Here is a 144,179-nt window from a genome sequence, read left to right as displayed (position 1 = left end):
TTAAGGTTCCGAAAAAAGCTGTCTTTACGGGATAAATTGACAATTTCAATGGATATTAAATGTGATTCATTTTCCCCAAAATCAATGATAAAAAATGTAAATGTTTATGTCAATGAGCACATAATTTAAACTAAATTATCCGGTGTACCAATAAGCTTGTCGTTTCATAAGCAATTTGTAATAATGTTAAATTGATATACCTGAGAACCACAAATAAGTTGGTACCATTGAAAGAGTATTGCTAGTTGAATACTAGAATGATAAGTACATCACCAAAAAATAGCTGAAGTTAACTTAAATTGGAAGTGAAATGACCTTTTGCAATATTTTCAGCCCAAAAGTGTTCACTATATTAGTTTCAGTAAATGTTTTACATATACGTTTCTACCGTTAAACCCGTTCAAATGATCAAGACATCAAAAATCACATAATTGTGCATTGGAAACCATAAAACAAACTGCTTTATCTTCTCAGAAGCATTCCTTGGAAATATAAAGCCATCCTCAATGAACAGGAATAGTATCCATGTCGTCTATTTGGTCAAGTTCACGATGCATTTGCATGGATCCCACTGCATTTGGTCTTTTTGTCACTTTGTTTTATTCAAACATTTTCGGATATTATCATATCAATAAAGTTTCAAACCAATTATGAATCAAAGTGAAACGCTCAATGATATGACATTAAAATTTAAAACACTTTAAGATACAAGTCCTTAAGTGTAGCCTTCTAAGTCTTGTGTTCTCTCCAACATTGAATATGACACTTGTTACACAAGAAATGCCACTTAAGCTCACATGGACATAAAATATTTCTATTATATGACAGAATTGCAGATTTGAGATAGGAATAACAGTGTTACATTCAATCCCGAGAAACGCTCATTACCGAAAATCGTATTTCTTGTCAAATTTAAAATCACTTTATAAAGGTACATCACAAGATTACAAGAATAAGCCATAATTATATTTGATTATGATGTGCAAATGATAACATGTTTCGTACAATATTATAGGTCAAAACCATATTTAAATTAAAACATAAGTATATGTTATTCTTAAATGACTGTTGAATGTGCGGATTGTTCTTTTACAATATGATGACATGATTATGGATTGAAAAAACATGTTAAGCTATACGCTTAATAAGTGTTTATGTTAATATCCGTGCCTGAAATAAAAATACTAAATTCCATTGACCTAGCATACATGTTTTTTATATTAAATTATTGCATGAAGATAAAATATATATCTTTCAAAAACAAATTTAGCATGCGATTTATTTGATCTTTATTTATAATCATATCAGGTTAAAAGTGAATACAACACGGTTATTCATAGTACACACATATTTTTTTATTTTATTTATAAATTACCATCATATTCCACAGCAATTATTTTGTCATTTTCTCCAAAAGAGAAAGCACAAGACCTTATTCATACAATAGCGGTTGTTGCGTGAGTAACAGTGAGCGTTCAAATACAAGTAAACATTCGCAGACCTTAAGTTTTTCCTTGCGGTTGTTAAGTTCGTAAAACTGCGCGTACATGTACAACGAAACATTCACAGACGACCTTACTTGTGATCTAGCGTTTGTTGCGTGAGTAAGAGTGTGCGTACACGTACAACGAAACATTCGCAAACCTTACTTGCATGGTGAGCTTCACCTACTGGTACAGAATCAAGTAGCCTTACAAAATGCATCATATATCTTAAACAAGACGCATACTCATATTGACATATAGCAGATCACGCAAGTTGAACAAGGACGTACTGCTGATTTGTGAGAACATTTTCCTGTCATTAGGGAATTTCTAAAGATTTGACTGACTATGTGAATATATATAGATGTCACGCGATATAAAAAAAATCCGTCTAAGAATGTAAAGAATTTGTCTTTAAAAAGGTTTCAACATTTAGTTGTACTTTTAAAATTGAGTTTCAAAACAATGTGAAAATGTTTTGTTTTTATTTAAAACACTAATTAGAAATACACATATTAGTTAAATTGGTAAAGCTAAAACATATTGGTATTTTAGATTTTAATTAGATATATGTACAATTGTACATTCGTTTTTGGACTTAGAACTGAACGGAGAGTAACCAATATACTCTGTCATTAGAATAACACCCTTTGAAAGTAACGAGCATTTCACATTTATTTCTCCACTCCAGGAGGCGTTTTTGGTTAATACTTAGAGCCTTTTATAGTCCGTTTGTATCATTTGTAAGTGTCGGATATTGAACTCATTTACTCGAATCGTTCGTTTGTGCCTTCAGAAGAATAACATTAAAACGTATGTTGTTTGCGAGATCAAAAGCCTATAATGGCAATAAAGTTCCTAACAACGTTTAACGATTTCCTTAACGTGTTCATTACAAGTTAGGGATTGTTTAATAACAAGAATCAATAATTATTTAAACAACAGGAACAGTTTTAGGAATTTTAGTTTGCATATAAAGAGGGAACGCTAGTAAACGGCAGGGATGCAAACAAAATGCACAGAAATGGTAAATGCAAAACTGTCAATGCCCCTAGCACAGGTGTCTGTTGATCTCCTTAAGATTTCAACTGTCAACTTTTACGGTTTAAAACAAACTATTAATCAGACAATATGTACGCTGTAAATCGAAACCGGCCATTATTTACATTGGTAATCAAAATAGCAAATCGATCATTTGCGTTGAAATAAAATATTCAACAGATCAAGTTTACGTTGGAAATCAAATCATTTAAACGATAACCTTTACGTCCGAAATATAATTATTTAACTGATCACTTTATCTTAAGAAACAAAAACATCCAATCTGACTAATTCTACGTTAAAAAAATGAAAAAATGAATTTGTTAAAAATGGCATTATTCAACCAATCACTTCTACGTAGAAGATAAGGTGCTTCAGCCGATGACAGTAAAGAGGACAATAATGTACAGTTCCGATAGATAAGTGCAAGTGGCAAAGTAAGAAAAGAATGAGATATTAATATAGCGAGAACAAAACACGATATGGCCTGTCACGCCTCACCGAATCATTTTGCCGGAACTAAACCAGATCACAGATTTGGCGACTCTCCGGGATCGGTACTTGGACGGCAGCGCAAAGGTATTACATCGTCAAGAACGGTAACACATCGTCATGACTTCGTCAGAACATCGGCGAAAATATCAGCATCGGCCGGCGACGGTATTCATTTTTCAACATTCTGAAGAAAATCCGATGCGCTACCGGAACGTGCAACGGGATAACAACGGCAGTATTATGATATCGCTACGCTTTAGCAAGATAAACATCGTTTAGAATGCCCTACCCTTAATTGCATTTTATTGGTATTGTATATCACTTTGACTTGCAGACGTTTCGTTTCTTTTCTTCGCATAGTTATGTATCGAATGTAATTTGCAAAAAATGGCGTAATATTTTACCGCGTAAGTGCATTTTTCAAAAGATTCTCCATTGAGTCTTTCTCGACAAGCTAAACGACTTGAAATATAAATACAGTGATGGACTAATGACAACAATTCCAAACCCACCGTTCCCCTCTTTTTAAGATAAACCAATTAAAGTCATCAAAGAGACATTTTATTGCTAGCCTCTACTATTAGTCACTCATCAGACTCATAAAGCGGAAATCATTACGTTTAACTTGACATTGCTCTTGAACTAGAACTGCTGCTGCTGATCATTCAAAGCCTACACACATCGTTAGTGTGTCAAACTTGATGTCTCTACAGACTAGAAGGTATATCTGCATGGTTTGTTATATTCACGATGTGATGTTTAAAAAGACTGTTACAAGAAAATTAAAGAGTATTTTTGTAAAGCCATAAAACACAAAGTTCTTGTGATATTATTTGTTTTCCTTTAATCAGATCTAAAACAATTCATATTAGTTGTAGAACGATAATATTACATTATTGTCTTTTTGTCTTAAACGACGAGTGTTTGAACTTCATATGATAACAATATTATCTGTGCTCAAACATAATAATTTATTCTTTAATGGTTATGACAAACATATTCTACTTCTTTTTTGAAAATGATGACAAATGATGTATTTTATTTTTCCTCCAGATATGCTACAGGTGCGTTTTTTTATCAAATACAGGGCACTTCATCGGAGACGAGGTGTTCAATTGCCAATGGCTGCGTTTGAACAATGGGTCCCTCTTGCCTCGCTATCAACTCCGTTGAAAATTATTTGCAAGGAAATAAATGAGTGTGCATGTACACTAGCTTCAATGAATCTAGATTTAAATAACAGATTATTCCTATCAAAGCCATAAAAAAGGTTCTATTATGTTATAATTATCGGAGGGAAAATGTGGAACCAAAGCTCTGTTTGAATATCTGAAACTTCACCCACTGATAAAGGTCCCCGGTCTGGAGCCTAAATTCTTTCACAGAAATTGCCATCGCGATTTTGACTGGTACAGGTACTCTCCTTTAATTGCTTGTCTTCAGTTGATGAATCAATGGAGTAGTCTTACTTTGCGTAGCTCTGAATTCTCTATCACAATTTGGTTTTTAATCGCAATACGGTACAAACTGCAGGGACAAGCCTTATGGCCGAACGTTAAACGAGCACATCTTGTTTTAATTTTTAACTGAAATCAGTATATGGTTTAAAAAAGTGTGCAAATATTTTCAATTATGACACGCCTGTGTAAATATAATTATTGCCATACTATTAAATGGAACACAACATCCGTTATTTACATGGGGACAAATATAGATCAAACATGTTTTCGACCGAAATCTCCTTATTGACTATCGTGACATTGGAAGTCTAACCACCGACGAACAGAAATGACTCCAATTCAAATGCATGTTGTGAAATATTTGTAAGACATTCGCCGATTAACTGCGGCTTGAAATAGGATACATTTGCATAATTCAATATAAATAATATCACCCTTGACTAGATATCACAAATAATAGCCCTGCAATATAAACGAGCATCTATTTCATTTGTATTTACTTCTGTTTTATTAGTTTACTCTTACAAAACATGATGACATGCATGGCAATATAAACTTCAAACTTTATAAGGGTACCATTAACATGCTATAATAATTTTTATAGGTCAAATGCCATTACGTCGCATGATCCTGTTTGGTAGACAGTATTTATTCTACTATGGAGACTCTTAATGTGATTCATATGGTCTCAGTTGTTTTGCAACCATAAAAGGAAAGTTGTGTAGGCTTTAAGACGCCACAGCGTAGTTTTCATTAGTTAGTAATTACATATGTCATATTAACATCAATATATTTTTTTAAATATTACTTTAGAAAGTTATACGGAAACACGCCGTTAAAATTTATCGTTTCGAAAATGATAAATTGCCATTATTTACTTAATCATTGGCTATAATAAACGATGTGTGTGATTGTGTAATAAATAAAATAGATCGTAGTATCGAAATACGTAATATATATACGTAGATATACTAAGGTTTACCTGACGTTTGCTAAGTTAAGTTATCAACAGGGTGTTATATCAATAGTTACAGAGAAAAGTTTTTTCTGTATATCCAAATGAAGATGCCAGAAATAGATAACCGTTGTGTATTCTCCACGGTATCTTGTGTCTCCAGATGTACTGGCAATACAGTACGAGCTGTCACCAAATACAAAACGTGTACTAGTTATACATGAGGGACACAAACAAAATCACTACAGTAACTGTTATTAAAGAGTGCGTACCAAGCTTACTTTTCGTTTGAGAATTTACGAAGAGATGACGACATTTATTTAATCCGTCAATCGTTAAAACGGAAACTTGCGTCCGGAACCTCTCTAAGCTGTTTCAGCAATTTGATAGGAGCAACATCCAAATTTCGAATGGAGAGGAACTAATTCTCTTGGTGTTAAATACAGGTATGGTGTTCAAAATGACATAGACTGGGTATAACCAAAACCGCGGATTTCCTTGCGTAAGGATTTTAAAACGGAAAAGAACAGCAAAGTGCTTTGGAGCATGAAAGGGAAATGACAACGAACAGACTGATTCAAACACACTTAACTGTTCGTCTTTTACTTGTTTAAAGAAATAAACCTGACGCTTGAATTGAAACTGCTCTATAAAGAGCAGTAATCATTAGTGAAGCGCTTACTGTATGTTTTCCTGTCATTAACATGTATTTGTAGCTGGTCTTATAATTTTCCCTGCAAGACATATGTACTGATTTGTTTTTGTATTAAACGCACAAAGAAGTGTATATGGGTGCCGGACCTTTTTAATTCGACGTACTTGTCGGCGTTAAATTTTAGTAGAACATGTTTCGTGTTAAAGAAATGTTAAAGGAAATATTGACTTTATCACTGCATTTTACCGAAAACGAATATCTCTATAATTATTTAACATAAAATATATTAGATTACCACTTCATACGGAAACACTAGTACAAAACACTGACATAATTGAAATCCTTTCATGATAAAAAGCCTTCTTACAAAATTGAAAATGTCTCTGCGAGGTTAATTGCGACGTGTGGTGAGTATCTGATAGGAACATGCTGACATCTGTGGACGATACATGGCCAATGATACAGATGTCATTGAGATTGAGCAGGAATCGAATCCATCTGACTATCTTCAGTGTTTACACCGTCTTAAACGAAGGCGATCAGTTTCGATCAGTAACGTAAAAAGCAAATTATATAGTTGAGGTTGGGGTTAAGACTATGTAGTTTATAAATATTATACTGACGATATGCAATTTACATATAGGTTTGTTATAAATATAACTCGCGATTGCAACTTAGTTCAATAATGCAATAACATAGTGGTCAAAGCATAGCTCAGCCTTGGTTGACCTGTTTTTACAGAAATCTCTTTGAAGCACTATACAATGTCAATCCTTAACCAATTCTGTAACTTTAATGTATCTTGAATTTCAAAGAATGTTTTATATTGCAACGGGGTTATTAAGTCAGGCCTAGCCTGACTATTGTGAAAGATATATACATATACTTGAACAAAAGACAAATGGGGTGTGTCATTATGTGCCAAAGTTAACGGTTTGTGCAAATGTAATTGCCAAGAAACCAAATATAGAACCGTTAAAGCAAAGAATGTTCCATAGGTCGCGCAGCGTCTAATTGTGTTGCTCAAAACAATTGGAATGCCCCATTGACGTTAGACTAATGTAAGACTGCTTACAAACACACATTTGCTTGCTTAAAATTTATTAATCAAGAGTTTGTTTTTAATGCAATGTACATATTAGAAATGTGCACAATATGTTTTTTCACCATTTTGTTTTTTAAAATATGAATGGTTTCGGAGCCACAAGAGTTGACACAATGGGAAATGGTCTTTTCTCGATAATGGGGTCAGATAAAAATCGTAGTTTTAAATACTACAGTACTACACAAAATCGTTGAGGTTGACATCATAATTTAGCCCCTCTACCTACAGAACATCACGTTATAATCACAGCCATTTATTAAAGGTTGTGTAAAATCTTATTGAGATAAGAAACAGTCGCTCAGTGCGTACTTCGTATTGATTTAATAGTTTGCAATAGTTATATAGTAAAGTACATTTACAAGTACAGAACGAAAACGAAAGTGTACGTTTGTATTCATTTATAGCTATTTTTTCATCTTGATCATAGTTATTTAATTGTCAATATAGATTTCACACTTAATACTTTATATAAATACATGATCATGTTTCACTTTCGTCGTTTCAGATTTCATCGTGTTCGCGACCTCAGCATTCAAACTTACTTTGTTCTTTATATGCTTACGTTTTAATGCCATGGTACAACAAAACACACATTTTTATCAAAATAGCTTATGAACCAGATAGAACGACGCGATATAATACTATTTAAATATCTCTTTGGCAAATACACCAATAGGATTCCATACATGGTCTGTCGTGCCAGTTATTGGATGGGTATATTATGAGGCACTCCTGTCGACCAGTGTCTGAATTCGGCTGAGATGACGACCAGAATTCACTCTGTGAGTCTATAGGATAAAGATTTATCCATTGGAAGTGATGACTGCCGCTACTACTGTAGTTCTAGCTCCAAGCTAAAATTTATGGTCATAACCTGGATTGTGGAATTAAGAAGGTAAACAGCGTTTTAAAACTCGTTGCAAAGTATTTATAAAACGAATAGAAGGGAAAGAAGGCGGTTCAATACATGTCTATTGTCTTTATGCAGTACGCTTATAATTATGTTGAAAAGAGTGCTTATAAAGGATGGACTGAACATTGTCAATTGAAAATTAATATTTAAGGATATTTTGACTATATCAGTAAAAAACATGACACTAAAAAAATGTCAATGAAAGTTATCTTGCATTAATGGTATTGTGTCATTTAAACCTACCAGATATCCATTGTCTGAATAGAAAGCCTTTTTCATATGAGTCCAGAACAACCAAATCAGCATTTACAGAATGACATATATCTCGAGCGACGTCCCAGGTAGCGGAAAAGTTGTATATTTTCATACACAAACTGGTAGATGCATTGGACAAAAGAGTAAAACCGATCGACGTATCGCAGATAAGCTGTGACGTTGTAGCTGAAATGTGTGGTTAAAAACAGTACAGTGTACAATTTCATCGAAAGTATATTAAATATATTGGATGAACTAAGTGTTTATAAATGTATTCATTTGGCAATGCTAACGCTGATTTTGGATCGTTGTCTTTTATTTAAATGATGGTTTATGCTAACGACCGTAGATGTGAAATAATCATACTAAAGACGGTTGTTAACGACGCAGTCAATGACGAATGTATTGACGGAGAGACAGTTGAAGGTGTGGATGGCGTCGTTAATGGTTTAGAGGACGCTGTTGGGTGTTGCATGCCTGTAATGAATCTGCCATTTCTTAAAATATCGTGCTCGCAAATAAAATGGAAAGGACTGTCACATCGAGTGTCAAACCATTCGTAATTTTCCAAGACATTGAGCACGACACAGAGCTGACTCGGGTCGACATCTGGTTCGTCTGGTCCCCATGCTGTAAAACCCAATGTCCGCAAACTTTCCCATCCAAACACCTTCCCGGATAAAGTCTGATTCGCATTTGCACCGATCCAGTAGTTTCTTTGCTGCTGTTCTTCTGCAATAAGGGATAAGATCTTATTAATAATTACTTGGACATTTATCATTCGCAGTTTACTCAACGGTTATACACAACAAGCCTGAGTATGCAAATTATATTATACAAACAGGACATAAGTACCCTTTGAATGATGTATGATTGCGTATTGCACGGAGTTGAATTTAGCGTACGTGTCCAATGTAACAAGCTCGTCCCCAGTTTGACGACAGAACGCCTGAGCTTCGCTAAAGCTGACTTTAGTAGCTTCCTCCAACTTTATACAAAGCAACAAAAATGAATCGAAACTGTGGTCTGGCGGAGAGTCTACAAATAACAATGCTGCACGAACATTGGTACAAACAAAGATACTCTGGTGGTAAAGTTGTAACGCTTAAAGCGTACATTAAGTATAGATTTATTCCTATCTTTCGAGTACATGGAACATATTAAGAATGATTTATTGGTACTTAAGATAATTAGATCCCTGTATTATGTCAAAACGAATGAGAATAGGACAACAACTTACATGGTTTTTGTGTTGTAATTGACGCAAAACTGTGAGTTGACGGCAAAAACATTGTTGCAGATATATCACCACACTTCGTATTGCAGAAATCGCCCTTACAGCAGGTTGCTGGACACTTGCTGTTCGAATGTGCGTGTTCAAGAGCGGAACAAACCTATCGGTATAATCATAATGTATCATACAGTGTACTGTATATTGCCTTTATAAGTTTACGTATAGAAATAGAAACAGCATGCATAATCAGTACATGCTCGGTTTTCTCGACGTAGAATGCATTACAAAGTTAAATATCTTATACCATTTATCCAAATTAAAATCTTGAACTTTATTTAGAATATGGAATCTTGAAAAGGCTCAACACTAAAATGAGATTATATAACACAAACTATACCCAAACCAAATCAGTGTGTTGAGCAAAACAACGCGAAAAGGAATTAAAGAGTGTAAGAAAAATTGGGCCATGTCATATTTTGTTTTAAATATCTGCCTACAGTATCTGTCTCACATAGACCAGTGTGTGAATCGTTTCCAGATTGCAAAAGGTTGCTGGCGTCGATATACATCATACAGTTCTGAAAAATGGGAATGTAAATTTCAACAAATTTCACAAAAGAACTTCATTGTTACTGAACGAAACCACAATATTGAAGCAATAATATTGCATACATATTTTTTTGATATAAATTACTGTTATGTAAACATCTTTATGGATTTACAATTCTTCTATTTAAACAAGCAACTTCAGGCCCAAAGGAGCTATTTCACATAGGGCCTAAAAAAAGGTGTCTGTTTCGGGTAACCCGACCCTACCTATTAAAATGCGCCGACCCTAACTATTTTTTCCCGTTTCTGAGCAAAAAAATATATTCGTTAGCGAATAGAGATTACGACCGGCGAATAAATGCAGATTTTAATCAGAATTATTGTTTATATGATAAAACAAAGTCAGGCAATGACAGTAATGTAGGAAAGACTGCCATCTGCAAGAAAACACTCTGAACTTAAGACGGATTTTGAAAAAAAAAATCCCTACCTACCCTACCTAGAAATTTTGGGAAGGTTACCCTAAACAATTTTTTTTTGGCCTAGTCAAAACGTACAATGAAAGTAAACGAATTTTTTTTTCATTATTTCTTATAACCTAATCAAACAAATTTGGTGCCTTTAACGTACATCTCCTTTTTCACAGACGGTGACGTTATCACACCCATCTAGGGAAGACGCCTTTTCACACGTAAAACAGTAGGGTCCTCGTTCACTAGTTGGAAGAGCTGGACAAAAAGAAGAAAAAAAGTAGGGAAAAATGTCTTGTAGAATATACCATGCATTAATGAGAAATATATTACCGCAACGAAATGCAAAAAAGCCAACACAACCGACGACCACAACAACAAAACGTAGTATTAGTGGTTCGGTTGTTAAGGCAGCTGTGATGGTACAAGAAGTTTATGTCGCTGTTGTAGATATTATAGTAGATGTTGTTATATCTGCTTTGGTTCTGGCTATTGTTGATTTTGTTGGTGCTGTGTGGTTATTGATGTTGATCTTTATCTTAGCGATATAATATAGTAGTAAAATCCTTTACCAGGTTGTCCGCAGCCCTCTATATTACAGAACGGGGAGGAGCAACACTCTGCACATATGGTGATGTCACCAACGTCCTCCTCACCCGTCTTTTTAGTAGCGCTCCTTCTTCCCATGCCTAAGTTTTGGCATGTCTAAATGTATTTAAAACAATTTTGGGGTTATTTTCAATTCGTTGGCTACAAAGGTGAAGTGACAAGTAATTGATGTATCCATATGTATGGCTTAAGTTTTTGTTAACTGTCTAGTTAATGAGAATATTTACCGTTTGAACGACAAAGTGTTAAGTTTTTTTGTAGTTATGGATTTTTGTTACAACACTGTTAGATTATTCGGAAATTAATATTATTACCCCTTTAGACTGACATCCAAGTCTGTAGTAAATTTTGCCATTTGCAGAAATGAACTCCTCGACAGAACAAATCTGCAAATTCAATGCTGAGTTCATACGGTATATTTAAGATAAGTAAGTCTAAATATTTTGTTCCACTTATTTTATCAAAAATTGCTGGGTTGGAGCAGGAAAAGGTAAAAAATTGAAATGAAAATGTTAAGGACGTTTATTATCAGTCTTAAAGGAACAACCATGTTCATAACATCACAATCTGTGTAAACAAATATGCTCCAAAAATGCAGGCATGAACTCGATACGTTCAACATTCTCACAATAAATGTACGTATCATAATTTTCCATAATACTGATAAAAATTGGTTTGAAAACAATGTATAATTGTAATTTGTATTTAGTAGGGTCGTCATATCTACCTCATGTTCTTTACATGCTGTTGTTTCCCGACACTGCTGTATAGTGGGTGTACTGTGGCAGGACATACACCTCAACGCGTCTCCGAAACCTAAACACATATAAGCATAACTTACGAATACACTGTTCAAATTTTATAAATGCACATACATCTCGCACCGCTAAACATAATATTTTATGTATATTTAAGGTTCGTCATTTCCCGAAAATAATGCAAATACTAAACTGGCGATATCCATTCCACAGGGTTATTTCTGTTTTTGAGTGCATCATGCATCTATACATCAAACGGAATTTGCTCACATGAGTACCTACGTTCAACATAGGGTCAACGTCCATACATATATTTCAATATGTTCAATGTTCTAAAGCCATGTCCTAAGCTTTCAATGTTCAAAAGTTTAAGTCATATTTCAACGCATCTTCAGCCTACTCACGTAGTTCAACGCCCCCTTAAGTGTATCATTGGTAGTCTGTTTATTTCTCTGTCCATGTTCATTGACAATATACAATTTGTGAGAGAAATAAAGTGACTGATTGACATTGTCCTTGGTCAATCCAGCCACCAAACCTATCAGTATATAGACACATTGCGCCCTGCAATGGAATCAACCCTACAACAATTAGGAAATAAATTAATTAGCATTGATATTGTCCTCCCGCGACTCTTCAAATTAATTTAAATGCTTTTGCTTTAGACAAGCTTTCAGACAACCATTTAAGTAAGACCGCATTGAAGCAACGCCACCTCGGGCACTGCCAATCCAGGCCCAAAGGTTTTACAATGAAAACGATGGCGGCAAAAATCTCTTTAGCTTCTGCTATGTACTAATCACTAAGATGTGTGTATGTTTTTTTTTGTATATCACGAAGAACATTCGATAGATCTTAATTGTTAATCGAGCATTTTGCACTCCTGTGATCTAAACGATCGTGTTAACAACTTTTTATTTTAAAAGGTTTAATAAACAAATACCTGTTATCGAAAGCCAGAGACACTGAAAATAAATCGCACAACATGTTGAGATATTGCCTTGGCGGCATTAAGAACAGAACAATGTCAGATTTATAGCTAGGTCATTTAGATAACGTGGGCTATTTAGTACCTTCATGAAATTGAGCTAGTACATCTTTTTAAGAATAAGTCTGCTGTCCTGCATGTGTCTGGTTTGTCCGTTAATTTTATGATAAGGTAATATGTGTGTGTCATTAAAAAGACTCTATCATATATTTCTATGAGCACCTTTTTCAAATGTTATTTAACGTATAAACCCCAACTAGCAACTGGAAGACACTCATTCGAACAGATGATACATACATTCAAGCCTCATTAAAACCAATAAGCAGTTGCGTATTTAACGGTCGACGGCAAATGTAATCAGTTTCTGTTAGTTCTTTATTAGTTGATGCAGATGACGATTTACTCTTGTTACAATTAGTTTCTACATGCTACATAAAACATATTTATTCATTTTGTAAACTATTTGAACTTATAAAACGTTCAAAGAGATTTTTTTAAATGGATCATTTTTTCAGCGATTAATGAAATTTGGAGATTAAGGAAATGGTAATATATATATTATACTATGAAATGTTTGTAAAACAAATCCGTTTAGAATTTAAGCTACCTAGCAGATGTAGTTATTGGACAGGCGATATGATTTTGAAATTGTTTGCTTTGGCTCTAACCTGACACAAACGTACGTCAAACTGATAAGGATGTTCTATCTGTTAAGTGCAAGCCGTCTTTCAAATCATACAGATTACGATTCGTCAGCTTAAGAATGAAACAGAATTAATCCTGACCATTTATTTACTAATTCAATTACATTTGCATCGCTGTATGTCCCTCTCTTAGAAGGTGGCATGATTCAGACATTACTGTTTTAGAGAAAAGGAATCAAACCTGAATGAATAAGTCCAACAATTTATTTTCATTCAATTTAATTATCTTTAATAACATCACAATTAATAAGGTACTATTACTTGTTTTGAGGGAATTGATAAGATCAGTAACTTTTTATACATCATAAAACATATGCTTGTTATAAAATTTACAATAAAAATATATTTTATAATGCAAATAGCCATTATAAAACAAGATAACCACTATATACATTTAACATGTCATAATTAAGACCAAATGAAGTTTTTAACTCAATTGTATCTAGAAGTTCTGACATAACAGAGAATCTACTAAGGAGAGTGTTTATGCACTTAATATTTTAAATTGTTAAAAGTGTCGATCGTCAAATACATTGTCTCGTGAAAATACCACCCAATACAGTGAAACAGAAATAAATTATTCTCTGTCATATGGACATGAAAAATTACAAGGGATTGCAAGTAATAACCTTAAACGAAGTTTTCTTCTTTTTAAAATTGCTGTTTAATTGTTCTTCAGTTGTTAACCTTAAATTGCATTTTAATTACACTACATAAGACATTGGAAAATTAAACGTGTTTTATTAATTCACGGGAAACAATTTCTAAAACAAAGGATCTAAACATCACTTAATGAAAAACAAAGCATGTTGATGTACTTTTTTATCTGTAATGACTACAGATTCTTCCCAATTTCGGTGTTTATAGCCTTTGATTCTGGGCTGGTTTCCGTTTATATACATACATCATCACTGATATTGAATTCTCTACTGGTTTGGGAACCCCATTCGCCAGGAAATAGGAGTTTTTTCTTCAATTACTCGAGGAATAGTGAATAGTTTTGAATATTTGACAGAATATAATGTATAATTATTTCTAAGATCAAATTAACGTGCAAATTATACTAAGAAACATTATGGAAATGTCAGTGTAATACCAACTATTCGAATTGATTGTTTTTTATTTATATATATCTAAAAACGAATCCTGAATGAAATTTTATCTATTTATTGTAAAGAAAAAACATGTTGCTCGGTGCAAATTGCTGTTACATTGCTGATTTTTAGAGATAAATTATAGCTTTCCTTTTTTAAAACTTCGATTGAACAAAAACCATCGTTTATATTGAAATATCCATATTTGAATTGCATAACATGGCAGTTTAAAGGGGGATTTATAATTGGTAGGGGCGAAAAATTGTTCCATTACCATAACGGGTACTGGCCTCATATCTTTAGACATTTCTACATTTGTTTTACACCTTTCTTGGCATTGTCGTTATATTAAAGGGCACAACAGAGGAATGCAATAGGAATGAATGAAAAAAACGTTAAGCGATACATTTCGTAATCGGTCTCTAAACAAATATGACTTAAATACACATACTTCTGTTATGTTAGGCGGGCACAATGCATTTCCAGTTCGAGTCGTATATGAATGCTAATGTTTTTGCTGATGTGCAAATATACACCTAAATACTGTAGTGAACTGTACTTTCAATGCATAAGAGTGATGGATTTTGGCGTTTTGATCAGAATTCTAATGTCGATGATACCGTGTATTATTGAAGTTCATTTGTACATTTGGGATAAAATTTCATTATGTACCGTCAGTTTCCGGTAGTCTGGTGAATTCCTCCGGCAATTTAATGTTCAAAGTGTCACTATGAATTAAACGTTCAGATAGTATGCGACCAACTGATATGATGATGTTATCTGCAGCAAGTAATTCAATTTTCCCTCGAATGGCAACCAGTTGACATAGTTAATAATGTTATCATTTACAAAAAAGTGCCAGCTGTTTGCGACCAAGGGACAAGCTACCTGCCCTATTTCGGGGTAGTGAAATCGGGAACAAACATTTGTTTTGGGCTATTTTATTTCGTCTTCCAAACGCAATTCAACGAAGCATAACACTGTCTGTTATTTTTAGCTCGTGTACTCATTATATGTTCATATCAATTCAAGCCGTTTGTTTTCTATTTCCAATGGAACTAAGTAATTTTAATTGCTAAGTTTATAGTATAAAATGTATTTTTATTGTCAAGAGTTTTCATGGTATTTGAATAAGCTATAGTAAACCAAATACATTTACATGACGGCATTGTTTTCACATCCATTCTCAGCTTTAACAATACAAAACCCTTCTCAGAATATTATTAAAACACAAAGATCGTAGTCTCTTTATCTGATTTTAAGCAGTTAAGATGATATACACTTTGTCGTCCTTTGTCATTTCGAGTGACATTTATTTAAGTTTTCCTATTTTTCTAATTCTAAAGCGGAACTCTAGAGTCTTCAGTGACAGGAAAATGTTCTCAAAAATCAACAATTCGACAATTTCAGCTTTGCATGGTCTACCGTATGTCAATATGAATATACATCATGTTCAATACGAATTGAATGATCCTGACTTAATATCGGCCCAAATCCATGAAGAAAATTCAAATAACAGTGCAACATTCACAACCACAAGCTACAATTTTCTGTATATTTTTAAGTATCAGTTGGAACTAATTGCTGAAGCTAAACGATCATACTCCTCGTTGACTTCAACGACACACTTATCATTGACCATTCAATATACAATACAGCGCTTGCGAAACACCACGTGTACATGTCATACATCACTTTCCACGATCTAACTTCAATGTCGTTCTACAATGTACGCATGCGTGGGATCACGTGGTGCACTTAAAGAAGTCAACATGTACACTTACCTGTACAAGTAGAGTTTCGCAACATTAATAAATTAATTTTAACTCGGAAACGCACGTTTGTATTCCGATTATGATAAAACATAAATCATACAGTAACAAAACATACATATATTGCATAAGAATAATATGCGTGTAAGGATCGATGAGTTTGTCTGAAGCTTTTGATGTTGCGTTCGAAATGTACGGGCGTAACATTGTCACCGTCTCTTAGCTGCAAAATTACATTGCGATGTAACTATAGAAAAAAATATACAAGGGATCGGGGCGTCTTCTGGTAACCCTTACAGATATACATAACAAATATAGTAAATCAATATTTAAATTATAGAAGTGTATCAAAGAAATATTTAACAACATTGACGCTCTTTTAATAGTCTTCCGTCGGCCATTAGATGACCTTTTTTCACAAACCTTTTTCCAGCAGTTTTTCAAATAAAATCAATATGAAGAAAATTAAACGTTGACCTGAATATAACATCATAAATTTTTAGAACAAGCAAAGGGAATTACATGAATTGAAGCACAATGTTGTGAACTGCATAAATATATTACAGCTGTTTAGATGTGGTATAAGATTCTTAATGAATAGAACAAACACATAATTACACTATATCAAGATGAAATCAATCACTGAATTTATAAACAAAACACATTTTATTGTCATTATTTATGCAAAAACTACAGAAACAAGCTCAGTAGCAAAATGTTTAAACATAAACCCGGTTTAGTGGCACAGGGCAAACGCTAAAGACATAGAACACAAAATCACAAACAAGAAACATAGAAGATATATATATATATAATAGGTATGTTTTTCAAGAATTGTTAGGTACCACCTTGGAACGTTCAGTAAAATGTAAATTTACTCATGTTTTAATACAACGTTATAATTTAAGTCAATGACTTTAACGCGAAATGTATTATATTCCCAATACTTGATTAAGTATTTTATCACAAAAACTTTATTATGATTTAAAGAGTCTGATTATTTCCAGACCGTCATTTAGTTTGTTCACAAGTGTTCACCAATCGGAAGTCATTACCTTCATGTGTTGGAAATAAATACTGGTATTGTGCTAAATCAAAACTTTACAGACAAACGATAGCGTCTTTCTTAGTTATTATTGGTGGTTTATTCTTGCATCCGTTGTTTTTTTATCAAATGTTAACTTTGTTATCGTGACGATTTATTTGCTTAAGGGGTTTTAGATATGACACTGATTTCGTCTTTCTGTTATGATCGTTAACCGGGACTGAACACAACGCACCATAATTCCTATCTCAAATATACGGATCTAAAATCCTGTAATGATAGAAGACCGATAGAAAATACTGATGGGTCTTGGGAGCTTCACGTTGTGATCCAGATGTATTGAATGGCATCGTTTTGTCTGACACATGCATGACTCATTGTTGAAAAAGTTAGTCATTTAAAAGGCAACTAATTCTGAGTTAAAGTATTATGCTTTCCCTTTTTGTTTCCCTTTGTTAAAACCGAGATATACATATATATATATATATATATATATATATATATATATATATATATATATATATATATATATAAATATTTTAATAGCTCAGCATCAAATCACAATAAATAACAAATGGGTTGGATAAGTTAAAACAACATTCGTTTCAGGCCTTCCAAGCAATTTCTTGGGGCTATGATAAACCCTATGCTGTGGAAGCTATACATATTTTATCGTGTTATTTAGCTAGCATATCCCAGGGGATACTATTCTTGTTTCTTGACGTATATTATATATGCATATAATGTGTTCAAGAGATATTTTTGCAGTGTATGTGCGTTGAAAAATACTTATTATAACATTGGTTTATATAATAAACATGTGAGGAAAACGAACCGTTTTAAAATAGTTCATTAGTTTTAGTTCATTCACCCGTCAATATAACTTCAATCAAAACATTGATCATTCCGTGTAAATGTGCTCATATGCAATCACCTCTGGACTTTACCAATGCAAAATTTGTCTTATACGGCATTTTCTGGATATCTGAACAGGCTTTAATCAAACATGCAAAAATATTCACAGGGTATTTTCGATTTTATGGTGATAGCAGATAGAACCAAATCGGTTCTTTTACAGAAATGTCAACTAAAGCTTTGCCTTCTTAAAGTCCAAAGCTGCAAGACTTTTTAATTGATAATTTTCTAGTTTGCATAACATTTACATAAACTGTCTAAGTGGCAATTTCTTTCAAAGTTGCAAGGACAAACATAATCAAGGACGTTTTTTTTTTCAACGTAGTATAATATTGCTTTCTTTCTGCATTGATGTAATATGGTATTATATCTAGGTCGGAAATATTGCGACAAATAGGCAAAGTGATATTCCTATGTTTTGTTAGTCATCTGTTTGTAACTAGAATATGCTAAAGACAAAAAAAGTGACCTAAACGTACCTATATACTGGCTTTTATATATGTATGTGTAAATGTGTTCGATGGAAAATATTTTCATGAAAACAATACAGCCAATTGCGGATAATATAACGGCTTTAAACGTGTTATTTGTTGAGATACCGAAGACTTCCAGACGGATTCGATTTCTACCACATTGCAATAACATCCCGAATAAAAACCATGAATCGCCTGCAGATGTAAGATATTTTTTCTATCGAATACTCCACGCACGTTTTCTGTCTGAAAAGACAATGTCACCTTAATACCACTTGAGCCACAAAGAGAATTTCGCAGAAATATTATCAATCTGCTCAGAAGATTTCTTTTGTAACAGGATTTTAGAAATGTAGCTGATTTGCACTGGTGTTTTCATATCTTGTGAGCTGAAAGCTTTGATGCATATATCCACTTTTATGCGAATGAACGACTCCCTATTTACTAAAAACTGCCTTCAGAAAGTGACCATTCTATAAATGATTCACTGATGATCCTTTTTTTTGTAGCAGTTCTTTTTATAGGTCTGGTTTATTTATTTAAACAAATACTAATTATAGGGACTATGAAGGAGTGCGAGAACATTTTATCCATAGACCCGTTGGTGTTGAACAATCGTATGAATAAATGAGAGGATGTTGACCTTGGTGAAAAATGAAGTTCAGTGTTGCTCTAGTAATTGCCATGGGAAAATTCTTACATTGAACATTACAGGACAACGGTCTATGTCACTGAGACCAATTCTTCTCCAGATTTTTGTCAAGGGACCATCGAAACTTTAATTGGCAATGAACCAGATGCGCCACAAGTATCTAATACTAGTATACGTCGTCGATTGTACCAACAATTAACTCAAATATAATCTAATTAACTCAATAAAATAATAAACTGACTAAGATTAAAAACATGATTAAAGCATATTAGATGCAGGTTTGGGATTCGATAGTGCTTCAATATGAATTACTGTGAAATCATTAATGTTCGTGGGCATTAAATTTCGTGGTTTGCCGAAAAAAACAACAATTTCGTGGGTACTTGAATTCGTGGATTTTCATTTTTGAAAAAAAAAAATCGAAGATGCGATCGTCTGCATAATATCCACGCGCTGGCCCGTGATTTCCGTCTTTACGTCACTCGGTTTATGACACTCACTAATGTGGTACGACATGCCAATTAGTGCATATACCCATGTCACTTATCGATTTAATTGGGAATAAAGGTAATAAAAGAAGATGTACCCTGATCATAAATACAGATAGAGGAAGCCATTGAATGCCAATTAAGAATTTTGCAAACTGTGAAAACACCGTAAAGGTGCGTATATTGTCACGCTCGGTGCTTAGTAACCTTCAATATACTAGTAATCGATTAATTATTTTATTAAATAAAAAAAATCGAGTATGGACACTCATCACGCACATCTTGTAAACCTGGAGATTTTCATTAACAGCACACGTTTAAACACGTGCTTATAACTGTCATTTGCTGCATAAAACACATTTAATTGATTTGGTTAATTATTTGTTAAAGGCAGTTATAATATATTAACAGAATAATGATCGTAAGTTATACAGTGAGACAGGTTTTAACACTGTATACTGCGACCTCTGTAAAGAATATACTAGAGTATGTACGTAACAAGGCAATTGAAAAAGTGAATAAAGGGTTTATATTTCGTGGGATCTTGAATTCGTGGATAACCCAACCCACGAAAACCACGAACATTAATGCCCCACGAACATTAATGATTTCACAGTAAGTTATAGAATTGATTTTATTCTAAATGTTTTCCCATAGTCAATTAAAAAAAACTATAAATATTTGTGTATGCCATATAGAATCCGGTTTAGATATCCGAATGCTACAGTTCAAGGCAAAGAATGCATTTGCCCAGTCCATCAGAGCTTTGCATAGGAGCAGCTTATCCAGATTGATCAATGCTCCTACGGAAGTTTTAATCGCAAGACATATTGACAAACCGACAACAAACCGATAAGAAAATTGCAAATGGCATTAAGCGTTTCACATAACAGAATATAATATATGTAATATATCATTTTCATTAATCGACAATGAAGGAATGAATATGAAACTATGTTTGAAACAGATGCCATATGTTGTATTATTTCTTTCATCGATATTGGAAAACAAATCTTCTAATTCAAACACTTAAATGAATACTTCAGTTTGATATATCGATATAAATGTCACCATCCCTACGTAGAACTCTCTGTTAGATTCCACCTCACATTAACTAACTGCATGAGTAAAGGTATTGCTATTATGACGAGGTCACAGATAAATTGTACAACTTTGACATTTGAAGACATACTGTACATTTTAACCGGTACATCTGGAGACACGAACACAGATGAGTCTTCTGCATGGCGATTTCCTGATCGTGTGTTGCTTGCATCATTGAACTGAATGACATGATTTTGATAAACAATACCAATTTCTTTTTACCTATTGACAGTACACACTGTGTGCAATCTCACACCCGTCACGTATGCTAATATATATTTATATATCGATCGTATCGTGCTTTACATTTATATTTTCAACAAATGGAAAATGTGCTTTGAATTCCTAAACACCTACACAAATTTTCTTCCTTTCAAGTTTGCAATACCACTACGACCATTTGTTCGTTCATATGAGTGTCACTAAATGTATGCAGAGCAAAACAAATATTGTTTTACTACTGAAGATTTTGCAGCATATTGACATTTCAGGCAAACAATAAGGTGTGACCTTTAGTATTTGAAGTTTATTTTGTCGTGCATTCGATCATACTTAGTAAGAGTTCACTGATTCTCAGAAAAAAGAAATATAGATTAACGAAAACTTTTACTCGTATTGACAAAGTGCTTATGCAGGCGCCTACAAATGGTGATGTGGAGTCCTGGTAAATATGACCTTAACTTGTATTAAAACAAATGTGCAAATCAATTATATTTTTGAGCGATAACGCGTTGCATAATCTCTTTAAGCAATATGTCATGACATGAATTTGAATGATGGTAGCGTCAATTCTAGTCATAAGAGAGTAAGAAAATTTCAAGAGAATTGTGTTAAAGCTATATTTACCAATTAAATACCGATTCATATGACCCTTTTAAAATTGTGGCAATATATTTACTACGCACATGCTGGTAATTAATCAATTATTTACACATTGTATAAGCAATTGATTGTACAGGCGCAACGATGAAAATACAAATCAAACAACGTTTCTTCTTATTCTTCGTTTATTGTCTGACTACACGGTCTGTCTCTGTAGTTTCCATCGTATTACTATTGGAATAAGAAATTCACAGTGTGGATTCATCGTTTTGCCATATAAGCGTTTGCAGCGATTAAATGACCAAAGGCAAGTAATTAACAGATATAATATGTACCAGTCGATTCCGCAATTGTTATTTATGAAGTGAGGCTCTGACCAGAGGTCTTTTATAAATTGGTGACGTTTTGACTGTTTCAATAGAACTCCGATTCATGGATACTCTTCACTCCGATAATTATTACCTTAGGAATCTTCATAATGGTTTCGTTGTTCGGCTTAATGTTCAGGCTGTAAGCAAATAATGATCTGTTATTTAGATTGAATTTGTTTGCAGTGTGATTCATTGAAGCTTTCGTTTGTTCCGAAAAAGAGAACTCGGTTCTCTTCGAAAACAGAAGTCATTCGTGATTTTCGCATCGTTTTGGATGTTGCATATCAAGCGCTTGGTTACTATAAATTAGGTATGATAAGATGATTGTTTTTTTTAACAAATTGGACTTTAAATGCCCTTTTTCTACTAGGCCTGTTTGAACAAAAGAAAATAAACACAATCATGTTGTTGTTGTTTTCGGAAAACCCCGTATCTTTCCGGAAAAGATGCGAAATGCTCAGTACAGTTTCCGGTTAATTCTCAAAGATTACGACAACAACACAAAATCAATTATACCTGTAAAGAAAAATATACATCCTTTGTTTTTTGTTTTGTATTAACAAAATATGTTTCTTCGCAAACAGTTTCTAAAGATGTCTTGGACAACTCATTTGAAGAAAAATATATACATATTACTACGCTTTTCGAATTCACAAAACCAGACAAATTGTAAGTCTTTCCAATTTTTGTGATATTTTCTTTGTTGTGCAAATATATATAATCTTACGCTGTCCATATTTTGCCTATCAGCCACAAAACACACCGTCTTTTGAATGATAAGACATATCCATACCATTTTAATGCTTCTTCAGCTGAAAGAGATTCACTTGATCATAGCCAATTCATCTTTCTTGCATACCAGGCCGAAAAATAGTTCCAGTCATGTGACCTTTGCTCGGAAAAATGATATTTTGTTATCGGCTTTCGCACCTGCCCTCAGATCGGAATTATCCGTTTATTGTTATATGTTTTCGATGAAAACAGGATTTCATATGTTCACTACATTTTGTTCATTATTTGAATGTTTTTGTTTGTGTGTGTGTTCTTTTAAGTTAAAAAGAACAATTCGAAGTAAGTTTTTGCCGACAGTTTATTTTATCAGATAGCTTGATAATGTTTACTGTTCAAGATGCCCTACACAACTTTTATGAATCGTTCACATGCATGTTTAGATATTGTAATACTCTAAATAGACGTGGAAGTTGAATAAGCATTCGAAACAGTCCGAATGATTAACGACCAATAGTTTAAAAGAACGAAAAGCGAACAGATATATTGAAAACCCCTGTTTAGAGGCACAAGGTTAATGCTGAAACGACGCTGAACGTACAAACACAACAAGCTTACCGCACACAAATCAAAATAGTTTCATCTTGGAACGGTCGGCAAAAGACGAGTACACTGGAATACGAGCTGACTTTGGATACTTTGGAACTAGTTCTCACACTCGTTCAAACGTTTGTCAATAGTTACAATAATTATAAGAAATAAGCCAGCACCAACTTGAAAACGAATAAGAAGAAAGTAAAACTAAAATTTAAACTGATAAATTTATCACCTGCAAATATACAAAAAAAGGATGTAAAAGAAAATGAAAATATAATTTAACAAACCAAAAACACATATTCTGTGCTTCGACAGACTATCAACTTAAAACAGTCTTAAGGATATCGCTATAACACCCAAAAACTATACCCTTATGCACAATTCTGTCAAAACATGGCACGAGTGTCATAAATGTCAGTTCTTGTGGCAGATAGTTGATAACAACATGAGTTAGTTTTCTTTTCAAATACTCGCAAAAATGTGATATATAACCGTTGTTTTAATAGGTATTTAAAAGGCTATTGAGCCGATTATGAATTATATTGTGCTGGAGCTTTCTAAGTTTACGTAGCCTTTTGATAATATCGCCGTACCAATCAGGATGGGTAATACACTATTGTGTATGAATTGAAAATGTGTTGAAGACATACTTTCTATGATAATATCGTGATATATAACTTCATCCTATGAAAGATTTAATGTGCTAGTGGTACTTCTTGCAATATAAAATGCATTTTTCTGTATTATGAATGATAAAGCATCATAATCCATAATTCTCCAGTGGCATATTCATTAAATTTCTTGGAAAAAAACCCAGAAAGATTATGAACTGATGCTAGACATTCCACAAATATGGACAGATATCTGAATTCTGAGACTATTTTCACGTCTTTTTAAAATCTGGAATTGCAATCGGTTTCCCTGAGATATTTATTTACCAAGAAAGATGTATTAAAATGACACGCAAAGGCAGGAAACAGAGTACTACACAGTGTTATATATATTATGCTTAATGTTGGTGAAAGCATCATTTATCGGTAAAGCTATATTAATGCGTGGGTGGTCTGATTTGTGGTGAATGTATTTGCGTAAGTAAAGATAATAATAATAATAATAATAATAATAATAATAATAATAATAATAATATCTTTATTTAGAGAAGGTATATACACATTATGTTATAATTTCAGGTTCACCCATAAAAACATCCTATTTACAATGTGGCCTTTTATGAAGAAAAACAAACAAACAAAAACAAAATGCAACTGGTAAATCATAAAACATCTGCATCGCACTTATACATTCGTATATAAGAAATATTTATGTTTTGAATATAATTATTCTATACAAATCATGTTTAATTAACATAACAATTTATAAGATAACAGTTATTTCAATCTTTAAGATAATGAAAATATGACATACCTTTTTGTAACTAATTATATGCACATTTCAAGAGGTGCACTTTGTATTTATGCTTAAATGTGTTTAACTTTTTTGCATTTCGTATTTCATCGGGAATAGTATTCCAAACCTTCATACTGTAGTACGAAAAAGAATCCATGAAATAGTTAGTTCGCGGTGTTTGTATAAAAACTAAATCTTGTTTTGAAGTTGAACTTAGAGAATAGCGTTCAATACTTGCAAAGATTAGCAATTCAGACATATTCCTCGGATAAACTGTCCTTTGCTCATTGGCCCTTGCCTTGTGCAGAACAGGGTTTTTATATTTTTTATGTTTTGACTTTACGGCTTGTCCCTGTATTTATATTGTATTATTGGAATTGCTAGTTAAATTGGTGAAAAAATTGGCAACATTTTCATAGTAGTTGACACAATCAAATAACTAGTACCGATAAATGCACATTAACTTAAAAACTGATGTTGAGTGAACGTTTAATGCGCAAAATAAAAGGTTTAGAACATTGCTTCTCAACTGTGATCTTTATTACGAGGCGTCATATATTTATGTTTCCCTCAAGCACCTCTCAGAGTTTAAGTATAGTATTACTAAAGCAATCATTAGTGCCGTTTATCAGAAATCTGCACTTACATCGCACCTTCATTACAGAGATGATTACTCTCATTGTTTTTTTTTCAAATCTTTATTCAGAGAAGAGGCGATCAAATGCAACCACAATAAATAACTTGCTAACAAGCTTTTGCGATTTTCTAAACAGGTTTAGTAATCATTAGCTATTCCGGTTTTTTAAACACATGCATTGTTAACAAGGGGTTAGGTACTTGTTTGCATATTTGGGTTTTGTTGTCTGTGGACTAGGGATGGGTCATCAGCCAGGGGCGGAAATGGGTAGAACAGGGAAGGGAGTAAAGGTCGGAGGTGGATCATGGGTTGAGCGGAAGTGAAGTATCAATCATCCAGGGGTGGAGCAGGAGTGGAGTTTCCGTCCGAGGTTGAGCAAAACTTGTTTTTGAAAATATTTATATACATAAAAACTGTAAACATTATTACTTTATCATATTCCTTATTCATCATCATTTAGCGATAGTTAACCATTGTTAGTGTTATGTAAAAATACTTTCGTTGGAAACCAGTGTCAAATATAAATCGATCAAATAATTGTGTAACGTCAATGTTGTATTCAATGTAACGTTATGGTTGTATTATTTTAATATAAAATAGTTGTGTCTGTATTATGAATAATGAAACATAACAATCTATAATTCACCTGTTACAGTGGCCTTTTACATTATATGAAAAGAAACATAAATGTTATGAATTGAGGCCAGACATTGCTAGATAAATATTTAAATTTCAAAAGATTAAGGTTTAAACGTGGTTTCAACGTGTGAACAAGGTACAATTAAACGTGAGTATCTCGTGTTAGTAATTTTCTTTTGCACTCCTCTTGACAGTATCACACATGTTTTCAGTACATGTTTAAGGAAATACTATAAACCTTCTATATACAAGTACATAATTATCGGCTAAGGCTATCTATTGTTTCGTCTAATATTAATGGTATATACAATGATTTGCACTTTGTTACGTTTATTATCTATAATAAGTTTAGTAAAATAAGCATTTCTGCTATCATGGGAATATTTATCATAATGAAACCTATTACATATTTAGTATTCAGAACGCTGTAAATTTACTAAATACATTTTTTTTCTAAATACAAATATTAAGAAAGATTAGTGACTGACCATTACAGTTGCAGGATACATTTTCGATAAGGTCTCCGTGCTAGTATTGATTTTGATAAATGCAAATTAAAAATAAACTACATCAATTATAATTAATTGTTTAGGTTTGCCTTATAGAACAATGTTTAGATATCCGGAACGTATCGGAACAAGAGAAATAATGCATTGAAACAGTCCATAAGAGATTTGTTTAAGAACAGATTTATCTAGAAATCTGGACCAGGTCTCCGATGGAAGTCTACAATGATATATATGTATATCCTCTGGACTCAGGCCGGACTCTGAAGTGATAAAGTAAACGGATTTAATGCATTTTATGTAAGCAAACAGATGCAAAAAATAAACTGTACATTAGAAATACAATAGTATTGCACAATTGGTACAGAGTTGGTATTCGATAAATCTTTGATGGGAATGAAGTAATAACATAGAATGTTTAATGACTGTTATCTTATAGTCAATTCAAAATAAACTGTGAATATTTATTTATGCCTTATTGCACCCGGTTTAGATATCCGGAACATACCGTTCAAGACAAAGAATGCATTCACACAGTCTATGAGAGATTTGCATACGAGCAGATTTATTCGGAATGATCAATGATTCCACGGAAGTTGTAATCGCGAGACATATTGACAACAGATTGAATTGCATTATGAAGCGGGTTACATAACTCCAGAATAATGTATAATTTTCTTTTCTCCAAAAGGTCAAAACCCCATCAGATATGGACCCCGGATGTATCTTTGCGTCCATTTAATTGATATCGATATCGAAAACAATTAGTAAAGCAATATTGGAATACATCAAGTAGATTATTCAATAAGCCACTTAAGTTTCCTATCCTCCATGACATCATATATCTTGCCGTATTTAACGTCTGGACGCACTTATATTTATTGCACACACTGTTTAACCAATGTTCTGAAAACGAAAATCTTAAAATATGCAAACTCTACAAATAAACTGTTTTTGCTTGCATTACTGACGTTACGCATTTATAAGATTCATTTGCTTCCGACTAACGTTTTCTTAACTTACAAAACACAAACATAGACGGAGGTATCGGCCAGGGATGGTGAAAGACATATATTGATATAACTATTATATGAACATTGATTTTATATACAATTAAAATTCTTGTTTCTCCAGCCCTAAGTGCCAGCTGTAAACAAAATACTAGGTATTCTACCCGTTTTCATTTTATCTAAAATTTGACTTTGGAAGTCATTGTCATTATTTTCAGCAGTACATAAAGAAAGTTAGTTCAAACTAAAATTCACGAGACCTGATGGGCCGAGCTTCTTCAGAGTTATGGCGCTTTACTTGTATATATGACCATATTGTCTTTGTCTGCGTTCTAACCTCTTCTTTCATTTTTTAGTTTTCATCCAATCTTTACCGTATTGAATGACCAGGTTAAATGCTATTTTATAACGCTTACTTTGATTAATGCGACAATTCAATTTTATTTAACATCGTTTATTGGCACATATGTACACATATATATATATATATATATATATATATATATATATATATATATATATATATATATATATATATATATATATATATATATATATATATATATATATATATATATTATTTCATTGATACGTGTGATGCTCAATCAATATAATGGAGACTCATATAAGGCCTATAAACAAGAAATATTGCTGCCTGATTCGTATTGTTCAGTCTTTAACTCTTTTTGCAGTTCATGGCTCTTTGAGCAATTTCAAAAGCCAATTTCTAATGAACCTTTCAAAAACGTAAAATCTTGTTAGCGACTTGATTGCCATTAAAGGCTTTGATCTCGCTTAACATAACAAAATTTTGATATTCCCTTCTTTTTAAATGAAGAAGCAATGTATTAGGATGATTGTCGATAAAAGGTTTTGATTAAAGACTGGTTAGAATAAAAAAAATACTCTTTGCAAATTAGCAAATTTTACTTTAAGTTCCAGACCATGCAAACATAGTTGGTTGTATTTGTGTTGCAAACGGATTGCATGCGCCAAAACGATAGGAATATAAGCTTACATATATGTCACGATAACTCGAACAAGATAACATACCGAATGAGTTTTAATTGGACCACGACCCTGTCCCAGATCTTCATGATAACAAAGGTGGAGCTGAATTTGAGATGTTTGTCTTCTATAATCTCTCTTTTATAATAAACAAGACGCATACTCATATCGACATACATGGAAGACCATCGACATATCGACGGATGGTGACCACGAAAGCTTGAAAATGAATAAAATGCTGATTTGTGATAACCTTTACCCGTCATTTGTTTTATAAATATTTGAACACTAAAATTCTTACGCGATTGAGAGTAGAACACTAAAAATAATATACCGTTTTACTTAATATCATGAAAAGTTCTGTGAAATAAAACTGCTGCTCTGTACTAAATCATGAATATAATTATTTTGTTTAAAACTAGGATGTGCATCTGAATATGTTTGTTGAAGTGTTGTTGTTTTAACTACACAAAAACTATTCGAAAATAGATGATGAAAACAAATATAACATTGATAATAATTCGAAACCCTTTTTAATTTTTTCTACGAGTATCATTTTTGCTAACATTATATACCATGGAACCCGTCTTATATTAATCTGAATGTTCATCTAAAAATTTATATATTTATGGACGACATTGGCTTATGAATCACTCATATAATGTATATATTTAGTAATTTGTATTATTATATAATCGCATATAATGCTTATACAAAGTGAACATATATGTAATCCTTGACAAAATATACTTAGAATGCATAAGCATTATATGCGATTATATAATAATACAAATTACTAAATATATTCATTATATGAGTGATTCATGTCAAGGATTACATATATGTTCACTTTGTATTCTTTCTGATTGAATCTTGCTCTGTATTGTCAAATAATTTAGTCTACTATTCAGAAATGGCATATTTGTCTTTTGCCTTGGAACTTTTATGAGTGAGTGTCAACAAGCAGTAACCAAAGGACATGAATTGATCGGTACGCGTTGTTTGTTATTCACAGGAGCATTTGAGAGTCCGTTTGTATCACATGTTAGAGTCGTTTATCGAACGGAATTACTTAGAAGAATACCACAAGTGAATGCTGTTTTGCGAAATCAAAAGCCTCTAACGGCAATCAAGGTTGTAACAAGGTTTCACGATTTCCTTAACAGGTTCATTAAAAGTTGGCTAGTGCCAATGTTAAAGAAATGAGCTCCATTGAGGTGTTACTTAACAAAAAGAATGAAACATTATTGTCACAACACGCTTGTTTCTTTGTGATAATCTTTAGCAACTGGCACGAAATCGAAAACACAACAGCGCAGCTTGCATCTTTTCTTGGGAGAAATCGCAGACGAATGAATTAAATGCAAATGTGTGCATGTTTTAAAAAAATATATTGCCCAGAAGACCGTGGTTTTATAAACAGCTACAACAATAAACAAGTTCGTTTCTTCAGCGCGTTGTCTGAATTAAGCACAGTTATCAAACTCTCTATATATTTTCGGATGAAGCGAAACCGTTACACCAAAAGCGTGTTTTCTACGACAACAAGTAATGTTTGTTCAGCAAGAATTATTCTGCTTCTTCTAATATGGCTTTTCTTAGTCAAAATGTTAACGATATGTTGGTTAACATTGCTGACATTTCAGTTCTTAATGTTGCATACCAACAGAAACAATCTCATATAATATATGTAATCATTTTGCAGAAAAAATTATGTCGGTTGTAAATGGCAAAATGAACTGTTCTTTATTTTGCGTTATCAGTAAAAACATAGTGCCATTTTTCAAGTTACACTCAGGCTGATTGTTTAGAACTGTGTTTAAGAAGACAGCTTAATTACCGACATCATTGTTAACTTTAAAAAGTTCAATGTTTGATGACGTGCTAAATATTGAAAAAAACAAGAACAGCTAAAACCGTTGTTTCAAATCTTGTAAGGAACACTACAGATCACAAGTGTATCCATTAAACACCCAAAGCAGTAAAGAATTGAAAGTTAATAACAATGATGTTAACAACATTGCTAACTTTATCAAAGGTTTGGCCCTCAATGTATGGTTTCAATACATGCACAGCAACTTGGAAGATTAAATGTTTGAATAATTGATTGATGACAACGACACCACCGTCGCCGTCTCCTAGAAATAGACGAGCTAAAATATATTATAAGACAAGTGGAATGATGGATTATCTAACTATCTACATTTAAATGTATTTCTAAGAGCCTCTGTATTGCTATCCTATCATTCTAGTCACTCATCAGTGTCACATATCGGAAATCATTACCACAAAATGGACATTGCTCTTTAACAGCGCTGTTTCTGCTGCTCAATCAAAGGCTATAAACACCGATATTGTGTTAAATCAGAAGTCCCAGCAGACTTGAAGGTACCTCTGCATTCTTTGTTGCATTCATTAGGTGATGTTTAGATTCTTTGTAACAGATATTTTATTGACAAGAACATTTACCATACCAAACCAACATTATTCCGATGTAAATGTTTCATCGATATTCAGGTCAGACTATTTTACGTTAATATCACACAAATATCAATTATATTCAAAATTAATAATTCATTCTTTAATAATTACGGCAAACAGAGTCGACGCTTTAAAAAGAAAGGCCGATCTATGAGTTGTATTACTACCCACCCAATATGTTGCAGGTGTTTTTGCCAATACATAGCGACATTGGAGACGAGATGTTGAACTGCCGATGTCCAATACTGATGCCTACGTATGAGCAGTGGCTCTCACTTGCCGCACAAACAGCTTCATTAACAATTGTTTCGAAGAAAATAACTGCATTTACATATCAGAAGCGGTGGAGTAGTGGGATCTTAAATCCTTACTTCTGATAAAATGTTTTACTAATTATGAACTTAATTCAAATTGAAAACACGAATATAGTTATCTAGTTCTTAAATTCATAGATATGGTAACTCGTCGAGAAGTGAATATACTTTATGTTTGTATTTTTATGATATTAACGTGGATATTTCTATTAAAAAACACAACAAAATCAGTGCAAGATACATCGATATTCAACGAAATGACGAGTTCGAGACAGAGCCAATATGTTCTGTCTCGGAGAAAACTCTCTTTGTCAGAACAAACAGAGACTTCAATAAATCAAACTATAAACACATTAAAATTCAATAACAGATCATTATTAGTTAAAAGCCTGAGTAGTAAGCCGCTAATCGAAGCCATAAGGAAGATTCCTAAGGTTATAATTATCGGTGTGAAAAAGTGTGGAACCAGGGCTCTCTTGGAATACCTAAAACTTCACCCTTTGATAAAAGCCCCCGGGCCAGAGCCGCATTTTTTTGACAGAAACTACCACCGTGGACTTGACTGGTACAGGTACTGTCTTTTTTATTTTTTGTCTTTATTAAATGAATCCTTGGAACATTTTTCATCTAAAACATTCTCGCATGTATGACGAGACATCAATAGAAATATTTTCTAAACTAAATTATGCTGTTATTAATTAATTGTAATGTTTTGACATGAATTTTGTATTGCTTACTGGTTCAAACTGATTCCCAGTTAAGTGTTTTATTGCATAAATAATTAAGATTCCTAAGAGTAAGGCCCTGAGGTTTAATTGCTAAATTGAAATTACTACGCGATATACTTGCGCAGCGTTGTTGAATGTAAAACAAATTGACAATGTTAACCGTCCATACATATACCTATTGAAATCTCTTAAGTTTGTTATCGTGACATTACAAGTCTCTCACTATTGCTATCATTGAAATGTATGTTGTTATATATGTCTTACATAGATTAGCCATCGAATTGTGGTGCGAAATAAAAGACATTTGCACAGTCTGATATTCAAGCATAGGCCATATTACTTTGAATTAAAAATCACAAAATATAGATCTAAGTAAATAAGAAGATCACCCGTCGTTAATCAAATCTGTTTAAACCTCTCTCAAATCATGATAAAATGCATCACCATAGCAACTTCAAATGGTAAGTATATGGGTTTTCAGCACACCATACAATCTGCGTGAAACGTCAAGATAATGCATCATCTTGCAACGGTAAAATTTGACTCTTAATGGAATTCAATTGAATAAAGCAATGGTCGTAGTCGTCTTGCAACCGCAACAGAAAATTCGTGTAGGTGTTAAAAATGAGACCATAATTTCTGTTATCTAAAATAGTATTGTCTAGGGAGAATAGTCGATGAATTTAATTCCGTATTAGCATCATAACTATTTCAAACAGATCTCTAAATACAAGACGTTAAAATGGTTTGTCTTGAAAATGTTTTACTACACACATGTACTAAACTTACCGACGTCAGTTTTAAACTTTGTATATATATATCAAATACTCTGTTTGATGGTGTGAGAATTCAACAGTATGTAGTAACGAACAAAGTACGTGGATCATTTAAAAGGTACGTAGATTTCTTCCATAGGTTTTTGACGTTTTCTCATTCTTATGATAGTCTTGTTCTTCCGTTTAATTGAATGCAATTTGCATAAGGTGAATACTATTGAACAGAACCATAGGTTTTCGACGTTGCCTCATACTATTTGGTTATTATATGAATTAAGCCTTAAGGTATTTTTTTAAAGGTAATCCAAAAAAAAAACACTTCCATTTAGAATGTTGACTTCTTAGCATTTTAATGTTTTAATAATAAAATGCTAAAACGTAGCACATCGTATAAATTTGGGTTGTATGTAAATGTTTCAGTACTTTAACATGTGCGTGTAAAGTTACGAAACATTGTGACTGTATCATGCACTTTGTAATGTTGGTCTGTACTAAATTTCTAAGACTCAAGTCTTTATTCTTGGAGTGTGGAACAGAAATTGATGACATTAAAATGGGGGGGTGGCACAATATCAGCAAGCAGTGCTAATACACAACCATACTCCTTTAAAAAAAAAAGTAACTGCATGCTGGCTATAACTTTGCAATGGTTAAGTTGTAAAGACATTTTTAACTTTGTATTCTAAATCTGATTTATAACTAAAGACCATTACAATATTGATTTCGAAGATATACACTGGTCTTTTGCACAAATTCAAACAACCTCAGCTTTAAAATATAACTAGATATATTTCGTCGGCTTATGTATATGTACGCTCTTATAAACATGTTCTGGACCTGTACTTTTTATGTAAATTGTGAAAATATTTTTGCAATGGACCTCGTATATTTACTAGAACATACGGGATGTTTGTTGGAGTTTATACGTTGTTAACTAACAAAAGGTAGAATGAGAGTTTCTGTACATCAAAATCCTGTCTTTCAGATCAATGATGCCAGCAACGAACGACCACGAGATCACCATTGAGAAGACTCCACGGTACTTCGTGTCTCAAGATGTGCCAGAAAAAATATACAATATGTCACCAAATGTCAAACTTGTAGTAGTTATACGTGACCCCGTCATCAGAGCAATGTCTGACTTCACTCAGGCAGTAAGTAAAAATGAGGTGAAATCCAACCTGACCTTTCGTAGGAGAGTTCTACGTAGAGATGGTGACATCAATATGCATTCATCAGTGGTTAAAACGGGTATTTACGTTCGCTACCTCACAAATTGGTTCCAGTATTTTGGTAGAAGCAACATCCACATTGTGAGTGGTGAGGATCTTATAGCCAATCCTCTTGGTGTTTTAGAAGCCGTACAAGACTTTATAGGTGTTCAAAGAGAGATAGATGGAAACTTGATATATTTCAACAAAACGCGTGGATTTCCTTGCATAAGGATGTTGAAACGGAACAATACAACAAAGTGTTTTGGTGCAACTAAAGGAAGAAACCACGTACAAACTGATTCAACAACACTTAAACGTCTGTACGACTTTTATCGTCCCTATAATCAGTATTTGTTTAAACTAATAAACAAGACTTTCGAATGGAATGAGCTTAAAAAAGAGCATTAACCTAACACACCATGTGTATTGCAATGCTTTTTTGCCTCTAAATTAAAGTATAACTTATTTTAACAGGTTTTTTTTTTCACTGCAATATATATAAGGGATTAAATATAGCATTATGTATGTTATTTCTATATATTACCGTTAAGTGCAAAACCTTGTGTAATATAGTTGCAGCATATTTTTTAATGTATTAGGCATTTTTTTAATTCCGAATTCAATGGAACATGTTTCGAATAAAGTGATATTGACAGATACTCTAGGGATATCAATTCTTTATATAATAATTTTACACTGTGCTACTTTAATTTTTTTCCTATAATAGTTTCTGCGTGTGTAATAGTGAGCTTAATTACACTTATTGTTGCTTTTCTTTCATATTTGGTATCAATCAAAAGATAAAAAAAAATGATACCGAAAAGAATGTAAGCCTCTCAGACACCAATCAAATGTTGTGCGGAAATAACCATAAGAAATTTGCAACATTTCTTGTTTCCTGTTATGATAGTAGCCTTCTTATAAGTCAATATTGGCTCCAGAGCTATTACAGTGGAATTGAATTGTCTAGCATTGTATGACGTGTATGTAATCACTGATAGGAAAATACCGACGTATAAAGACAAGTCATTGTCTAGATGAACGAGATAGCATGCAGATTGGGCGAGAATCAAAACTCTCACCGTTTTCACTGTTTAATTTAACAGTGTGTAAATTATTGCTGCAATGGCCTTTGACCGAGTTTTACGGATAATTTATGATGGGCCTGTATTCACTAACACCCTGAGTTTTGGATGAGACCCAGACACGCAAATTCTTCATTTCTTATGAAGTGCTACTTCAGCAGCAAAGCTAAATACTGTATCCGACTCAAATATTTTTTTCTGCAATCGGGCACAAATCTGGTGTGTAAATTAGTCAAATTATAGATATTTAAAACATTAAAGAATTCAGTTTCGACAGCCTGGCTCTTAATCTCTGACTACAGATGTTTATGAACAAGGACCCGGTGGTATTTAAATACGTTTAATTTAATTCTAATTCTATTCTATTATGCATTATGATACATTCTGTCCACAAGGGTCAAAATGGTGGCTAATGATAGTGCTTATACGCAAAACGTTTTTATTTTATACACTGCAGAACCCGTGAAGCACACACCACTTATAAACATTTGTTTCTCCAGGCAATTTGAATGACACATTGACATTACACAATTCATTGACATTAACACTGGTTTGAAATAAAATAAAAGTTTGATTACTAAAATTAAACATTTGTAAATATAAATATATATCCAAAAACTTTGTTGGCAGTACAGGTCACGGAGAGAGATTAACGTAGTGTTATTATCATATGTCTACACTTAATATGAAAACAATTAAAATCCCGTATTTCTCTATCTCTGACAAACTATGAAATGGTGCTAGATAGTTAATTCTTTATCAGTTTAAATAAGACTGACAATTATTTCAGCAATGCTAAAATCCAGTTCAAGGCAACATAATCAAAAACAAATTAGTACAGGTACGCCGGAGTTATGAGCCATTACTTACTTTAAATGACCGCATTGACTTGGTCCGCTTTTAAACCTCATGTTTTTATTCCTTTCAAACCTTGTTGCAACATGAACCAGTTTCAAGATATTGTTCGAATTGACTTTGTCCGTTTTCCAGTATCACAATTGTTATTCCAACTGTACGAAACACCGTTTACTAGCATATCATCCCGGACCCATTGAACTTTAACATATATATCAATCAATAACAATTTGCTTGCAGAATGTGTATATAAATATATATGTTTTTTTATAAATGTGCACATTTAATTTTTGATGATAGGTTTGATAGTCATTTCCTCAATCGGGATTCGTGACGTGTGCGTTTCAATAAAGGTAGATTCATTGTGTTTAGTTCCTCAGCACATTCTCAGCGTATTTTTTTGAAATTCGAAGTAGCGAATGTTTGTTGAACCTGATAAGGAAATCGTTAGCAACATGATTGTCAATACCTTGGTCTCGGTTAAGATGATGACCTATTGAACATCGCTTGATCTGTAATGACGTCGCCATGTAAGTGATTTCCGATAAACGACACTAGTTTATGAACACAAAAAGAGCTGCTTGTTGACAATCAAAAACACAGTTCATTCACCTTTAGTACATAAAAACATGGTTGGTTGTATTTTAGAAACAAACGGGCGCAAACACCAAAAAGATAAAGGGATATTGTTTCGTTTGTTTGTCAAAGTAATCAATAAAATAATACATGTTGAACTTTTGTAAGTGCACAAATATGTCAGCCGTGACCAAGATATAATACATAATGAGCCTTGATTGGTGCACAGCCCTGTTAGCCTTGACCAAGATTTAATACATAATGAGCCTTGATTGGTGCACAGCCGTGTTAGGACTGACCAAGATATAATACATAATGAGCCTTGATTGGTGCACAACCCTGTTAGCTCTGACCAAGATATAATACATAATGAGCTTTGATTGGTGCTAAGCCCTGTTAGCTCTGACCAAGATATACTACATAATGAGCCTTGATTGGTGCACAGCCCTGTTAGCCCTGACAAAGATATCAAACAAAATGAACTTTGATTGGTGCATAGCCCTGTTAGCCCTGACCAAGACATACTACATAATGAGCCTTGATTGGTACACAGCCCTATTAGCTCTGACCAAGATATAATACATAATGAGCATTGATTGCTGCACAGCCCTGTTAGCCCTGACAAAGATATAAAACAAAATGGACTTTGATTGGCGAATAGCCCTGTTAGCCCTGACCAAGACATACTACATAATTAGCCTTGATTGGTGCACAGCCGTGTTAGGACTGACCAAAATATACTACATAATGAGCCTTGATTGGTGCACAACCCTGATAGCTCTGACCAAGATATAATACATAATGAGCATTGATTGGTGCAAAACCCTGTTAGCCCTTACCAATATATAATACATAATGAGCTTTGACTGGTGCTAAGCCTTGTTAGCCCTGACCAGTATATAAAACATAATGAGCTTTTTATTTCTGCACAGCCCTGTTGCCCCTGACAAAGATACACTACATAATGAGCCTTTTTTGGTGTTCAGCCCTGTTAGTTCTGACCAAGATATTATACATAATGAGCCTTGATCGGTGCACAACACTATTAGCCCTGACCAAGATATAAAGCATAATGAGCTTTACTTGGTGCACAACACTGTTCCAAATATTCCAAAATCAACGATTAAGATGTGTAGCTGAGTTGAACAGATATTTGTTGTGAACTAACTTATACTAATTAAATAATTACTTATTCATTTTAAATGGAACTTCAAGAGGACAGTTGCATGTAAATACCATAAGAATACACTAGCAAGACAAAAAGTGAAACTGTTTCGAATCCGTCTAAAACTGCTCGTCTTTGGCACCTTTAAAAACATATTGCCACACAGACATCTGATGTAAAGGTGATGCAAACTAAATAGTCATCAGCTGAAAACTTCTCCATGATTTGCTATTTTGGTGCAATTTTTTAATTAGAAATTTCTGTAAAAGCATTGCTTGTGATCTGTTGTCTTCATTTCGCTCGATAAATAAACTGTGAATATTTGTGTATGCCTAGTAGAAGTCGGTTTAGATAAACGGGACATGTCGATCAAGACAAAAAATTACTTTGACATGTTCCAGATGAGTTTTGCTCTTCAACAAATATACCTGGAATGATCAATGTTTCGATGGAAGTTGTATTTACGGGTAAAATGACTACATATTGTCGATTTTTTACTAATGGTTTGCATTACCCACTTTTGCAGAACAATCAATATTATAACAAGCGTATTTCGAGGTGCAAATAAATGAAGCATATCTTCTGATAACTACGCGTTCTAGCTCAGATATTATACGTCAACACCTGGTACAAACCACGATCGCATTTGCATAGATCCCACTTAATTGGAAAATCTGTCATTTTGTTTAATACAAACGCATGCGGATGTTTTAACCAAAAAGTTAAAAACCAATTGTGAAATGTTGTTGTCCAAGGGCATACGTACAATACTGAAATTGTTAATAATGAAGCCATTACACATTTCTTTGAAATGGTTGCATTCTTAATCTCTGCGACAACAATTAATCAGATACTCGTTAGATCAGACGATGCTAAATCAATAAATCTTGACCACAACGTGAAGTCCTCAAGGACACGTCAATCCTGTTACATGTCTCCTATCATAGGTTAATTTAAGAGGTGTAGCCGATTGGAATTATATGATTATGAATTCAGTCCTGGTAACGCTCGTTCTTACCAAACGTGTTTTATGTCATAAAACCCTTTATTAGGCGCATCAAAACTTTTGTTAATAAACAAGGGACATTAAAATAAACTTTGTGACTTAATGTTCTAATGTTTTATTGGTAAGGTAAACAAATAGTGATGTAGTCTGATCCCAAATATATGAGAATCAAGGTTTTATTGCTGAAATGAGCGATAAAAATTGGTTTACCTCGGAGGCACATTTATTTTAACGTTTTTCCGTAAAATTTCATTTCGGTTGGGTTAAGGTAAGTTTTTTTGTTTAAAAGTGAGTTAAAAGTACATTGAGTTGCATTGATAGCAGTTTAAAAAAGCATATATTGCAGTTTGATGATGTCATAGAAATGTCCTGCTTTTTTACATCAATTATCCGACAACCATCATTTGAAATACAAGAAATAACGACGTTATCTTGGCGTACTATGCTTAATATGCAAACGTACTATTTTTCATAAGAAAACACTGCATGATGTATGTAACTTTGTCATGGGTATATTGTTAAGTCAGTCATTGGGCTGCTCTGTCTTGCCTTACCTTACCTATTTGAAAATATAACTATATCAAGCATAATCAACGTACCTGAATGAAACTCGGCACATTATAACATATATTTCCCATCACAACGACTACAAGAATGAACATTGATTAACGAACATCGCAACGGTTTCAATAATAAACGCATAATAAATAACATTACAAGAATAACCACCGATGGAAGTTAATTTGATTTGCTGTTATTTAAATTGTGTCAATTGGCATTCGTCTTTCAGTAAGCTGGTGTAAACGAAACAGTTGGAATAGATAAATTTTGCTCTTGGAGGTTAAAAAGTGTTTGTTTTAACAAATCTCACTGTTATATATTATTGAATTCGGTATAGATATAAGGAATATATCGTTCAAGACAACGACTGCACTTGTTAAGGGCTTGAGGTATGAGAAAAATACTCAGAATGATCAATGATCCGACGGAAGTTATGTTTGAGATAAATAATTGACACCATGCTGGTTGAAGCCATGATTAACGAACACAACCCTTAACAAAAGTTTCAGACTTTGAAAACATCAATTTTGTATTTCAATATGATGCACATTGATAGAAGAATGCTCTGGTAAAAGATAACACGCGCACAGAAATACTATAGTCGGTAATTTTGTTTGATCAAAATAAATGAAAGTAAGACTATTTTGTTATTAATTTTGAAGTAATGTTTCGATAAAATATGAAATTACAAGTCTCTTCAGACAAGAAAGATTCTTTTTTTGTTTTCATTAAGTGATGTTTAGATCGCCTGTTACAGGAAGTGTATTGACAACAACATTTGTCACCATCCTTTTATACATAAGTTAAGAACCAGAAGAACACAAAAGGACTGATGATAATGTTTTGCATTTATTCAGATCTGTATATTTTAAATTTGACGTAGAACAATTATATTCATTTATTGGAAAAGAAAGAAAGTTTATGTTAATATCACAGAGATATCAACTGTGCTCTAAACTAATATTTCCTACTTCAAAAATAAAAACAAAAGGAAAATTACGATAAATGAATTGCATTACAACCCGATTTGCTGCAGTTCTCCATTGCGACATATCACTGAAGAAAAGGTGTCATATTACCGATATCTGAAACTGATGCCTTACCAACAGCTTCATTGTCAATTGTTTCCAGAAATATAAACGCGCTTACGTTCAATGGCGGTGGAGTAACGAGCTCTTATATGCTCCCTGATGCTTAGATGTATTTCTAATTATGGACTTAATTTTGATTGAAGAAGCCGAATATTTATCTAGTTTTGGTAATCCTACACATGTTTTTTTCTGGAAAAGAAAAAACAAACACTTTATATTTGTATATTTGTGACATAAGCGTGGATATTTCAGTTAAATAACACAACATATAAAGTTCAAATATGTCGATATTCAAAGAAATGACGAGTTTTTGTCGCAGCCAATGTTTTCGTTCTCGAAAAGAACTCTCAGTGTCGGTAGGAATAAAAACCTCAACAACTCAATTAAATTTAAATAACAGATCATGATTGGCAAACAAATACCAAGTAGTAATTGCTAAAAAAGCTATTAGGAGACTTCGGAAGGTGTTTAATTGGCGTGAAAAGTGTGTAACCAGACCTCCATTGGAATACCTTAAACTTCGCATTTAAGTTTCTGACTTTTTTAACGTACATTGTATTTCTCTTGTATCTCTTTTTTGAACAGAAATAGTGCTGTAATCATTCATGCCTACGGGGATATTTGTCTTTATGAGTTTCGCCAATGAACTGTAACTCAAAATAGAACATATTTGCACGTTAAAATATTCAAGTATAGATCATAACACCCTAGACTCAAAACACATATAATGGGCATGCAGTTGCCCATATGAATATACCGCGTTTCGTTCATTTTGTCGTTGACGTATCAGCACGCCTATGAACGTTGCCACAACAACCTCAAATATTATGAGGGCCTCATCCCAGATAATTTAATAAGGGTCTGCAAAATACCATATCATACCCGTGAACTGACAAAAGCTCGCATCATCTTGCAGCGGAGTGGTCCCTTGGGGTTGTAAATGTATTTCCCATGCATTAGCAAAATAAGCGCAGCCGTGTCTTATTCACAACGAAATAAACTATTTTAGTATCTTTAATTGTGTTGGCTTTAAGACCTCACAACATATATCTTTTTTAAGTTTAGAAAGTTTAGCAAGAGAAGATCGTTGTATTCATTATAGATAGGAACTTGATATATTTGGTGCAACTAAAATAAGAAACCAAGTGCAAACTGATTCAGCAACACTTAAACGTCTGTACTGCTTTTATCGTCCCTATAATCAGTATTTGTTTAAACTAATACACAAGACTTTTGAATGTAATGTGCTATATAAAGAACATTAACTAAACCATGCGTATTGCAATGCTTCCTTGCCTCAAAATAAAAGTTTAACTAATTTTAAAAGCGTTTTTACTGTAATATATAGCATATGGTGTTATTGTTGTTATCTTTCTACATTAATGTAAAGTGTATAATCTGTTGTAAAATAGGTGCTGGGTACTCTATATGTCGAGCATTGTTTTGTCATTCTAAATTCAATAGAACAGGTTTTGAATAACATTAGATTGGCAGAAACAATAGAGATATTGTTTCTTTTTATAACAATTATAACACCTTGCTGCTCTAAATGAATTCCTATAATATTTTCTTTAACGAAATGTGCGCGGAATCAAATTTACTGTTGCTTCTCTTTCTTTTTTTGTATCAATTAAAATAAATGCCCTTAACCCTGATCAAAACGTTGTACGGATATAACCGGTACAAATCTGCAACATCTGTACATGAGTTTCTCATGAATTAGAAAAATAAGCGCAGTCGTGTTTTATTCACAAAGAAATAAGTTGTTTTAGTATCTTAAATTATGTATTTTTAGACGTCACAACATATTCTTTTTTCAAGTATAAAAAGTCGAACAAGAGAAGATCGATGTATTCGTTATGCTGTATTACGATTGATTTTCGTTTTCCAAAATTAAGTTTTCTAATTGAACAATGTTTAAATTGAACAGACTTCTGCTTCACTTCTTTGCACTGATGATATCTTTAAATGTGGAAATAAAATGATTTATAATGGTGTTAAAAAAGTGAAGTATCAAATTGTATTTTATGTATAGAGAGAGGTAGTATTAGTGTAGTTTTATACCTATCACTAGGGATAGGAAAAGTTTCTGTGTATCCTTTATCCTGCCTTTAAGATCAAAGTTGCCAGCCACATATGACAACGAGATCACTATTAAGAAGACTCCAAGATACTTTATGTCTCCAGACAGACGAATTAGCAAGGGTGTTCAGTTATCGCCATATATCAAACTTGTAATAGTCGTACGTGACCCATTTATTAGAGCGATATCTTATTTCACTCAGGCTTTAAATTAAAATGAGATGAAATAAAACCTGGCATTTTGCAGAAGAGTTCTACGAAGAGAATGTGATATAAATTTACACTCGTCCATATTGCAAACGGGTATTTACGTCCGCTGCCTATCACACTGGTTGCATTATTTTGATAGGAACAACCCCCATATTGGGAGGGGCGAAGAACTAATCCCTCTTGGTGTTTTGGAAATTGTGCAAGACGTTATACGTTTGTTAAAGAAATATATGGGGACTTAATAACTTGATATATTTTAACAAAACGCGTGGATGTCATTGTAACTATGAGAGTGCTAAAACGGAACAGTGCAGCACAGTTCTTTCGAGCAACAAACAAGTGATTCAACAACACTTGAACCTCTGTTCGACCTAGTATATTGACCCTATAATCAGTACTGATTTAAATTAATAAAAATGGCTTTTGAATGAAATCTGCTAAATAAAGAACAGTAATTATAACTGAAGCATTAATTGTATGCTTGCTTGCGATTTATCATTTATAGTAACTGGTACTCCATTTTTTACTGCAATATAGTAGGCATTTCAATCTTTATAATTATGATGCATCTGTAGTTGAATGAAGGATTGACGTTTCACTATTATAAGAATGATATTCTTTTTTTTTTGGTTCGCATACTTTACATAAAACTAATATCGGTTTTATATTTTAGTTGCAATAGGGTAGTGTCTTTTCATTCAAACAGCTTGTTTCTTTAGTTTTTCACATAAATATGGTTTATAATTCACAATTATATACAAATAGAAGTTTGTAGTGTATTTAAGCGAGAGGTTCCTTATTTGCCATTGTCTTCCACAATAGTTCCACATTTATATATTTGTTTTATGTGTGCAAATGTGTATCGGTCATGAATAAGGAAAATCATTTTGAAATTGTATTTAAAATTACCCAAATGATTTTGTCCGCTTTACAGCTTCCTTGTACGTACAATCTTTACCAAATGTGTTAATAGGCGTACCCTTTTTATCGACATAAAGCCTATAACAAGAGCAATAGCCGGTAAGTCAGAGAGCTTTAGATATTTTCCGAATGTACCTTACCCGTTCTTTTTTGCGACTATTGTAAGTTCAATATTTACAATTTGTATGGCCAGATTATCTCGGACCCATTGAACAAATCTTGAGCAATTTGATCTATATAAATACAACAGTTTGACTGTGCAATTTTTTAAACTCCTTCAAATAATATCAACAAGAAAAATTTACTTTCTTTCAAAAATGGTAGATTCGTGTTGTATTGTGTTGTAACAATTTTTGAAGTGGATGTCTTTAAAAGAATCAATGTTTAATGAAACTGTTAAAAAAGAATGAAACGTAGAGAGCATCGTCATTGTATCTAAATGATTTATCTCGCTTAAAATGATAACCTTTTGACATTTGTGAACATTTCCATTACACGACATTATTGAATGAGAGGTTAAGATATAAATAAAATACTCTTAGAATAGCTTGTTTACTATCAACAACATTTACTTCAGGACACTCATCATAACATCGTTAGGTACAAACGAATACGCAATGGGCGGGAAAGTGACCCCACCCCATAAATAAATAAACAAAGACATTAGTTTATACCTGATTGCTTTATTAACATATTCATCCTTAGAAAGGTACTAGGTGGTGAGCATATTGGATAACACTAGTGATACTATATTAGGCATATGGCATTATTTACATACATTACACGCTTATAAACTGTTTTACAGAAAACCTGCGTTGTTCATGTAAAGTATATTAGTATATTAGTATATAACATGGCTTGTTCTGCTTTGAATATGCTAATGTTCCGGAAAAGGCTAGTTTCAATCGAAAGCAAATAGTTAAGGTAACTTGAAAGATATGGATAATTATTTTATAATTGTCGCAATCACCCTGTTCAAGATAATATCCGAATAAAGCTGTGCTTGGAATAAATCCTTGGTCCAGATCTTCATCATTACAAATATTTTGATGTGTAGCAAATTTAAGATTTTGTCTTGCGTTCTGTTTAATTCATTTCGGGAGGACGTCAAGAGCTTTTAGAAATGATATTAAAATATATCGATGAAATTAAAAATCCTGCCTTCAAAGCACGTACGATTCTAAGTATGTCATTCTCTGATGGCATTAGTTATAAAGTTATTAAGATTATCATAACAACTGTTTTAAAACGTGTTTCCATTTATCCGTTTAAAATAGTTAGCTCCTTATAAAATTGACTGAAAGCTAATGCAATCTTAACCATCATGAGCTGAAACCACCTCTGTGCAACCACCTCTTTTATGTTTATTCGATGCAATATTGAGATTTGTGAAAACATCAGTGAAATTATCTTAAATAACATCGATTTTGTTATATCTGTTATCTCAATTTAATAGAAAATAAACTGTCAATATTTGTGCATGCTTGATTGAAGCCGGCTTAGATATCCTGGAAATGTCATTAAAGACCAATTAGGCAGTGACACCGTGATGAAGAGTTCTGCATATGAGCCGATTTACCTGGAATGATTAAGGTTCTGACTGAAGTTGTAAATACGGGCCACTTTCAATGGATTTTAAAAGGTCAACCACATTGAAACATTAACAAACGACCTTACTTGTATTATAGCGTTTGATACTGGATCACCAGTGTGAGTACAAGTACAACAAAATATTCGCAGACCTTACTTGTAACCTAGCGTTTGTTGTGTTAGTAACAACGAAAGTACAACGATAAATTCGCAGACGACTTCACTTGTAATCTAGCGTTGTTGTTTGAGTAACAGTGTGCGTACCACGTCAACGAAACATTCGCAGATTATTTTGTTTGTTATATAGCGTTTGTTGTGCGAGGAACAGTGTGCGTACAAGTTCAAAGAAACATTCGCAGACGACTTTATTTGTAATCTAGCGTTTGTTGCGCGAGTAACAGTGTGAGTACTAGTAAATTGAAACATTTGCAGACCTAACTTGTAACTTAGCGTTTGTTGTGTGAGTAACAGTGTGCGTACCACGTCAACGAAACATTCGCAGACTACTTTGTTTGTAATTTAGCGCTTGTTGTGCGAGGAACAGTGTACGTAAAAGGTCAACGAAACATTCGCAGACGACCTTACTTGCAATCTAGCGTATGTTGCGGGATTAACAGTGTGAGTACAACTACAACGAAATATTCGCAGACCTTACTTGTAACCTAGCGTTTGTTGTGTGAGTAACAGTATGAGTACAAGGTCAACGAACCATTCGCAGACCTCTAGCGTTTGTTGTGAGAGTTCCAGTGTGCGTACAAGGTCAACGGGATATTCGCAGACGTCTTCACTTGTTATATAGCGTTGTTGTGTGAGTAACTGTGTGCGTAAAAGGACAATGAAATATTCGCAGACTACTTTGTTTGTAATCTAGCGTTTGTTGTGCGATTAACAGTGTAAGTACAAGGTCAACGAAACATTCGCAGACGACTTTACTTGTAACCTAGCGTTTGTTGCGCGAGTACAAGTGTGAGTACAAGTAAATTGAAACATTCGCAGACCTTACTTGTAATCTAGCGTTTGTTTTGTGAGTAACAGTGTGAGTACAAGGTCAAAGAAACATTCGCAGACCACTAACGTATGTTGTGAGAGTAACAGTGTGAGTACAAGGTCAATAAAACATTCGCAGACCACTAACGTATAAAGTGTGAGTAACAGTGTGAGTACAAGGTCAACAAAACATTCGCAGACTACTAACGTATGTTGTGAGAGTAACAGTGTGCGTACAAGGTCAACAAAACATTTGCAGACGATTTTACTTGTATTCTAGCGTTGTTGTGTGAGTAACAGTGTGAGTACAAGGTCAACGAAACATTCGCAGACGACTTTACTTGTATTCTAGCGTTGTTGTGTGAGTAACAGTGTGGGTACAAGGTCAACGAAACATTCGCAGACCACTAACGTATGTTGTGTGAGTAACAGTGTGAGTAAAAGGTCAACAAAATATTCGCAGACTACTAACGTATGTTGTGAGAGTAACAGTATGCGTACAAGGTCAACAAAACATTCGCAGACTACTAACGTATGTTTTGAGAGTAACAGTGTGCGTACAAGGTCAACAAAACATTTGCAGACGAGTTTACTTGTATTCTCGCGTTGTTGTCTGAGTAACAGTGTGAGTACAAGGTCAACGAAACATTCGCAGACGACTTTACTTGTATTCTAGCGTTGTTGTGTGAGTAACAGTGTGCGTACAAGGTCAACAAAACATTCGCAGACTACTAACGTATGTTTTGAGAGTAACAGTGTGCGTACAAGGTCAACAAAACATTTGCAGACTACTAAGGTATGTTGTGAGAGTAACAGTGTGCGTACAATGTCAACAAAACATTTGCAGACCACTAACGTATGTTGTGTGAGTAACAGTGTGCGTTCAAGGTCAACAAAACATTTGCAGACTACTAACGTATGTTGTGAGAGTAACAGTGTGCGTACAAGGTCAACAAAACATTTGCAGACTACTAACGTATGTTTTGAGAGTAACAGTGTGCGTACAAGGTCAACAAAACATTTGCAGACGATTTTACTTGTATTCTAGCGTTGTTGTGTGAGTAACAGTGTGGGTACAAGGTCAACGAAACATTCGCAGACGACTTTACTTGTATTCTAGCGTTTGTTGTGTGAGTAACAGTGTGAGTACAAGGTCAACGAAACATTCGCAGACCACTAACGTATGTTGTGTGAGTAACAGTGTGAGTAAAAGGTCAACAAAAAATTCGCAGACTACTAACGTATGTTGTGAGAGTAACAGTATGCGTACAAGGTCAACAAAACATTCGCAGACTACTAACGTATGTTTTGAGAGTAACAGTGTGCGTACAAGGTCAACAAAACATTTGCAGACGAGTTTACTTGTATTCTCGCGTTGTTGTGTGAGTAACAGTGTGAGTACAAGGTCAACGAAACATTCACAGACGACTTTACTTGTATTCTAGCGTTGTTGTGTGAGTAACAGTGTGCGTACAAGGTCAACAAAACATTCGCAGACTACTAACGTATGTTTTGAGAGTAACAGTGTGCGTACAAGGTCAACAAAACATTTGCAGACTACTAAGGTATGTTGTGAGAGTAACAGTGTGCGTACAAGGTCAACAAAACATTTGCAGACCACTAACGTATGTTGTGTGAGTAACAGTGTGCGTTCAAGGTCAACAAAACATTTGCAGACTACTAACGTATGTTGTGAGAGTAACAGTGTGCGTACAAGGTCAACAAAACATTTGCAGACTACTAACGTATGTTGTGAGAGTAACAGTGTGAGTACAAGGTCAACAAAACATTCGCAGACTACTAACGTATGTTGTGAAAGTAACAGTGTGCGTACAAGGCCAACAAAAAATTCGCAAACTACTAACGTATGTTGTGAGAGTAACAGTGTGCGTACAAGGTCAACAAAACATTTGCAGACAACTAACGTGTGTTGTGAGAGTAACAGTGTGCGTACAAGGTCAACAAAACATTTGCAGACTACTAACGTATGTTGTGAGAGTAACAGTGTGCGTACAAGGTCAACAAAACATTTGCAGACTACTAACGTATGTTGTGAGAGTAACATTGTGCGTACAAGGTCACCAAAACATTCGCAGACTACATACGTATGTTGTGAGAGTAACAGTGTGCGTACAAGGTCAACGAAACATTCGCAGACCACTAACGTATGTTGTGAGAATAACAGTGTGCGTACAAGGTCAACAAAACATTCGCAGACCACTTACGTATGTTGTGAGAGTAACAGTGTGCGTACAGGGTCAACAAAACATTCGCAGATTACTAACGTATGTTGTGAGAGTAACAGTGTGCGTACAAGGTCAACAAAACATTCGCAGACTACTAACGTATGTTGTGAGAGTAACAGTGTGCGTACAAGGTCAACAAAACATTCGCAGACTACTAACGTATGTTGTGAGAGTAACAGTGTGCGTACAAGGTCAACAAAACATTCGCAGACTACTAACGTATGTTGTGAGAATAACAGTGTGTGTACAAGGTCAACAAAACATTTGCAAACTACTTACGTATGTTGTGAGAGTAACAGTGTGCGTACAAGGTCAACAAAACTTTTGCAGACGATTTTACTTGTATTCTAGTGTTGTTGTGTGAGTAACATTGTATGTACAAGCTCAACGAAACATTCGAGGATGACTTTATTTGTAATCTAGCGGTGTTGTGAGAGGAACAGTGTGCGTATCAGGTCATCGAAACATTCGCAGACGACTTTACTTGTAATCTAGCATTCTTGTGTAAGTACCATTGTGCGTACAATTACAAAGAAACATTCGCAGACTTTACTTGTATGGTTAGCTACACCTACTGGTACAGGTTTAATGAGCCTTACAAAATGTATCATATATAAACAAGACGCATACTCATATTGACAGATGGCAGACCAGGCAAGTTCACTAAGGACGTAATGATGATTTGTGAGAACAGTTTCCTGTCATTAGGGATTTTCTAAAGACTTGACTGACTATATGAACATATACAGATGTGACGCGAGGGAAATATTTTTTTCTATCTAAGAATGTGTATTATTTTTCTTTCAAAAGTATGAACATTTATCTGCACTTTTAAAACTAAATTTTCAAAAAAAGAGTTCTTGTGGATTTGTTTTGTTTTTACATTTTCATAATACTAAATAGAAAATTCATATTTTTGGTATTTTTGGTTAAGAGTGAAAGTTAAAACATATCGGAATATTTTGTTTGAATTAGAAATATATACAATTATACATTTGTATTTGGCCTTAAAACTCAACGGGTGAAAACAATGCACGGAGAACGTGTACTCTGTCATTAGAATGAGACCCTTTGAAAGAATCGAGCATTTCGCTTTAATTTCTCCGGTTAAGGAAGCGCTATTGGTCAATCCATAGCGCCTTTCAGTGTACGTTTGTATAACTCAAGTGTCGGATATTGAAGACATTTTATTCGAATCGTTCGTTTTTGGCTTAGAAGAATAACATAAACAACGTAGTTTACTTGGAGATCAAAAGCCTATAATAAAGTTTATAACAAGGTTCTACGGTTTCCTTAACGTGTTCATTACATGTTAGCTATTGGTTAATAAAAAGACAACCAATAGTTATTTAAACCACATGCTTGTTTTTTTCCAATAACCGTTGACAATAAGCATAGGGATATTAGTTTTGATATAAAGAAAACAGCAGAGGACATGCTAATAGATGTACAACCAACCTTTCGAAGAATTAACAGATGATCACATTTCAGAAAAAACTAAATGTGCGTTCCAAGAATGAACACGATTGCGACTGTTTATTGGCAGTGATGCAACAATTGCATATACATAGTCAATGCAGCACTGTTCATGCCTCGTAGCACAAGTGTATGCTAGAAATAAACTGATCTCTTTAAGGATGCAACTGTCAACTTTTACGATGTAAAACATATTCACAAGACAATTTGTACTCTGTAAATCGTAAAGTTAAACCAACCATTATTTACATAGGAAGTACAAATATTAAATCAATCACTTTGCGTTGAAAAACAAATATTCAACAGATCATGTTTGCGTTTGAAATCGAATTATTTATACAATTACTTGTACGCCTAAAGTATAAATATTTAACTTATCATTTAAACGTTGGAAACAAAAATATCCAACAATATCCGGACAATTATACGTTAATAAAACCCCAATTTCAATGATTACGTTTAAAAATGGCAATATTCAACCAATCACTTCTAGGTAGAAGTTTAGGTGCTTAAGCCAGTGACGGTAAAGAGAAGTATGATTTACAAATATTGTAGATAAGTGCAAGTGACAATGTAATAAATGAATGAGAAATTACAGTGGAAACTCACTAAACCGGACAAAGTCCGGACTGGGCAAAATTTCCGGTTTAGTGAGGATTCCGGTTTAGTGAGGAGTTGATGTACGGAGTAAGTTTACTCAAAATATTAACTGGGTAAACCTTCAAAGGCTTTTGTCCTCTAGGGCAGTTCAATCATCCGACGTTTAGACGGAGGTTGAGACATGATTAAAGCACTTGCAAACGTCATAAGCATAGTTAAACATTTCTGTGTTTTTATAATTATCATTTTTTCCAAGTCTTGAAATAAAACAACTCGCGTAATTTAATGCTTGTTTAGTATATTTGATAGTTTAATTAACGCACCGCTCTAATTTGATTCAATCATAGAAGTCTTTAGATAAAACAACCCTCCAAAATGATCACTAAATAACCGTTTCTAGTTCTTTATTTTCTGCAACAAACAAATAAATGTTTCAATCAATTTTCTTTTCACAAGTTTGATTATCAGTTGATTATCGCGCGACAGTCAATCCACAGCGCAATCATCATTATCGATTATCGAATTAACACAACAATCCAGGTGTAATATTTAACGACACACCGGCTGTCAAAACAAGGTGACACGCGATTCGCGAATTCCTAATACACAACATTATTTTGACATGTTTGATCAAATAAACGTCCGGTTTTTGTGAGGTAAAATTAAGTTGACAACTAATAAATTTTCTCGATTTTTTGTCCGGTATCCGGAATTCCTGGGTTCCGGTTTTGTAGGACTTTTTTTACATTGAAAATTGACGGGGAAAACCGGGACTCTGAAAAAAGTCCGGTATCCCGAGGATTCCGGTTTTGTGGAGATCCGGTTTAGTGAGTTTCAACTGTAACATAGCGATATGGCCTGTCACACCGAACCGAATCGGCTCGAAAGAAATCCGATGAGCTTCCGGAGCGTCCATCAAATGTCGACCATTGGTAAAACAATGGGGCACCCCGGTAAAACACTTAAGTGGCAGAAAATAGGTAATCGGTAACACATCGGCTCTTACATCCGTAGGACAACGCTAAAACAACGGTATCACAACTACGATGATATTGCTACGGACAATTGCTATATAAAAGTGCTTTCTCGAAGGAGCTCTGCCGTTTTCTCCCCGTTTTAAGTATGCGCTCTGTTTTGGCCCGGCGAAATACATCTGTAGTGTATCACAGACCTTTAAGGATATCTTGATTCGAGCTTCATGGACTGAATCAATCATTTGTTTTATGAGATTAACTTTTCCTTTCCTGTACGTTTTCCTAAAAGAAAAAAACTGAAGCAGCAAAACTGAAGCAGCGTAGTCAGAAACATTCTATAACCGAATAATTTATAGCTTTTCATCAGCATTAGGCTGTTTATTGGCAATTTAATGAAGTAAGAACACAGTATTGCTTGCATGTTTTCAATGAAAATATCGCCGACTAGGATATGGGAAGACACAAATTTTGAACTCGGGTACCCGATCGACAATTACCCGCGGGAACACGGGTAGCGGTTTATACATTTCAGGCCGCAGAATAATTGAATATAGAGTAGTAAATACATGTTTTGCAATTTTTTAAGACCACTGCCATGTAATCTTGTCGTCTGGAAAAAGGAAGAAGTACATGGTCATTTATAAATATAACAGACGAACGCGTGAGCGTAACCACAATGGTGGGGACACCTTTTTCACAATTTTTAAAAAATCACCTTGAAAAGAAACAACCCTTTCATTCTCATCAACATGCAGCAGTCGACAAGGATGACTTAAACACATAAATAAGTCAAATTTATGACAGTATTGCTGTATTGGTCGGGTAGCAGGTACTAAAATTGCACCCGATTACCTGCCAGAACATACCTGGCCGGTAGGAATCAGTGGACCCGTCAAACCCCTACCGCAGGCGGGCGAAATGAATAAAGATGAATAATTGTGTTTTTTACCACTCATTTAAAAATCTAAATAAACATATTTCACAGAAAAACGTGGTTTTATTAATAGCCCCATTATTAAAACAGTTAAGTGATTAGTGCTTAACAATTGTTATAATTAGTTGTTAATACTGTATGTACGTTATAAAGACAACATGAAATTATGTAAAGTAAAAAAAAAATCTTTATAAAACCTTGCTTTTAATTGCATTTTCTTGGTATTTTATGTCACGTTGACGCTTTAAACGTTTTGTTTCATAATTTTGCATAGTTATGTGTCGTTTGTAACATGCAAAAAATGGAGTTATATTTTACATTTGGAGTTTATATAGTTACATTTTTCAAAATATTCTCCATTGAGTCTTTCTTGACAAGCTAAACGACTTGAAATAAAAATGCAGTGATGGATTGATGACAACAGCTCTAAAACAACCGTCGCCGTCTTATTAAAATAAATAAGCTTAAAGTCCTCAAAGAGCCCTTTTATTGCTAGACTGTACTACAAGTCACTCATCAGAGTCATATAGCGGAGATCATTACCCTTATTCTGACATTGCTCTTTAACTAGTCTAAGAACTGTTGCTGCTGGTCAGCAAAGGCTACGCACATCGGTATTGTGTCAAATTAGATCTCTCTACAGACAAGAAGGTATCTCTGCATATTTGTTTGTATTAAAGAAGTGATGTTTAAAAAGTCTGTTATATGGAAATTAACATGTATTTTTGTCAAGCCATAATAACACAAACTTCTTGTGATGTTATTTTTTCCTTTCATCTGATCTAAAAGAAATCATATTATTTGTAGAACAATAACATTACAATATTGCCCATTCAGTCCTAAAACCGAATGTGGGAACTTCATATTACAAAACAAAATATCTGTGCTAAAACATATTAGTAATTAATTATAAAATGGTAATGACAAACTGATTATATTTTTCTTGAAAAGGAAGACAATTGATGTATTTTAATTTTCCTCCAGATATGCTACAGGTGCCTTTTTTAAATTCAAAGCGACACATCATTGGAGAAGAGGTATCACATTGCTAATGTCTACGTTTGAACAATGTTCCCACTTGCCGCCTTGCTATCAACTCCGTTCAAAATTATTTGCAAGGAAATAAATGAGTTTACATGTAAACTAGGCTCAATGAACTAACAACAAAACATTAATATAAATAACAGATCTGAATATCTGAAACTTCACCCACTGATAAAAGCCCCCGTGCCAGAGCCTAACTCCTTTCTCAGAAATTGCCATCGCGATTTCGACTGGTACAGGTAGTCTCCTTTAATCGCTTGTCTTCAGTTGATGAATCAATGCAATAGTCTTACCTGGCGTAAGAAAATTGAATGTGTATCGGCGAGATTGACTTTGTAACCAAAGAGGTATTAAGGTGACATTTTTTTGTTTGTCAGAATACGTGTGGTGAGTATCTCATGGGAACATACTAACATTTGTGGACGATAAATGGCCAATGATACAGATGTCATTGAGATTTACAACTTTTGTCAAGGCATAGATCATTCCTGATTAATCTGTTATCGCAGAATTCTCTTTGAAGCACTATACAATTTCAATCCTGCACCAATTCGGCAATATTAATGTATCTTATTTTTAAAAGACTTTTGTTTGCATCAAGGTTATTTAGTCAGGCCTGGCCTGAGTATTGTGAACGATAAATACATATACTTAAACTAAAGACTGTGCCAAAGTGTACAGTTTGCGGCAAAAGTAATTGCTAAGAAACAAATAACCGAACCGTTGAAGCAATGAATGTTCAATAGGTCGCACAGCATCTAATATTGTTGCTCAGAACAATTTGAAGTGACGTAAGATTAATGTAGGACTGCTTTCAAGCACACATTTGATTGCTTCAAATTTATTAATCAAAATTTTGTTATCAATGCAATGAAAATATTAGAAATGGGCATAATATGTTTTTCACCAAAAACATAAAAGTATAAAGAGTAATGGCGTTTCAGTTCAAATTCATTGCAAACGTTCAACAAGATGGGGAATGGTTTCGGAGTCACAAGAGTTGACACAGTGGGAAATGATCTTTTCTTGATAATGAGATCAGATAAGTATCGTAGTTTTTATAACTACAGAACTACACATAATCGTTGAGGATGACATCGTAATTAATTTTGGTCTCCTTCCTGCAGAACAACACGTTATAACCACAGCCAGGTGGTGTAAAATCTTAATGAGATAAGAAACACTTTTTAAGTCCGTCCGTCGTAATAACTTTATATTGTAAAATAGTTATATAGTTAAGTATATTTACAAATACATAAACAAGACAAAAGTGTGTGTTTGTATATGTTATTGAAAGTTAATTCATCTAGTTCATAGCTATTTAATTGCCAAAAACATTTTACAACGTCATATGAATATTAATACTTTATATAATAACATGATCGTTTTTGTCGTTTCAGATTTCATCGTGTTGGCGACCAAAGCATTAAGTTTGTTTTTCACTTGTGTATTTTTCAAAACCTGAATACATTAAAAGCATTGTCATCAGCATAGCTAATAAATCAGTCAAAACGACATGATAAAGTACTATTTAAAGGTTTCTTTGACAAATAAACAAATGGTGTTCCCTACATGGTCTGTCGTGCCAATTGTTGGACCGGTATATAATAAGGCACTGGTATTGGCCAGTGTCTGAATTTGGCTGAGATGACGACCAGAATTCACTCTGTGAGTCTATAGGATGACGATTTATCCATTGAAAGTGATGACGGTTATTACCGCTACTACTGTGGTCCATAGCTCCGAGCCAAAATAGGTTGTCATAACCTGGATTGCAGAATTATGAAGGTACAATGCGTTTTAAAACTCGTTGCAAAGTATTTAAAAAACAACCGAATAAAAGGGAAAAAATGCGGTTCAATAAATGTATATTGTCTTTATTCAATATGCTAATAATAAAGTTATTTATAAAGAAACTGAGCATTGTATATTTAAAGGTAATATTTAAGGTTATTTTTACTATATCATAAAAGACATGACTTGAGTAAACTAATAAAATGTCACTGAAATCTTGCATTAATGGTAGCGTGTCGTTAAAACCTACCAGATATCCATTGTCTGAATAAAAAGCCTTTTTCAGATGTGTCCAGAACAACCAAATCAGCATTTTCAGCATGGCATATAGATCGAGCAACGTCCCAGGTAGCGGAATGATTGTATACTTTCAAACACAAACTGGTAGATCCATTGGACAAAAGAGTAAAACCGATCGTCGTATCGCAGATTAGCTGTGACGTTGTAGCTAAAATAAATGGTTTAAAACAGTGTACAATTTCCTCGGAAGTATGTTTAATAGATTGGATCACTAGGCGTACATAAACTTTTAATTTAAAATGTATTTATTTGGCAATGCTGAGACTGAGTTTGGATCGTTGTCTTTTATTAAGATCATGTTTCTTGCTTACGACCGTAGTTGCGAATTGAATATACTTAAGACGGTTGTTGACGACGAAGTCAATGACGAATGTGTTAACGCAGAGACAGTCGAAGGTGTGGATCGTGTCGTTAATGGTTTAAAGGACGTTGTTGGGTGTGCCATGCCTGCAGTGAAGCCACCATTTACTAAAATGTCGTGCTCACAAATGAAATGGAAAGGACTGTCACATCGAGTGTCAAACCATTCGTAATTTTCTAAGACATTGAGCACAACACAGAGTTGACTCGGGTCGCCATCTGGTTCGTTTGTTCCCCATGCTGTGAAGTCCCATGTCCGCATACTTTCCCATCCGAACACCTTCCCTGATAAAGTCAGATTTGCATATGCACCGATCCAGTAGTTTCTTTGCTTCTGTTCTTCTGCAATAAGGAATGTGATTATTCTTGATAATTACCAGGATATTTATCATTTAAAATTGACAAACGGTTATACACAACCAGCCTGAATGATATCAAACAAAGACATAAGTACCCTTTGAATGATGTATGATGGCGTATTGCACAAAGTTGAACTTAGCGTACGTGTCCAGTGTAACAAGCTCATCCCCGGTTTGACGACAGAACGCTTGGGCTTCGCTAAAGCTGACTTTAGTTGCTTCCTCCAACTTTATACAAAGCAACGATAATGAATCGAAAGTATGGTCTGGCGGACAGTCTACAAAAAATAATGATAAAGGAACTTTTGTATAAGCAAAGATCCTTTGGTGGTAAAGTTGTAACACTTTAAGCGTACATTAAGTATGGATTTATTCCTACCTTTCGTGTACATGGAACAAATAAAGAAATATTTATTCGTACTTAAAATAATAAAATCCCTGTATTATGTGAATCGTTTGAGAATGGGACAACTTACATGGTTTTTGTGTTGCCAAGGACGCAAAATTGTGAGTTGTATGATCAATTGACGGCAAAACAGTTGTTGCAGTTGTGGATATATCACCACATTTCGTATTGCAGAAGTCGCCCTTACAACAGGTTGCTGGACACTTGCTGTTCAAATGTGCGTGTTCAAGGGCGGAACAAACCTGATGTTATTATCATAATTCATTATACCATGGACTGTTTTTTGAATTTATAAGTTAGCGAATAGAAATAGCAGCAGCATGCATAAACAGTAGACGCTCAATTTTGTCGGTTACGTATATATTACAAGCTTTAGTAGCTTATTTCATTTCTCGAAATTGCCATCTTGAACTTATGTTTGAAAATGGAAAATAGTTTATCATTAAAGTCTCAACCCATTCTAAACTTCCACAACCTATACCAACACAAATCAGTGTGTTGGGCATGACCCCGTGTTAAGGAACTAACGATTGCAAGAATCATTTTGCTAATTCAGTTTTTTTTTAAAGTAGTCTACCTACATGATCTGTCTCACATAGACCAGTGTATGAAACGTTTCCAGATTGTCCAAGGTCGCTTGCGTCGATGTAGAGCATACAGCTCTGAAACATGGGAATGTTAACTTCCTCATTAGAATATAAGTGGTACTGAACATAACCATACTATTGAAGCAAAGCGATTACCAAAATATTAATCGGCTATAAATAGTTTTATATCGACATCTATTTGGATTAACAATCTGTTTTCATTATTTCTTAAAATCCAATCAAACAAATTTGGTGCCGTTTACGTACATCTCCTTTTTCACAGATGGTGACGTTATCACACCCATCCGGGAAAGACGCTTTGTCACACGTAAAACAATATGGTCCTCGTTCACTAGTTGGAAGAGCTGGACAAAAAGAAACAAAAAAGTAGAGAAGAATCTGTTGTTGAATATACCATGCAAAGATGTGAAATATATTGCCGCAACGAAATACAAAAATAGATCAAGCGCTATTTTTAAAGCACTTAAACAATGCCACTACAACCGACGACGACAACAACAGAAAGAAGTACTAGTGGTTTTGTTGTAATGGTGGTTGAAGTGGTATAAGAAGTTGATGGCGCTGATGTAGATATTATAGTAGTTGTTGTAATATCTGCTTTGATTCTGGCTGTTCTTGATGTTGTTCTTTTATGGTTATTGATGTTGATCTTTATCTTAACGATAACATATATAAGTATAAGACTATACCAGGTTGTCCGCAGCCCTCCATATTGCAGAACAGGGAGGAGCAACACTCTCCACAGATGGCGATGTCACCAACGTCCTCCTCACCCGTCTTGTTAGTAGCGCCCCTTCTTCCCATGCTCAAGTTTTGGCATGTCTAAATGTAATTAATATTATGGGATTATTTTCAGTAAGTTGGCTGAAAAAGGTGAAGTGACAAGTAATTGATGTACCCATAAAGCATGGCATAAGTTCTTGTTTACAGCCTAGTTAAGAAGAATATTTACTTATTGAACGACTTAAAGTGGTCAGATTTTTGGTAGTTATAGATTAATGGTTATAACACTGTTCGATTATTGGTAAGTTACTATTAATTACCCCTTTGGACTGACATCCAAGTCTGTAGTAAATTGCGCCAGTTGCAGAGATGAACTGCTCGATAGAACAAATCTGCAAAATCAATGGGGTGTTTATACAGTAAAATTAAGATAAGTTTGTCTTGATATTTTGATTCACTGATTTTGTCAAGAAATTGCTAGGTTTGGGCAAAAAAAATAAAGTTTTGAAATGAAAAAATATTCAGGAAGTTTATTATCAGTCAAAACGGAACAACCATTTTCATGAGATTGCAATCTTTGTGAACATATATGCCCCAAAAGTGCATGCATGAAGACAATACGTCAACAGTCTCACAATAAATGTACAGATCATAATGTTCCAAAATGATAGAAAATTGTTTTAAAAACATAAGATCTACCTCATGTTCATTACATGATGTTGTTCCCCGACACTGCTGTATAGTGGGTGTACTGTGGCAGGACATACACCTCAAGGCGTCTCCGAAACCTAAACACATATAAGCATAACGCACGAATACACTGTTCAAATTTTATAAATGTACATACATCTCGCACCGCTTAATAATATGTTATGTATATCGAAGGGCAGTCATTGACTGATAATAATGCAAATACTAAACCGGCGATATATGTTCCACATGGCTATTTCTACTTTTGAGTGCAATATGAATCTATACATCAAACGAGATTTGCTCACAAGAGTACTTACGTTCAAAATAGGGTCAACGTTCATATGTATAGTTCATTTCAATACCTTTGCTCTAGACAAGCTTTCAGAGAAGCACTTATGTTATACAGCATTGAAGCAATTCAATTTCGGGCAATCAATGCCCCAAGATTTGACCATGGAAACAGCATATGTATTTAAATAGTTAAATAGCGCTAGACAAGCTTTCAGACAAGCATAAATGTTAGACCGCATTGAAGCAACGCGACCTCGGGCATTTGCAATCCAGGCCCAAAGGTCTAACCATTTAAATGATGGCGGTAAAATCTCTCTAGCTCCTGCTATGTACTAACCATTGAGATGTGTGGTTATGTAGAACACGACAAGCATACAATTTATCTAAATTGGTAATCGAGCATTTTGTTTTCCTGTGATCTAACCGATAACAAAATTATACTTTACAATGTGTTATAAGCAAATACCTGTAATCGAAAGCCACAGACACTGATAGAAAACAAATCGCAAAACATGTTGAGAAATTACCATGGCGGCATTAATAACAGAACAATGTGAGATTAATAGGTAGGTCATAATGATAACGTCGGCGATTTAGTCCATTCATATGTTCAGATAGTGCATCATTTTAAATATACGTCTGCTGTTCTGCATGTTTCTGGTTTCTTTGGTCCGTTAGTTTTATGATAAGGTAATATGTGTGTGTCATTAAAGAGACTCGATCATATATTTTTATTCGCACTTTCTTTTGCCTAATGTTGTTAAACGATTAAACACAAACAAGAAAGTGGTTGACAGTCATTTGGACAGACTATACTGTAATTCAAGCCTAATTAAAACCAATTTTCAAATGCACTATTAACGTTCTACGGCGAATCCAATCAGTTTCTGTCACTTCTTTATAAGTTTATGCAGATGACGATTTACTCTTGTTACAAATAGTTTCTACATGCTACATAAAACATATATATTCATTTTGTAAACTATTCGACCTTATAAAACTTGCAAGGAATTCTTTAAAATAGTTCATATTTTCATCAAGAGATTAAGGAAGTGGTTTGGACGACACTGAGACCTGTTAATACGGGTTTGGGAAACTTGGCTTCACCTTTAAGGTTTTCCGCTGTTATAAAATATATATATTTCTATGAAACGGTTGTTAAACGTTTAGAATGCAAGCTACCTAGCAGATGTAAATCATTCCAAAGTTATTGGACAGGCGATATGTGTTCTGAAATTGTTTGCTTTTGCCCTAACCTTTCACAAACATACTGCAAACTGATAAGGTCGATCTAACTGTCAAGTGCAAGCCGTCTATGGCGTTTTCAAATCCTGCAATTCACGATTCGTCAGATAACGAATGAAACCCTGACCATTCATTTACTAATTAATTACATTTGCATCGTTATATGTCCCTCTCTTAGAAGGTAGCAAAATTTAGACATAACCACTTCGAAGAAAGGTATCAAACCTACGGCATAAACAATTCCAACAATTTATTTTCATTCAATTTAATTATCTTTAAAAACAACACGATTGATAAAGTATTATGACTTGTTTTTGGTGAATTGCTAAGATCAGTGACGAGTTATATATCATAAAACATATGCTTGTTATTCCATTTACAATAAATATATTTGACAATGCAAATAACCATTATTTTACAAGATAACCATCACATACTTTTACCATGTCATAATTAAGTCCAAATTAAGTTTTAAACTCAATTGTATCTAGAAGTTCTGACATAACAGTTAAACTAATAAGGATAGTGTTTTTTGCTCAATATTCCAATACACTTTGTACAATTACCAAATTGTTACAAGTTTCGATTGTCAAGTACATTGTCTCGTGAAAACACCACGACCTACAGTGAAACAGAAATCAATTACTCACCTCACATGGACATAAAAAAATACAAGGGATTATAAAGTTATTATCTTAAACGAAGTTTTCCTCTTTTTAAATTGCTGTCCAGTTGTTCTTCTGTTGTTAGACTTAAAATGCATCATAAGAATTACACGACATATTCGGACGTTGACATTATTAACATATTTCCATTTGACCTTCAGTGGATATTTTGTTTATCACTGCCAATGCACAGTCTCAATCATGTTTGTATTTGGAATGCATGTTTTGCTCAAGAAACAGCACTCATGTAAACCTTTTTCACCTGTGGGTTTCTTAAGAGTTGTATCTTCGTTAACTAACCGATATAACCATGCACTCTTTGTTGTATCATGTCATGGTAGTTGCCAAAGGTTATCTAAAAGAGACAAGCGTCAATAGTAATTGATTCCTTTTGTAAAGTAACACCATTTTGCAGCACTTACTTGAAAGTTGCAATAGCAAAGTTTTAATGAACGTAAGGAAACGTTAAACCTTGCTAGCAACTTGATTTCTATTAAAGACTTTTGATCTCACTAAAATAACAGGCTTGTTAAGAATAAAGATCCACAGACGGACACTGAAAGACTCTTGGGTACAACCAACAGTGCGTACCGGACTGATTGCAAATATATGTGTATTATTAGTAAGAAAAACGTTGAGTTGACATTAAAAGGTAATTGTTTGTTACTTACAAATGGTTTCATTCCAATTACAGGGAAAACAACGAATTAAGAAGTTTGCATATGATGGGACAATATCTCCAACAAATTCTACTGAAAAGTATTGAGTTGCTTCAACAGGAAAAATATTTCCGTTTTGAAATCGCTGCCATCTTTTGTTTTGAATTAAATCGCTGTGATTTTAAACAATCATACGTTTCTTATATTGAAGAAGGTTTTAAGCTGACACTCATTTTATGGTGGAACTATGTCATTTTTGATTGGTGTGTTTATAAAATCAAGTGTATTCTTATTGTCAGTAGTTTCTATTATATTGAAAAAAGCTATACTGGGCAGTTGCCTAATTCCGGATCAATTTCAAAGTTTTCTAAAAATACTGTTGAAATTACTGAACATAAGTACATGAAATTTTGATATAATAATGTTGGGTCCTATATTAACCAAAATGGAAAAAGAATTAAAGAAAAAAACAATTAATTACAATTTAATATTCAGAACGAAATGAGGACATGAACGACGACCGAAAACCTGCATTCAGAGCCTAAATATTCGGATTTTTTAAAAGAACACAGTTAACATCATCAAGTCAATATACAAATATTTAAATGCTATTTTAATATAAATCATGCATTATAAATGTTAACCTGTATATAAATTTTATCCTTCTCCGAAGTATTCGTATGTGTATTTTCGGCCTATCCGAACTACTAATATATCCGAACTTGCAAAATTTTGAAAGTACGAATCTGCTTCATTTTTGCTTCGTTTTCATATCAAATGCTGCACAACACGAAAACAATGGCATCGTAAATTTATTGACTTTATATGTATTTGGAATTGTATTTCGTGATTGACGATAAGTCATAAACTTCGTATAGTAGGTCTAGTGTTTAAAGACAACCCTGTCGAACCTCAATAAAAATGCTCGCGCTGTGTGACGTCATCCCCCACGTGACTAAATATTGACATTTGGGAAAGTGAAAGTTTAGAGGTATTTATTTACGGGTTATACTCACATATCTGCACTTTTGTGTTGTTTCTGTTGCTATGGAGGTTCGTTGTGCAGACTGTGATCATTCTATATTGATCACCGTCGCCGAAACGCCTTTTAAACGATTTCCGAATATTTAGGCAAATCCGGAATTAGGCAACTGCCCAGTAGTAAAACAAATGCATTTACATGATAACATTGTTTTCACATCGATTATCAGCTTTAAGAGTACAAATCTCTACTCAGAATGTTATTAAAACACAAAGATCGTAGGCTCTTTATCTGATATTAGGCAGTTAAATGATAAAAACTTTGTCGTGCTTTTGATATTTCGAGTGACATTTATTTAAGTTTTCTTATTTTTAAGAGGGAACTCTAGAGTCTTAAGTGACAGAAAATGTACTCACAAATCAACATTTCGTCTATTTCAGGTTTGCGTGGTCTTCGTTTGTCAATATGAATATACATCAGGTTCAATATATTCTGTTTTTTGCAAGACTTGAATGATCGTGACTTAATATCCGCCCAAATCCATGAAGAGAATTTAAATCACAGAGCAACATTCACATTTATATCAGGTCGATCAAATCAACATATCAAAGACGCAAAGAATGTTTTAATTATAAAGGTGTTTCAAAGAAATATTTAACAACATTGGTACCCTTTGAATAGGCTCCCGTCGGCCATCAAATAACATCAGAAACATTTTTCCAGCAGTTTTTCAAATAAAATCAATATGAAGAAAATTAAACGTTGACATGAGTATAACACCATATGCAAACAGAAGGGGAAGACAATGTGTTGGTATGTTTTTTCAGAACAAGCAAAAGGAATGACATGAATTGAAACATACTGGTGTTAACTGCATCGCTGTTTAGATGTGGTATATGATTCTAAATGAAAATGAACAAAAACCTGTTTACACTATATCAAGATGAAATCAATCACTTTTGTAAACAAAACACATTTAATTCCATGACTTTAACGCGAAATGCATTATATTACCAATACTTGTGTATTTACTTCATTACAAAAACTTGATTATGATTAAAAGATTCTGATCATTTCCTGACCGTCATTTAATTTGTTCACATGTGTCATCCGTGTTAACAATCGGAAATCATTACCTTCAATTGTTGGAAATAAATACTCGTTTTGAGTTAAATCAAAAGTCTACAGACAGACAATAGCGTCTTTCCTAGTTATAATTGGTGGTTTATTCTTGCAACCGTTGTGTTTTATTAAGTGTTAACTTTGTTATCGTGGAGATTTATTTCATTAAGGGGTTTTAGATATGACACTGGTTTCGTCTTTCTATTTTGATCGTTAACCGGGACTGAACACAACGGTTCATAATTCCTATCTCAAATATACAGATCTAAAATCCTGTAATGAAAGCAGACCGATAGAAAATACTGATGGTCTTGGGAGCTTCACGTTGTGCTCCAGATGTATTAAATGGCATCGTTTTGTCTGACACATGCATGACTCATTGTTGAAAAGTTAATCATTTAAAAGACAACTAATTCGGAGTTAAAGTATTATGGTTTGTTTAGCTACAGTGTCATTTCAGTGCGCGTTTGCCTCTGGTCGATTAGTTGTATTTATAATGGGTTTGATACTTCAATATTATAATTTCCACATGTTTAAAAAGATATAGTTTATAGAAAATTTAGTGTAATACTATTTTAATATTTCCCTTTGTTAAAATAGAGATATACATGTTTTTAATAGCTCAGAATCAAATCACAAAAAAAATAATGGATTGGACAAGTTAATACAACATTCGTGTCAGGCCTTCCAAGACATTTCTTGGGGCTATGATAAACCCTATGCTGTGGAAGCTATACATATTTGGTCGTGTTATTTAGCTATCATTTGACAGGGGATACTATTCTTGTTTCTTGACGTTTATTATTTTTGCATATATTGCGTTCAGGAGTCATTTTTGCAGTGTATGTGCGTTGAAAAATACTTGTTATGACATTGGTTGTAATAAACATGTGGGGAAAACGAGTCGTTCTTAAAATAGTTCATAAGTTTTTAGTTCAAATACCCGTCAATATAACTTCAATCAAAAAATCATTCCGTGTAAATGTGCTCATATGCACACCTCTGGACTTTGTCATTGCAAAATTTGTTTTAAACGGCATTTTCCGGATATCTGAACAGGCTTTAATCAAACATGCAAAAATATTCACAGGGTATTTTCGATTTTATGGTGATAGCAGATATAACCAAATCGATTCTTTTACAGAAATGTCAACTAAAGCTTTGCCTTCTTAAAGTCCAAAGCTGCAAGACTTTTTAATTGATAATTTTCTAGTTTGCATAACATTTAAATAAACTGTCTTAGTGGCAATTTCGTTCAAAGTTGCAACGACAAACATAATCAAGGACTTTTTTTTCAACGTAGTATTATATTGTTTTCTTTCTGCATTGATGTAATATGGTATTATATCTAGGTCGGAAATATTGCGACAAATATACAAAGTGATGTTCCTATGTTTTGGCCTAAGTCATCTGTTTGTAACTAAAATATGTTAAAGACTAAAATAGTGACCTAAACGTACCTATAAACTTGCCTTTATATATGTATGTGTAAATGTGTTCGATGGAAAATATTTTCATGAAAACAATACAGCCAATTGCGGATACTATAATGGCTTTAAACGTGTTATTTGTTGAGACACCGAAGACTTCCAGACGGATTCGATTTCTACCACATTACAATAACATCCCGAATAAAAACCATGAATCGTCTGCAGATGTTAGATATTTTTTCTATCGAATACTCCACGCACGTTTTCTGTCTGAAGAGACAAAATCACCTTTATACCACTTGAGCCACAAAGTGAATTTCGCAGAAATATTATCAATCTGCTCAGAAGATTTCTTTTGTAACAGGATATTAGAAATGTTGCTGATTTGCACTGGTGTTTTCGTATCTTGTGAGCTGAAATCTATGATGCTTATATCCACATTTATATGAATGAACGACTCCCTATTTACTCAAAACTGCCTTGAGAAAGTGACCATTCTATAAATGAATCACTGATGATCCTTTTTTGAAGCAGTTTCTATTAAAAGATCTGGTTAACAAATACTAATTATAGGGACTATGAAGAAGTGCGAGATCATTTGGTCAATGGACTTGTAGAGTCGTATGAATAAATGGGAGGACGTTGCTTCGTGCAAATGAAGGTCTTCATCGCTCTGGTATTTGCCATGGAACGTGTTGACAAGTCTTACATTGAATATTACAGGACAAGAGACTTGTCACTTAGACCAAATATTCTCCAGATCTATGTCAAAGGAGCATCTAAACTCTAATTGGCAATGAACCAGATGTGCCACAAGTATCCAGTACTAGTACATATCGTCGATTGTACCAGCAAATAACTCAAAAATTATCTATACAACTCAATAAAATAATAAACTGACTAAGATTAAAAACATGATTAAAGCATATTAGGTGCAGGTTTGGGATTCGATAGTGCTTCAATATGAATTAAGTTATAGAATTGATTTTATTCTACATGTTATCCCATAGTCAATTAAAAATGAACTGTGAATATTTGTGTATGCCATATAGAATCCGGTTTAGATATCCGAATACTACAGTTCAAGACAAAGAATGCATTGCCCAGTCCATAAGAGCTTTGTATAGGAGCAGCTTATCCAGATTGATCAATGCTCCGATGGAAGTTTTAATCGCAAGACATATTGACAAATCGACAACAAACCGATAAATAGGAAAATTGCAAATGGCTTTACAAAGCGTTCACATAACAGAATTAAATATCTGTTGCATATTTTTCATTTATATTTTCATTTATCGACAGGGAAAGTAATGAATATAATTTGAAAAAGATGCCATATGTTGTATTATTTCTTTCCTCGATATTGGAAAACAAATCGTCTAAAGCAAACACTACAACGAGTACTTCAATTTGATATATTGATATATTGATATTGATATAACCATCCCTACGTAGAACTCTCTGTTAAATTCCACCTCACAATAACTAACTTCATGAGTGTTATCAGGTATTGCTATGATGTCGAGGTCACAGATAAATACTACAACTTTGACATTGCAAGACATATTGCATATTTTGCCGGTACATCTGGAGACACGAATACAGATAAGTCTTCTTCATGGTGATTTCCTGATCGTGTGTTGCTGGCATCGTTGAACTGAACGACATGGTTTTGATTACAAGCCCACTCTCCTTATACCTATTTGCAGTACACACTGTATGCAATCTCACAGCCGTCACGTATGCTATAATATATATTATAAAGTTCCATGCTATGTACAACTTTATTTTTACACCATCAAATACTGTATTTACTAAACAACGAAAAACATTATTGAGATTAAGGTTATGGCGCAAGTATATCATTTTCTTATCAATCAAGGTCGTGCATTAAGAAATCATTCTAAAGTTATAATTAAAACATCGTATTGTTAATATGGCATTCGCTTATTGGGCCAGTCCCTGTTTTTGTCATTGTAGTATTCAATACATCGAATGTATCGTGCTCCACATTTAAATTTGCAACGATAGAAAATGTTCAATGAATTCCTAACACCTTCAAAAAAAATCCTTTATTGGTTGCAAGACCACTACGACGATTTGTTCGTTCATATGAAATCCGATTACCGTCTGCAGAGCAAAACAAATATTGTTTTACCATTAAAGATTATGCAGCATATTGATATTTCACGCAGACAGTACGGTGCGACGGAGATCCTTTATTATTTAAACTTATTTTTTCCGTGCATTCTATCATCATTTGTAATAGTTCACTGATACTTAGAAAATAAAATAAAAAATATCGAAAACTCGTAATGACAAAGTGCTCATGCAGGCATGCAATTGGTGATGTCGAGTCCCGGATGATACGATCTTTACTTGTATCAAAACAAATGTGCAAATTAATTATATATTTGAGCGACTAATCATTGCATAATCTCTTTAACCAATATGTCATGACAGTCATTTGAATGATGGTATCGTCAATTCTAGTCATAAGAGAGTAAGAAACGTCCACTTTCACGAAAGATGTTTTATAGATTTCAAGAGAAATTTGTTACAGCTATATTTACCAAATACCGATTCATTTGTCCCTTTTAAGATTGTGGCAATACATTTTATACGCACAACTTGGTCATTACGCAAGTATTTACACATTTTTTTAAAACGATTGTTTGAACAGGAGGAACACTGCGAATACAAATCAAACAACATTTCTTCGTTTATTGTTTGGCTACACGGTCTGTCTCTGTAGTTTCTGTTGTAGATCTATTACTTTTGTAATAAGAATATCATAGCGAGTGCATCGTTTCGCCATATAAGCGATTGCAGGAATCAAAAGTCAAGTAATGAAAGGACAGTATCTGTACCAGTCGATTCCGCAGTTGTTGTTTATGTCAGAGATGTGAGGCTCTGACCACGGGTCTTTTGTAAAAGGTTACGTTTTGAGTGTTCCAAAAGAGCTCCGATTCATGGATACTCTTCACTCCGATAATTATTACCTTAGGAATCCTCCTAATGGTTTCGTTGTTCGGCTTAATGTTCAGGCTGTAAGCTAGAAATGATCTGTTGTTTAAATTTAATTTGTTGGAAGTGTGATTCACCGAAGCTTTCGTTATTTTCGAAAACGAGAACCCGGTTTTCTTCGAGAACAGAAGTCATTCGCGATTTTCACCTCGTCTCGGAAGTTACATATCAAGCGCTTGGCTACTATCAATCACGGCTTGAAATGTATCCGTAGAAATTGAGACTTATCATCAGGTAATATTAGAAATATAATAGGGGAGTTAGGTTGGCATATTTCATTGGTACAGTAGTGTCAGAAAATCAGTATCATACTCCTAAACAGCGCCAGTTGGTCTTGATTAACGTAAAATAGAGCGCTTTATGAAATGATTCAATGGAAAAAAATTGTTTGGCAAGCCTAATCTTTTCATAAATAATTGCACTTTCTAGTGATGAATAAAGTCACAGTATGATCTCGTTTGATAAGATGAAGTCCTTCAACAATTTGGAGTTTTAAATGTCTTTTCCTACCTACAAGGCCTTTATTAAAACAATATATCATTCTAACAAACAGAAAATAAACAGTATCATGTTGATTTTGTTTTTCAAAAAATAACGCATCTTTCCGGAATATAAAACATAATTGTATGTTTTCTTTCGTCAGTCTATTTTCCAGTTACTTTTCAAAGATTACGGCAAAAACGTTGCATTTTAATAAAAGTTTATTACAGCTGTAAACAAACATATACATTATCGGTTGTATTATCAGATTATGCTTCTTCGCAAACAATTTCTAAAGATGTATTCGTAATACAGAAAATATTTTTTATATGACATGTTAACAGAAACTAAGACCAGACAAAATGATTTTATTTCTGTTCAATATTTGTGATATTTTCCTCGTTAGCCTGATATATTTAATCTTAAGCTGTCCCTTTTTGCCTATCAGCTACCAAACACACCGTTGTCTGAATGATAAGACATATCTATACCACTTTAATGCTTCTTAAGCTTCTTAGGCTGAAAAAGAAACACTTGATCATGGTCAATTCATCTTTCTTGCATACCAGGCCGTAAAGTAGTTCCGATATTTGACCTATGGTGGGAAAATTGATATTTCATTACCGGCTTCGCACCTGCCCTCATATCGGGTTTGTCCGTATATTGTTGCATGTTTTCAATGATTACAGGATTTCAGATTTCCACTGCATGATGTTCACTCGAGAAACATTCCTTTTTGGGATTTTTATAGCTTATAAACAAACGATGATTGTTGCAGAGTAAATATGTTTTTGAATGTTTTTGATTTTGCGTGTATTCATTTTTAAACTGAAATGGACATATTGAAGTAATTTTCAACAAAGCTTTTTGCCAACTGTTTATGTTATCAGCTAGCTGGATAATTTGAACTGTTCAAGATGCCGATTACACCCTTTATGATGTTTACATGCATAGTGTAATACTCTGAATAGAAGTGGGTGTTGATTGAGCATTAGAAACAATCGAAATGATTGAAGACCAATTTTAAAAAGAACAAAAAGCAAACAAATATATTGAAAAGCCCTGTTTACAGGCACAAGGTTAGGACCGACAAGACACTGAACGCACACACACAACAAGAATACCACAACAAATCAAAATAGCTTTACCAATTTGGAAAGGTCAGCGAAAGACGACTTCACTGAAATACACGCTCACTTGGGATTAAAACTATTTCTTACACTTGTTCGAGCGTCTGTAAATACTTACAATACTTGAAAGAAATAAGGCTCATCGGAGCCAGCATTCACTTGGAAACAAACAGGAATAAAGTAAAACTTACATATAAACTGATAAATTTATTACAAATACTCAATGACCAAATACTGACATCACCTGCCAATGTACAAACATGAATGTAAAACAAAATGAAAATATAATTTAACAAACCAAAACACAAATTCTGCAGAATATGCTTCGATGTATCTACTGAATACAGTCTTAAGGATAGCCCCTGTTTCCCAAGAAAACAAGAAAACTATACCCTAACGCTCAACTCTGGGTTTCTTCGTTTTACTTAATGAAAAACATTAAAAAGCATCTCTACAGTTCATGGTATCAACATCATGCGTAATGGAATTCAATAGTCATCAATTACTACGGAAGCAAAAATCATTCATGTCCGAACTTACTATAGCGAATTTAACTATTTGCGAAAAAAATATACCGTAACCGATGCCTGAATGACGATCTAGCAATTCGGAGGTACTATGGTGTTCGTATATTTCATTCCGGAATTTTGTGAGAATATGTCCCCTATAGCCTTTGAAACAATAGCAAAGAGTAAAGTATATAAATTAGAGTAGACTTAGATACATTAACTTTCATTAAAATCCAATTAATTTCCAGTGTTCAAATGAACGTTCATGTATGTATACATAAATAAGTATAAAGTGTTACCGTATGTAGACATTCTTTCCGTAATGGTTTCTTATTGTATAACCACATACTATGCAAAGTTTATTATGGTAGTGGTTATACTTGCCATATAAAATATTTGTTTCTGAATTACGAATAATGGAGCATCATAATCCGTAATTCTCAATGGGCCTATTCATTCACTTTTACTCAAGAAACAGAAATATTATCAACTAATCCTAGACATTGCAAGACTGTGGATAATATCTGATTTCGGAGACTATTTTCCCGTCATTGGATAATCGGGTTCTCAAATATGTTTATATATAAACTAAGCTATACATGTATAACACGCAAACCCAAGAAAACAGAAAAAAACAGGATTTATGTATTCTGCTTAATTTTGATGGAAGGCACTTTCAGAGTATGTTTTGTTTCAGTGAACTCTTGTTGCATGGTCGTTAAAAGGCGGTTATCCCATCATTATCGGTAGAGCTATTTTGATGCGTGGGTGGTCTGTTTGTGATGTTTATACTACTGTGTATATCTGTAAAGGCTTTCGACCGAATATTACAGATGTTTAAAGGACACATCGCTTATAAAATTATATGCCTAAGCAGGGTTGATTGTTTTGTCTTCTAGGCTTGTCCCTGTAGTTTTTATTGTATAATTGAAATCGCTAGTTTTATTGTTGAAAGTATTTGCATTACTTCCATAGAATTGGTTAAAACCAAATGACTTATACCGATATATCCACAATTACTTAAAACTGGATGTTGAGCGTGCGTTAAATGTGCATATAAAAACTTAAAAGAATATTGCGTCTCAACTGTTATCTTTAAAACCTGGCTTTATGTCTTTTAAGATGTCCTTAATCACATCTAAGAGTTTTTAAGTATAGTATTACCAAACTACTCATTAGTGCCGTTTATCGAAAATCTGCACTTACATCGCACCTTCATTACAGACAAAATTGCTCTCAGAGGTGTTATTCTGAAACGAGAGGATCACAAGCCGTTAGTGACACATAACTTGCTAACAAGTTTTAACGAGGTTCATTAAACATTTGATATTCGGACTTTCAAAGACATGCACTGCAAACAAGGGGTTACGTTCTTTATTTTTGTGTTGTTTGTGGGGGAAGAATCGGATATCAGTCAGGTGCGGAGCAGGGAGGGAACAGAGGGTTGGGCAGAAGCGCAGTATCAGTCAAGGATAGAGCATGGGTTACCCTGAGGAGCAGTATCGGTCAGGGTGTATCTTTTGAGTATAGGCCAGGGGTGAATCAGGGGTGCAGTATCAATCAGGGTTGGAGCAAGGGTTGAGCAGGCAGGGGTGCAGTATCAGTCAGGGTAGAGCTAAAGAATAATATCATTCAGGGGTGGAGAAGGGATGGAGTGTTAGTCAGCAAGCGGAGCAAAACGTTTTTTTGAAGAAAATACATGTTTACATTTAAACTATTTACATAATTACTAAATCCAAGTTTGTATTAGTTATCATTGCACCATTGTATGTGTTATGTAAAAACAGCAAACTTTCGTTGAAAACGAACGCAAAATACTAATTGTGTAACGTCAATATTGTATTCAGATTTCAAAAGATTATGAATATTGGTTTTATCGTGTAAACAACGAATAATCAAATGTTGATACCTCGTATTGGCGTGTAAGCAATTTTTCATGCCTCATTTTGCACTTCTTGAGACAGTATCACACCACACGTTTTCAGTAAATGTTTGTATTAGGAAATAAAATTGACTTATATTATTCAAGTATATGGTAGTCCTCTTAGGCTATCTATAGTTTGATGGTTTGTACAAAGATTTGCATAAGGTGATGTTTATAAGTTATAATGAGTTTAATAGAATAAACAATTCTGCCATCATGTGAATATTTTTCATACTGCTTGTTTCACACGTACAATAATTCTTTAAGCAAGAAATCCCACAAGTCTTACCCGATATGTTTCTGGATGAATTACTGCAACTCTTCCTTTTCATGTCTTAAATTTCACATCTTAAGTCAACACAAATGAACTCATAGCATTCGCAAAACATTATGTTCAACAAATAATTACATTGTTTTGTTTATATTGAATTTCAAACATTTAATTACATAACATACAATTTATTCTGATGTAAACATGTGAAGCTAATTTTCAATTACACAATGTTTTCATACATGTATGTAAATTGTATATAATTATATAATAACATCAACAATGATACACACATCGAATGCAAAAAATACATTGTGACATGAGACATTATGTAATATATTACATAGTAATGTTCATTACAGAGATTCTTACTTTATTTACCTGAATCAAATAAATTCGGAAATATCAAGTTGCTTTTTGGTGCTTTTAATGTTTTCGTAGTTTTTAGCATGATTACAAATTTGAACATATTCGCTTTTTCTCCGATATTACGAAGGAATATATTTTCACGTTATTCCCTATATGCTGGACAAATAAAAACAAAATGAAATCCGTCTTCTATGTCACAATTTTCACAAACAATGCTCTATCGATCACGTCTTGCAATCTTCGTATATCGTTCTTGTTCTACGAAAAGTTTGTGTGCCGACAATCTTAGTTTGCATAACTCTTATTTATATAATGTACAACATGTACGGAAATACCAATTTTGCGCTTAGTTTATTTTTGTTTTTGTTTTTCCCTAACGCGATCGCATTTACATGCCTTTAAAACTTTAAGTAGTAAGTTCGAGTAGTAAGTTTTACGTTTGAAATCAGTCCCTTTGCTGTTGTCTTTATTTTCAAATTGATATAACTATGCAAATTGTCAACGGTTATCGTAAAATAAGTTTTGATTCTTGTTATTAATCAATAGCTAACTTGTAATGAACAAGTTAATGAAATCGTTAAACCTTGTTAGAAACTTTATTGCCATCATAGGCTTTTGATATCGCAAACAACATACTTTTATTTGTAATTCTTCTGAAGCCACTAACGAACGATTGGAGAAAATGTGTTTACTATCCGACACTTACAAGTGAAACAAGCGGGATCTGAAAGGCTCTATGGAATAACCAAAGGCGCTTCTTTGACCAGAGAATTGAAGCGAATTGCTCGTTACTTTCAAAGAGTGTTATTCTAATGACAGAGAAAATGTTCTCAGTTCATTGATAACTTCGAAGAGTTATAAGGCCAAACACTGGTGTTCAACTGTATAGTTTTTTTTTATTGAAATATAGTATACATATGTGTTATACACATATAAGGTTAAAATGGTAGACAACATAAGTCTTCCAAGTACAAACATACTTTGTTTTGTATTCTAAGTATGTGTGCTTCTACTTAGTGATTATAATTTAAAAAAAAACGTGTTCAAATCGACACATTGTTTTGAAACTCAGTTTTAAAAATACAGATGAATGTTCATACTTTTTTTAAAGACAACATTATTCACGTCTCCGACATAACCCAATAAATGGTCTCCTTCGCATGAGATCTATTGATGTTCATAAAGTCAAAAAAAAATCGTTAGAAATTGTAGAGTCCCAAATGACAGGAAACTCACAAATCAGCATTACGTCTTCGTTCAACTTGCATGGTCTGCCATCTGCCAATATGAATATGCGTCTTGTTTAACATGTAAGATACATTTTGTAAGACTACAGTGACGTTTTCTAGTAGGTGTAGCTAACCATTCGTGTAAAGTCGTCCGCGAATGTTTCAATATACCTGTATGCACACTGTTACTCATAAAACAATCGCAAGAGTACAAATAAGGTTTTGCGTCCTCTATAATTAAATAATGACCGTAAAAAACTGTATAAAATATATATACTTTCATTATATAAAAATATAAATACATATTTAAATTCTCATACACTATCATAATGTTATAATTCAATATCATGTCGTTATCAGTGAACGACATATATATAACCTACTAGTATGGCTAAATGCAAGTCTGTCATTCCGTTCGTTCAACGGTGTCACCTATTCGGAATCATTACCTTGTAGCTGTGTATACTGGTTACGTGTCAAGTCAAAATTCTACAGATGAACGAAAGTGTCCGAAAGTGTCTGAAAAAAACACATTAAAATGATATTTAAGGAATATTTAAAGATGTTATTGTTAACACTGAATCAAGTTCACTTATGTACAGATACTTATATAAACACTAATCTGTATAAAATCGAACAAAGCGTAGAACATTTTATTTATAGCATAACATACTTTCTCAACCAACTTACGTCAACTCACACGTTGAACAGTTGCTTTAGAATAATACATATGCTTAGTTGAGTGTATAGTTTTGATTTTGTATTACCTTACAGATCTAAGACCAGTGTATGTTATTTATTTTACTTACTAGTAATGAATAAGTACAACCTATTCAAGTGGTACCAAAATTACATGAGTCGTCCGGCATCAACACTTGTCACTATAACAAATTGATTATTCAATGAAATTTCAGATTGGTGCATCAGATAGCTTAACTTGCATTATGTGTTCGTTAATATAACATCCCCCAAAAAACATAGAAATTATGCAAAACATTTAAAATCCATATACTCTGTCCATTTATCCCGTCAATACAACTTCCGTCGGAGCATTGATCATTCCGGGTAAATGGGCTCATATACAGAACTCTTCTAGAATGTGTCATTGCGTAATTGGTCTTGAACGACACTTACCGGATATCTAACCCGGCTTCTATCAACCATAACAAATATTCACAGTTAATTTTCTATTAAATTTAGATGAAAGATATAATAAAATCGATGCTCATATTTCAGAAATTTCCACTGATGTTCTCTCAAATTTCAATGCTGTATCGAATAAACAAATCAAAGTGGTGGTTTCAGCTCATGATGGTAATGTTTGCAGTAGCTTTAAGTTACTTTTCAATGGAGCAACATATAAAAACGGACAGAGACGCATAAATGCAAACACGTTTGTTGAATAGTTGTTAAGATAATCGTATAGTGCATTCAATAAAGTCATAGCTTACGCATCAGAGAGGCGTGTTCCTTAGAATCGTACATGTTTTGAAAGTAGGAGTGTGAATTTATGTTTTTTTTAATATCATTTTTAAATGCATCCTTCCTCTTCATTCCCTCCCAAAAACGTTTAATACGAATGCAAGACAAAGCTGAAATGTTCTACAAATCTAACGATTTGTTATAATGAAGATCTTGAGCAGGGTTTTACTTCAGTCAAAGCTTTAATTCAGATTTTATCTTGGTTTGAATGATTGCAACAAATATTAAACAATACGATCTTTCACGGTTTCTAACTGTTTACCTTCGGTTGAAATTAGCCTTTATTGGAACATAAGAATATTCCAAGCAAAACAAAGATTGTTGTGCTGGTAGCTTAAGGTACTTGCATTCTGTAAAACAGTTCTTAAGAGTGTGAAGTATGTAAATATTAGTATGAGAACTTTAAAAAAATAGTTGATGTATGAATCATTGAAGTTTGTATTAATTTCGACGAACAGAGTGTTTATCGAAAACAAAAACATTGGATATATCAATGTATCTTGAACGGGGTTTTAACAGGGTTTATGTTTAGACGTTTGGCTAATGAGCTTGTTTCTGTAGTTTTTCACATATTAGATATTGCACGGTGTCTGTTGTGTTACTTGACAGATATATCAACACTTATGTTACAAAAATACAAATATGAAGTATTTCCGCTTTTCGACAAAATACCATGTCTAGAAACACCAAGTTTAGATAAATATAATGTGTCCTCAATAAAAAGTAATTCCATAATTGGAAATACATTTTAACAGCAGGTAGCATTTAAGAGATCGTTTCTCCACCGCTTTAGAACAGAAACGTATTTTTTTCCTGGAAACAATTAAAATCTAGCTGTTTGTGAGGCAATTAAAAGCCGTTGTTCGAACTCAGGCACTAGTATTGAACATCGGCAATGTGACACCTCTTCTCCAGTGATGTGTCGCTCTGTATTGGCAAAAATAGCATATTGGGATGTAATACAAGTTAACTGTTTTTGTTGTTATCATTGAAGGATGAAGTATCAGTTTTGAGCGCAGTTGATTTTTCTATGATCCATACTTTTAAACAATTGAAATTAAATTGTTATGCCGTTAATATGAAATATACTGATCTGATTTCATGTAACATTACGGTTATTTCACTCATGTATGAAAAGAAGGTCACAAGTGATGTTGTCAATACAATTTCTGTTTAAAGCAATTTAAGCACCACTTAATGAGACGTGTGATTTCACACACTGGCGGTGTTCATAGCCTCTGCTTGAGTAGAAGAAACAGTTATGTTAAATAGTGATGTCCAATTGGATATAATTGTTTCAGAAATGTGACACTGGGGATCGAAAACATACGCTGGTGTTCCCTAACATAACTAAATCTGCCAATAAACAGCCTATAAAATTCAGTGGTATAGCATGCTACTATTTGAAAGACTATAAGTGACAGAAGATAATTAACTTTGTTTCAAGCGTAAAGGAAAATTGTAGTTGTACATCGAACACAATAAGAGTTATTGCATAATGAATGGACGTAATAATACCTGTTAATGCGAGTTTGTCCACTCACTACATATACATAACAAATTTTCAGTTGTATTTCCTGACGATAAAACATTATGAAACTCAGCGTAATTTATGTTTAATTGTCTCTTTTACTGATCTAGTAGCTTAAAACCTTAAATTAAAAACGGTCGGTTGAATATTTCCATTTTGAACGTAAAACATATAGATTGAACATTTTTATTTTCGAATGTAAAATTTACCGATCGAACTTTATATTGACCAAATGAATTTTTATTTCGAACGTTAAAGTTATTTGTGGAATTTTTCTTTTTGAAACGTAGTATGATTGATATGTATGTATTTGTTTTTAGCGTAAAAGGGATCGGTTGAATAGTTTCGTTTCCAAAAGTTAAAGAGATCGTTTAGATATTTGAATTTCTGCAATTCATAAACTTTTCGATTAATTATTTACAATTGTTAAAAAGTACTGTGCCGTCATCAATTCTATTCCTCTATCAGTAAGCAAACAGAAAGTTTGGATCAGATTACTGCACTATTTTTATCTTACCAATAATACATTTGAGCATTCAGTCACAAAGTTTGATAACATTATATCACTAAAACATTTATATACAATCCCCATTTTCTTCCTTGTGCTTATTCTTAGCCTGTTATTGTTTAAAAATATAAAGGTGTTCATACCAAAATTTCAATGGATTTCAATAGTTCTGATGTATCTGATAAAGCATTTTATCATAATAAATACGTCTTGTAAAATGTAGTATTAACCGAGAATAAATGTAACACTCAATCATTTCAATCGGCTGCACATCTAAAATGCTGTTATGATAGGAGACATGTTACAGAATTGGGGTGTCCTTGAAAGCTTCACTTTGTGACCATGATATTTGGATTTGGCATCATCTTGCCAGACGAGTGTCTGATTTATTGTCGGTTGAAGAGATAAAGACGGCAACCAATTCGAAGAAATGGTTTATGGTTTCCTTTATTACAGTGCAAGTATTGTGCATATGCCCTTGGACGATAAAACTTATTTCACAATTGGTTTTAAACTTTAAGGTTATAATATGTTCATGCGTTTGCATAAAACAAATCAACAGAAGATCCCAATGCATTTGGATTCATGCAAATTTGGTCGTGGTTTGTAGTATGTGTTAAATATCAGAAGTCAGTTTCATTTATTTGCACCTTGAAATACGAATGTTACAATATAAATTGTTCTGAAAACGTTGGTTAAGCAAACCATAGGTAAAATGGTCGTACGTCATTTTACCCGTAAACCCGTAACTGCCATCGAAACATTGATCATTGCGGGAAAAATTTGTTCAAGCGCAAAACACATCTGGACCATGTCAATGCATAATTCTAACTTAGACGTATATCTTAAGCCACTAAGAACAAGCATACGAAATATTCACTGTTTAAAATCGAGCAAAATGAAGACAACAAAAAACAAGCAATGCTTTTACAGAAATGTTCAGTTTCAAAACTGCAGAAAAATAGAAAAACATGAAAACTCATCTGGAACATGTTAATGCATAATTTTGTCTTGAAAAACATTTCCCGGTATCTGAACCGACTGCTATGAAGCATACACAAATATTCACAGTTTATAATAGAGAAAAATGAAGACAACAGATCACAAGCAATACTTTACGGAAATTTCCAATTTTGAAACTGCACGAACATAGCAAAGGAAGGACATTTTTAATTGATGATTATTGAAGTTCCATCACATTAAATGTCTGAGTGGCAATATATTTTTGCCGAAAACAAGCAGTTTCAAAAAGTTTTCGAAATATTTTCACTTTTTGTCCTGCTATTGCATTCTTATGTTCATTACGTTAAACTGTCCTCTTCAAGTTCTATCGAGAATTAATAAATACTAACTAAATTAGTATAAATTCCACAAAAAAACTGTTCAAATCAGCTACACATCTTAACCTTTGATTTAGGAAGATTTGGAACAAGGTTGTACACCAATCAAAGATCATTAAGTATCATATCTCGATCACAGTTACTGCAAAAACAGAGAAACAGCATCCCTATATTTTTGGTGTATGCAATCCGTTTGTTTGTATATTAAAACCAACTATGTTGTTATGTAATGAAGGTTAAAGTACTGTGTTTTGATTGTCAACAAGCACCTCTTTTTGTATTCATTAATTAGTGCCGTTTATCGGAAATCACTGTCGCCGTCATCACAAAATAAGCGATGTTCAATAGGTCATCATCTTAACCAAGACCAAAGTATTGACAATCATGTTGCTAAAAGTTTTTGATTCTCGCCCAATCTGCATAATATCAGGAACATCTTGACAATTACTTTCCCTAAGACGTCAGTATTTTTCTATCAGTGATTCCATACACGTCCTCTGCTAGACAATACAATTCCGCTGTAATAACGCTGCAACCAACACTGACTTATAAAAGGACTTCTGTCATAAGAGGAGACCAGACATATTGCAGATTTGTACTGGTTATTTTTGTACAACGTTTTGATCGTAGACTGAGAGGCTTACATTATGTGTGTTATAGAGGACTTATCACATAATTGATGCAAAATATGAACGAAAAGCGCCATTAAAGTTAATTTAGCGCATTATTACACAACCAGCAAATATTAAAGAAATTTATTAAAAGCAGCAACGTGTTATAAGTGTATAACTAGGGACAATATCCCTAGTGTCTCTGTCAATTTTATTTTATTTAAAACATGTTCTATTGAAAAAACAAATGACTCATGTATTATAAGGTGCTAAGCATTTCTTTTACAGCTGTTTTTGCACTAAATAGTAATACGCAAAAATAACAGCAATAATACCATATTTTATACCTTAAATCATTCATTGAAAAAAAATGTTAAAATAGGTGACTCTTTTATTTAGAATCGAGAAAGAATTGCAATACACGTGGTTTAATTAATTCTCTTTTTGTAGCTCATTCCATTCGAAAGTCTTGTTTATAAGTCTAAACAAATACTGATTATAGGGACGATAAAAGTCATACAGACGTTTAAGTGTTGTTGAATCAGTTTGTACATGGTTTCTTCCTTTAGTTGCACCAAAACACTTTGCCGTATTGTTCCGTTTTAACATCCTTATGCAAGGAAATCCACGCGTTTTGTTGAAATATATCAAGTTCCCATCTATCTCTCTTTGTACACCTATAAAGTCTTGCACGGTTTCTAAAACACCAAGAGGATTAGCTATAAGATCCTCACCACTCACAATGTGAATGTTGCTCCTACCAAAATACTGGAACCAATTTGTGAGGTAGCGAACGTAAATACCCGTTTTAACGACTGAGGAATGCATATTGATGTCACCATCTCTACGAAGAACTCTCTTACGAAAGGTCAGGTTGGATTTCACCTCATGTTTACTTACTGCCTGAGTGAAGTCAGACATTGCTCTGATGACGGGGTCACGTATAACTACTACAAGTTTGACATTTGGTGACATATTGTATATTTTTTCTGGCACATCTTGAGACACGAAGTACCGTGGAGTCTTCTCAATGGTGATCTCGTGGTCGTTCGTTGCTGGCATCATTGATCTGAAAGGCAGGATTCCGATGTACAGAAACTCTCATTCTACCAATTGTCAAAACACACCCCATATATTCTAGTTAATATAAGAGGGCAAATATTCGTAGACATTGTACATCAAACATTAAGTACAAGTTATGATTATATTCATACGAGCAAACATATCACAGAAACCGTCGGAATGTATTTTCTTAAGTCCACAATTATTTTAAAGCTGGTAAGATGGAGCATGACGGGCGTTACCCATCACGTTGTTTGCATTTGTGCATAAAATACATTTATTCAGCTTAAAAACATATATTGATTCGGGATTAATTTGTGATTTTTAGTTACGAGTAATCTGACCTATGCTTGACAACCAAACTGTGTACAAATGTCTTTTATTTCGCGCCACAATTCGGTGGCTTTTCCATGTAAATCGTATATGGCGATAGAATTTCGAATGATGGAAGCGCCACCATTGCTGAGGAGATAGTGAGATACTCCTAACTTCAGAGATTTCAAGAGATGTATATGGACGGTTTACAGTTTCAAAATTCTTTACATTCAACAACGGTGCAAGTAGATACTCTTAGGAATCTTAATTATGTATGTAATTACACTTCACTGGAAATAAATTTGAACTAAGTAATAGAGAAATTTCACGTTAAAACATTGAAATAATTAATAACAATATTGTTAATTTAAGAACTTTTCTAATGAACTGTCATACATCTGAGGTTATTTTCAAATGAAAATGGTCCAATGATTCATTAAATAAAGACAAAAAATGAAAAGGCCGTACCTGTACCAGTCAAGTCCACGATGGTTGTTTCTGTCAAAAAAGTGCGGCTCCGGCCCGGGGGCTTTTATCAGTGGATGAAGTTTTAGGTATTCCAAGAGAGCCCTGGTTCCACACTTTTTCACTCCGATAATAATCACCTTAGGAATCCTTCTAATGGCTTCGATTGGCGGCTGACTACTCTGGCTTTTAACTAATAATGATCCGTTACTTAATTGTAATGCGTTTGTTGTTAGATTTATTGAAGTTCGTGTTCGTTCTGACAAAGAGTGTTTTCTCCAAGACAGATCATATTTGCTCCGAAACGAATTCGTCTTATCTTTGAATATCGATGGCTCTTGTAATGTTTTTGTTGTATTTTGTAACAGAAATATACACGTTAATGTGACACAAATACAAATATAAAGTATATTCAATTCTCGACGATTTACCATATCTAGAAATGTCAGAACTAGATAAATATGTCCGTGTTTTTAATAAAAAATAACTTCATAATTACAAATACATTTTATCAGAAGCAAGCATTTAAGATCTCGCTACTCCATCGCTATCATTTTCTTGTAAACAATTGTCAATGAAGCTGTTTGCCAGGCAAGTGAGAGCCACTGCTCATACGTAAGCATCAGTATTGGACATCGGCAGTTCAACATCTCATCTCCAATGACGCTCTGTATTGGCGAAAACACCTGTAGCATATCGGATGGGCAGTAATACAACTCATTAATCGTCATTTTTTTTAAAGCGTCGAATCTGTTTGTCGTAATTAAAGTATGAATTATTAATTTTAAGTTTAATTAATATTTGTGTGATATTAATTAAAATATATAGATTTGAATATCTGTAAAAATTAAACATCGGAAGAATGCTTGGGGTTTATGGTCACTGTTTCTGTTAATACAATTTCTGTAACAGAGAATCTAAATATCACTTAATGAATACAACAAAGAATGCAAAGGTACCTTCCAGTCTGCAGGGACTTCTGATTTTACACAATATCGGTGTTTATAGCCTTTGATTGAGCAGCAGAAACAGCTCTGTTAAAGAGCAATGTCGATTTTATGGTAATGATTTCCGATACGTGACACTGATTAGTGACTAGAATAATAGTCTAACAATAAAAAGGCTCTTTGGAATACATTATGATGTATTTTAGCGTCTAATTGTAGAAAACGGCGACGATGGTTTTAGCGTCTTCGTCATCAATCATTAAACCTATCTTACAAATTAAGTATTTGTGCTGAAAACATACCTTGTATGCCGTTTGTTCAGAACTTTGTTAAAGTTAACAATGTTGTTTACGTCACTGTTGTGAACCTTCAGTTCTTTACTGCTCTTGAAGTTAAATGGACAACTTGTGATCCGCAGTACTCCTTACCAGATTTGAGACAACTGTTACAGTTGTACTTACATATAAGCACGTCATCAAATAGTTTACTTTTAAAAGTTAGCAATTATTTCGTTAATGTCTTCTGCAATACCAAGAAATTAAATGTCTACGATGTGAACCATAACATTTGGACTAAGAAACGCAATATAAGAAGCAGCAGAATTATTATTGCTGAAAATACACTACATGTTGTCATAGAAAACACGCTTTCAGTTTTATAGTTGCGCTTTTATCCGGAAATACATGGATATTTCGATAACCGTGTTCATGGCACATGACGCTCTGAATAAACGATTTGCTTTATTATGTGCCTATTTATTAAAATCACCGTCTTCCGCAAAATATGTTTGGCTTTGGATGGTGATATGATCAATTCCTTTAAAGTCAATTCATCCGTCTGCTATTTCTTCCTGGAAAAGATGCAAGCGGCGCTATTACGTTTTTTAGTTTATCCAGCAAAGCATACTCAACAGTATGATTTGTTATTAAAAGACTGATTGAACAATGAAAACGAGAAAGGCTTATTGGATACTGAATACAAACAAAAATTAGATTCATCACACGCAAACCAATGACGCAACAAAGTGTTATTGTGAGCAATTTTACTCATTACAATTTCATCCCATTTTTGTTGTTGTTTTTTTGTTTAAATAATCCATCATAAAGCTCAGCATAATTTAAAGTTATATGTTTCCTGCTCACTTAATGTTCACATTCAATAAAGCTGAATTGGCTTCTTTTCAACGTCAATAATTTCGTTTTGAACGTGATCGATTGAATATTTTTATCTCAATACAAAATAGTTGTAGATGTAGTATTTCGATTTTTTAATCTCAAAGTGATCGGTTAACCAATTCCAACAATCACTGCCAATGAACAGTCTCAATCTTGTTTTTCTTGATACACCTTTCATTTGCCATCGACGTTTAGGTCATCTGTATTTGTAGGAAGGTTACAAACGAAATCATGCACACTTTGATGTTTTCCATATTGTGCTAGTTGCTAACGTTTTTTGCAAAAAACATGCGTTTGGGGACAATAGTGATTCGTTCTTTTATTTAAGTAATACCTTTAATGGAGCACATTTCTTTGAAAGTTCATCAAGCTTACTTTTAATGAACCTGTTAAGGAAATCGTAAAGCCTTGTTAGAGCCGTGATTGCCATTAGAGGTTTTTCATATCGCAAAACAGCATTCAACTGTGGTATTATTTTTCCAAGCAGTGATGAATAACTTTCGATGAAAGACCCTAATGTGTGATACAAACAAACTCTTGTAAGTAATTCCGTTCGATAAACAACACTAATATAATGTTATTAATTAGGTGATTTCGTATTGACCCAGTGATTTGTCCGAGGTCAGCTGTATTGTCCTAAGCCCGAAGGGCTTAAGTTATTAACGAAGCCTATATCCCTTTTTCATAAATGGATTCTGCTTTTCTAGACTATGCATTCTTTATAGTGACATTTCTTATTAAGTAAGCCGATTGCACTGTACCGCATTTTTTGTGTGACTTTTTTTGTGAAAATATTGATAACGATTTCAAAAGTCGAATTTTAAATAAAATGACAATTTCATCATCCCTGACCGATACTGCTATCTAAGTTGTTGTTGTTTTTTTTTTGCTAAGTAAGAAACCCTTATTCGGAAACCAATGAAACAAATAAATGCGCAACGTCAGTAATGGAAGCAAAAACAGTTTGTTTGTTGAGTTTGCATTTCACGATCTTCAGTTGGTTTAACTGTGTGTGCAACAACTACCAGTGTGTCAATACGTCAAGATTCGTGATGCCAAAGAGGACGTGCAGCTTAAATAAGTGTTTTTTTAATAATCTACTTTCAATTGATGGTTTTCAATATTGCTTTAATACTAGTTTTCGGTATCGATATCAATTAAATGGACGCAACGATACAACCAAGGTCCATATCTGATGGAGTTTTACCTCTTTGAGAAAAGAAAATTATACATTATTCTGAAGTTATGTCAACCGCTTCATAATGCAATTGGATATGTTGTCAATATATCTAGCGATTACAACCGTTTAAGCATCGATCATTCCGAATATATCTGCTCGTATGCAACGCTCTCATCGACTGTGAATGCGTTTTTTGTCTCGAACGGTATGTTCCGGATATCTAAACCGAGTTCAATAAGGCATAAACAAATATTCACAGTTAATTTTGAATTGACTATGAGATAATACTGTTAAATGTATTATGCTTTACTTCATACCAATTAAAGATTTATCGAATATTTATTGTGCACCAATTATCCAAAACAATTGTTGTTGTTTTTTAAAATGGCTTTTTTGCATAGGTTGGCCTAAATAAAATGCATTTAGTATGTTTACTAAAAAAAACTGTTATCAATTTTTGAGTGCGGCCTCACATATTATATACATATATATCATCCTGGACTTTCGTCGGAGCACTGAGTTCTGGATAAATTTGCTCTTAAACAAAACTATCATGGACTGTTTTAATGCATTCTTTGTCTTGTTCCGACATGTCCCGGATATGTTAACCGAGTTCAATTAGGCATACACAAACGATTATTTATTTATGTAGTTAATTTATTATTTACAAAATAAATGCCTTAGTTAAGATTTTAACCTGTATCTGAAATGGTCATGTGAAATATTTGTATTGTGCATATCTTGCTGTACGAGTGACGAAACAACACGGATAATTTATTTACCAGACAGTGTCAACTCAATTCAAGTGAGTGAATATCATACTAAATTGCAACACATACATATATAACACTTATTTTACAAAATCGAAGTTACAATCAAAATATAAAAAAGATACGTCTAATTAACACAGAATATGTCATACTATATTGCTTAAAGCGAATTCACTTGAAACAATAACATACTTTATAGAAATTGTCATATATTTAAATACATAGAATTGTTAGATAACCGTTTTTCAAGTGTTCTCAAGGTCTAGTTAAGTTACCAATCAACAAAATAATTGTATGTTTAAGCATACAAATGATATTCATAAAAAGTGAATGGGTAGTGATATCATTATTAACATTCTATTATTAAAAATATTATAATTATGTTACGTGTTATGTTATGATTGATATTCACATATAGCAGAAATACGTATTCTATTTAATAAAGGATAGCTTATAAACATAACTAATTGCACATCCTTTGCATAAACCATCAATATTAGACGAAACAATAGAAAGCCTGAGTGGATTATCATGATCTTGTATATGGAAAGTTGATAGTATTTCCTTACACATTCATTTACTGAAGATACTTTTGTGATACTGTAATAAGAAGTGCTAATTCAGGCAATGAATTCAAGCTAACACGCCGAAACGAGTTCCTAACATTAAATTGTTCGGTGTTTGCGTTAACATCGATATTCCGTTGTAGTTTTTTTTAATTTGTTTACAACAATGAAGGTACGCTATTATAAGATTTGTATTTGGCACTGGTTTGCTACGAAAGTTTGCTGTTTTAACAAAGAACGAACAATGGTGCAGTATATGTCACTGATCATGAATACAATATTGGATTGATTGTTATGCTAACAATTTGTGTGTATATAAATGTTTCAAGAAACACGCTTTGCTCCAACTCAGACAGATACTTCGCCGCTGCTTCACCCCTAACTCATACTCTTCCTCAGCTCCATTCTGAGTGATATTACAACCCTGTTCAACCCATGCTCCAACCTTGGTTGATACTACAGTCCTACTAAATCCATGCTCCCGTTCGACTGATTCTGCACCCCTTCTCAACCTATGCTCAAATGCTGACCGATACTACTTCCCCTGTTCTATCCCTGACTGATACACCTACCCCTATTCGACCCATTGTCGCCCCTGACTGATACTCCTACCCCTAATCCACCCCTGACTGACACTGCTTCCCATGTAACATCCCTAACTGATACCCCTTCACTTTTTCCACCCACGCTCCACCCCTGAACGATATTCCTTCCCCTGCTCGACCCCTGACTGATATCCTTTCACCTGTTTCACCCCTGCTTCGCCCCTGACTGATACTCCTCCCCTTGTTTCAACCCTGACTGATACCCCTTCCCCTGTTCGATCCATGATCCACCCATGCATCGCCCCTGACTGATACTCTTTCCTCTGTTACACGCCTGGCTGATACCCCTTCACATGTTCCACCCATGTCACGCCCCTGACTTATACTCCATCCCCTGTTTTATCCAGTTCACGCCCCTGACTGATACTCCTTCCCCTGTTCCACCCATGATCCACCCTTGAGTGATACCTCTTCACTAGTTTCACCAATGCCCTAACCTTGACTGATATCCAATTCCTGCTCCATCCACCGACAAAAAACACAAATATGCAACAAGTACGTAACCCATTGTTTGCAGTGCATGTATTCGAATGTCGGAATATAAAATGTTTAATGAACCTGTTAAGAAAATCGTAAAAGTTTGTTAGCAAGATATTTGTCATTGACAGCTTGTGATATACTCTTCTCAGAATAAAGTTTTAAAAAACACTTCTGAGAGCAATTGTGTCTATAAGGTGCGATGTAAGTGCAGACTTTTGAAAGACGGCACTATAGAGTCCTTGGTAATGCTTAACTAAAAGGCCCTTGGGGGTGCTTGATGGCAACTTTAAAGACATGAAGCTTGGACATAACGATCAAAGTTGAGAAGCAATGTTCTAAAGCTTTTAATATGCACTCAACATAAGCGTTTATATGTAAATATGGATATATCGGTACTAGTCATTTGATTCTGACATCTTATATCTAGCATCAGTTCGTCCAAGAGAAAGAATGAATCGGCAACTTGAGGATTACGGATTATGATGCTTTATACTTCATAATACATAAATAAATATTTTATATTGCAAGAAATACCATTACCATCAAAATCAGTTCATAGAGTGTGGTAATACAACACGAAATAATAACAAAAACTATGTATTCAACACGGTTACTCTTTATACTGATTTCTGTAGATATACATAAACGTTAATTTGAACACTGGAAATGAATTTGATATGGATGTGAGTTGACGTAATTTTACTGATATTTATATGCTGTTCTACTCCCCCCTTGTTCTAAAGGCTTTATGGAACCTATTTTAACTAATTCCAAAATATTACGAACATCTTAGATATTTTTCAAATATTCGCTAGACCGTCATTCACTTCTGACATCAGTTACGGTATATCCATTTCACAAATAGTTATATTCGCTAGAGTATGTTCGGACGTCGATGAATTTAGCTTCCGTAGTAAATTGATGTCTGTTGAACTGCTAAACTCAGGGTTTTGAAACCATGAATTGCAGAAAAGCTTTTCAAAGCTATTCATTTAGCATTATCACATACTCGCTTAACACAATCCAAGTCTCATATCCTTCATTGTTGACTTAGTGTATTACCCACCCTCATTTCTTCGGCGATATTCTCAAAAGGCTACGTAAACTTAGAAAGCTTTATCACAATAGAATTCCTAATCGCCTCAATGGCCTTTTAAATACTTATTCGAACGCGGTTACAACGGAAATCTATCACATTCTTTTGCCAGTTTTTGAAAAGAAAACACCCTGCAACATAAACTGACTAACTGCCATTTTTCGACAAGCAAAGTTCAAGCGTAAGAATATAGTTTCTTGGGATTATAGGGTTATTCTTTAGACTGTTTTCATTTGATATCTCGGAGCATATTTTACAACATATATGTTCTGATTTTATTTTAATATATTTTCATTTCGTGTTAAATCCTTGTTTGTACAATGATGAATTCACTAATGGAAATAGTTTGAAACCTAGAATTTGCTAGGGCGAGCTATGTCAGATTGCTGTATGAATGGCTGTATTGTACCGTTGAACAGTAAGTACAGCTTAACTCAATCGTTTGCAGAAGCTTTATTTTGTTCTCTTAAAAACAGCTGAAACCATCTTTTATGTTTGACACACCCCTAGTCCTAAGTGACCATCATAAACATTTAGGCGTAACACTTAGTGCAGATGGAACTTGGCACAACCATATAAACAATATTATTAGTTCTGCCCGAAAGATTATTGGTTCCATGCAAGCGTTAAAATATAAACTACACCGCAAAACTCTTAAGCAAATATGTATATCATACCTACGACCAATTCTTGAATACGCCTCAATAGTCCGGGATAATTGTACACTTTATGAAAAGGTAACTTCAATACGGAGCTGCAAGAATTGTTACTGGACTCACACGATCAGTTTCAATTGATAGACTTATCAAGGAAATAGGATGGACTTCTTTGTCGGACAGAAGAGAAATGCAAAAGTCAATTTTAGTTTACAAATATTCCCGCGGTAAATTGCCTACATACTTATCTGAACATTTTCCACTGATATAAAAACTAACTTTGATATAACAAAACCTTTGCTTGGTATTTAATTTGACGTTTTGGGAGAGGGCCGTAATTGATGTTGGTATAACTCGTGGCCCGATCCCTTTGCATGTCAGATAATCACTCATTTGCTTTAAATAAGGTATATTTAGATATATATGATCTATTTATTGTCAACATACATGCAATTAACTGTTATTAAACAAAAAAATCGTTTGCAGGTGATGTCAGCATTTACTCATTGAGTATTTGAAATTAATGTATCCGTCAATATGTTCAGTTTATTTTCTTCTTGATTGTTTTTTAAGTTGATGCTGGCTCCAATATGGCTTTTATATTTTTATTTACAAACGTTGGAACAAGTGTGAGAACTAGCTTAATTCCCAGTGAGTTGGTGTTTCATTGAACTCATATTTCACCGACCTTTCCAATACGATAATCACATTATAAAAAGATAAAGCTATTTTGATGTATGTTTGGTATGCTTGTTGTGTTGAAATGCTCAATTAACGTCAACGTCCATTTCAAGCAATATGTATGCAAAATAATGCAGTACATACCTGAAATCCTGTAATCATTAAAGACTTGTAAAATTATATGGATATATAAGACCTGATGGCATGTGCGAAGGCCAGTAACGAGGCTTGCTGAGAGCATGGGAGTCGGATTTTCCAATCAGTACCGGAATGATTCATACTTCTTCTTGCAAACCTTTTAGTTTCAAATTTTATTAAATGTGACATTAAATACACAGTATTTTTGTACTTTCTTCCAATGTACGCGTGCGAACTCTTAACTGACGTCATGGCGCGAATGCAGTAATATTAAATCGCAGCTCTTCTCAAATGATTTTCAATTAGACCGTTGTTGCTCGTGACTCATCTTCTATCGGGGTGAAATGTCGTTTTTCCCAGCATTGGTCACATGAGCGGAAATACTTGACGGTCTAGTATGAAAGAAAGATGGATTGTGCGTGATCAAGTGTTTCTCTTTGAGCTTAAGAAGCATTAAAGTAGTATGGATATATCTTATCAGTGAGAGGACGGTGTGTTTGGTGGCTGATAGACAAATATGGACAGCGAAAGATATATCTGGCCAAGAAGGGATAAAACAGAGATTGAACAAAAATAAAATCAGTTCGTGTTGTATTTGTTTCCATTAATTAAGGAAGCGTAGTACAATGTAAAATTTATTTGCAAAGATAAATGTTTGCAAAGTAATATATTTTGTAAATAAAAAAACAGAAACAAGACGAAAAAGAAAAATATGTATATTGTTGTTTACAGCTGTAACTTCTCGTAATTTAGCGTTGCCGTTGTAATCTTAAAAAATAACTGGAAAATATATTGACAACAGAAAGTATTTTATTATATTTAAATGAGGTTTCCTTCTAAACACAGTTTTCTTACAAGGGCCGTATTTTATATGTTGCCATCGACATTCATAGTTATCAGCACAACGTTCTGGTGATAATCGTGCTCTCGAGCATTTCGCAATATATTCTAAGAAGATGCATTATTTTCCCAAAGCAAGAACAACACAACAACATGATTCTGTACAGTTTCAATCATTGAGACTATTTTGTTCAAAAGAAGCCTAGTAGAAAAGAGGGCATTTTAAAGAGAAATTAATTTTGAAAAGATTGTGCATAACAAAATTACCCGATTGTTACCGATTTCCCGACCAACCCCTTTCCCACAAAACCATTGTTATTTTATTGGCATCTAGATATTCTTCTAATCGTTACTTTTTTCTTCTTTCGGGTTCACTTATCCGAATTTTTTTCGATTCGGATAGTCGTCTAAATGTATTGTTACTTTCCAGAGAGCGCTCTATATAACATTTATATAGACCAAGTGGCGCTATTTGGAGTATGATTATGACTTTCCAAAACAACAATACCTTAAAATTAATCCTACATACGAATCCTTTTATATTTCTTACACTCAATACCTGATAAAAAGTGTCGGTATCTACGGACACGTTTCGAGCACCTGATTTTATAGAAACCAAGAGCAGGATACGTAACTTCTGAAATGAGACGAACAATATGAATGTCCGAGAACTACTGCTGTTCTTGTAAAGAACTGTGTTTTTGGAACAAACGAAAGCTTCAATGAATCACACTTCAAACAATTTAAATTTCAATAACAGATCATTATTAGCTACACGCCTGAGCAATAAGCTGCTAAACGAGGTCATGAGGAGGGTTCACAAGGCATTAATTATCGGAGTGAAACCTATGGAATCGGAGCTCAATTGGAACGCTCAAAACAACATCTGCTTATAAGACCCCTGGTCAAACCCTCACTTCTCTGACATAAACAACAACTTCGGAATCGACTGGTACAAATTATGTCCTTTCATTACTTGCCTTTGGTCAATAAATTCCTACAATCTTAAACGATGCACTCGCTATGATATTCTTTGATAATAGTTATACAATGGAAAATACAGAGACAGACCGATTAGTCAAACAATAAACGAAGAAGCGGTTGCTTGATTGATATTCTCACCGTTGCTCCTGTGTAATCAATTGTTTAAGAAAATGTGTAAATAATTGAGTAATGAGCAGTAAAATAAATTGTCACTATCTTCAAAGTGACAAATGAATCGGTATTTAAGTGGAAAATATAGCTGTAACACAATTCAAATTCCTGTCATGATATGTGTCTTAAAGAGATTATGCAACGATTTGTCGCTGAAAAACACAATTACACCTTTCTTCTTCTTCTTTTCTTATTATCAGTGAACTTTTACAAAGCATGATAGAATGCTTGACAAAATTAAGTTCAAATAATAAAAGATCTCCCGTCCTGTTTGCAATGTCAATATGACACATAATATTCAATGTATAACAATATTTGTTTTGCTCTGCAGACCCTTAGTTGAATTCATATAGATGAAAAAATGGTCGCAGTGTTCTTGCCACCACAACAAGAAATTGGAATGGCATATTTTCATTCTTTTAAAATATTAAAGTATAGCAAGGATTGTTCGATGTATTCGATGGCGAAATGAGAACAACAGGGACCAACCCAGTAATCAAATGCCATACTAACAACATGAATGTTCTAAAACTCAACTTTTGAATGTCCTCTTAAAGCACGACCTTGATTGTTAAGAAAATAAGTTACACCCGCCATCAGCTTAATTTCACTTAATGATCTTTAGTTGTTTATTAAATATGTGATGGTATGAAAATAACGTTGTACGTAGTATTGAACTATATACTATATATTATAGCATACGTGACGGCTGAGAGATTGCATATAGTGTGTACTGTCAGGTACAAAGAGAGTATTCAAAATCATGTCATTCAGTTCAATGATGCAGGCAACACATGATCAGGAGATAACCATGAAGAAGACTTAATTGTGTTCGTGTCTCCAGATGTGCCGGCAAAAATGTGCAATACGTCTTGCAATGTCAAAGTTGTTGTATTTATCTGTGACCTCGTCATAATAGCAATATCACTCATGCACTTAGTTAATGTGAGTTGAAATCTAACAGAGAGTTCTACGTAGGGTTGGTAACATCAATATATCAATACATCAAACTGAAATTCTCATTTTAGTGTTTGCTTTACAAGATTTGCTTTCCATCCTAATTTGTGTATCGATGAAAGAAATCGATAAATTAAAATGATATATAAGATATTCTTTATTCCGTTATTTGAACCACTTTGTAATGCCATATGCATTTTTATTATTGTTTTGTTGTCAATTTGTCAATATGTCTTGCGATAATATCTTCCGTCGGAGCATTAATCAATTTGGATAAGCTGCTCCTATGCAAAGCTCTGATGGACTGTGCCAATGCATTCTTTGTCTTGAACTGTAGTATCTGAATGTCTAAACCAGGTTCTTTATGGCTTACACAAATATTCATAATTTATTTTTTAATTTACTATGGAAAAACAGGAGGAACAAAATCAATCATATAATGTAATTTATGTTGAAGCACAATCGAATCCAACATCTGCATGTATCGCCTTTTTTTAAATTCCGTTTGAAAAGAAAATGATGCGATGATATTCAGTAAGGATCAAAACTTTTCAAAGTAAAGTATTGATAGTAATTACTTTCCTTTAAATCGTGACGTCATATTTATTTTGAATACATCCTGATGTAATGTCATGTCCATGGAGTCACAAGTGAAAAAAATTGATATAATAACGTGTTTAGAGACGTTTTAGGATAATCAATATATTTTTCTTCAGTTTATAAAGCATTGTTAAATTGAACATGTGTTTTTTTTTAAAAACAGAGGTGGAGGGTGTGTTCAAATGGAAACAGTTTGTACCGTGAGGAGAATTTAATTATACTAAGAATTATATGTACATCGTTATTTCAAAAACACATCTTGCTCCACCCCTGACTGAAATACCATCCATGAACAATGGCTGTTTCCCTGTATCGAATATCATGAACTATTCATAAATTGGATATGAATAAATTCATGAACAGTTTATGATCGATTCATGATTTGTGTTTGAACTTAAAATGAGTCTTTTTTCATTCAGGAAAGAGTTCATAAATACTTGTTAATTAACAAGTAAGAGTTAATGAACACAAAATGTAATGAATTTCATGACCCAGTCAGAGTTCATGAACACATGGTTCATGAAGTTCATAAACCAAACACAGTTCATGAACCACACATTTTCCGTGACCATAATTAATGAACCAGACATACTTTATATACACCCTAATTCATAGCCAATCCATGTTAAGATGGTCCCTTGACATAGATCTAGAGAGGATTGGTGTTTCAGTGACAAAGTATGTTGTCCAATTACGAGCAGTGTAAAAGTTGTAAACATGGCCCACGCAATGACTAGAGCGATGATGACCTTCATTTTCGCCGATGCAACGTCCTCCTAAAGAAACCTAATGCTTTCGCACTCACGTCTAGACTCATCTTCCCATCCATGTCAGTGATGAGTAAGACTGCAAATCAATCAAATTACAACAGCATGTACAATGTGAGGGACATTTATGGTCTTGTACAACCTAGCTATTTGGATTTTCATCTATAAGAACCACGAACATATTTAACAACCAAACAATACATCCACAGAAAAATAAACATGCAATACAAGTTATAAGATTAAATTGAAACTCAAACAATACTGGTAACACATACCTTTTACATGATGTGTACAGCTTACATTACAACAATAAAAACAAAACTGTCTGCCTTATGAGACACAAACAACAATGCCATTTTCACAACTTCAAATTATAATAGATTACAGAACTCTGATTTAAAAAGCCAGCAATGTTATAGTACATATTAGTTGAAAGTTACAGAACCGTTATATAATTATCTAGTTCAGTTCCAGAATTGTTCTGATTTGTTTGTCTGAGTTTAGCAAGGGTCATCAGTATGTAAAGCATCTGGTTTATAAAAATCTAGAACAAAGTTTAAGGTGAATAACTATTTATGCACCCTTCTAGGTGTAACCCCTAGGGTTCAGATGAACTTTTTATAAAGACGTTCATGATTAGTTCATGTATGATCAATATTCTTTAATAATGTATTAGCTATTCCAAAAATTCATGAATTGTCACAAAAAAATCATGGATTGTAACGAATATGTTATTCATGAATAATCCATTAACTGCAATCATGAACATTTGATCGATTTAAAATAACTTTAATTTCATGAAATGAAAATTCATCAACTTTTCTTAAAAGTTCGTAGTCATGAACATATTCTTAACTGATTTGGTAGCTAACGCATTTTTTATTGTCGATGTGTCAAATTGTTCTTTAAAAGCGTTCTTGAACACTAATTCACATTCAATAAAGACCTTTAGAACATTGGTTTTCCAATATGACAAACAGATATCGTTCTTTGTAAAAGGTAATATTCTAGACGTCTGCAATACAACCAATAGGGTGGTCATGTCTTTAAAGTACCAATAAGTGTTGTTGATTATTCTCACCCACCCCGATGAACCGAATGTCTTCAGAGAGATGGCCGATTTTCATTGTTTTGAGATATCAAAAGCCGTTGAATGCAATCCAGTTGCTAACAAGGTTTTTACAATTTCCTTAAAAGATTCAGTAAAACGTCGTTTGTTCTGCAAAAGGCCTTACTTCAAAGAGGAATCAATCATCATTGAAACGAAATACATGTTTTTTTGAGAACCTTTGACTATTTGCATGAAAAACAACACAGAGTATACGTACTTTTAATAATCGCAGCTCTACACTCATTGTAAAAGTAAAACAATTATTTAGAACATTTTAAATTTGGCGATGAACCCTCTCATTCCTTTGATGTAAATGTATAAAAACAACATGCACGATCCCGACAGTTAAGACAAATAACAATGAGCTTACTTGATGGAGCCAAAGCAAACAAAAATTAACGAGACACACAACATTACAAGACAACTGACTATTAGAATATCGTCTTCAATAATTGGTCGAGTAACCGCCAGGTAAAAGTCAGTAAAATAGCACACTGGATACTGAACACTGCTAACGTGATTATTTTTGTATGTTACAAAATCGTTCTTCAAGCAAAATTAATTCTGAAGTTATTTCCGAGAATCCGATAGTCCACCCACATTTTTTTTTCGAAGACATTACGTAGCAATAGAAAACTCGCTTGACCCGATGCTTGTTAATGAGAGGGGGAGGAAACACTTTTACACTGTCGATGAATAGTATCTTTAAAACAAACTTAATTTGATGTACAAGTAAATGTTTAGATAATATTTCAAAAGCAAGGGACAGGGGACGGAATGTATTATCGAATGGTTAGACAATTAACTTCTAAAAACGATCCGTTAAATAATATAGATCGTTTTCAGGAATGCAAACAAAACTGAAATAAACATTAAGTGAGTTCACACCATCTCCATAACGGTCTGTTGAAACAGTATAGTGTTTCATTAATTAGCTCACGCCTTTATTGGACATGATAGATTAATAATCAGTTGTTAATGTACAGTATTATTTGCTACCGTTGGTCCAAAATTGTTTATTCATCATATATCGATGTTTTTAGAGTTTTGCAATTATTAACAAGTCAACTCATTTAGTTCATTGGCGATAAATGAACAATGAACATAAATGTTTTACTACAATGTGCTTTTAACTTATTTTAACGTGCATGGTAATCATCACAAATCTATCGAACACAAACGTTCATCTAATCAGAAATAACATTGTCTTACAATCATAACGAGCTAAAGGGTTTTCCTTTTACTACCCGATATCCTACAGGTGTCTCGCCAATACAGAACGACACATAATTTGAGATAAGGTGTCGCATGGCCGATGTCCAATACTGCTGCAGCGTTTGAATAGTAAATGCCACTTGCCTAGCCAACAGCTTAATCGACAATTGTTTCCAAGAAAATAAATGCGTTTACATTCAAGAGCTGTGGTGTAACGATCTTAAATGATTCCTTCTTGTAAAATGGATTTGTAATTGTGGACTTACTTTTATTGAAGACACGGGAATATTAATCTGGATTTGGTATTTCCAGATATGGTAATTCGTGGAAAAGTGAATATATTTTACATATGTATGTTGTTGTTTTTTACGTGGATATTGCTGTTAGATACCACGACAAACACAGTTAACGATACTTCGATGTTCACAGAAATCACGAGCCCATGTCGGAGGCAACGTTTTCTATCTCGTAGAGAACTCTGTTTGACAGAACCAACAACTTCAATGGATCGTACAAAAAAAAAAACTGAATTTTAATCACATACCACTTTTAGTTGAAAACTTGAGTAGTAAGCCCCTTGACAAACATATTAGAAGGCTTCCTAGGGTGATAATTATTGGCGTGAAAAAGTGTGGGACCAGAGCTTTATTGGAATACCTGAAACTTCACCCTTTAATAAAAGCCCCTGGCCCCGAGCCTCGCTTCTTTGACAGAAACTACCATCGTGGACTTGACTGGTACAGGTAGAACCCTTTAATTGGTTTGTATGTATGTTAATATTACTCTTATAGTACTACTATATACACAATAAGACATAGTTAATAGCTACACGAAAAGTGGCATTTTCTGTAAATAGCTAAAATATTTGCATTGAAATTTTTATTAATAGTTGAAACATGATTGTATTTAAATAGATTCAATATGCTATATAATGAAAAATATATTTAGAATGGGTTTAAAATGCATAGAGATTAATTCGATTTTTTCGCAAATGATCACTGCCGCTAGTAATGTATCTTGCATTCTTTCTTTGTAAATCCAAGGCTAAGTGTGATTATGTAATAATCGAGTAATACAAAGTATCGAGCTGTCAACAAAGATATTAGAGTAAACGCTCCGTAAGTGTAGTTTTTTTGCGGCGTGTACTATCAATAGATTCAAGAAGTGATTCTATGCATTCGAATGCTGTATTTCAGATCAATGATGCCAGCAACGAAGGAACACGAGATCACCATGGAGAAAACTCCCAGGTACTTCGTGTCTCCAGACGTACCAGAAAGGATTTACAACATGTCTCTAAATACTAAACTTGTTATAGTTGTTCGTGATCCAGTTATAAGAGCACTGTCTGATTTCACTCAGGCAGTTAGTAAACATGAGGTGGAATCTAATATGATCTTCCGTAGGAGGGTTTTACGTAGAGATGGTGACATCAATTTACACTCGTCAATCGTTCAAACGGGGATTTACGTTCGCTACGTCACAAATTGGTTGAAGTATTTTGGAAGTAGCAACATCCACATCGTCAGTGGTGAGGAGCTTATAACAAATCCTCTAGCTGTGTTAGAGACTGTGCAAGACTTTATTGGTGTTGAAAGAGAAATAGATGGGAACCTTATATTTTTTAACAAAACGCGTGGATTTCCGTGTATAAGGATATTAAAACGAAAGAGGACATCAAAGTGTTTCGGCAAAACTAAAGGAAGAAACCACGTACAAACTGATTCAACAACACTTAAACGTCTGTACGACTTTTATAGTCCCTATAATCAGTATTTGTTTAAAGTAATAAACAAGACGTTCAAATGGAATATCATACAAAGAGAACAGTAATCAGAAGTGAAGTGTTTATTGAATGCTTGTTTGTCACTAATCCTGGTGTTAAAAGAATCATAGTGGAAGGAATCACATATTTTCTATAATTACTAATTACATTTGTGTAATCTAGATTTATTTTAATGCACAAACGTATTTATATTTCTGCTGAGTATTTTATACAATAGTTTTTGTCATTGAGAATTTTCTATATAACGTGTTTTGTATAAAAGAAACGTTGAATTGGAAATTTATAAATATTTTACTGCCTTGTCGCAGTTTTGAGAAAAAATAAGAAGTCGCTCACTCAAACAAAACTTGATGTAAGCATCGTAGCTATCATATCACACCATACGAAAAATCCAGTACAAATCAGCAACATATCTGAAATCCTGTTAATTAGAAACCTTCTGAAAAGATTGCAAATATCTCTAGAAGATTTACGTTATGGCTCAAGTGGTATTAAAGTGGGATTGTCTTTTCAGTCAGAAAACGTGCGTGGAATATTTGATAGAGAAAAACTGACATCTGCAGCCGATTCAAGGTCAATTTTCGAGATGTTATTGCAATGAGGCAGAAATCGAATTCGTTTGTGTTCAGTGTTTCAGCAAATAATATGTTATAAACACATAATATTGTCAGCATTTCGCTGTGTTGTTTAACGGAATTATTCTCTATTAAATGGATTTGCACATACAATTGTTTCGCCAGAAACAGGTACATTTATTCCGTGATCTTTTAGTCTTTATGTTATCATTGTTATGATATAAAGTCAAATACCTCTTCTACTTATAAATTTTCAACACTAAGTAAGTTGATATATCCTTAATGTTCCTTAATTATTTTTTTTTAATAATCTTCCTGTATTGGTTTAAATATGACATTTTAGAATAAATTTATGTTCACTTCACCCTCATTTTTTGTTAAATATATTTTATACTAGAGTTACATAAACAGCTTTATACTGCTATTTGGAGAATGCTATCGGTATGTTGTCAATATAATACGCGATTACATTTTCCGTCGGATCATTGATCAGTCTGAATAAATCTGCTCATATTAGCTCCCGTGGACTATGTCAGTGCATTCATTGCCTTGAACAATATGTTCCGGATCATATGCAAAGCTCCCGTGGACTGTGTCAGTGCATTCATTGCCTTGAACAATATGTTCCGGATCATATGCAAAGATCCCGTGGCCTGTGTCAGTGCATTCATTGCCTTGAACAATATGTTCCGGATCATATGCAAAGCTCCCGTGGACTGTGTCAGTGCATTCATTGCCTTGAACAATATGTTCCGGATATCTAAACCGGGCTCAATCAGGCAGGCATGCACAAATATTCGCAGTTTATTTCTAATTGACAACGATATAACAGCGTTGAACAAAATCAATACTTAAACAGAATTCCCATTGAAGCATTATCGAATCTCTATCCGGCGCAAATTTGCATTAATCATATATTTATTCTTAGTTTGTAAATACAAAATGAACCCGGGGTGGGTCCGATTGACGAGACATACATGTAGAAAGACATATGGCGTATTTGTATCCATCACAAAGATTGCAATTTGATTATTGATGTGAGTAAGATAGTATATTCAATACTATATATTTACACGAATCGTTATATTGCACATTATGTTGAAACAGTGCTCAAAAGTTTCAACAATGAACACACAACTACTAAACCACTGTTGCTCAAAACAATTGGAATGGAACATTGGCGTTACAGGAATATTAAATTCATAATTAGTCTTGCTAACTTACAGACCATAAACATAAATGGAAGAATCGGTCAGGTAGGAGAGTGATGTTTTGTCTATGTTTAAACTTGTTATGTAATTCCTCTATCTTTGATTTCCAACTTTGAACATATTCTAGATAACCCAACCGTTGTCATTTGATTCTGAATAAAACATTGGAAACACTTGTCAATAATTTATTTTTCATACAAAAACGGTTATGAACTTGCTCATTTATTCCTTTGTTATGGTTTGGCTTGGTCATCACTAAATCTAGACAGTTTTAAGATTTTAAGATATTAAGAAATTCTTTACAAATGTGATAACACATACAATTTTATGACTGTGCACATTCTACTGATACGTTTGATATGCGTTCTCTGAAACAACGAGTCTTGTAAATGCTATCAATGAAACACATTTGCTTACTTTATTGGTTGAGCCGTTGTATTCGATATGTAAACCTTGGGACAAATGTGCCTTACGGCATTTTTAACTTGTTAAGCCTCAGTAGAATCGTGTTCCATTGAACTCAAATTTAACTATAAAATCTAAGGTAATGATCCAATCATTTATCGATGGAACTATTTGATGCGTGTGTGTTCTGTGTGTTGTATTTGTACATATGCATATGGTGCATGTGGTGTTTCTATGTGTGTGTCTCGTTTTGGCCCTTGCTTTATGGCTATAAGCAGAGATAACATTTATTTGGTGTTTCCATATAGCTTTCAATGCATTTTGATTGTTGCAATAGCTAACTGTAATGGATATGTTTAGAAAATTATTGGATGCAATTTATGTGTATTTAAATTCTTTGATCTCGATAGTCGCTTTTCTACAATGAATAAGCAATGTAAGTGAATATTATCGATAAACGACCCTTGGTATTGAGTGGATATAATACCAATCTCTAAAATGTTGACAACCAACATCAGTTCCTTCAACGTTCAGGACATTGAAGTATGGTTGGTTTTATTTTAGTTGCAATCAGATGACATACACTCAAATAACGCGCAATCACTTTGTATATTTGTCGCAATATTTATCTTATACTAAGATATAATGCCATGTTACGTAAATTCAGAAAAGATAATTCTAAAACAAATACGTTGAAACCGTCCTTAAATGGGGTTGTCTTTATCAGTTTTAAAGAAATTGCAACTAAGGCAATTTATGCTGATGTTATGAAAACTAGGAAATCATCAATTTAAATCATATCTTGCAGCTTTAGGACCTTAAGAAGGTAAAGCTTTAATGGAAATTTCTGTAAAGCATTGATTTGGCTATATCTGCTGTCACAAAAAAATCGAAAATACACGATGAATATTTGTACATGCTTGATTGAAGCCGGTTTAGATATCCGGAAAATGTTGTTCTAGACAAAGTATGCATTGACACAGTCCAGAGGTGATTGCATATGGGCACATTTACCCGGAATGATCAATGTTTGGCTGAATTTGAATTTACGGGTAATTGATGAAAACGTTTTTGTTCATCTGTTCTTCGTATGTGATTTGTTTGTGAGCGTAAGAGAAATATGTATGTCTTAGTGTTGACAAAGGAGAGCAATACAATATGATTGAACTTAACTTTATATAGCAGTGTTCTATTTTAACATGTTGATATTATAACACTGAATGTTCAAACCCATCAGGAAATACATCCCGGAAGCCAAAGGCAAACGCTTACTGAAATGACATTAAAGCCAAAACATTTTAACAACATTACTACGAATTGGTTGACTTTAAAATATCTGTAACTATTACTACAATGAATCAGTGAATCAGACAAAACGATGCGGTTTTAATATCTTTGGAGCACAATGTTAAGCTCCCAAGTACACATCAGTATTGAGTTATCAGTCTTCTATCATAACAGGATTTTAGATCCGTAGATTGGAATTATGGATTGTTACATTCAATCTCGGTTAACGATCGTTATAGAAAGATGAAGTATTTGTCATTTTTAAAACCCCTTTACGAATTAATTCTTTAACGATAACAAAAGTTAATATTTAATAAAACACAATGATTGCAAGAATCAACCACAAATTGTAATGAGGAAAGACTATTTCTTTTTTGTGCAGACTTTTAAATTTGCACAAACCAATATTTATTTTCACCGCTTGAGGCTAATGGCTTTCCGATTGGTGATATGGATGACACTTTTAAAATAAGTGATGGTCTTCAAATAAAAATAACTTTTGTAACCATTATCAAGATCACCTTGGTTATATGAATCATTTAGCGTTAAAGGTATGGAATTAAATTATAATTTTATATTATATCATAAGAATTAAAAATATATTGTTTATAAATTAAGTGATTGATTTCATTTACATTTAGTATAAACATGTTTTTTTGTGTTATTTTATTCATGAAATTCAGAATCATATCGTAGCTTTACATCGGTCATTAATCCATGCAGTTCACACTCACTGTGTGTCCATTCATGTTATTCATTTTGATTATTCTTGCAATTTGTACTAACACATTGTCTGCCATTACTGTTTGCGTATGGTGTTATTCTCAGGACTTCGTTTAAATTTATATTTATTTTCTTTTAGACAATCCTTAAAACACCCGTTTCTAAACTTGTTTAATGGCGGACGGGAGATAATTAAAAGGGAGTAACTAATTCCTTGAAACACTTTCATAATTAAAACTTTGATTGATTATATTTGTAAAGTCTTTTTGTAAGTGTTACAAAGGGACGCCCCGATCCCTGGTAGCACATATATTATATAAGAATAAAAACAACTTTATTGGAGTAGACACGCGCTCGTAAATCGGTAATACAAAGCTTATTAGCAATGTAATTTTGTACCTAAGAGACGGTGACTTTCAAACGCTTGTAGAACGGGTTCGAACATTTCAACGTAACGTCAAAAATGGTCACAAACTCGAGAAATCTTTCAAGGAAATTACCTTTTGCAATTAATGTATTTTTTTAACTGCAGGATTTATAATTTAACATATAAATTGGAACAGAAACGTGCGTTCCCGCGGGTATTCTAAATTTAAAAGGTTGCGAAATATTACTTAAAAAGATACGTGTATATGTGGACTTTTTAGTGCACCACGGGATCCACGCATGCGTACATTGTAGAACGACACATACGATAGCACAAGAAAGGTGATATATGCAAGTGTCTGTGATCATACAAGTCCACGTTTAAAATTATATTTTGCATACGACTTTTGTACATAACTGCAACATTTACATTTACCTGTAGCTTTAAAATTCCAAGTTCACGTTCACGTCGTGCCTCTCAACTGCTGTACTGTATATTCGATCGTCAATGATAAGTGCGACATTTAGTAAACGATGTGTTTGTGACACCGTTACAGCAATTAGTTCCCAGTGATAGGTTAATGTATACAGAAAATCACTGGCGGCAGTGGGTTTCTTTGATGTGTCAAAAAGGTATATGTTTAGTAACTGTTTAATCTGAGAAAGGTTTCCAATTATTTTTGATAAGGCCATAACAAATTGATCATTTGTTCTACGGATTTTGCCAAAAAAAAGTAGGAGCGAGCGAGTGAAAAAAAACACTTTTTTTAATATAAGGCAAATCAGAGGCGAGCGCAAAGCGAAAATTAAAAAATAAAATAAAAAATGTATATTTCTTACCAACATTATCATACAATTAGGTAAAGAAATGCTTTTGTATTACAAAAAAGGTTCTCATTTATAAATGAAAAGGTTTTGATTGTATCACATAAAAATCTGTCTCAATATATATCAAATGGCAATAAGATCCAACGCTTTACTATTAACTTTCATTGCATCAGCAACTTGGATATTGTTGTGAAGACATTCCTCACAGTAACGTGCAGTTATTCGAAGAACAAAGAGAACAACTATTGTATTCATTCCGTACTAATCTAATTTACTAAAAAAAAAACAACATTTCAGACAAGTAAGAGTAAATCATTATTTGAGAATTTCTAAATATTTGGTCAGGTGTAAATTTGAACCTCTTGAAAGACATGATAAAATTGTAGTGACATTGACATGGCAGAAATTCGAAAATGTAAATAACACAGAGAACATTTCTGAAAAAAATACACTGTAGAATTAATTGTGAGACAATATAATTGAAGAAGTATCAATCAAATCTGCAAATGTGGCACTGATCATTATATTAAGTGCAGGTGGTGTAGTAAAGATGTTCCGTTTCAAGACCTCGCCTTGACCACGAACCTATGGTTTATAGGTCCGTGCCTTGAAAATGAATAACATGACAGCCTCCATAGCGTCAATGCCTGTAAGAAACAGGCCACTTCAATAACAGGCCACTTTTAATAACAGGCAACTTTACATCATACATCAATGTCATTGATAATTTTAAAGTGGCACCTTTCTTCAAAATCAATACATACACATGTATAACAAACATCAATTTTGACTGATAAAACTTCTTACTAAATAATACATTTATTGAAAATATTAATTACTATTAACAAGATTGTAACCGTGTATTTAATAGGAGAAACAGAAAAAATATTAAATGATTGGTGAATGCAAAAAGATTTACTTTGGTCTACTATAGTCTCATAAGGTAGAAAGTCTGTGTTTTATGCTCATTTCTTTCAAATTAAACTCGGTATCCTTCATAAGTACCATTGTTTTCGACATTTATTCATCCTTTTTTGAATATTAAAACAATATCATAAATTGTAGTATATTTTAATTGGGAGTAAAAGTGCATGTTTAATATTTTCAAACAATGGAAAATGTGCTATGAGTTCCTAGCACGTACACAAATTTTCTTTTTGGGTGACAAAAAAAGAGGAGGCATTTTATTTGTTCGTATGAACCCCAAAAAGAGTCTCAAGAGCAAAATAAACCTTTTTTTACTTTGAAGGTTATGCGGCAAATTGATAATTTACGCAGATAGAACGATGTGATGGAAACACTTATACTGTTTGAAGTTGCTTTTGCCAAGCATTCAATCGTGGTTTGTAAGAGTTAACTGATAAACAGACAAACAAACTAACGAAGAGTGTTGCTCGTAAGTGCACCTTCAGGCCCATAACTTGTGGTGTTGATTCCCTGGTGATATGACCTATACTTGAATATAAAAGTGCAATTAATTGGATAATCTCTTTAAGAAAAGCATCATGACAGGTATTTGAATGCTGGTAGTGATTCTAGTCATAAGAGAGTAAGAGACTTTTATTCCGCGAAAGCATATTCTAGAGCTTTCAATACAATTATCTTTCAGCTATATCTGTTACCATTTAAATACCGATTCGTTTGTTCCTTTAAAGGCTTTAAAGATTGTGGCAATAGGTTGTATTCGTTCAGGGTAGTAATTAGTAAGGCATGTACAAACTTTTTTAAAATGATTTATTTTACAGGAAAAACGATGTGAGTTCAAATATTGTTTCGCAATTCGGGTTTTCTTTGTAGTTTCCATTGTACTACTAGTGTAATAGGAATTTCATAGCGAGTGCATCGTTACAGCAGAGAAGTCGTCCGCAGGGGTTGATAGACTTGTTCATATAGAAGGAGTGAGGCTCTGACCAGGGGTATATTATAAATGGGTGAAGTGTTGAGTCTTTGAATAAAGCTATGGTTCCAAACTTTTTTACTCTGATAATTATTACCACAGGAATTCTCCTGATGGCTTTATTTCGCGGATATCTGCACTGGCTTTAAGCTAATAATGGTCTGTTATAGAAATTTAATTTGTGTGTGGTTTGATTCATTGAAGCTTTCGTTGGTTCCGACAAATACAGTTCCGTTCGACACAGCACATGTTGCCTTCGATACGAACTAATGAATTCTTTGTTTCATTGTGTTTGCTGTGTTATTTTAAAACAAATATCCACGTTAGTGAAACAGAAATACGGTACATATATTCACTTTTCGACGAAATACTATAGAAAAGACAAATCTAGAAAGATTTGTCCGTGATTGCATTAAATTATCTAGACCCTAATAAAGAAGAAAAATTTACAAGACGAATGTTTTTTAGATCTCATTAATTCATGGAATATCATACGCTTCCACAATTATTTTCTAGGAAACAATTGTCGATGAAACTATTGGCGAGGCAATTGGTAAACGCTGTTCAAACGAAGGCATCAGTATTGGACATCGGCAACCTCGACACCTCGTCTCCATTGATGTGTCGCTCTGTGTTGTCAAAACACCTGTAGAATATCGGTTGGAATAATACCATTAATTAATCTTCATTCTTTAAAAAAAAAAGTTGACATTTTTGTTATATGGACTTAATAGTTTAATCCTTATTTCCATGGTCGTTTTAAGAAGTAAATATGTAATACAAGTTCTCTATCATTAAAATAAATTATACAGTTTCAGGCGGTAACCAAAATAAAATTTGCAGCTGCTATGCGGTAATCCCATTATTCTTATCTGATGAGTGTTTGATCTCTTGTAGGTGTATTTGTGTATAGGGTGTTTTATATGATTGTGTCCTTTGGGTCCTTGCCTCATGCCCCTAAACAAGGTTTATTTTAAAACGTTTGACTACTTATCTCGTCCCTGTAGTCTTCATTGTATAATGCATACATTTAAAATATTAAAATTTGATTATACTTGTGTTTTGGTGGTGTTATAAGAGGCCCTTATGTATTATAGAAAGTGATGCTGTCAATTCAATTTCTGTAACCAACAATTTAAACGTCACTTATTGTCTACAACAAAACACGCTAAGGCTATTTCATGTCTGTGAGACTGTTGGTTTTACACAATATTGGTTTGTATGGTCTTTGGCTGAGCAGCAGAAACAGTCATGTAAAGGGAAATAGACACCAGATGTTCTAAAAATGGGCAAATAAAGTACTTTTACAAAACAAAATTTATGTGAAAACCTACAGAAACAAGCTCAGTAGCCAAAACATGAACCCCGTTTTATGGAACAGGGTAAACGCCAAAGACATAGAACACAAACGAAAATCACAAACAAGAAACGTTTTACACAATATTGGTTTGTATGGTCTTTGGCTGAGCAGCAGAAACAGTCATGTAAAGGGAAATAGACACCAGATGTTCTAAAAATGGGCAAATAAAGTACTTTTACAAAACAAAATTTATGTGAAAACCTACAGAAACAAGCTCAGTAGCCAAAACATGAACCCCGTTTTATGGAACAGGGTAAACGCCAAAGACATCACAAACAAAAATCGTGCAACAGCACAACACCTCAACAAACAACACAAGCTTAGAATTGACAATACGAGCTAGTGGGTGGCCGATAAAGCATCAGTTTACATGGTTAAAAGAATAAACGCAACAATCATGTTCCTGTGTCATCTGAATTTCTCCGTTTAAAAAAGCGCATTATGGTTCACCAGGGTTAATCGTACCAGTTTATGAATACAGATTAAGAAATCGACGCTTTTTCTAAACTACCCCAGTAAATTTCTATTTGGACAAATCCGCAAGAACTACGAAAGATGCATGTGTCGTAAGCGATGAGACACAGCAGTAAGTATGATTTAATGCGTTGTACTTAACGATGTCAATCTTATGTAAGATTTTGACAATTTTTATCATTTCTTTCAATTGAATCAACTTCATAACTCTAGTCCATTTAGAGAACGATGTCCAGCTGGAGGTAACGATTTCCGATGTATGACACTTTGGGTGCCTAATCTTACAGTCAAGCAATAAAGAGGCTCTTTGAAATACATCAAGATATATTCTGTACTGTTAAAAACAAACTTTACAGTAAGTGCACTTCTTGTTCACTATCAGTTCACCATCAGTGCACTTCGTAGTGCACTAGGGTAAGACAAGGGTAAGACCAGGGAATAACTAAATGCAGACAAGGGGCTGACCAGATAAAGCTTCTTCAGTTATTCAGTCTATCATAAAAGCTATCTTTACAGTGAAACTTAGAATTATGTGTGTAGTTTTAACAGATGTTTTAATGTTAATTAATATATAGAGAATGTTCAAAATCAATTTGGACCTTTCATGTAAATAATATAGATTTATCAAATTAAACAGCTTATGTTGTTTTATAAAAAAAATTGTCAAACAAAGATATATAAATGTTTTTTGTTTTCTTTATAAATATATAGGTATAATGATATAATTTTAGTTCTGGGTTAAAGTGTTTCATCTTCAAACACTTATTGAACATAACGATGAAAGGAATTCATGAGCCTTTATTTAAAGTATAACAATAAGTTTCACAAGGTGATATTTAGAAGTTGTTGGTTATTTAAAATAGTTAATCATCAAAGTTTACGCCTTATTGTTCCAAGCTCAAACTGTGAAATTATTGTGCCATTGTTGATTTATTCAAAGGATATATAAACAATGATTTTCTTCCATCTATTCTGAAACTTTCAATTTTATGTTTATTCTTGTTTAACAAATGTGTTCGGATTTAAGGTGACAGCCTGACAGCAATCATTATCAAATAAGTACACCATTAATTATTATAGTATATTTTCTATATTGTAACCCAGATTTTTTAATTGCATTTCTAATTTGAAACACATAATAGATAAAGATATATTTTAGAGGATTTGTATAATTGGTTCTGCTGCTTCATTATTAAATGGAATACTATCCATCGAAGGCTAATTTAAGCCTTCTTTAAGTGCCCCCCATAGTATTCAATTCTGTGTATTGATCTTTATCTTTATTGCCTCCTGCTTACTATCAAATCTCAGATCTGTCAGTGTTTGACCTATCGTTTCATTTTGATAACTTGTTAAATCATATTAAAAGCATTATTACGATGCTTTAGAGTAAGAATAAGAGTAATGTTAGATATTATTTATAATATCCCATTAATATGATTTATATTAAACAACATAAATGAAATGAAACTCTTTTTACTTTATTTGTTTACTATCTACTTCCCATCAGTCAAATTAATACATTGGCTATGCATATATTGTTTATACAAGAATTGGTTGTGTATTAATGAGACAATGCTATTTTCTACTCTAAATGGTGTCAACTCTAAATGGCCCCGAGCCAATAAACAAATACACAGGAAATTGGCCCCTGCAATGACACTAATGCAATAAACAAGGGATTCACAGCAGAGAATTAACATGACAATCATTCCTCAAACTAGGCCTTTGAAGGAAACTCAATACATTTTTTACGAATTTTGTTTTGGAAAAGAGATGTAAACAAATATGTTTTTTTTATAAAAGATGGAAAATAGTTTATATTAATTATATTGTGTGTTGCAACTGCATTATAAAATAAAAATACTATTTCTTAAGGACACTTTTCATCACTTGTTAATCAAATTGTTAAGAGTAGAGATATTCAATATTTACAATGCATATCACGTATTTTAATATCAAATAGCAAGTTAAATAGGAACTCATATTCATTGTAATGCCTGGTTAATGGTTGGATGCATAGGATAATTTCTTCTTTTGCCATTTTGAATGATATCACAGCAGGGTTCCTGATATTTCATGTGTATTGTTTATTGGCTCTGACCTATTGTGGCTAACAATGTTACAATGGGTAATCTCATTACAAAAGTATGAATAAGCATTTTATCATTTTGCTGATATTCAATTAATTTTAATGCCTGGTTAGTGGGCCATTTGGTAGGATAATTCCCTGTTGTGCTCTTTTTATAGATAATGATAAATAGATACATTCAGTATCAAATGCTCAAACTAGGCTTTTAAGATGTTTATTTATGAAAAGTAATGAAATAAATCGTGAATATAGTTACGTAACATTTATACAGGATAGTTACAGACAATTGCAATATCATTTAGATTAGTATTTATCAACTTTTTGATGAAGTGCATATGAAAAAGCTGTTTCTGAAAAAAAAACTGAGTAACTATTTAAATATTATTCTAATTAAGGTGAGGTCTTTTTTCAACCGCATGCATTTTTTCTTCTTTTAAATCACAATTACTTTTTATCATAAACCATGATTTTTAATTCACAGTTTGAATATATAATAGTCCTGTTCACTTATAAACGTAGGATTCCGAATTATAATTTTGTAATCACTAATTGACTTTAATTAAATGTCTGAATTACCAAAAAAACATAATTGTTTGGATGTTATAATAGTAGCACAATTATATTTATAACACTCCTTTTAAAATATTGGCTTACAAATAAATTTATTGAATTTATTTAAGAAATGTTTTATTCTTATTTCATCTACATTTGAATTAAAAATTGACAAATATGATCAGTAAATGACGGGTCCCCTTGTCTTTAGTTACTGGCCCATAAAATGATTTACATCATAAAGTCATGAATACATACAGTATACTAAACTATTTAATCACAAGTTAAACAATGAACTGGTAGAGGAAATGATCTTATCAGTGAATTTAAATCAATATAGTAAGGCCAATCTGAGTGGACCAGAAAATTCAATACTGGCTTATCAAATAAACTATAGACTACGTTAGTTTATCAATAGTGCACATCTCGTTCACTAATAGTGTACTCCAAGTGCACAAGAGTGTAAAGTTTGGTCTGAACAGTACTGTATAGTTAGAAACTTCATCACTGCACTTATCTTAAATGGTCTGATTACTTGTCCTGGAAACATGACTGAAGAGTTATGCAATTATGAGCTTAATGATTTTATCGGAAAAAGAATAGTTGCTTATAGAATTTAAACCAACACACGATTTATGCAAATTTATTAAATAAAATGTCTGCACTCAAAATATCATCTAGTTATACCAATAACTAATTAACCTAAACAGGTTAAGGGGAAGGCATTTTTTTAGCTTCATATACACTAAATTTTATCTAAAAATCGCATACTTTTTTAAATAATGGAACTTCGTCACGCAATTAGAAAAAAAATATTTGTGACACTACCACATGTCGCTCTGACCAAATGAATTGTTTTATTCATTTATTCATAAAACCATCGTTTTCTGTGAACTATGTTTGTTTTGAGTTATAAATACATTAAGTGTTTTAATAAAAGACACTTTTTTAATCATTTTATCCGTCTGAGATATTTTCCTTGAAACCTGCAACAAAAGAGAATACGTACAGTCATTTAGATTTATAAACAGACACACAGACAGACAAATCATGAGACGTTTAGTGGACAGTTATCACTGAATGTTGATGGTACACTTCTTTAAATTCTCAGGCGAACTAATAAAGAAACATATGCAGATATATCGTATTGAAATTAATATAAAAATATTTTATCAATATAAAACATGTGCATTTCCTTTGTATTATCTAATTTAATTCATTTTCATTATTGTATTAATAGAAAGTATCTTCCCAATCTTGGACATTCTCGTTATATATTTGAAAAACAATACATATTAAGTGGTATATTATAGTTAATACAATTTTCTCCTTTACATGATATCTATTTGTGTTCACATATTCATCAGACAAACCTAAAGAAATTCTAGAGACTAACATGACATGAAAATAAATTAATATTTTGTCTATGTTTAACTTGCGTGGTCTACTATGTGTCAATATGAGAAGGCGTTTTTGTTAGGTATAAACGGGATATTGCGATAGATCACAAATTAACAGACATACGAAAGCGTCTTGAAAATTATCTAAGCGATGTTAAGGAATTATTTTAGAAATTTGTTGTAAACTCTGAAAACAGTTTAGTGATTTCGCTGTTAAATAAAGTATGTGCAATAATAATACCATACTATTTAGTATTACTATCTCTTCTAAAATCAATAAAAGTCATGTAAAGTGTAAAACTTTTTTACTTTTTACTCGTTTGTTTATTTTCAAATGAAAAAAGTGGTATTGCCATAGCCTTTGTTTCGTCGTCGTCGCCGGCGTCGTCATAAATCTTTAACCTTTATCTTGGTCATAACTCTTAAAACGTTCTAAAGATAGTCAAGGAAATTTGAAACACATGTTGCTTAACACAAAAGTCATATATAGAGCAAGGCACATAACTCAGACTTCAATGTCGAGATATGTCCGTGTTCGACAAAACAGACACGGGTTTGCGTTCTCTTCTCTGTACTCATGCTATTGCAGCATCATTTGGTTAAATCAAAAAGGTATGTAACCTATCCCGTTGTCATGCTGCAAGTGTAAAAAAATATCTTTTTTTACAATTTCAACAGTTGTTTGAGATTAATACATATGTTTAATTTAGAAATTAGTATTGTTTATATGTTATTGCACATAAACTTGTAATTACTTACTAAACGCATTAAGTAGGTGTTAAAATGTGAAACATTATTAATATAAGCCTCTATAACCTTCCTGTCATCATTTAATATCCCATTTTAACCTATCGACCATCTGCTGCAAGCTTTGTGAAATAGCCGAAAGTGCTCCGATTGACTTGAAATCCTTGTAATATGATGGAAGACTACGGTCCGATGCAGCTTCTTGTGTCTTTGAGGTGGCATTCATTATTAAGTTTGTTATAAAATGTGTTGTTTTTTTCCGGTCGGAACGAATATGGAATATTTTATTGAAATTTGAATTGCGTTTTATTCATTCTGTGTTTAATAATGAGGTGATTTTTACCTGAACTACCATTTATAAATGTATTAAAAGGTAAACACATTTCAATGTACTGCTTTTCGATGCAATGTCATGCTTTATTTACTGTTCATTGCACACAGGTGACATATCAATTTTTCATTTTCACTTCTGGTAAAGAGATTGGTTCCCCAGTATGAAAATGACGTTGCATTCACTATGCGAAGTTATTTTTTAAATGAAGTCACAAAATGACAATTCGATAAAACAAAGTCTCTTAGGCCACACCAAATTGTTCATCAGATTTCCCGCACCTATTTCTTCAGAAAAGCAAAAAAAATTTTTTTTATATTTTAATCGCTTGCCATCTAAAAAAAATATTTTAATTTTTTTTACGAGCGCTAATTTGTTTAGTAGAATGTAGCATTATAACCGCGTTTTTCGATCGTAACAATTATTAAAGCACCGACTCAATCATGCAGCCGCTCTTATTAGAGTCAATGAATGATATAGAGCCGGATACAGGCGTCTAGATGATCGAGACTTATTGACAAAACGAAAACATTGCACTTCCTGATTCTTGAAAATTACGTCAACAAATGACAATTCTACCACCATTTAAAGTTTGATTAAATTTTGGACAATGTGTTTGTGTAATTTGGCTCACGCTAATAGTAAACGTTTATATACTGGGCAAGAAGTGCTGAATTTTATCGTGAATGACAGTGATTATCCAAAGTTTGAATTTGGTTCGGACATGTTTGACGGGAATTCGGATGACCGTTACAGTGAAAAGACAGTTTCCAATCGTTCATCTATACCTACAACACATGTCCGGGTAAAAACTTTGGGTGTGTATTTTAACTACTTTATTGTTTTGCTGTTAATTAAGCAAATATGATGTATTTTTGTATTATTTGTTTCTTTCAAAAATAATTATACATTTAATGATTTATGCATGTTTGTTTTTATTTTGCTAAAGATCAGAGTATAGTGTTTATTTAATTCATATGCAATGCATGTACAGTAATAGAAAAAGAACGTTTGGCCAAAAAACACCACATTTCTTGTGTTATCATCAAACTGTTTCAGTAATGCATACTATATTATACTACAATGAACATTTATTTATAATATTGCTTATTAAAATTTCAGATTCCTCCGACGCAGCTGATCATGAAATTTCTGTCCCGATGTGGCAACAAGGGCGTGCTTGTGGTGGAGGCCTTGGTCGCCGATGAGTCAATGTTCGTGGACAGTAGGATGACGCTAAAAATCAACCTGACTGACATTCATATGTGCTTCATGCAATCCCATGAGTTTTACCATTCACACAAAAACATCAAACAAGCCAGATTGTGTATATTTTGTAAATTAGCCAAAAAAGATAAACAAAATGGTGTCAGACTTTGCGATTTGAAAAAGGTATTAATCACACTTTGTGTTGCGAATAAATGTTTGTAGATTTTTTAGATGTTCATGTGTATATTTAAACTATATATGGAAAACATTCATGTGTTAAATATTTATGCTGATTGGTTTTTGTCTATGAAAAAATATTGCATATTCTTGTATTTTCTTCAGCTGAAATGGTTAACAATACGGTGTAGGTTTTTTGTAAATTCTATTGCAGAACATAAATGGCTACCAAGGCCAATCGTGTAGTCAAAGCAAGAGTGATAGCTGTAGTTTATATTTGACTGCAAATGCTTATATTCTTTTTGTATGTAATTTTTCAAGTCACCTTGTCTAGTCATTTCTATGGCATGAGATATGACAATGTATTTTAATAGAGAATTATTTTTAACCAAGTTTTACTAAGGAAAAGTGGAAAACCTAGTTAATATATTTGGAAATGCCATTGGGCAGGCAGGTGGCCGTGACCATTGGCGCTTGTTTTCAGTCTTTAACTTAGGGTATGCTTTTATGCATAGGGTATTTTGAAAAAAATAAATTCAAAAATGTTTAAAAAAACTGGAAAACTGTGGTTTTGAGTTCTCTCATTTATAAAATAGTTTAAAGAAATACATTTGCTTGATCTCAAATAGCATTTGTTTGATCTCAAAACTAATATTTGTATAGAATAATCTTTTAGTGTTATCATTCTTTCACTGGATGTTATCCTTGTACTGTTTACAATTTATTTATCATTGTTTAGTTAATAAGTGAATAGAATGTGAGCAAAAGTGAGTTAAATCACTATATATATTTGTTCGCTCTTCGCTCGCTCCTCTTTTTTGCTAAATGCAAAACAAATATTTTTATTATTATTTCGCTCGCTCGCCCCATTATATTTTGGAAAAAATCCGATGAACAAGTTATCAATTTGGTGTGGCCTTACCTAACAATTCAATAAACGCTACTTTCATTTAAAATTTATTCCACATCTAATTGCAAAACAAATATCATCGTCGCTGTGCAACAAAGTGAAATAAATGTCAAGATTACAACTACGGTATCAAATATGCTCAATGTAAAACTTAGAATAATATACTATTTCTTGACTAAACAAACGTACGGACTATAATATCCCTGTACGCATGTTATCGTCAAACAAGTATTTCCAAATAAAAACAACTTCACCGTGCATTATATTTAGATGAACAGGTGATAAAAATTACTTTTCTCTCAAAAGAGGGACACAATTGTGTTTATTCATTTCTTGGCTTTAATTAGGCGTCAATTCATCTTTTCAAAACTCAATTTCCGTCGAAGCATTGACCATTCCGGGTAAATTTATTCATATGAAAATCGCTCATGGTCTGAGTCAATGCATACTTTATCTTGGGCGATGTATTTCGAATATCTAAACCGGCTACAGATCAGCTCGCTTTGTTGATTAAACTACGAAACAATAAAATTTAATTTATTTAATACACTACAATCAGTTGATGCGTATTCCAGTCTCAAGCCCATACTATTATTAACAGCAACATCTAACCCAGTTGTAACCCGCTGAGACGTAGTTTGTAAATGGTTCTTAGATTAGACAAGTACACGACACGCTTGTCTGACGTTACCTCAGTGTTGTTCAGCGGCGTTACCCGTTTGAACTATATACTATATATTATAGCATACGTGACGGCTGTGAGATTGCATATAGTGTGTTTTGTCAATACATACAAAGAGAGTGGGCTGGTTATCAAAATCATGTCATTCAGTTTAATGATGCGGGCAGCACACGATCAGGAGAACACCATAAAGAAGACTTATGTGTGTTCGTGTCTCCAGATGTGCCGGCAAAAATGTGCAATATGTCTTGCAATTTCAAAGTTGTTGTATCTATCTGTGACCTCGTCATCATAGCAATACCTGATTTCACTCATGAAGTTAGTTAATGTGAGGAGGAATCTAACAGAGAGTTCTACGTAGGGTTGATAACATCAATATAGCAATACATCAGACTGAAGTACTCATTTTAGTGTTTGCTTTAGAAAATTTGTTTTCCAATATCGATGAAAGAAATCGATAAATTAAAATGATATATAAGAGATTCTTCATTCTGTTATTTGAACCACTTTGTATTGCCATATGCATTTTTATAATTGTTTTGTTGTCAATTTGTCAATATGTCTTGCGATAATATCTTCCGTCAGAACATTGATCAATCTGGATAAGCTGCTCCTATGCAAAGCTCTGATGGATTGTGTCAATGCATTCTTTGTCTTGAACTGTAGTATTTGAATGTCTAAACCAGGTTCTTTATGGCATACACAAATATTGATAATTTATTTTTAATTGACTATGGAATAACAGGTAGAACAAAATCAATCCTATAATGTAATTCATGTTGAAGCACAATCGAATCCAACACCTGCATCGCCTTTTTTAAATTCCGTTTGAAAAGAAAATAATGCGATGATATTCAGTAAGGATCAAAACTTTTCATAGTAAAGTATTGATAGTAATTGCTTTCTTTTAAACCGTAGCGTCACACTTGTTTTGAATACATACTGATGTTATGGCATGTCCATGATGTCACCAGTGAAACAAATTGATATAATAACGTGTTTAGAGATGTTTAAGGATAATCAATATATTTTTCTTCAGTTTATAAAGCATTGTTAAATTGAACATGTGTTTTATAAAAACAGACTTGATGGGTGTGTTCAAACGGAAACAGTTTGTAACTTGAGAAGAATTTTATTATTCTAATAATTATATGTTCATAGTTATTTCAAAAACACATCTTGCTCCACCCCTGACTGAAATGCCATCGAGGAACAATGACTGTTTCCATGTATCGAATATCATGAATTATTCATAAAATGGATATGAATAAATTCGTGAACAGTTTATGAACAATTCATGATTTGTGTTTGAACTTAAAATGAGTCTTTTTTTCATTCACGAAAGAGTTCATACATAACAGTTTATGAACAAGTAAGAGTTCATGAACACAAAATGTAATGAATTTCATGACCCAGTCAGAGTTCATGAACACATGGTTCATGAAGTTCATAAACCAAACACAGTTCATGAACCACACATTTTCCGTGACCATAATTAATGAACCAGACATTCTTTATATACACCTTAATTGATTACCAATCCATGTTAAGATGATCCCTTGACATAGATCTAGAGAGGATTGGTGTCTCAGTGACAAAGTATGTTGTCCAGTTACGTGTAGTGTAAGAGTTGTAAACATGTCCCACGCACTGACTAGAGCGATGATGACCTTCATTTTCGCCGATGCAACGTCCTCCCAAAGAAACCAAATGCTTTCGCACTCACGTCTAGTCTCACCTTCCAATCCATGTTAGTGATGAGTTAGACTGCAAATCAATCAAATTGCAACAGCATGCACAATGTGAGGGACATTTATCGCTCGTACAACCTAGCTATTTGGATTTTCATATATAAGAACCACGAACATATTTTACAACCTAACAATACATCCAAAGAAAAATACACATGCAAAACAATTCATAAGATAAAATTGAAACTCCAACAATAACGACAACACATACCGTTCGCATGATGTGTGCATCTTACATTACAACAATAACAAAAACAAAAATGTCTGCGTCATGAGACACAAACAGCAATGCCATTTTCACAACTTCAAATTATAACAGGTTACAGAACACTGATTTAAAAAGCCAGCAATGTAATAGTACATATTAGTTGAAAGTTACAGAACCGTTATATAATTATCTAGTTTAGTTCCAGAATTGTTCTGATTTGTATGTCTGAGTTTCGCAAGGGTCATTAGTTTGTAAAGCATCTGGTTTATAAAAATCTAGAACAAAAATTAAGGTGCATAATTATTCATGAATAGTTCATGCACCCTTCTGGGTGTAACCCCTAGGGTTCAGATGAACTTTTCATGAAGACGTTCATGATTAGTTCAAGTATGATCTGTATTCTTTAAATATTTATTAACTATTCCAAAAATTCATGAAGTGTCACAAAAAAGTCATGGAGTGTAACCAATATCTTATTCATGAAAAGTTCATTTATTGCAATCATGAACGTTTGATCGATTTGAAATAATTTTAATTTTATGAAATGAAAATTCATGAACTTTTCTTGAATGTTCGTGGTCATGAACATATTCACAACTGTGTTGATAGCAAACCAATTTGTATTGACATATATAAATTGTACTTTGAAATCGTTCTTGAAACTAATTCACATTCAATAAAACCCTTTAGTACATTGGTTTTCAAAGATGACAAACCGATATCGTTCTTTGAAAAATGTAATATTCTTGACGCCTGCAAAACAACCAAAAGGGTGAGCATGTCTTAAAACTACCAATAAGTGTTGTTGATTATTCTCAAGCACCCCGATGAGCGTGTTTATCGTAACCACTCATGCGTGTCGTTCATCGAAAATTACAATAAGTCATTTACATTTAACCTTCCTTACAGAGCTAAATAAGCTTGAGGATCAAACGCGTATTATGTTAAGGGAGATCAACAGTCCTCAATAAAAACAAGTTGCTAATATGGTCTTACAATCACCTTATCAGGTTTATTAAATAGTTGCTATTGTAGCGTTCAAAGACATGCATTAATTAAAGGTTCTCATCAATATGAAATGAAACACATGTTTCTTGTAAGAAGCCCTAACATAAACCCGAATTGAGAAAATTAATAAAAACAAATGTTTTATGTAAAGAAACATTGTAACCAATGTTTGTAAAACTAAATGACAAACAGTCGGGTCAATTAACGGACAAAGTCAATTATTCAAATGTAGAAGGGATTTCACAGGTTAGCAAACTCGTCCAAGACATTATACTTTTAAGCAGTTAAATCATGTTTAGTAAATATTTTATGACATATGGAGTGAGAGATCGGTCAAAGTCGAAGTGTGAAATCGCTTTTTGTATTGAAAAGTCTAATTCAGATTCTAATAAGAATAATGAACATATTACCAATACTTTCAACAGCGATAATATCGATTTCATCCAAAATACAAAGTGAATTCTCTCGAACAGCCCATACTAATATATTTTTGTATATAAAGTCAGATGTAACGTTTTATATACTTCTTCTTTTCGTTGTCTTTGCGTGACTTGAAAGTATCCTGTATTTGTCTTTTATTGAAACTTATTGAAATTCTAGGTGTTCAAAATCGCCTTAGAATAATCGACAAGCATCAGTCATCAGCTATTTTTAATTTCTTTGTCCAAAGATATGAACAAAAACATAAGCAACTCCAGAACAAATGGTTTTTATGTTTCGTTATTCATGTTATGGAACAAGGATATTTTCTGTAATGTTCAGCAATGTTGTAGTTAATTGTTCATAGTATGTGGTTATAAATCACATAATTATCTCAGGAAGTTTTCAATTATTTTAAAAGCATGAACAATATTCTTTAAATTAAATAAATAAGGAACACGGTAAATAATCATGTAAATATACAGGTATCATTACGTTAATGTTGTAGCGTAACGCTACGGGACTCTCAAAGTGTCACAAGAAACTCAAAACATAAAGATAAGTTCCAAGTACATATTATTATTAATTTAATATATTTACAGAGTGGATCATAATTCTAACTAGTCTGTCTCCCCAAAACCCACTACATATACAGTAATTATTTTTGGAAAACCATTATTCTAAAGATTTTTATTGAATGTGATCAAATGTCTTACTATTTATTCTATTTAAACTTAAATCATAAGTAGGAACGTGACAATCAAGATGTTACAGCAATTAGTCATGACAGGTCATAATAGATAATATAGCGAAAACGTGCGTATTGATTAAATATACATTTCATGAAAAATTATGTTTTTATTCCAGCAAATTACCAAAACATGTAAACCTCAAATTACCCTAACTAAATGTTTTGAATGGTCACGTTCCATAAGACGTCCATATTGTGTTGCCAATAAACTGCCCTATAATAATTAATAAGTGTTGAGTATCAAAACATGTTTGACAAATATACATTGAATTAAAAGCTAATGATTTCATCAAAGTAACATTAACGTTCTCATTACGTTACAATATTGTGTGTGAGCTATCCACAATAGTACATTAGTCTCATGTGTTAAATCTTCACAGTACTGTCAACGCACAGGTGTCACAATACGGCATCGCGGCATTTCTTCAGTGTTTCGTTTCGTACCTTGTAAAGCAACCCAAGTTAAATGCCTTCAGCTCAGTAAGCGCGGTTGGCTGTTCTCAAACAAAAGTTAAAACATTGCCGTTCATATCCTGAATAACTCGTTAGAGGCGTTAACATCACTCGTTCCTGAATTGAGTGTCTTCATAGGGATGGCCAATCGTCACTGTTTTGAGATATCAAAAGCCGTTGAAGGCAATCAAGCTCCTAACAAGGTTTTGTAATTTTCTTAAAAGGTTAGGTAAAAAAAATAGTTCGAAGAAGTTTGCTGCAAAAGGCCTCACTTCAAACAAAAATCAATCACCATTGATACGAAATACTTGTTTCTTTTTGCGAACCTTTTTGACTTTGTGCATGAAAAACAAGACATACGTACTACTGATAATCGCAGTTCCACACTCATTGAAAAACTAAAACGATAATGTAGTATATTTTAAATTTGCTGAACCCTCTCATTCCCTTGATACAAATGTATTAAAACAACATGAACGATCCCGACAGTTAAGACAAATAACAAGGAGCTTACTTGATGAAACCAAAGCGAACAAAATTTTACGGGACACACAACCTTACAAAACAACTGACTATTTGCATATCGTCATCAATAATTGTTCGAGTAACCGCCAGGTAGAAGCCAGTAAAATAGCACACTGGGTACTGAACATTGCTAACGTGATTATTTTTGTACGTTACAAAATCTTTGTTCAAGCTAAATGAACTCTCAAGTTATTTCCGAAATGCGATTGTCCACCCTATTTTTTTATTTCGAAGTCTTTATGTAGCACTAGAAAATTCCAAAACTGCTAATTAATGAGAGGGGGGGGGGAGAAACGCTTTTACACTGTCGATGTATAGTATCTTTTAAACCGGCACTACTTCTTTAGTTTAAACATATTTATTGAGGAAAATAACACAAGACAACATATATACATCAATGAAAAACAAAGAATTTGTCGAAAGCATAGCTTATATAGATCATTTTCGTATGCATGTATACTTTACGAATCAGAAAAAGGTTGTCGCACAAAATATCATTTATTATATTTACCAAGAAGATGAATATGTCTAAAATAAATGTAGAAGAATAATGCTATTATGAAATTTAAGTATTGTAATAAATCAAATATAGAGCAAGTTTTAAGTTGAGCGGTACTACAAATGAATATTGCTATAGTAAAATGTAAATATTTTAGTAAGTCAAACATATAGATAAACTGAGTTAAGCGCTCATAATACAAAATCATTAGAAACAGTAAAAGATTATGGGAATGATGTGTCTCAAAGTAAACAGATTAGATGAATTTCAACGCACACATAAGCTGTTTAGAGAGTTAGTACTCAAAGAAACCTCTTGGTAGAATCAATGTATGAGTAAACAATAGAAAAAAGCTGCGAGTTGACGGGATCAGTAAATCGAACGTTACCCTTTAGCAATAAGTCGAGCGTGATAGCTGTACCAGGGACGAGCAAATTTATTGACTCGAACATATCCTCTATGTAGGAGGTATAAAGGGGACCAAATAACATAAAATGGCGGACAGATTCAGAGTCACCACAGAGACAAGCTTGTGAGGAAACAATATTCTTCCGGTAAAGATCATAATTAAGTAGACTACAGCCTAGCCTAAGCCTAGTGTGATGGACTTGTAAACGCCTAGGTCCTGTGTTAAAATAATATGGAACCTTAGGAGTATTACTAATCAGCTTTTAAAACTTTGTATTGAGTCAGCGGACTTGAAACTTGAATCGAGAGTATTCCAAGCACGAATGGCAGACGGAACAAGAGAGTTATAGTATAGTGTGGATCTGCAATGTATAAGTGGAATATCCGAAGAGTTTCGAAGATTGTACCTAGGATCGGCTGGGCGTAAAGGAATGAGATTAACAAGGTATGTAGGACTAATATTGGATTTGATTTTAAACATAAAAATAAGTTTGTGGTTGGTGCGGCGATCTGAAAGGGGCTGCCAGTTCAGGTCACTGTAAAGTTTATCAATAGAAACTAGCTTTGTTGCACCTGTGACGATTCTCGCAGCCTCGTGTTGTATTTTGTCAAGTTCCTGCTTTTCCCCTGCAGTGCAGTTGTCAAATATAATATCGCCGTATTCAAGCAATGGTCGGATAAAGGTCATATAAATTGTCTCAAGGGTGAGACGATCAAGAGTAAACTTGAGCGAACGTAGAATATTAACACGGGACCATGCTTTGTCTTTGATATAATCAATATGGGCAGACCAGGAGCAGTCACTAGAAAGAAACATTCCGAGGTGTTTATGGGAGGAAGTCTCTGAAATGTTATGGTTAAGCATAGTCAAAGGGGGATGTAGGGGTCGGCTTATCTTCTGTAAGTCCGAGCTAAGAACAGAAGCAGTATTGTTAGGGGTATCGACTACCATAGATAGGCTAATGTCATCAGCAAAAAGACTGATGTTAGCTTCGATGTCGCGAACAATGTCATTAATATAAATGATAAAGAGCAAGGGTCCTAAAATGGAACCTTGAGGAACACCTGCTTTAATGTAACGAAGGGAAGACGAAGAATTCTGAAGTATAACACGTTCTTTGCGGTGTTGTAGGTAACTACCAAGCCAGTGTAGCAAATGATCTCGGACGCCAATAGCATGCAATTTCGAACGAAGGCCTCTATGCCAGACACGGTCGAAGGCTTTACTTATATCACAAAATACGATACGCACCTCCTTACCGTTGTCAAGTGCTTCACAGAAGCTGTTATATATAAAGGATAGTTGATTCACAGTTGAATCACATGGTCGGAAGCCAGACTGAAAATCCGTCAATATATTGTTATCTACAATATGGTTAAACAAGTGCTTATAGACTGCACGTTCAAAGACTTTGCCAAGTGAGTCAAGTAGAGATACAGGTCGATAATTAGCGAAAAGATTAGACTCACCCTTCTTAAAGATAGGGCAAACATTAGCAATCTTCCAGGAATCAGGAAAGGATGGAATAGACATCGAATAATTAAAAATATCACAAAGTGGTTTTGCGAGGACGGCAGATAGTTCAATAAGAACACGATTATTAATCGTGTCTGGACCTACAGCTTTCCCTAGTGGCAAAGAACGAAGGAGAGGCTCTATATCCGAGGGACTAAAAACGACTGTTGCTAGTAGGGAGGATATATGGTAAGTCGGTGGTACAGGTTCACTGTTAGGCTCTGTGAGATGTGTTTGATTGGCGAAAACAGTGTTGAAAGCATCAGCCTTATCTGCATTGCTATGAATAATACCAGATTCAACAACTAAAGATGGAATCGAAAGAGAACCAGAGTTAGGGGACAAGAATTGTTTAATGGTAGACCACCAGCCTTTGGAATGTTTCTTTTCGAGTAGAGATTTAGAGATAGAGTCAATATGCAAAGCCTTGGCTTCTCTAATTTTAGAAATAATTTCCTCCATGTAGATGGTATGTTTGACCTCTTCGCCTCTTTATATAAGCGTTTGCGACGACGAATGAGCCTCTTGATATCCGATGAAATCCATCTGGGTTCTTGAGGTCTGATAGTGATCATACGATTAGGTATATAGCGCTTGGCACCATCAAGAATAGTAGAAGTAAAACGAGAAACCCATGTATTAAGATCATTGGAGCGAATCGAGTCCCAATCAAAATCTTCGAGGTGTGCTCTAAATGTATTGTAATCACCACGGTCATACAGCCATACAAGACGACGATAAGAAATTAACTTTGGCTTACAAAACTTAAAGAAGACAAAAGTGGGACAGTGATAGCGAACTTGTTGATCAAACAAGGGATCTCCAACTTCACAGAGAAGCAAACTTCTAGTATTTTTTTAAAAATACCAGGTCAATAATAGACGAAGAATGTTCGGTAAAATGAGTGGGCTCATCAATGCATTGGGTAAGACCATATTGCTGACATAAAGACACTATTTTAGGACTGATACAATATGGAGTAGCATTCAAGTTAAAATCACCCACCAAAACAATGTTAGAAATATCAGTGTTTACAGCCGTGTCAATAGACTCCTCAATACGTGAATCCAAGACAGCAGAAGTGTTTGGGGGTCGATAAAACAATCCAACAAGCATCTTCAAGTTAGGTTTAATAGCCAACTCGATCCAAATGCATTCAGTGTCCAGAACTTCTAGATCAAATCTCCTCTTATAAAATATATTTTCCTTGACATATAAAATAACACCTCCATAATTGTTGGTTGCCCGATCTTTGCGTTCAGGAGCCTGAAAATGTGGAAGAAGAATATTGTTGGTGTCAACTGACTGTGATAACCAAGTTTCCGAAAACGCTAAAACATCGAAGTCTAGAAGTTCAGCTTTGATTATATCAAGTTTTGGTAATATGCATTGGACATTGTAATGAACCAAGGATAAATTATGGGACAAATCTAACGATGATCGTGATGAGTGATCTGCAGGGCCTGGATTAGGATGGATGTCACCACTCTGGTTAAGAAGTACTGCCAACCAGGTGCAAAGAGTATATACGGATAGTGTGAGTATACAATTCCTAATAAAAGTGTTATTACACTGGAACACTCGGCTTCCTGCTAGGTCATACTTCTTGGATTGCAGACCACGGTATATCTTACCACAGAGTCTAGTGTCTAGTGACTTTAAGTTCACAAGCACTGAGAAAGCGAAGATGGTGTTGAACAATATTACCAGGGAAAACAACAGGGTTAAGAGACGAGTAAGTCTTGATCCTATGTCAAAGGTTTGTTGAGTAGGGGAATGAACAAACTCAAGGGGCATATTTAGGTTATGTGTGAAACAAGTGTACAGAAGAGACGCAGTCGCATAAGGAAGTATACAACAGTGCGGTCGCTGAATTCATATCTTTTTACAGAGTAAAGTGTAATATCCTGGAGACACAATGAGTGAACAAAAATGGAAGTAAAAAGAAAAACGGAACAAAAATATAATGTTCCACGATACATGATAATGGTGAATTGGTCAAAACAATAGTGCATAAAATATCTTACAAATAGGACTTGTATTGTTTTCTCTTAAAATTTGGCAACAAAAGTACTTTATCTACACTATATATATTATAGTTATGAAAAATATTATGTTGGTATAATCCAAATGTTTAAAAACAAGTAACAATATCTTCAATATTTTATGGATATTACCAAATATATCTTTAAGGCTATAATTAAATATCAAGATCGATAATTTATATATTCAAACATAGCTTAGAGTGAATAGCTTATTATTTAATCAGTACGATGCATGTTATACCAGTTTATAAAAAGCATATGGTGACATAATAACACTGCTATTTTTCAAAGAATAGTAACGGATTATCTGTTCAGTCGTCACTAAGATAATTTATCAGTATTACTACTTCTTTGTTTGGACAACGCGCGTGGAATCACTTAACTTAATTTGATTAATATACAGGCAAATATTAAGATAATATTTCAAAAGCAAGGGACAGAAGAAAGAATGAGTTATCAAATAATTAGACAATGAACCGCTATAGACGATTAGTTTAGTAATATAGATCGTTTTCAGGAATGCAAACAAAACTGAAATGATCAAGGAATGAGTTCACACCATCTACATAACGGTCTGTTGAAACAGTATAGTGTTTCATTATTTAGCTGAATGCCTTTAATGGACATGATGAATTTATAATCAGTTGTTACTGTACAGTAGATAATTATACTATATGATCTTCACATATTCTTCTCAATTCTGTCAGAAATCAATTTTCATTGTTTTGATACTGTTGAAACAAATAAAAAATGAATAATGCACCTCCTATAATTGACTTCCCTTTTCTTATTTGCTACCGTTTTTCCAAAAATGTGTATTCATCGTATATTGATGTTTTTTTAGAGTTTTGCAATTAATAATAACAAGCCAAATCATTTAGTTCATTGGCATATTGACATTTGTCAAAAAACAACATCGCCAATAAAATAGTTCCACGGGAGAGCTCGCGGACGTATGAAATAAATTCAAAGGGATAAAATCAATCATTTTCATTAAATTAATGATATCAAAAACAAAACTGTTTCAAAACAAACATTTTTTACAGAAGACCAAGTTTTTTTTGTTTATAATAGCACAATAATTAACAAACTGATTTAAGTGGTCGGGACACAGCTACCATTCTTTGTATATATTTTGGTAGAGCAGGCAGCTATTTTAAACAGGACTGGTATGTAAGATTGTTTTATAAGATGGTGTGTATGTAAAGCAACAACACTTTCTTAAATTAGCAGCCAATTTCACTGCATTTTCTTAGTTTACATTTTGTTTACAGGTGTTTGTTATCACGACAGTTTATTGCATACCTGTGCAACGACCATATGTCGGTTGTCAAGTAAAGCTACATCCTCACAGGTTACCGTATTGACAACCTTTACATATTTGTCTTGGACAACAATTTCAGATAATAGTATAAAAGCCTTATGTTTAAAAACAACAACGTTTGTAATGAACTTTACATTGAATGAAAAATTTACCACAATGTGCTTTTAACTTATTTTAACGTGCATGGTAATGCTCACAAATCTATCGAATACAGCAGTTATTGTAATTAGAAATAATATTGTCTTAAAATCATGACGAGCAAAACGGTTTTCTTTTTACTACCCGATATCCTACAGGTGCCTTGCCAATACAGAGCGACACATAATTGGAAAAGTTGTGTCGCATGGCCGATGTCCAATACTGCTGCTGCGTTTGAACAGTAAATGCCACTTGCCTAGCCAACCTCGACAATTGTTTCCAAGAAAATAAATGCGTTTACATTCAGAAGCTGTGGTGTAACTATCTTAAATGATTCCTTCTTGTAAAATGGATTTGTAATTGTGGACTTACTTTTATTGAAGACATGGAATATTAATCTGGAATTGGTATTTCCAGATATGGTAATTCGTGGAAAAGTGAATATATTTTACATATGTATGTTTGTTTTATTTACGTGGATATTTCTGTTAGATAGCACGACAAACACAGTTAACGATACTTCGATGTTCACAGAAATCACGAGCCCGTGTCGGAGGCAACGTTTTCTATCTCGTAGAGAACTCTGTTTGACAGAACCAACAACAACTTCAATGGATCGTACAACAAACAAACTGAATTTTAATCACATACCACTTTTAGTTGAAAACTTGAGTAGTAAGCCCCTAGACGAACATATTAGAAGGCTTCCTAAGGTGATAATTATTGGCGTGAAAAAGTGTGGGACCAGAGCTTTATTGGAATACCTGAAACTTCATCCTTTAATAAAAGCCCCTGGCCCAGAGCCTCACTTCTTTGACAGAAACTACCACCGTGGACTTGACTGGTACAGGTAGAACCCTTTAATTGACTTTGGTTTGTATGTATGTTACTATTACTCTTTTAGTACTGTTATATACACAATAAGACATAGTTTATAGCTATACGAACAGTGGCATTTTCTGTAAATAGCTAAAATATTTGCATTGAATTTTTTATTAATAGTTGAAAGATGATTGTATATACGTCTTAAACAGATTCAATATGCTATATAATGAAACATATATTAAGAATGGGTTTAAAATGCATAGAGATTAATTTGATTTTTTCGCAAATGATAACTGCCGCTAGTAATGTATGTTGCATTTTTTCTTTGTAAATCAAAGACTAAGTGTGATGTTATAATTGAGTAATACAAAGTATCGAGCTGTAAACAAAGATATTAGAGTAAACGCGCCGTAAGTGTACTATCAATAGATTTCAGAAGAGATTTTGTGTATTCGAATGCTGCATTTCAGATCAATAATGCCATCAACGAAGGAACACGAGATCACCATGGAGAAAACTCCAAGGTACTTCGTGTCTCCAGACGTACCAGAAAGGATATACAACATGTCTCCAAATACTAAACTTGTTATAGTTGTTCGTGACCCAGTTATAAGAGCACTATCTGATTTCACTCAGGCAGTTAGTAAAAATGAAGTGGAATCTAATATGACCTTCCGTAGGAGGGTTTTACGTAGAGATGGTGACATCAATATACACTCATCAATCGTTCAAACTGGAATTTACGTTCGCTACATCACAAATTGGTTGGAGTATTTTGGAAGTAGCAACATACACATCGTCAGTGGTGAGGAACTCGTTACAAATCCTCTAGCTGTGTTAGAGACCGTGCAAGACTTTATTGGTGTTGAAAGAGAAATAGATGGGAACCTTATATATTTCAACAAAACGCGTGGATTTCCGTGTATAAGGATATTAAAACGAAAGAGGACATCAAAGTGTTTCGGCAAAACTAAAGGAAGAAACCACGTACAAACTGATTCAACAACACTTAAACGTCTGTACGACTTCTATAGTCCCTATAATCAGTATTTGTTTAAAGTAATAAACAAGACGTTCAAATGGAATCTCATACAAAGAGAAAAGTAACCATAAGTGAAGTATTTATTGAATGCTTGCTTGCGATTAATCCATAGTTGCAACTGTTGTTACATGAACTATATTGAAAGGTGTGACATATGTTTATGTTCTATGATTACTTTTTTTAAATCTTAATACATAATAATGCACAAAAAGATTTATATTTCTGCTGAGTATTTATATATGACAGTTTTTGTCATTGAGAATTGTAATACAACGTGTTTCGTATAAAAGAAATGTGTAATTGTAATATTGGAAATATATAAATATTTTACTCTTGTCGCAGTTTTTAAGTGATAAGAAGTCGTTCATTTATACTAAACTTGATGTAAGCATTGTACCTATCATATCACACCATACGAAAAATCCAGTACAAATCAGCAACATATCTGAAATCCTGTTAATTAGAAACTTTCTGAAATGATTGCAAATATCTCTACGGAAATTACGTTTTGGCTCAAGTGTTATTAAAGTGGCATTGTCTTTTCAGTCAGAAAACGTGCGTGGAGTATTTGATAGAGAAAAACTGACATCCTTAGACGATTCAAGGTCAATATTCGAGATGTTATTGCAATTGGGAAGAAATCGAATCCGTGTGTGTTCAGTGTTTTAGCAAATAACACGCTATAAGCACATTATATTGTCAGCATTTGGCTGTATTGTTTTTTTGGAATTATTCTCTTTGAAGTGGATTTGCAAATATAACTGTACGCCAGAAATGGGTACATTTAATCCGTGATCTTACTCTTTATCGTTTCAATCATGTTTTATGATAAAAGTCACATATCTCTTCTACTTCTAAAGTTTCAACACTTAGTCTGTTGATATATCTTAAATGCCCCTAAATTTATTCTTGTTTGATAACATTCCTGATGTATTGGTTTTAAAATTGACATTTTATAAGTTTATGTTCACTTTCCCCCAGTTTGTGTTAAATATATTTTATTCTTGAGTTACATAAACATCATATGTCGTCAATATAATACGCGATTACAACTTCCGTCTGATCATTGATCATTCTGAATAAATCTGCTCATGTTCAGAGCTCCAATGGACTGTGTCAGTGCATTCATTGTCTTGAACAATATGTTCCGGATATCTAAACCGGGCTCAATTAGGCAGGCATACACAAATATTCGCAGTTTCTAATTGGCAACGATATAACAGCGTTGAACAAAATCAACACTCAAACAGAATTCCCATTGAAGCATTATCGAATCTCTATCCGGCGCAAATTTGCATTTATCATATATTTATTCTTAGTTTGTTATAAGAAAAATGAGCCCGGGTTGGGTCCAACTGACGAGACATACTTGTAGAAAGACATATGGCGTATTTGATTCTATCACAAAGATTGCAATTTGATTAGTGGAGTGAGTGAGAATGCGTTAACGTTCATTAATAATACTATATATTTTCACGAATCGTTCTATTGCAATAGATTGATAACATATTCTTCAAACACTACACTTACTTTTTAAAGCTGAAATTTTCGTCCAACACTGTGGACATCATCAGAGCAACTGGCCTGACTATCGCTCACTCGCAGCTCTGACACTCGGCAGCGCTATGGGAAGTCCAGTATCTCCGATAGTGGCTAACCTGTATATGGAGTTTTTGGAAAGAGAAGCCATTGCAACTGCTCCGGTGACATGTAAACCAACCTTGTGGAAACGCTACGTAGATGACATATTAGAGAAGATTCGGAGAGGACAACTACAGAACCTCACTGACCACCTCAACACTGTAGACGTTACCAATAACATCAAGTTCACCCACGAAGAAGAAAGCAACGGGGCCATTCCATTCTTGGATACTTTCATCACCAGGAAGGAAGATGGTAGTATCAAACTGCTAGTATATAGAAAGAAAACCCACACGGACCAATACCTGAATTTTTCATCCCACCACCCATTACAGCACAAGCTGAGCGTGGTCAGAAGATAGAGATAAAGAGGAAGAACATGTAAAACAAGCTTTAGGCCAGTGTGGGTACCCTGATTGGACAATAAAGAGGGTTAAGACCGAGATTTTGAAAAGAAAAAATGAAAACAAGGACAAGAAAAAAGTGAAACATACAGATAGAGACAATAAATCTAAAGGGATGGTGGTTATTCCGTATGTGAAAGGGCTATCTGAAGCAGTGAGCCGGGTGTTTAATAAACATCGAGTCGCCACGGCCATGCGCCCACATCAGACACTACGCAACATCTTAGTGCACCCCAAGGACAAACAGGAAACAACAGAGAAAGCAGAAGTAATTTACAAAATACCTTGTAAAAATTGTGATAAAGTCTACGTGGGAGAATCGGGGCGAAAATTTGGAATAAGACTGAATGAACACAAAAAAGATTGTGAAACAAACTCAAATAAGGCATTTACTAGATCAACTAGAAAACAATCAGAATCGACAATAGAAAAAAGTGCAATCACAGATCACCAGAACATAAATAATCATGGAATAGACTGGGAGGGGGCACGCGTAATAGAGAGAGAATCAGACTGGAGAGTGCGAAAAACGAAGGAGGCTATCTGCATCAAAACTGAGGGGGCAGTTATGAACCGGGACGAGGGGGCCTTCCTTTCTGGGATTTACAACCCACTTTTCGCCGGATTACGGAAATTCGGCGGGAAGTCCCGAGTGTCAGAGCTGCGAGTGAGCGATAGTCAGGCCAGTTGCTCTGACGATGTCCACAGTGTTGGACGAAAATTTCAGCTTTAAAAAGTAAGTGTAGTGTTTGAAGAATATGTTATCAATCTATTGGATTTACCTACACAATGAACTCATTCAAGAATCGTTCTATTGCACTTTATGTTGAAACAATGCTCTAAAATCTCAAAAATGAACACAATACTAAACCACTGTTGCTAAAAGCAATCGGAATGCAACATTGACGTAACAGGAATAATAAGATCATCTTAGCATTGCTAACTTACAGAGCATTTACATAAATGGAAGTATCGATCAGGTAGGATAGTGATGTATTGACTATGTTTAAACTTTTTATGTAATTCCTCTATCTTTGACTTCCAACTTTGAACAAATTCTAGATGACCCACCCGTTGTCATTTGATTCTGAATAAAACGTTGGAAATACTTGTCCATATTTTAATCCCATACAAAACGATTATGAACTCGCTTGCTCCGTTTATATCGTTTTAACCTCATTTTTCATTCAATCTTCACCCCACGTTGTCATCACCTAGTCTTGGCAATCAGAGTATAAGACATTGATCAATTTGACTTTGTCTGGTCCCGGGTATGTTGAACTAAAAATGATTTAAATTCTTTACAAATGTGATTACAGCTATACGGCTGTGCAAATTGTACTGATGCGTTTGATATGCGTTCTCTCAATTAAGGACCGTTGTGAATGCTATCAAAGATTAAATTTAATCTTAATAGTTGCTTTTTCTACAATGAAAAAGCAATGTAAGTGAATATTATCGATAAACGACACTAGGTATTTAGTGGTTAGAATACAAGCTCTCTAAGATGTGCTTGTTGACAATCAGCAACAGTTCCTTAAACGTTCAGGACATTGAAGCATGGTTGGTTGTATTTTAGTTGCAATCATGTGATTTACACTAAAATATAGCGCTATCACTTTGTATATTTGTCGCAATATTTATCTTATACTTAGATATAATGCCGTGTTACATAAATTCAGAAAAGATAATTCTAAAACAAATACGTTGAAAACGTCCTTGATTAGGTATGTCTTTGTCACTTTGAAATAAATTGCCACTAAGACAGTTTATGCTGATGTTATGCAAACTAGGAAATCATCAATTTAAATCATATCTTGTAGCTTTAGGACTTTAAGAAGGCAAAGCTCCAATGGACATTTCTGTAAAGGATTAATTTGGCTATATCTGCTGTCACAACAATCGAAAATACACGATGAATATTTGTGCATGCTTGATTGAAGCCGGTTACGATATCCGGAAAATGTCATTCAAGACATAGGTTGCATTGACAAAGTCCAAATTTGCATTTATCATATATATATTCTTAGTTTGTTATAAGAAAAATGAGCCCGGGTTGGGTCCAACTGACGAGACATACTTGTAGAAAGACATATGGCGTATTTGATTCTATCACAAAGATTGCAATTTGATTAGTGGAGTGAGTGAGAATGCGTTAACGTTCATAAATAATACTATATATTTTCACGAATCGTTCTATTGCACATTATGTTGAAACAATGCTCTAAAATCTCAAAAATGAACACAATACTAAACCACTGTTGCTAAAAGCAATCGGAATGCAACATTGACGTAACAGGAATAATAAGATCATCTTAGCATTGCTAACTTACAGAGCATTTACATAAATGGAAGTATCGATCAGGTAGGATAGTGATGTATTGACTATGTTTAAACTTTTTATGTAATTCCTCTATCTTTGACTTCCAACTTTGAACAAATTCTAGATGACCCACCCGTTGTCATTTGATTCTGAATAAAACGTTGGAAATACTTGTCCATACTATTAACAGTTCCTTAAACGTTCAGGACATTGGAGCATGGTTGGTTGTATTTTAGTTGCAATCAGATGATATACACTAAAATATAGCGCTATCACTTTGTATATTTGTCGCAATATTTATCTTATACTTAGATATAATGCCATGTTACATAAATTCAGAAAAGATAATTCTAAAACAAATACGTTGAAAACGTCCTTGATTAGGTATGTCTTTGTCACTTTGAAATAAATTGCCACTAAGACAGTTTATGCTGATGTTATGCAAACTAGGAAATCATCAATTTAAATCATATCTTGTAGCTTTAGGACTTTAAGAAGGCAAAGCTCCAATGGACATTTCTGTAAAGGATTAATTTGGCTATATCTGCTGTCACAACAATCGAAAATACACGATGAATATTTGTGCATGCTTGATTGAAGCCGGTTTAGATATCCGGAAAATGTCATTCAAGACATAGGTTGCATTGACACAGTCCAGCGGTGATTGCATATGAGCACATATACCCGGAATGATCAATGTTTTGACTGAATTATATTTAGGGGTAATTGATGAAAACGTTATAAACTATTTTAAAGAACGGCTTGTTGTACTCACATGCTGATATTAGTATATGTGATAAATATGAATCTTTAAACGGCTATACACTGCAAATAAATGTCTCTTGAAACGCATCTTATGCCAAGATAATTAACGACAACAAACAAGATTAGTATCCCTGTCATATGTTTGGCAAAAATCACGACCACACCAAGAACTTTCTGGGAAGGCCTGAAACGAATGTGAACGTAAGTGAAATGTGTATGCCTTAATGTTGACAAAAGAAAGCAATAAAATAAAATTGGAAACTTTTTAGTGATTTTTTTTTATAAGAAAATGCTGAAAAAACGTTTCTAAAACATTTGAATGACGGACGGGAAAATATTAAAAGGGAGAAAAGAATGTTAAATGTTCCTTTGAAACACATGTATAATTATAACTTTGATTGATTATGTTATTGTGTTTTTGTAAGTGTTACCAGAGGACGCCCCGATCCTTCCATATGTTCGAGGGAAATGAAAGCAACTACATACAGATGTTTGTAAATAAGTTACAAAAAGAACATTTGAAAAAGTTATTTTGCACTTAAGAGACGGTGACTTTGAAATACCTATACATCGGATTCGAACATTTTCATGCAACAATAAATACGCATACTCGAGAATCCTTTCACGGATATTTTCTGCAATTTACTAATGATTTATAATTTATCATGTAAATCGGAACAAAACGTGCGTATCCAGAGGTATTCTAAATTATTTAAGGTTGCGAGATATTACTAATAAGGGTAGGTGTATATGTGGACTTTTAAGTGCACCACGGGATCCACGCATGCGTACATTGTAGAACGACACATACGATAGAACATGAAAAGTAATATATGCAAGTATCTGGGATCATACAAGTCCAGGTTTAAAATGATATTCTGCAAACGACCTTTTTACTTAACTGCAACATTTGTGCGTACGTGTAGCTATAAATCTAAGTTCGTGTACACGTGTTTTTCGCAACTGCTGTATTGTATATTCGACCGTAACTAATAACTGCGTCCTTTTTTGTAAACGAGGTGTATAAGACAACGTTACAGCAATAAGTTCCAAGTTATACGTTAAAGTGACACTCTTATTCAACATCAATACATATATATGTATAACAAACGTAAATTTTAGTGATAAACCTTTAACTCCTTACTAAATAATGCATTTATGGAAAATATGAATTACTGATATCAAGATTGTAACCGTGTATTGAACAGCTGAAAACGCAAACCTGTTAAATGATTGGTAAATGCTAAACGATTTACTGCGATCTACTATCGTCTCATAAGGTAGAATAACCGTGTTTTCTGCACATTTCTTTCAAATTAAACTCGGTAACCTACATAAGTACTATTGTTTTCGACATTTGTACATTCTTTTTTGTATATTAAAAAAATTGTATAAAATGTGTTAAATCTTATTTGGGGGTAAGAGTGCATCTTTAAAGTATACATAAGTGATGGGCCGATGATCACCGATAATCGATTATATCGGTAGACATTCGTAATTTGGCGATCGGCGACCTCATCGTTCCATAATCGAAAAATCGAAAAAAAAAGTTTGCTTGAAACCAGTGAATTTCCAACTTTATATAGCGCAGTAACTTAGAGCTAAGGGAAGTGATCGATACTTTAGGTTTTAACAGTACTTTCATTTAGTTTTTCTTTGCGTTCAAATCGCTTTATGATGGAGGACGGCCAGGGGGGACGTCGATCTCAAAATATTTGATTACCCTGGATATCGGTCGTCCAGGTGCTGGAAAAGTGCAAATTATTCCAGCGAAATGGTTAGGGTCATTCAAGCCCAGATTCTTATGAAACTAGGCTTTATCGACCCCAGCTGTGCTCACATATTGAAATGAATGTCAAGATCAGTCGATGTAAAAACAAGAACTGTTTGAAGAATGGAAATGTTTGCCGTCCAACTCCGAAAATACATGAGGAAAGTTTTGCTATTTTAATTTCCAATTACTATTTTTAATAGCTAATGCCATCCAAAACCAATGTGTTATGTCTCATTTTTTTCAATTTCATTCTCAAAACCGGTTTAATTAATGCACCAGTCAATTGTAACCAAGCCCCCCCCCCCGGTCCGGGGAATAGTGGGGACTTTGACTTTCGGTCCAGCCAAGCCCGGCCAAAGTCCTCACCCTGCGGGAAGGAGCTGCTCGTGAAACACCCGCCAAATGTCCCTGAACCCACGGGAATCTATGTAAGGTCCATAAGACATGGTTGAAAATTGCCCCATTGAAAAATAATTACCCTCTGGCAATTATTCTTCGCACTGGGGCAATTATAAACCAAAAGACATGGTCAACCATGTATTATCTTTATAATTTACATAATAATGTAATAAATATATAATATTTTAATAATATTAATTTATTTGTCAACTTCAGTTCACCTCACCATGAAATGTTCCCTTCTTCATAAACCTTGGAATATTTTTTTTTAATAATTTTTAGAATTATTCAATATGCCAGAAATAATACCTGTTTTCTGACTGAAGCATAAGAAATGAAATACACATGAAAACTAAGGTCCTTATTGATATATACATCAGAAAATGATGTTTTTGTGATACTGTCAGCCGATTAATCGGATAATCGATCGATCAGGGTCTCCGATTAATCGATTATGAAAATCCAAGCCGATTGCCCATCACTATTATACATAGAATCGCTGCAGGCGGCAGTGTGTTTCTATGATGTGTCTAAAACGTATATGTTTAGTAACTCAAGTGTGTAAGTTATTGGTACGTGCAACTTTCAATGGTTCTAGCCTCTCAGAGTAAAGTAGCTAAATAATTTAACAAAACTTTAAATAGATAGTATTACTACAACTTCAAAACATGTGGTTAATCCGTTGGTTTGATCAAAGAAAGCCGAACAGTCTAATAATTTGTCAATATTTACTCAATAAGATGTTTTAACAGTTTAAATCATTTAAATGTTTAAAATTACCGAAATATTCCCTGTGGACAACTTAAACAAGTTTTATATATTTGGCCATGGATGTTTATATAACATGACCAAGTTGATAAAATTACAGCAATTCATTTCAAAACAAAGGCAGCGACAATAAAACGGAGTACTCATAAATTGTGTTTAAGTGGAAGCAACAATTTGGTGACATCACTTGTATTAAAGAAATTATTTAGCTTGCACTTTACACTAGCGCAAAATTAAGCCAGCTCAACTTTAACCTGGAAATAAAACAAAACATCAGATCGCTAATTGGGGCACTTAAATTAATCAATGTTATTTATTGATCATTTGATTATGGTGGATATGTTGTCCCATCTAATTTAAAATCCGTAATTTGTTATTTGATCCATATTAAAGATATAATTGCCACATTTGTCATTTTAACATGAATGACATTTTTAACAAAATATGTTACGTTTTGAATGGTAAGCTAAGGATCCATGGCATTACCTTCGTATGAAACAAAGCCGTCTTAGCGGATTGAAATAGCAGATTCAAGCGTTTTGAGAATGTACTGAACTGTACTAGTTTTGACAGCTATGTAATGGTAAAAAATATGCCTTCCTTAGCCTTTTAACCTTAGAGTGTAGGGAAAACAGGCAGTAACCACTGAGCCTGAGCGTTTAATCAGTAGTTCGAATGAAACTCTTTGTATGTAACAATCAATTCACTCTTAATGTCAATTTAGCTCACTGAAATCACACGCTCGTTTCTTTACGATAGTTATCATGCTATGATAAAACATAGAGTGCAGGATTATATCGGTTGGTAAACGATTAGCTTATCCTTCTAAAATCTACAGGTGAGGTATAAATTAGATGGCATGAATTTAAATCCTAATTCTTAACGATTAGGAATGTGCAGAGCGAGCGTACTGAACGATCCCTTCTTCATCTTACAGATATTACTTCAGGCCGCATTCTTAGAATGTATTCTGTTTATAAGAATTCGGGAACAAAGCATGCATTCTATGTATAAATATGATTGAGACTTCACAGAGTTAATGGCATATATCAAAGAGACAAAGGCGTGTCCTCCTTGGTAGGTCATTGAGCTATTATATATAGTCAAAAGCATGTCCTAAAGTGCTGATACAGGGTCCCAGACGTGTTTGAATTAACTATAATATTAGAGTACAAATCCTGCCATCAGCGGTTGGTCAACGTGTTGTTTGTTTAGAGCCAAATGTATCTTTAAGTATGTCGTATAATGAAATGTTTCTATATAGTATAATGTATGTCCTTTCAATGTCTGTAAAGAGTCAAATGTATGTCCTGGAAGTGTTTGTGTAGATTCATTTCTCGATTCAGGGACCGAATGGACTCAAATATAAATTATACAGGTTGTCTATACCATGTCCTATTCAAACATGCATAGAGTTCAAATTTAGTGCAAATATTTGACTATCCATAAACAGTTATGACTGTAATTCTCTAAAGACCCATAGGACATGAATTAAACGTTGTACGAATCATTAAACTCTTTAAAATTACGAATTATGACTGTCCTATGTGCCGTTTGGATAAAGTCTAGTTAATACTGTGAAGAGTACAATGTTTGTCCTATGTATATAGTTAAATTTATCTCTGCATATATTAAAATGAGCGTCATGGAGGTCGACAGGAAAGTCTGTTTAGCGTAAATACTACTCGTATTAGTCGTTTGTAAAGACTGCAATGTATGTCATAATGGTAGTCCTTAAAAAACTGCATATTGTCTATTGTATGTTATATTGGTCGTAGGTAAGGACTGACTGTATAGATGCAAATATATGGCATATTGGTTGTCTGTAAATACTGTATAAATATAATTTAAAAAAAATCTAAAATCTAAAACTTTGGTCAACTCCTAATTACCACAAAACATTTCGCAAACGAAAAATATTTTACTCGTGAAAAAGATCGTTGTTCAAAACAAAACACAACATGATCTTTATCAAAATGAATATTGTTTTTACCTTCCCCACCCATTTTTTGAACTGTTGAAGACCCTCAAACAAGGTTACATAAAGACACTTCGTTATGGAATCCTTTTTTTCGTTATAAACGAAATATATTCCATAATAACGATTGAAACAGAACAAACATTAATTAGTTCAATCGAAAATAAATGTCTCTTTATGTCACTTCAGGAGCTCCGTACTAAAAGTCTTGTGTACATAAATTATATCAAAATAAAAAAGTAAACCAAAAACTAAAACCTTATATCTGGCAGTAAAAATATGTTGGATCAGTTACAAGTAAGAAATAATGGCAAATAACCATATAAACGCTTAACTTATGACTACTGTTATTTCTATAGCAGATTTCATTCAAACGTTTGGTTTAAACAAGCACTGATTACAGGAACTTCAGAAATCGTAGGGACGGTGTTGTTGGCTCAGTTTGTACACGATTTCGTCCTTATGTTACTCCAAAATACTTTTCTCTACCATTTTAATATCCTTACACATAAATCCACGCAATTTGTTGAAAAATACCAAGTCCTTTCTATTTCCAAACACCTACAGAGTCTTGCATGGTTTCTAGCACACAAAGCGAATTAGCCATAAGTTTATCAACACTCACAATGTCCATTCACTAACCATGTGGATGTTACACCTTCCAAAATACTAGAAACGTTTTGTGATATGCCGAGCGTAATTAACCATTTGAACGATTGGCGGATGCATACTGATGTCTCCATACCTGTAGATGTACATGTAGAACTCTTCGTTAAATTTCACCTCACTTTTACTTACTGCATGAGTTAAATTAAATCATATATTGTTCTGATCTCAGGATCATTATAACTAATACAAGTTTGACGTTTGGAGATATATTGTACATTTTGCCGGTACATCTTAAGCTACGAATACTGACAAGCTTTCTTCATGGTGATCTCCTGATTGTGTGTTACTGGCATCATTGACCTGAACGACAGGATTTGGTTACGCTAAAACTATCCTGGTACTTATTTATAGTACACATCGTATAAAACCTCACAACCGTTGTGTTAGCTTTAATATGTAGTATATAGTAGAAAGTTCGATGCTTCGTTCAAATTCATTTTTACAACGTCACAGACAGTGTTTCATTTACAACATAAAAACATAAGTAAATTTAAGTTAATAGCGCCAGTTAATAATTTTCTAATCCATCAATTGTAACGTCGTGCATTAAGAGATTAAATTCTAAAGTTATATCTTAAAATATCTTGTTGTTAATAATTATTATGACATTCGACTCCTGGGCTAGTCTTTATTGGTTTCATTGTATTATTAAATAGATCGAACTATTCTTGCTTCAGATTAATTTTTTCATAGAATGGAAAAAATGCTATGAATTCCTAACACGTACACAAATTTTCTTTTGACGTGGCCATATCACAGCGACACCTTATTTGTTCATATGAAATCCAAAAAAAGTCTCAAGCGCAAAATAAACCTTTTTTACTTTGAAGTATATGCGGCATATTGATATTTCACGCAGATATCACGCTGTCATGAAAACACTTTTATATCGTGCGAAGTCGCTTTTGCCAAGCATTCAATCGTGCTTTGTAAGAGTTAACTGATTAACAGACGAACAAACTAACGAAGAGTGTTGCTCGTAAGAGCTCCTGCAGGCCCATAACTTGTGATGTTGATTCCCTGAGAAATGACCTATGCTTGTATATAAAAGTACAAATCTAATCTTATTTTAGAGCGACAAATAATTGTATAATCTCTTTAAGACAAATATGATCACAGGTATTTGAATGATGGTAGCGTCCATTCTAGTCATAAGAGAGTAAGAGACTTCTTATTTCACGTTAGCAAATTCTAGAGCTTTCAATACAATTATTTTTCAGCTGTATTTGTTACCATTTAAATACCGATTCATTTGTCACTTAAACGATTGTGGTACTATGAAATTAGTAATGTACTTTTTTAGAATGATTGATTTTACAGGAAAAAACGATGCGAGTTCAAATATTGTTTGGCAATTCGGTTTGTCTTTGTAGTTGCTTAAAATGATATGTTATTTAAATTCAATTTGTTTGAAGTGTGATTCATTGAAGCTTTCGTTGGTTCCGACAAATACAGGTTCCCTTCGAGACAGAAAGCGTTGCCTCCGATACTATCTCATGAATTCTTTGTTTCATGGTGTTTGCTGTGCTATTTTTTTTAAAAAATAACCACGTTAGTGAAACAGAAAGTATGTACGAAGTATTATATCTAGAAAACACAAATTTAGACAGATATGTCCGTGCATGCATATGATTATTTAGACTCCAATAAAGAAGACATTTTACCAGACGAATGTTTTTTAGATCTTATTGCTTGACGGAATCTTATACGCTTCCACAATTATTTTCTAGGACACAATTGTCGATAAAACTATTGGCATGGCAATTGGTGGCCACTATTAAGACACAGGTATCAATATTGGACATCGCTAACCTCGACACCTCGTCTCCATTGCTCTGTATTGGCAAAACACCTAACATTAATTAATCGTCATTCTTTCAAGAAAAAGCACAGTTAACATATTTGTGATTTTTTTCTTAATTCTTTAATCCTTATTTCTTTGGTCGTTTAAAGAAGTATGCAAATTTGTTATAAATGGGTTCTGTCTTTAAATAAAATATACAGTTTCAAAGCTGTTATCACAACAGTTATCGGCAAATCCTTTTTTTGATGAGTGTGGTCTGTATCATATGTGTATAGGGTATTTTTTATGTGTGTGTTTCCATTGTGTCCTTGCCTTATGCCCCTATACAGGGTTTATGTTTTAATGTTTGACTACTGGTCTTGTCCCTGTAGTCTTCATTCTATAATTCATTTAAAATTTAAATATTTGATCATACTTGTGTTTTAGTGGTTTTATAAGAGGCCCTTATGTATTATAGAAAGTGATGCTGTCAATTCAATTTCTGTAACCAACAATTTAAACGTCACTTATTGTCTACAACAAGACACGCTGAGGCTATTTCTTTTCTGTGAGACTGTTGGTTTCACACAATTATATTGGTTTGTATAGCCTTTGATAGAGCAGCAGAAACAGTCATGTAAAAGGGACTAGACCCCAGATGGTCAAAAAATCGGCAAATGCTGTACATCTTCAAAACAAGCCTTGAATTGTCAATACGAGCTAGTTAGGGGCCGAATATACACCATTTTACATTATTAAAAGAATAAACGCAACAATTATGTCGCTACCTTATCTGAGTTTCTCCCTTTAAAAATAGCGCATAATGGTTTCCCAGTTTAAATCGTACCTGCTTACGAATGCAGATAAATATACCGACATTATTTTTAAACTTACTGGGATTTGTGATGTAGAAAACCCCAGCAAATTTTGAATTGGAAAAATGAGCAAAAAAGCGAAAGATGCATGTGTCGTAAGCGATTAGATACATCAGTGAGTGAGATCCAATGCATTGTACACAACGATGTCAATTTTATGTAAGTTTTTGTCAATATTATTTTCTTTTTTTTGCAATTGTATCATCTGGTGTCTAGTACCTTTAAAGACCGATGTCCATCTGGAGGTAACGATATCCAATATGTGACACTGCTATGTGCCTACACTGACATTCTGGCAATAAAGAGGCTCTTTGGAATACATCAAGATAGTTATATAGTTAGAAATTCCATCACTGCACTTATCTTAAAATGTCTTTTTGCTTGTCCTGAAAACATGACTGGAGAGGTATGCAATTATGAGCCTACTGACTACACCAGACAAAGAATTGTATGCTTATAGAACTTTAAACACACATGGTTTCTGCAAAATTATAAAATTTACCGCCTGCACTCGAAATATAATCTAGTAATACCAGTAGCATATTACCTTAAAAAATAAAGAGAAAAAAGCGCATACTGTTTAAAAACAAAACATGCAATTAGAAATAAAAATATTTGTGACGCTTTCGTCTGTGGCTCAAGTGGTATTGAGGTGGCATTGTATTTACAGACAGAAAACGTGCGTGGAGTATTTGATAGAAAAAATATCTGACATCTGCAGGCGAGTCATGGTTTTTATTCGAGTGTTATTGCGATTGGGCAGAAATCAAATCCGTCTGGCTGTTTTAACAAATAACACGTTAAAAGCTGTTTTATTATCCGCAATTTGCTGTATTGTTTTTAATATTTTATTTCGAATACAATTACCCATATAACACGACAGTAAATATGTACGTTAAGGTCACTATCTTAGTCTTTAAGTGATTCTAGCGATCTATATAACGTGTCCATCTTTGGTACGATATAAAGTCACATACCTCTTCTTCTTGTAATGTTCCAGAACTAAATCAGTTGATATGTCCTAAATGTACCTAAGTTTATTCTTGTTTGATTACCTTCCTGATGTATTGGTTTAAAATGACATCAGAGTTTTTAAGATTATTATTAAAAATGAACCAGGATTGGGTCCAAATGATGAAACATACTTGAAGAAAGACTGATTCTATAACAAAGAGTGCAGTGGAGTGAGGATAATGCGTAAACGCGAATATACAGTACTAGGGATTTACAAGAGCTGTTTTGATGCACATACTATTAAAAAAAATCTCATAAGATTCTAAAATGCACACACAACTACTCTACCGTTGTTATTCAAAGCAATTGGAATGCATCATTGACGTTACAGGAAAATTAAGTTCATATTTAGCAATGCTTACTTACAGAACATAAATATAAATGGATGTATCGGTCTGGAAGGATGAACATATATTGATGTATTAACGTTGTCTTCAATTGTCTCAAGTTTTCTTTCATCTTTGCCCTGAACAAGATTCTTGATAACATTGCCGTTGCCATTGATTCAGAATAAGACCATGGATACGCTTGTTTATATTGCATCGTTCATGCATAAAATATTATAACCTCACTCAGTTACTCCGTTGTAATGGTCTTCTAACCTTAAATTACATTCAATCTTTACCAAACTTGATCATCACCTAGTCTGGGCAGTCAGATGTTTTAAGTTATTAAGCAATTTGACTTTGTCCGGTCTCGGACACTTTGAACTTAAACATATTTCAACATTTTTACAATGTGCATTTCTTAATGCAGAAAAAAATAATCACAATAAACTACGTTGAAAACGTCCTTGATTATGTTTGTCTTCGTCAATTTGAAAGAAATTGCCACTAAGACAGTTTATGTGGATGTTATGCAAACTAGGTTATCATCAATTTAAATCATGTCTTGCAGCTTTGGACTTTAAGAAGGCAAAGCTTCAGTGGACATTTCTGTAAAAGCATTGATTTTGTTATATCTGTTATCACCATTAAATCGCAACTGTGAATATTTGTGCACGCTTGTTTGAAGCCGGTTTACGTATCCGGAAAATGCCGTTCAAGACAATTCATGCATTGACAAAGTCCAAAGGTGATTGCATATGAGCACATTTACCCGGAATGGTCAATGCTTTGAATGAAGTTATATTTACGGTTAAAAGGAAGTAACAAATATGAACAATTTTAAAA

The 144,179-nt window shown here is 33.6% G+C and overlaps 5 protein-coding genes across 5 annotated transcripts; 3 read left to right on the top strand and 2 right to left on the bottom strand.

Moving 5' to 3' along the window:
- Positions 1 to 7,397: 7,397 nt before the first annotated feature.
- Positions 7,398 to 12,954, bottom strand: LOC128214415 (uncharacterized). Its single transcript, XM_052920881.1, has 12 exons — positions 12,927 to 12,954; positions 11,953 to 12,041; positions 11,540 to 11,611; positions 11,189 to 11,321; positions 10,777 to 10,874; positions 10,165 to 10,175; positions 9,604 to 9,757; positions 9,219 to 9,351; positions 8,730 to 9,092; positions 8,352 to 8,549; positions 7,882 to 7,983; positions 7,398 to 7,417 (listed from the first exon to the last, which is right to left on the bottom strand). The coding sequence occupies exons 2-12, from the start codon at positions 12,016 to 12,018 to the stop codon at positions 7,398 to 7,400; spliced, it is 1,350 nt and encodes a 449-aa protein (XP_052776841.1). The 5' UTR covers positions 12,019 to 12,041; positions 12,927 to 12,954.
- Positions 12,955 to 26,020: 13,066 nt separating this feature from the next.
- LOC128214385 (heparan sulfate glucosamine 3-O-sulfotransferase 2-like) lies at positions 26,021 to 34,865 on the top strand. The gene is made up of 2 exons (XM_052920830.1): positions 26,021 to 26,100; positions 34,229 to 34,865. The coding sequence occupies exons 1-2, from the start codon at positions 26,021 to 26,023 to the stop codon at positions 34,863 to 34,865; spliced, it is 717 nt and encodes a 238-aa protein (XP_052776790.1).
- A 20,391-nt stretch (positions 34,866 to 55,256) lies between these two features.
- Positions 55,257 to 87,217, bottom strand: LOC128214383 (uncharacterized). The gene is made up of 13 exons (XM_052920815.1): positions 87,076 to 87,217; positions 81,754 to 81,943; positions 80,643 to 80,977; positions 59,110 to 59,198; positions 58,731 to 58,802; positions 58,377 to 58,509; positions 57,934 to 58,031; positions 57,661 to 57,741; positions 57,150 to 57,321; positions 56,769 to 56,951; positions 56,291 to 56,656; positions 55,905 to 56,102; positions 55,257 to 55,627 (listed from the first exon to the last, which is right to left on the bottom strand). The coding sequence occupies exons 1-13, from the start codon at positions 87,215 to 87,217 to the stop codon at positions 55,392 to 55,394; spliced, it is 2,295 nt and encodes a 764-aa protein (XP_052776775.1). The 3' UTR covers positions 55,257 to 55,391.
- Positions 87,218 to 97,892: 10,675 nt separating this feature from the next.
- LOC128214374 (heparan sulfate glucosamine 3-O-sulfotransferase 2-like) lies at positions 97,893 to 114,300 on the top strand. Its single transcript, XM_052920801.1, has 3 exons — positions 97,893 to 98,402; positions 113,846 to 113,948; positions 114,275 to 114,300. Exons 1-3 carry the CDS (start codon positions 97,893 to 97,895, stop codon positions 114,298 to 114,300), a joined length of 639 nt encoding a protein of 212 aa, XP_052776761.1.
- A 12,927-nt stretch (positions 114,301 to 127,227) lies between these two features.
- LOC128244814 (heparan sulfate glucosamine 3-O-sulfotransferase 2-like) lies at positions 127,228 to 128,685 on the top strand. Its single transcript, XM_052962904.1, has 2 exons — positions 127,228 to 127,597; positions 128,043 to 128,685. The coding sequence occupies exons 1-2, from the start codon at positions 127,272 to 127,274 to the stop codon at positions 128,677 to 128,679; spliced, it is 963 nt and encodes a 320-aa protein (XP_052818864.1). The 5' UTR covers positions 127,228 to 127,271; the 3' UTR covers positions 128,680 to 128,685.
- Positions 128,686 to 144,179: the final 15,494 nt, after the last annotated feature.

Source organism: Mya arenaria, chromosome 2, assembly GCF_026914265.1.
Source record: "Mya arenaria isolate MELC-2E11 chromosome 2, ASM2691426v1".
NCBI lineage: Eukaryota > Metazoa > Mollusca > Bivalvia > Myida > Myidae > Mya > Mya arenaria.
This window is presented reverse-complemented; position numbering and strand designations above follow the sequence as displayed.

Excerpts from the sequence above, each read along its gene's own strand:
- LOC128244814 (XM_052962904.1), top strand. The coding sequence starts at position 127,272 with ATGTTCACAGAAATCACGAGCCCGTGTCGGAGGCAACGTTTTCTATCT. Across the intron at positions 127,598-128,042 it reads CGTGGACTTGACTGGTACAG|ATCAATAATGCCATCAACGA; the intron begins GTAGAACCCTTT and ends GCTGCATTTCAG.
- LOC128214374 (XM_052920801.1), top strand. The coding sequence starts at position 97,893 with ATGCCAGCAACGAAGGAACACGAGATCACCATGGAGAAAACTCCCAGG. Across the intron at positions 98,403-113,845 it reads AAACTAAAGGAAGAAACCAC|ATTCCTCCGACGCAGCTGAT; the intron begins GTACAAACTGAT and ends TTAAAATTTCAG. Across the intron at positions 113,949-114,274 it reads TGAGTCAATGTTCGTGGACA|CTGAAATGGTTAACAATACG; the intron begins GTAGGATGACGC and ends TATTTTCTTCAG.
- LOC128214385 (XM_052920830.1), top strand. The coding sequence starts at position 26,021 with ATGGGTCATCAGCCAGGGGCGGAAATGGGTAGAACAGGGAAGGGAGTA. Across the intron at positions 26,101-34,228 it reads GGATCATGGGTTGAGCGGAA|ATCAATGATGCCAGCAACGA; the intron begins GTGAAGTATCAA and ends CCTGTCTTTCAG.
- LOC128214415 (XM_052920881.1), bottom strand. The coding sequence starts at position 12,018 with ATGTCCTGCCACAGTACACCCACTATACAGCAGTGTCGGGAAACAACA. Across the intron at positions 9,352-9,603 it reads AATTACAACACAAAAACCAT|TTGGAGGAAGCTACTAAAGT; the intron begins GTAAGTTGTTGT and ends CTTTGTATAAAG. Across the intron at positions 7,418-7,881 it reads TAACTGGCACGACAGACCAT|GTAGAGGGGCTAAATTATGA; the intron begins GTATGGAATCCT and ends GATGTTCTGTAG.
- LOC128214383 (XM_052920815.1), bottom strand. The coding sequence starts at position 87,217 with ATGGATCGAACAGGGGAAGGGGTATCAGTCAGGGTTGAAACAAGGGGA. Across the intron at positions 57,742-57,933 it reads CCATCTGTGAAAAAGGAGAT|AGCTGTATGCTCTACATCGA; the intron begins GTACGTAAACGG and ends CCCATGTTTCAG. Across the intron at positions 56,657-56,768 it reads CATCATACATCATTCAAAGG|AAGAACAGAAGCAAAGAAAC; the intron begins GTACTTATGTCT and ends TCCTTATTGCAG.